The sequence below is a fragment of the Mytilus trossulus genome, chromosome 13, assembly GCF_036588685.1.
Source record: "Mytilus trossulus isolate FHL-02 chromosome 13, PNRI_Mtr1.1.1.hap1, whole genome shotgun sequence".
Classification (NCBI taxonomy): domain Eukaryota; kingdom Metazoa; phylum Mollusca; class Bivalvia; order Mytilida; family Mytilidae; genus Mytilus; species Mytilus trossulus.
This window is the reverse complement of record NC_086385.1, coordinates 60,553,202-60,697,380: the sequence shown is the minus strand read 5'-3', so window position 1 is coordinate 60,697,380 and position 144,179 is coordinate 60,553,202. Positions and strand designations below refer to the sequence as shown.

Sequence of the window (144,179 nt, the reverse complement as noted above, 5' to 3'; positions counted from 1 at the left end):
TTATGTGACGTATATAATTTTTCTGACGTCGGACACTCAAGTAGATCCATGTGTTCGTGGATAGGTTTTTGTGTCCTGTTAAATTGTTCCTTTTAAAAGTTTTGGATTCTCATAAATTCTATGTATAACTTTTGGACGAGTTTGATTTCTGTAATTTATTCTTACATACTTTTGATTTTTTAACCCTCTCTGCGCTCATTGCCTATGTAAAATTTAAAATTGTTTATAATCCAGGTACTTTTGATAACTATTGTATTCACATTGAACGACAAATTTATGTGACGTATATAATTTTTCTGACGTCAGACACTCAAATCAATCCATGTGTTCGTAGATAGTAGATGTTGTTGTGTCCTGTTAAATTGTTATACGATGATGACTGATGTTCCCATATTTTGACTATTTTATTGATTGTGACTGTTTATTTAACGCATCATGTAAATGTAACGGAATTTGATGAGACTGTTATTAAAGTGAGAGGGTTAGCGCTATAGAACCAGGTTTAATCCACCATTTTCTACATTTGAAAATGCCTGTACCAAGTCAGGAATATGACAGTTCTTGTCCATTCGTTTTTGATGCGTTTTGTTTTTTGATTTTGCCATGTGATTATGGACTTTCCAAATTGATTTTCCTCTGAGTTCAGTATTTTTGTGATTTTACTTTTTACTACAACCAAGTCGATGTCAAGTTTCTTCCTAGAAGAAACTTTACTGCTGGTGGATTATTCCCCGAGGGCATCATTACCTTGGTAGCTTTATGCATGATGAATACAAAATATACGAAGAACAAACCGGCTGGGACGTCGCCCGGGTTACCAAGGTCCTCTTTTGCTGCACGGAACACTGTAGTATTTGATTTGTGTGTTCCACGGAATATCCTCCGGGATACCCCTGATTTGACTTATGTTCAGCCAGAAGGTAATTATTATTTCAAAAATTCAGATACCTTTCATAAATTAAAGCCATGCTGCGTCAATGTTTTCGACTGTTTAAATACACCTGCTACAAGTGAATCAACACCTATCATTTCTTCTTGTAAACATTAAAAAGGAAAAAGGAGTACGAGTAAGACTTGTGATATGTTAATCACGACTCCTGATTTTACTAGTAATTTAACATCTAAAACATATTATACTAAATCTTTCGAGCCTCTGGACTGTTCCACGGACAATGTCGTGTACGGAATCGAATGTACTTTGTGTGGACTTCTTTATGTTGGTGAAACCCGTCAAACTTTGCGTAAAAGAATGAATCAACACCGGTCTGATAATAAAGATCCTCAATTTAGGGTTCTTTATAACCATTTTAATCAACCGGACCATGATCCTTCTTTATCTATGAAAGTACGCATCATTGAGAAAATTTATCACCACACAAATAGCCCTGTACTAAGTACTCCCTTCCGCAAAGATAATGAAAATTATTGGATAAGGGAGTTAGGGACTGCAATGCCATATGGTTGCAATGACAATATTAAAGGAGTAGGAAATTTGTCAAGTCCTGCCTGCAGTGATGTTAATGTAATGGGTTTATTTAATACTACCTTACGACAACAACGTAGTCATGGGCAAAAACATTACCATCGGCCTAATGTAAAAAAGTCTTCCAAATCTAGATCACCATCTGGGAGCTTTGATGACCTTCTTTCACATCTTCATCATCCACTAGGGTTACATTACATAAGAACTATTCTCTTTTCACTGCCAGTTAATTTTCTTAAACGTTTGAGAGATTATGCACTTGACAAAGGAGGCACCAATACATTTTCTGCAATATACAGACTAGTCAGTATTATTTGTGATGTAGCTCTTTTCCGTCTTTTCAAACCAGTAAGATCTGAACCTTTACATGAAGAAAAGAGGAGATTCCTTCCTGTTGATTTTGCCAATAGAGAAATCGATGCAATCAATATCTGCAACGTTCTACATCACAAGGAGGTAACATCTAAAATTCCTATTTATTTTCAAAATCAGTCTGTTCCTATTTTATCCTACAGTTACACCAAAACCATTGCACCTAAAATATTTAACTATAAACAGACATTGCAGGACCTTGACTTAAAACAATACCTTAAAAACCCTCAGACATGTGACTGTTCCCACTCGCCTTATAATTACAGCCCCTCTGGTCATGTTATAACTGGGGATCTAAATATAATTCAACATGAAAATCTCCGAAAGGTGATTTCTCATGGTCCTAAGTTTAGAGAACCCCAACACATCAATTGGAACCATAACTTCAAAATAATTATGGATTCTATTGAGGACTACGCCAGAGCATGGGCTAAGCGAGAAGAAGTTGAACTGGACACTTTGTCAGAATGGGTTAAAACTATCAGGTTTCTGATAAAACGTCGCATTCACAAGTTGAAAAACTGTGTGAACGATCGACCAAAGTCCGTTTTCAGAGACAAAGAGGTCATGAAATGTCTATCAACTCTTCATGATAAGTATGTTGTTGTTCCTGCGGACAAAGCTTCAAATAATATTGTCTTTGTATGTAAATCGTATTACTACGAATGTCTTGTAAAAGAATTGGGTATAACGGAGCACTCAGGTAATCCCACATACAAAGACATATCATTTGACAAGGATGAGATTTTAGCAAATCATAAGTCCTTCATGGCTTCAATAAACATTACATTGAACACCAAATCGGAGGACTTATCTTGTTTGTATTGGATACCAAAGCTTCATAAAATTCCGTACAAACAACGGTATATTGCTGGCTCATCTTCATGTTCCACTAAAGAATTGTCTATTAAATTGACTAAAATTCTGTCCGCAGTGAAAGAGGGTCTTCAGAAATACTGTGAAACTGTTTACTCGCGTAGTGGTATTAACCATATGTGGATTCTTAAAAATTCTAAAAAACTTCTAGACAATTTCAAATCTCGGTCTCTTTCTGAAATAAGTTCCATCAAAACTTTTGATTTTTCAACCCTGTATACCACCATTCCCCATGTAAAATTGAAAAATCGCCTAAAAGAAATTATCCACAATGCCTTTCAACATAAAAATGGTAGCATACGCTATAAATTTATTACTTTGGGATTTCATAAAGCATATTTCGTTAATAGTGACAAACAAAAAGGTAAATCATGCTACACAGAAGAACAAGTAGTCAGTATGCTGGAGTTTCTTATCGACAACATATTTGTTGAGTTTGGAGGTAGACTTTTCCAACAAGTTGTCGGCATTCCTATGGGAACAAACTGTGCGCCTCTTCTTGCCGACCTCTTCTTATTTTCATATGAATCGGAGTTCCTCCAGACACTTGTCAAAAACAAGAGGATCAAAGAAGCCAGATTATTTAATTTCACTTTCAGATATATTGATGATGTTCTTTCCTTAAACAATCCGAACTTTTCTGATTGGGTTCCATTAATATATCCCCCAGAACTCGAGATTAAAGAAACAACAGACACGGCTTCCTCCGCCTCATTTTTAGACTTATATCTCGAATTTGACTTACACAGTCATCTCAGTACCCGAATCTATGACAAACGAGAGGATTTTAATTTCGAAATTATAAATGTCCCCCACCTTAGTAGCAATATACCAACTTCACCTGCATATGGGATATATATTTCCCAACTTATTCGATATTCAAGAGCTTGCAGCTCCTACTCAGACTTTGTAAAACGTCATCAGTGTCTGAGTAGAAAGTTGATGAACCAGGGGTATGTCAAAGAACGTCTCGTCCTTTTTCTAAAAAAGTTCATCGGAAGGTACCAAGACCTTGTTGATAAATATTCCGTATCAACTTCTCAAATAATACACGATGGTCTTGATGTATAGATTCTGCGTACTGATGTTGTGTATCATCTTAACAACTTGTTTTATTGTTCTTTTATTTGTTTTTGTTCTATTATTAAGATTACTTTTACTGTTGAATGGTTTTATGTGATATCCGTTTGACGTGGCTCGGTACTAATACATCTCGTCAATGTGTTTGTATTGGCGTTCATTTTTTGGTGATTTGTTTTGTATATGTGACTCTTTGTATTTCTTTTGTGCTTATAACGTGACTCTGTACTTTAAAAGATCCCGTCAGTATGATATTTGTCTATAATATGTCATTATGATATATTTCTATTATGAATTACTATATACGTTGAACCACAAACGTCAAAATCAATCTATGGCGTAGTGGAATTGACAATTTTTGGATTCTCATAAATTATATGTATAACTTTTGAACTAGTTTGAATCTCGGTCTATTTCTGTAATTTATTCTTACATACTTTTGATTTTTTTAACTCTGTATGCGTACATTGCCTATGAAATTTTTTTTTAAATTGTTTGTATGCACATTGAACAACAAATTTATGTGACGTATTTAATTTTTCTAACGTCAGACACTCAAATCAATCCATGTGTTCCTAGACAGTAGATGTTATTGTGTCCTGTTAAATTGTTCCCTTTAAAAAGTTTTGGATTCTCATATATTCTATGTATAATTTTTGGACTAGTTTGAATCTCGGTCTATTTCTGTAATTTATTCTTACATACTTTTGATTTTTTAACCCTGTATGCGTACATTGCCTATGTAAATTTTAAAATTGTTTGTATGCACATTGAACGACAAATTTATGTGACGTATATAATTTTTCTGACGTCGGACACTCAAGTAGATCCATGTGTTCGTGGATAGGTTTTTGTGTCCTGTTAAATTGTTCCTTTTAAAAGTTTTGGATTCTCATAAATTCTATGTATAACTTTTGGACTAGTTTGATTTCTGTAATTTATTCTTACATACTTTTGATTTTTTAACCCTCTCTGCGCTCATTGCCTATGTAAAATTTAAAATTGTTTATAATCCAGGTACTTTTGATAACTATTGTTTTCACATTGAACGACAAATTTATGTGACGTATATAATTTTTCTGACGTCAGACACTCAAATCAATCCATGTGTTCGTAGATAGTAGATGTTGTTGTGTCCTGTTAAATTGTTATACGATGATGACTGATGTTCCCATATTTTGACTATTTTATTGATTGTGACTGTTTATTTAAAGCATCATGTAAATGTAACGGAATTTGATGAGACTGTTATTAAAGTGAGAGGGTTAGCGCTATAGAACCAGGTTTAATCCACCATTTTCTACATTTGAAAAAGCCTGTACCAAGTCAGGAATTTGACAGTTCTTGTCCATTCGTTTTTGATGCGTTTTGTTTTTTGATTTTGCCATGTGATTATGGACTTTCCAAATTGATTTTCCTCTGAGTTCAGTATTTTTGTGATTTTACTTTTTGATGTCGTCCCTTAAAGAGGAAGTATTTAAAGAGTTGAAATTAAACTGTAAATTTTGGTCATGAATGGACAAGCTAAAAAACGTTAAAATTGTCTGAAAAGAATATGACACTTAGCGCAGGTGTAATTTTTAAAAGTTTGCATTTAATGTCTATAATATATTAAATAAATGCACTTCGAAATAACTGTGTAGAGACCTAACAAGCTTTTAAACTTAGAAAAATATCACTTTATGACAATACCACTTTCCCTGTATAGGTGGTAAAAGTTTTGTTTTTCTCTCATGAAGATTCTGTAGGATCAATTATATTATAGGGGGTAAGGAAAAGTTTTAAAGAATAGAGAATAATGCATGTAAAAGAGGGACCAAAGATACCAAAGGGACAGTCAAACTCGTAAATATAAAACAAACTGACAACGCCACGGCTAAAATTGAACAAGACAAACAGAAAAACTATAGTACACATGACACAACATAGACAACTAAAGAATAAACAACACGAATGTTCACAATACATTTGTAAATAAAGAAAATAAATATACATACAGAAAAATGGGAAAAAAATAAATAGAGATAAATTGTATGAAGAATAAGATATCAATAAATGAAGGACCCTCAATCCAGACCATCGGTATACGTTAGAAAGGTAGTTTTGTGAAATGATACATTTTTTTAAAAATAATGTATACGGTCTTGCTAACTCGTTTAACCTCGCCACATTATTCATGTATGTGTCTGTCCTAAGTCAGGAGCCTCTAATTTAGTGGTTGTCATTCGTTTACTGTAAACCAACTTATTTTCGCGGATACTTTATTTTGCATTAAACCCTGTCTTGACCACTTCGCGGTTATTTATTTTCGCGATTATCTGATTTACTTGATGAAGTTTGTTAAGGAAAGATCAAAGATTGACATATTCGCGACGAATTAAATTCGCGTTATTTTTCTACTCGCGAAAGTTGCGAAAATAAATCGCTCGCGAAAATAAGTTGGTTTACAGTATGTGTTACATATTTGTTTTTAATTATATTTTATATAAACATAAGGCCGTTTGTTTTTTTGTTTGAATTGTTGTACATGTACATCATGTACATTGTCAAATCTGGGCATTTCATTGCTGACTAGTATATATGCGGTATAAGCTTTGCTCATTGTTGAAGGATGTACGGTGACCTATAGCTGTTTATGCAGGTGCCATTTTGGTATCTTTTGGATACATTAAAGTTGTCTCATTTGCACTTATACCACATCTTTTTTATATAGATTGGTTTTGTTCTAACATGTCTAAATTTTAAGTGTGCATGCTTAAACAAAAATGTTATTACTTGAATCCGAGCAAAATCAAGGTATCAGGTCCGTTTGCGCCCAATACACTTTTGCATCCTACACGTGCGCACCTCGCACGTTCGCATCCAAGGTCCGTTTGCACTCCACACGTTCACGTTGTTGTTTTAAATTGCTTTAACTGAATGTATTTGGCTTGGTATGAGTAAAATATTGAAGATTTTAAATGAAAAACACAACAGATTTTTTTAACAGCTTTGTCCCTTTGATCTGAAACAATGAAACAATATAATATAGCAATACACTATTATAATCAAAACACGATTAAAAAAATCAACACACCAAACAAGTCAAAGAAAAAAGGTAAAAGCAATACTCTTACCAAAACATGATAAAGAGTTATTCAACACAAATTAAAACGTTGACAGAATCTCACTTTATTTAGAAAGGAATAAAAAAATAACAATACACTACAGTATCCAAAACATGATAAAGATTTATTCATCACAAACAAAAAAGCTGTCTAACTTTATTTTGAGACAATGACAACACATATACTTATAGGAAAACATTTTCCAAAAATCGATTACAAAGTTATTTACAAAGTTATTAAACACAAACCGATTAAAATTGGGCCCAGACATGTAGGGTGCGAAAGTGAAAGGGGGCGAACATGAGTGGATGCGATCGCGAACGGACCCGGATTCCAAAATCAACTGCATTTGTAAAGCAAAATTATATCCGGGTGAAATTTGATCCGGAGGAATAAATGTCACAGTAGTTGTTGTTATTTTCTTATTCGGAGGAGAATATTTCCCTTGGATATTTTTTCCTTTGCCGTGAAATTCTATCTGGATAGTTAACTTATTGAATAGTTCTTAGTAAAAGCTCATCCTTTTCAAATACTATGAAATAATAACAGTGTATTTAAATTAAACCTATATTGTAAAAAAAATGTATTATAATGGGATTCATTTTACAAATTATCATTGAAAAAAAATCCTGAAATATTAAATTTAAAATCGTTCTTTTAAAAAGAAAATTTTCATCAAACCATAGATGGGTATTACATCTATGATTAACATAAGAAAGAAAACCAGAAATAATTTCAAATATCATTATTGTGAAATAATATCATGATTAATAAGGTAAGTGAAATACATGTAAAAGTGAGTTGTTTTCAGATCTCAGTACACTTATAAATTAAAAAGTAAAGGTAGAAATTGTATTTCGACTGTTAACAGTAATTGAAGAATTTGATTATGATAATATTTGTTAACTATATAAATAGTTTTGTCTGGGGACAAAGATTTTGTTGCATATGGAAATCAGATAAATTATAGAATAACAATTTATTGGAACAAAAGCAATTTTAACAGCTGGATAGTATTTATTTGTGAAATTGTATCTGTCTTATTAAAAACATCATGTCATAAGTCATCTTTTTATTTAAATAAAAATATCAAAAAAAATAGATTCAAGGGAAAATTTCACTATGAAATAGATTCATGAATATTATTATATTAATATCTTTAAAATATAAATTGCTCATAATTACCTCCCTTTGATAAATTATGCAAATTTGTTCTACCTTTGTGAAACATTTTATAATTGCAATCAGGTATATATTGATTGTGAGTAACTTACTTACAAGTAAATGGGACTATATTTCACAAGGTTCTGTGAAATAGTGTACGACAAATATATACCGGTATATAATATTTGCATAACACAGAAAGATTTTCACCCCTCTGGAAAAAATCTACCTGTGAAATACCATGCCTGGAAAAAAATTACCGTTACAAATTATCCTCATGATAAAATATCACAGAGGAAGAAATAAACCGTTACACATTCACATTCGAATACACCTTATCGCTATTTGTCCGCCATTACAAGATATCACACAGTTCTTGTACAATTTTGACGTCATTAAATAAAATATCTGACGTCACATTGGAAAAAGGATTGTTGTATGCGTCAAAAGGTCAAGCAGCCGGGTCGGCCGACCGAGTAGGCTAATAGCCATAAGGTGTATACGCCAGGTTTACAACAAGAAAATTATGTTTGCATATGCATGTAATAACATGTATATAAACCTTTACTTTCATGAATCTTGACCTTTTCTCCCAGAAACCTTAATGGTCTGATACCTATGCAGATGACATATTTCTCAGGTCCACAAATTTCAAATCTATTACTTGATAAAAGAAGCACGAGCTATGCCTTTGGTTACATTTATAATTAATTTTCAGCCTGAAAAAGGGGAGGGGTCATTGTTTTGTTATTTGACACGGATATTGTTTTGAAATTATTTACGCTTACATGTTATTTTTCAGTGGTCGTGAATCGCTCTTGAACATGTATATTCAATTCATTAGAACTTACTTGTCAGTTTAAATTTCCCCCTGCCCATGATTTGTTTACATCATCTTTCGCATGTTTGTCGGACCTTTTCTAGTGTAAGACAAGAGTGAAACTGCTTCATAAGCTACCGAATGAAGATCGTTAAACTATAATTTCGATCTGCATTACATTATTCATGAAAAGCAGTTCACGTGTTCGATAAATGTGAGTTGTTTTCTTTTCATTCTTCTCCTTCGTAAAAACATGCTATTTATTTTTAGAACAGAAGTCCTATTTCAACAATGACAAAAGAGGGACGAAAGACACCAAAGGGACAGTCAAACTCGTAAATCTAAAACAAACTGACACCGCCATGGCTAAAAATGAAAAAGACAAACAGAAAAACAATAGTACACATGACACAACATAGAAAACTAAAGAATAAACAACACGAACCCCACCAAAAACTAGGGGTGATCTCAGGTGCTCCGGAAGGGTAAGCAGATCCTGCTCCACATGCGGCACCCGTCGTGTTGCTTATGTGATTACAAATCCGGGAAATAGTCTAATTCGGTAGGTCAAATTTATGAAAGGGAAGGGGATTGTAGTTACGACGTAAGGAACATATCCGATATCATTTGTGAAACGGTTATTCCATAACGGTCAACCAACTCGTGATGGCGTCCGTAAAATTTACGAAGGGATGATTTCAACTTCACCATTTGGAACTCTTGGTTTAATAGCTTCCTTGTGAGCAGTAACCCTTTATCAAGAAAATCATGATAGGAAATGCAAGCACGGGAATATCGTATCAATTGGGAGATATATACCCCGTATGCAGGTGCTGCTGGAATGTTGCTACTTAGAAATGGAAAGTTCACAATTGGAAAGCTGAAATCATCTCTTTTGTCGTAAAGTTTTGTCTTCAACCGACCCTCATTGTCAATTTCTAGATGTAAGTCAAGATATGAAGCCGACTTAACTGTATCTGTAGTATCCTTTATCTCCAATTCGATGGGATAGATGCGATCCACATAGTCACCAAATTTTGAATTGTTTAGTGAAAGAACGTCATCTATATAGCGGAAAGTAGAGTTAAAGGATATTGCTAACTTCTTATCTTTCTTCCTAAGAAGTTCCTGCATGAAGTCAGCCTCATAATAATAAAGAAACAAGTCAGCAAGTAGAGGGGCACAGTTTGTTCCCATTGGGATGCCGACAGTCTGTTGAAAAACACGTCCTCCGAACGTAACAAATATGTTGTCAATCAAGAAATCAAGCATCTTGATAATATCGGTTTCAGAGAATTTTTTGTTTGAATCAGAATGGTTCTTTACAAAGTATGATTTATCCCTCCCTAAGACAGGATACTTGTATCTACGTTGGCCATTCTTTTTTACGAAGCAAAGTAATACCAACTCTTTTAATTTGTCTTTTAGTTTGGAATGTGGAATGCTTGTGTAAAGAGTAGAAAAGTAAAATGTTTTAATACTGTTACAAGATGAAAGAGAGTTAGATTGTATGTACTCTAAAAGATCTTTGGAATTTTTAAGTATCCACATCTGATTCACGCCACCTCTAGAATAGGCAGTTTCACAATAACTTTGAAGCCCGTCTTTGATTGCTGATAAAATGGATGTTAATAATTTAGAAAGGGGTTTCGTGGAGCACTTGGAAGACCCAGCAATATACCGTTGTTTGTAAGGACACTTATGTAGTTTAGGTATCTAATACAGTGATGGAAGATCCAGTTCTTCATCTTTGGTTGAAATAGCAAAGGAACAAAGAACAGACCTATGATTATCCAGGATTTCCTCTTTGGTAAGTGTCGTGAGGGTATATGTAACATGTACATTTACAAGGTGGTGGAATACTCATGATTGAGGTGCTCCTTTATTGGAGGAAGTTACGATATACAAGTTACAAGTTGGGTTTCCAAGTGAATTGTCTATACCTAATTCGTTTATCAAGCAATTAATGTAATGACTTTTACAGATAAAAACGATGTTATTTGGGGCTTTGTCTGCGGGGACAACAACATATTCATGACAACTGTAACAATAAATGTTATTAAGTTTTAAAATTGCATTTTAAAGTTTTTCAACTCTTTTGCAATGCATTTGAATAAAAACGATTATTTAAATGATCATATTTTACTGTTATGGAAAATTACGACAATGTACATCACTTACTATATCAATGCGCAACTTTATGCGCAGACGGCGCGAAAATTTAAACCCATGAACTACATTAAAGACATTAGATACTTTTATAAGAATAAAACAGCTCCAAATAGTTAGTTAAAGTGGAATTTACATTTTGGGAATGCAATACCACGGGAATACATTTGGGAAACTTTAAATAAAAATTTAGCTTACAGGAAAACTAAATAATTTCCATGGAAGTTACTGCATAATATAATTTACACTGACGACAAATTAGAAAAAAATTAATCGCTTTTTCATCTTTTATTTATTGTAAATTGGTAGAAGACGTTTGGCGGGAAATTTTTGAGAAAATATTCGAAAAGAAGTATAATATTTGGGGTCATTAATGCAGATGTATCGTGTACCCAAATTTTAGATACGGTGCTTTTAATCACGAAATGGGTTATCTGGAAAACTATAAATATCGCAAAATATCAAAAGTTAATCGGTGATTTCAAATTTAACAAAACCTGAAATGAAATTTTTGATCAAATATCTTAAACAAAATATGAAAAACGAAGCCTTTTCAACAATGTGTGATTTTTTTTGTATATAAATATATATTTTTCGTGGTCAGGATACTGCAATGACGTATTTGATACTGATTGAATAATAATATGTACACTGCTCTCAACTCCCTACATGTAATTTCTATTGTGTATGTAATTCATGTATATTATCTAATTGTAACAAGACATATTGTATCAACAGGTTCATTTTATAAACAAATATTTACTCACCATCTCTTTGAAATAAATCCTTTTTGAAAATCAAAATCATTAATCCATTTTTTTTAATGAATGAACTACACATCCCTTTAACAGATCGCACGGTGTAAATGATCACTCGACAAGAAATTAAATGTAATTGAAATCAACATAACAAAAGACTTGATGTACGATAAAATTGAAACTGCTTAATACAGGTAGCCTTTGTGAGAAATAAAAATAGATAAAAAACATATTGTATTCAAAAAAATATATATGGTGAGAGGTAAAGATATGTAGATCGAAAATGATTGCAGGTACATGTACATTTGTTCAAATATAGATAACATTTATAAAAGTTGATGTTAATAATTCATAGTGGGAGCTTTTTCTTATTTGCTTCTCCCCGACAAATGAGACTGTAAAAATGGGGGCCCCTTAGTTGCTCACCTGGGCAACTAAGGATTGATGTAACAGGTGATTGTTAATAAAATATGTTTAATATTAAAAAAAAAAAAAAAAACAACAAAAAAACGCCATATTGTACAGAACTGATCATTTATAAAATGTTAAGGGAGGGTTGAGAGCATATAAATACATTTAACCCCTCCACGTGCTTTATGGTTTGTTTTCATTGTTGAAGGCCTGACGATTTCTTATAAATGTTTACATCCACTGCATTTAAACGTAGGTGGATATGGGTATCGATGTCAATCAAACCAAATCTCATTTTATACTGTACTGTGAAATAACAATATCAATTCCACCATTGGGTCCTCAACATCGAGAAAAACTCCCGCAGCTGGAGTCGGGCTTTAGCTGATCCCTACCAAATAATCAATCTATGTATATCCATTAAGTTTAAATGCATCCATGCACCATGCAATATTAACTAATGCCAATTCGTATAAAACTCTAATATCGGGTACCAGTTTTACTTTACGCTAAGTGCCAGTCGATGCTGTTTTACTTCCTTTAGTTCAGGTTGCTTCCTGTTAATATATAGTTATATTTTTTTTTTTATCCAGAATGGTTGCTCTGCACTTCACCTTGCTGTAGTGAACAAAGATATCGTAAAGTTGCTGATTGATGGTGGTATAGATCTCAATATAAAGGATCGGGTCAGTGAATTATAAGTTAAACTTACAATCATACTGAATTACCCGCAATGACAAAAACTAAATGTACTGCATCATATATGATTTCAAACTAGAAAACACTTGATGGAGTGTGTTTGGTTACTCTTAAGTAAAATATCATTTAAGTTTGCAACCTAAGTGATAAGTGACGAATTGATATCTTCCATAACAAGCAATGCAGAATGGAGAACCATGGGAAATGTTGTTGACTTCAAAATGTTCCGAATGTTGAGGTCACTATCTATCGAGAAAAAAACCACAATATTATAACTATTCTAGTATTAAAGCTTACAAATAATGTAATTAAAATGTGAAAAAAATCGTAAATGCTTTGCATATTAGGGAATACGTTGATTGGTCGAGATGACTTCCAGTAGTTGATCTTGCCGTTGGTTATGTTTCGATAATCAACTTTGACCGAACATCTTTTCGCAACCAATGTGAACAAGATGACGGCGAAAATAACACCGCCCTTAACATAAGTAATTTTCACTACAAGTTAATCGTTAACTAAAATAATACACAAATAAACGTTTTGTGAACAGAGACAAGAGATGCATAAACAACACGTCAGTTATATATTTTTGTTTGGTGTTTTTCTCCAATCGGATGATTTAAGCCATTTTGAATTCATTAGTATAGTATGTTCATATACTGTGCAGTTAAACAACTGTCCCATGACAAGGGAGGATTGAGAGCACATAAATACGTTTAACCTCGCCACGTGCTTTATGGTTTGTTTTCATTGTTGAAGGCCTTACGATTTCTTATAAATGTTAACATTCACTTTATTTAAACGTAGGTGGATAGAGGTCTCGATGTCAATCAAAAACCAAATCTCCTTTTATACTGTACTGTGAAATAACAATAAATGTCACCGTTGGGTCCTCAACACAGCAAGAAAAACTTCCGCAGCTGGAGATGGGCTTTAGCTGATCCCTAAACAATAATCAATCTATGTATATTCATTAAGCTTAAATGCAGCCATGCATCATGCAAAATTAGATAATGACAAATTCGTATACAACTCTGATATCGGGTACCAGTTTTACTTTACGTTAAGTGCCAGTCTATGTTGTTTTACCTCCTTTAGTCCAATAGGTTGCTTCCTGTTTTATTTCATATTATGTTAAAATTGTTAAACAAAAATGTTCAATCCAGATTGATAACACTGCACTTCACTTTGCTGTAAATAACGGATACACAGATATCGTCAAGTTGCTGATTGATGGTGGGATTGATCTTGATATAAAGAATAAGGTCAGTGGATTATAAATTAAACTTACAATCATATTAAATTATCGTCAATACCAAAACATTCATTTACTGCACCATACGTGATGTCGAACTAGACACAATTAGCTTTCAAGTGTGTGTGTGGATACTCTTTAGTAAAGTAAGGTTGCAAAATTAGTGAAAAGTGACAAATTTAGAATCTTTCAAAACACACATTGTAGAATGCAGAATATTGGAAAAGTTTGTTGACTTAAAAAAAAAATCCTACGGCTGTGGTCACAATATATTGAGAAAAGACAAGGGCAAATTGTAACAGTTCTAGTGGTGGAGCATACAATCAACGATAATTTAAATGTGATGACGCGGGTATGTTAAGGCATTTTTTTTAAGCCATAACTTGTATTGTATGAAAATCATACTTGTCGATCTCGCAACGGAGGCGTGGCTTGTTTTCCTTATTGGAAAACCGATTCAACAGGAAGCTTGACATCCACATGTTTTGAACGGACGGACAGTTTTGGTTGCAAGAGGCGAATAATGGCCCATGTACCCAAGGATTTCAGCTTACAAGCCGAATTGTACGCCATAACTTGACTATGAGTAAGTATTCTGTCGTCTTTTTGCTGTTTTCTGTAGCCGACTATCTTCATTTTGACAAAAATATAACCTTGAAGTTGAAATTCTCCCCCTATTTTCCATCTGTTTTACAAATTATCCCTGAACCAAGGAATTGCATTGTATACTATGCATGCACTGTTTTCATTGCAAGTTATTTCATGGTCCACAGTGTTTATGTGCAATTTAGGTGAAGTTTTAAAATACCCACGAGCTGTCCAGGAATTTTTTAATGCTATAGTTTCACCTGTTGATGTAAAAAAAAAAATTAAGGTCTATATATAGTCTATTCCATGGTTGGCCAGCTGACAGTCAATCTGTTTGAATTTGTGAATCATGGATATAATTGTTTTTAGAGCAAGTGATATAAGAACATGAGATTGGCAATTATAACAAGTTGCTGGTCTAAAAATTTTCAATCCGAAGAAGACACTACATTAAATTTTCAACAAAGACCCCAACTCAATATTATCAATGTAAATTGTATTGAGCATCTTTATTATCACAAGTTAATAGCTATGCAAACAGTGTGTAGGCAAGATACTGCCAGATGTTCGAAAGTAAGCTATATCATGTATGTACATGTGCAAACTACACTTTCCTCAATTTCAAAGCTGCATCATGAATGCAAGGTGAGTTTTTTTTACGTTTTAAAACAACAAAAAATATAGATATTTATTTACATAAAGACTTGAAATACTTAATTGTAACTGTATGCTGATTGGTGTTTACTTCTTAGGCTGCTGTAGGCCAGATTCGTATTTTTCTTAAGAACATTTTGCATAGTACGTATACTAATTCGTCTGTAGTGTACAAGCAAATGTACATGTAGTACTTACTGAATAGAAATTCTGACAGACCTTAAAGAAGTTTTTAAAAACCTGGGCTATTTGTCAGTGGCGGATCCAGACATTTTCATAAGTTTGGGCCAGTAAGGCATGTAAGAGGGGGCCCGCTCCAGTCACGCCTCAATGATTCCCTGTATAAGCAACCAATATTTTTCCCCAAAAAAATCCGCCTCGGTTTGTCCTGTACCCAAGTGTTAATCTTATATAAATACCCTTTTTCTATTTTGTATGCTTCTTTGTACATATGTACATGTTTTAGTTCTTTAAAATGTATATGAATAAAATGAGATGTAGGGTGTAAATTGTACATTGTTTTTGTATACACATAATCATGTATCAAGAGACAACTACAAGTTCTTTATGTTCAACATTTTGTACTACCAGATTAAGGTTCATTCTGTTGCTATACTATTCACAGTCTTTATGAAATAAGTAACATGTATAAAGGCCACACCAATTGTATTTCTTGTTTTACCAACCAACCCACCCGCACTTATTTTTTTTCATAACAGGATTTTTTTAATTTTTTTTATATCACCCTTCAAGCATCTGGAAATGCAATCATGTCCATTTCCCGCATCATTTTTTGTAAATATTATAAAAAGATATTAACACTTACATGACTTGTTTTCAAATCATTGTCTAACCTGTATGTATTGTTTAAAACCTATAAGCACCCGACCACACTGTATAACAATCTTGTGTATTTTTTTTTTATTAATAATTAAACCTATATGTCCCCAGGGAGGTACTTCGATATACATATATCTATAACAGAAAAAAATGCCTGAACATTTGTTTCCATCCCCTTACTTGCAAAATCTGTTCGTTGTCAGAACTTCTAAAGAACAGTTGGATTCAATTGCAAATTTATTGTATGCTGTCAGAACAAAACTCGCTCCATGTGTATGTACCTGTCAGGATTGATTTGGGTGTCTGTCGTTCAGTAGTTCTTTGATGTGGTTTATAGCCTGTTATTTCTCAGTTTGTATATATATATATATATATATATATTAAAAATTAAATACACAAAAAGAGTTTTAAAAGCAGCATTGTCTAGCGCTTTCATCCATCTTGAGACTTTTCAAGACTATGAACGTCGTTATGAACGTCGTTATGGGGAACACATTAGTATTATGTTTCACTAGAAGAATTAAAGAATAATCCGTCAATTATTTTAAAAGAAGCCGATAAAGGAGGAGGAATAGTTATAATGGACAAAACTTTTTATAGGGAGAAAGTTTTAGAACAGCTAAATGACAACGAATATTACACCAAGCTTCGTAAAAACAATGATAAAAGTACAATCAGAAAAATTAAAAGATTGGTGAAAGAATACTCAGAATCATTCACGGCTAATGAAATTGCTTATTTGTGTGACTTTACTCCAAAAGAAGCTAACTTTTATGGGTTACCAAAAATACACAAAAGTAATACAATCCAAACAGCTGTAAAACACCAGAATAAAAAGTACATTGAATCTCCCAACCCTAGCGATCTTAAACTGAGACCAATAGTTGCTGGCCCTGAATCACCAACTCAAAGAATGAGTCACTTTTTGGATCTAATATTAAAAAAGTTATGTCCGCTAATACCAAGTTACGTCAGAGATGATATAGACTTTCTGAGGTATATACCTGAAACAGTTCCGAAAAATACACTCCTTACAACATTTGATGTTACCAGCTTGTATACAAATATACCGCACGATCTAGGAACAACGGCAATAAAATATTGGGTTGAAATAAACCGAGAAATTGTCGACGGCAGATTCGATACGGAATTAATTGTAAAAGCTTTGAAAATCATCCTTGAAGGAAATATTTTTTATTTCGATGGTGAATACTACAAACAAATTAAAGGAACTGCAATGGGAACAAAAGTTGCGCCTACCTATGCCAATTTAGTTATGGCTTACTTAGAAAAAATACAATACGAAAAAGTTGGTCAGATTTTTGGACAGGAATTCAAAACTTATGTTTAGGAACAGTGGAAAAGATTTCTAGACGATTGTTTCATATTATGGAGTAAATCAACAGACGACTTAGAAAAATTTCATGAAATTCTTAACTCATTGCATCCGTCAATAAAATTCACTATTGAAAGTAGTAACTTGGAACTCCCATTTCTAGACATTTTAATTAAACTCTCAAACAATAAAATCATTTCGGATATTTATTACAAGAAGACAGATACACAACAGTATTTAAATTTTGAATCATGCCACCCATCACATACAAAAAGAAACATTCCATATTGTATGGCAAGACGAGTATGTTCAATTGTATTAGATAAAACTCTTCGCAAAAGAAGGTTAGAAGAACTGAAGATGTATCTCTTACAGCAGAAATATCCATTAAAACTTATAGATGACAGTATCGAGAGGACAAATAAAATGTCTACAAATCAACTAAGGACACCGAAGGAACATACAACCGATGATGATATCCTCCCGTTTGTGACTACTCATGATCCGTCATTACCAAATGCCTTCAAGTTTATAAAATCGAATTTTCCGATTTTACATCAAAGTGAAACAATGAAAAATTTGGTAACAGAAGAATCGATCATTTATAGTAGAAAGTAAAAACACAAAAATACCGAACTCCGAGGAAAATTCAAAAGGAAAATCCAAAATCAAAAGGCAAAATCAAAAGTCCAAACACATCAAACGAATGGATAACAACTGTCATAGTCCTGACTTGGTACAGGCATTTTCTAAAGAAGAAAATGGTGGATTGAACCTGGTTTTATAGCTAGCCGAAGACAACCAAAAAATTTGAAACGCCAACTTACAAAAGCGCGATTTGATATAGTTAAGAAGATATCATCCGTACAAATTTGTGGCGATTCACGCTGTGGAGTATGTTCCAGAGACAATTATATTTACTTAGAAATAGGCAGTACGAAATATTTCAAAAACGGTAAGAAATTTACAGTAAACGCAAATATGACTTGCAAATCAGAAAATGTAATCTATTGTATAACATGTGTCAACTGTAAAGAAAACTACATCGGTCAAACAGGAAATAGTGTGTGTGAAGTCAGGATCCATAAACAGCAAATACGGCAACCCGAGTACAGACAAATTCCGTTGAGCGAACATTTAGATATTTGTGCGGGAGGAAAATTCAAATTTTTCCCGTCCTTCAAATGTACAGAACCAACAGAAGAATACCGTAAAGAACTAGAAAGAAAATTTATAAAAGTGTTTGACGCCAAGCTTAATGCTTAGTAGTTACATGAACAATAACGTTGCGTCATACTACTAATATTTTACGAACAATGACGTTACGTCATAATACTAATGTATTCCCCATAACGACGTTCATAACGACGTTCATAGTCTTGAAAAGTCCCAAGATGGATGAAAGCGCTAGACAATGCTGCTTTTAAAACTCTTTTTTGTGTATTTAATTTTAATATATAATTCTGTACACCGCTTGAAAAGAAACTTTTTTTGTATATATATATATATATATATACAACTCGTCTAAACATCAACCAAACAATGTTAGATCTGTAAATTTGCTTTCGCAAATTTTTGGTTCTTCCCTCGCCGGGATTCGAACCCATGCTACTGTGATATCGTGACACCAAATCGCCTGCACTGCAGCCGTCCCGCTAGACCACACGACCACCTGGGCTCTCAAAATATATATATATATATATATATATATAAAACGTCTGTATAGAAGTCAACGATTTTCCCCACGAGGGCGCTGGATCGTTACGAGTAACGATACATGTACACAATAAATAAATTATATTAACGCCTAAAAAAGTGTACACAACAACTCCAAATTCAAAAAAAGGTAACTATAAATGTAATTATTTATATATATTTCGGATTACAGATATCCTTCGTCAGTCAGATGCTGATGTGAAATGAATCATCTTTGAGTCTAACGGGACATGTTTTGACCATTTAATATCTGTTATCCGAAATAAATATATATATATATAAGTTTGTTTGTTTTCCTGTTTGAATTGTGTGCATTAGTTATGTTAGGGTCCCTTATGCCCTTATAGCTTGCTGTTAAGTCTGGGAAGGGTTTATTTTACTGTTATAGAAATGAACAAAAAAATAATTATTTTTTTTTATTAAAAAAAAAAAATAAAAAAAAAAAATTGAACCAAGGATCTGTAAAGTGCTACTATACATATCGTTGGAAAAGCTTAAAAGTGAGAATGGAAATGGGGATGTGTCAAACAGACAACAACCCGACCAAATAAAAAAATAACAGCAGAAGGTCACCAACAGGTCTTCAATGTAGCGAGAAATTTCCGCACCCGGAGGCGTCCTTCGACTGCCCCATAAACAAAATATACTAGTTTAGTGATGATGAACGCCATACTAGTTTCCAAATTGTACACAAGAGACTAAAATCAAAATAATACAAGACTAACAAAGGCCACAGGCTCCTGACTTGGAAATGCGGCGGGGTTAAAAATGCTTGTCAGATCTCAACCATCCCCCTATACCTCTAACCAATGTAGAAAAGTAAACGCATAACAATACGCACATTAAAATTCCGTTGAAGAGAAATCTGAGTCTGATGTCAGAAGATGTAACCAAAGAAATTAAACAAAATGACAATAATACATAAATAACAGACTACTAGCTGTTAACTAACATGCCAGCTCCAGCTTTCAATTAAACTGACTGAAAGATTATGATTTCATCATATGACCATCAGGTACAATCCTTCCCGTTAGGGGTTTAGTATCATACCATCATAACATATATGAGAAGAACATAACCAACAACTGTTTTTAGAATAAATGTGTTTAGTTCCGACGCAATGCGAATGTTTTACTTAAAACGAGGAAAACTACATCATATTTGAAACAACTTTTCTAAAAGAATAATATACAAGTAAATGATATGTGTGGTCAAATAAAGTCCAGAAATATTACAAAACTTATGGACATGTTTTGACCATTTAATACCAGATAGCTATATAGAGGGAGGGTAGGAGGGGTCCTGATCCCAAAAAACACGAAATCCTGAGGTCCAGAATTAAAAAAAATAAATCCTGACACCCCGAAATTCCAAAAAAAAATACTTCCCGGATCCTGAAAGGGTCTATCCCGAAATCCCGGGCTTAAAAATACCCGATCCCGGAGTCCTGTTAAAGGTCCTATCCCCCCTCTTTATAGTTCTCTCAGAAAATATAAGGAGTTTTTTACTAAAAAGTGGGTTTGTTTTACAAACAAATTATAATAACTTATATGACCCCTCATAAAAGGGATATTCTATAACATTTTTGGGTGGTTCCCATCTTGATTATGACTTGGATGGAGATTTCCCTCTTTGGCGCACATACATGTACATATACCACATCTAATTATTTAATTATATCTGAGTGTACAGGGAAAAACACTTCATAAATCAAAGAAATTTCAGGGTACAAACTTGTGATCAATCAAGCTTTAATATCATGAATATTGTCAAAATCTAATATTGTATGCTTCACCTAAAACAATTGCAACACTGGGTGCCTACATGTGTATATGGTGTTTAATGGTAATTTGGTATAGGCTTGGAAGTTAGAACATTTACTGTTCTGAAATTTACCTGTATAATCATCAAAAAATAGATTTGTCGTTTCGGACTCTTATATACATTCTTGCTAATATTTTCAAAAGCGTTCACCAAAAAGTTGTGATTAATAATAAATCTTTATTTAAAGAGGGTTACCCAGTTAGCTTTAAAGTTAATCTCCCCTGAGGCACTCATTAAATACAATGAAATATAACAAACAATTACAAAATATCAAACAGACACACATACATGAATAGTGAAATAAAAGATTGTCATGAAGTATACAATTTTCAAAACAGGTAAAATTTACAAATTCACATATGACATATATTTATAGTAATAACATCAACAATAACAAGTTTGAGTAAGCGTGTGAAAATTATTATGCATATAAAAACACTCAGCTTCTTAATGTTCCAACCAGTAATTTTTTAAATCTTTTTTGAATGAGCTAGTACTTGATGTTGATTTTTTCAGGGATATAGGTGAATTATTCCATAAAATAGATCCCGAATATATAAAAAATTTCTTATAAAGCTCTGTTTTGGCTTTTGGAACTTAAACTTTTTTGCAAGAAGCATTTCTCAAACAACTTTGGTTTATTTCTGGCATTTCTTTAAATTTTTCACTGAGATATACAGGGGCTTCATTCTCAAGGCATTTCTGTATCAAAACTGATTTGTGGTATGATATTCTGTTCTCTACTGTCATCCATCCAAGCTGTTTAAACAGTGAAGTTGATCATGAAAGGCAGTTGGCAGTTAGGTCCGCTGCTGTATGCCCTGAGGTAATCGATGCCCTGAGGTAATCGGTGCCCTAAGGTAATCGGTGCCCTGAGATAATCGTGGTAATGCGTCATTGATTAAATACGCACGGAAATATAGTTCTTATTTAGATAGATCTTAATACCCAATTTTAATGTGACCAAATACCAAAGATGTCAACAAACTTCCCAAATGATTTTATTATTTGTATTCACCGATCATGCATTTCGTATGTCCGTGTAGGGTGGGGATGGCGGGTAAAATTATAAACTTTTTTTTTTTTTTACAAGTTCAATTAATGATCTGAAGTATTCATTGATGACAGGGTTACCTGAGGTAACCCCAATTATAACAACAAATACAACCATTAAACTCAAGTCAACTGAGGTAACTTTATATATACATCACATAAACAATACAAATCTATGAAGTCTTAAATTTCAAATTAAAAAATTGTGGAATAACAATATGAATGTATACACTAGCAAAGTATCAACTAAGAATTCTTTCATAGCAGGGTTACCTGAGGTAACTAAAACAATAACAGCAAATACAACCTATTTAACTCAAGTTAATTCAGATCACTTTTACATATACATCACATAAAAAATATAGCTTCAAAGAATTCCTACATTAAAAATTAAGAGGTTGGTTTATTACACAATAAATAATATTCTGTCATGGCAGGTTACCTCAGGTAACTCATAAAATAGAAACAAGTATTATCCATATATATCAAGTTAACTTAAGTCGCCTTTCCAATATATCACATAAACAATACACATCTATGAAGTCCTACATTTAAAATAAAGAAATTGTTTGACTACAACATAAATGTTAACACTGGCAAACTATCTAAAAAGCATTCTTCATAACATGGGTACCTGAGGTAACTCCAGACATAATTACAAATATAACCCACATAACTGGAGTTAAAAGGTCACCTTTACATGTGCATCACAAAAACAATACAACTGTCATGAAGTCCTACATTTAAAATAAAGAAGTTTGTTTATTACAATTAATGTAAACAGAAGCAAAGTGTCTACAAAGTATTCTGTCATGACAGGGTTACCTCAGGTAACCCATAAAATAGCTACAAGTATAATCCATTTAAATCGAGTTAAGACAGATCGCATTTTCTAAATATCGCGTAAGCAATTTACATCTGTGAAGTCCTACATGTAAAATAAAGAAATTGTTTGATTACAACATAAATGTTTACACTAGCAAACTATCTAATAAGCATTCTTTCATAACAGGGGTACCTGAGGTAGCCCCAAATATAATTGCAAATATAACCCACTTAACTGAAGTTATTGAAATCATCTGTTCATATATATCCTATAAACAACATAACTTCAATGAAGTCCTACATTCAAAATGAATAAGTTGGCTTATTACAATTATTGTAAAGACTAGCAAAGTATCTACGAAGTATTCATTCATGACAGGATTACCTCAGGTAACCCCAATTATAACACCAAATACATCCCATTTGACTCAAGTGAACTCGTGTAAAATTTACATATAATCGCTTAAACAATACAAATCTACATTTTAAATTAAGAAATTGTGTAATTACAGCATATATGCATATACCAGCAAAGTATCTACGAAGTATTCTTTCATAACAGGATTACCTCAGGTAACCCAAAAAATAACAACAAATATAATCGATTCAAATCAAATAAACATAAGGATGCAGTCTTGTTATTGACTGCTCCATATGCTTACATGCAAAACAGCTGATCTTAGAAAAAAATTCATGTTCATATCATGGATGTACCAAAGTGAAATTGTGATTTAATTGAAAAAAAGGGGGTCTTACCACGAAGAATAAAACGTTATGCAATCCTGAAGTCAACTATTTTTTTTTCTCCTTTCTGTTTGCTATTTTAACTAGACCTCACCACTTCAAGTAAACATGATATCCTTCCACTTTCCTGAAATGATATCCCCAAAAGATGCAAGATTTTTTAAAAAGTGTATATTTATGTTTCCATTCACCATAAACCTATAAACAAACAGAAAAAAATGAGTTCAGAAAAAAAATCAGTCTACTAAATTATTTGTAAATCTCATTCTTGTCTATCTTTATGAATAACCTGACCATGCACGGTTGTACAGTGGTTCACTGAGGTAACATAACCATGCACAAGAGTACAATGGTTCCCTGAGGTAACCTGACCATGCACAGTTGTACAGTGGTTCCCTGAGGTAACCTGACCATGCACATTAGTGCAATTGTTCCCTGAGGTAACCTGACCATATATAGATATAGGAAGATGTGGTGTGAGTGCCAATGAGACAACTCTCCATCCAAATAACAATTTAAAAATTAAACCATTATAGGTTAAAGTACGGCCTTCAACACGGAGCCTTGGCTCACACCGAACAACAAGCTATAAAGCTTCACTGAGGTAACATAACCATGCACAAGAGTACAATGGTTCCCTGAGGTAACCTGACCATGCACAGAAGTACAATGGTTCCCTGAGGAAACTTGACCATGCACAGAAGTACAATGGTTCCCTGAAGTAATCTGACCATGTACAGTAGTACAATGGTTCCCTGAGGTAACATGACAATGCACAGTATTACAATGGTTCCATGAGGTAACCTGGCCATGCAGAGTAGTACAGTGGTTCCCTGAGGTAACATGACCATGTACAGTAGTGCAATGGTTCCCTGAGGAAACCTGACAATGCACAGTAGAACAATGGTTCCTTGAGGTAACCTGACCATGCACAGTAGTACAATGGTTCACTGAGATAAACTTGCCATGCACAGTAGTACAATGGTTTCCTGAGGTAACATGACAATGCACAGTATTACAATGGTTCCCTGTGGTAACCTGGCCATGCAGAGTAGTACAGAGGTTCCCTGAGGTAACATGACCATGTACAGTAGTGCAATGGTTCCCTGAGGAAACCTGACAATGCACAGTAGAACAATGGTTCCCTTAGGTAACCTGACCATGCACAGTAGTACAATGGTTCATTGAGATAAACTTACAATGCACAGTAGTACAATGGTTCCCTGAGGTAACCAGGCAATGCACCTAAGTACAATGGTTCCCTGCAGTAACCTGACCATGTACAGTAGTACAATGATTCCCTTGGAAAACCTGACCATGCACAGTAGTACAATGGTCACCTGAGGTAACATGACAATGCACAGTAGTACAATGGTTCCCTGGGGTAACCTGACCATGCACAGTAGAACAATGGTTTCCTGAGGTAACATAACCATGTACAGTAGTACAATGGTTCCCTGAGGAAACATGACAATGCACAGAAGCACAATGGTTCCTTGAGGTAACCTGACCATGCACAGAAGCATAATGGTTCCATCGGTAACCTGACCATGCACAGTAGTACAATGGTTCCCTGAAATAAACTGGCCATGCACAGTAGTACAATGGTTCCCTGAGGTAACATGACCATGTACAGTAGTTCAATGGTTCCCTGAAGTAACCTGATCATGCACAGTAGTGCAATGGTTCTCTGAAGTAACCTGACCATGCACGGTAGTGAAATGATTTCCTAATTACTTACCATGCACATTAGTACAATTGTTCCCTGAAGTAACCTGACCATGCAGAGTAGTACAATGATTCCCTGAGGTTACCTACCATGCATAGTAGTACAATGGTTCCCTGAAGAAACCTGACCATGCACAGTAGTGCAATGGTTTCCTGAGGTAACCTGAGCATGCACAGTAGTACAATGATTCCTTGAGGTAAACTCACAATACACAACAGTACAATGGTTCCCTAATGGAACATGACCATGCACAGTAGAACAACGTTTCCCGGGGGAGACTTGACGATGCACAATAGTACAAAGGTTACCTGCACAGTAGTACAATGCTTTCCTGAAGTTATCTGACCATGCCCAGTTGTACAGTGGTTCCCTGAGGTAACATGACCATGCACAGTAGTACAGTGGTTCCTTGTAGTAACATGACCATGCACAGTAGTACAATCATTTCCTAAGGTATCATGTCCATAGACAGAAGTACAATGGTTCCCTAAGGTAACCTGACCATACACAGTAGTAAAATGGTTCCCTGAGGTAACCTGACCATGCACAGTAGTACAATGGTTCCCTGAGATAAACTTACCATGCACAGTAGTACAATGATTCCCTGAGGTAACCTGGCAATGCACAGTAGTACAATGTATTCCGGAGGTTACCTGACCATGCATAGTTGAACAGTGGTTCCCTGAGTAACCTGACAATGCATAGTTGAACAGTGGTTCCCTGAGTAACCTGACAATGCATAGTATTACAATGGTTTCCCGAGGTTACCTAACCATGCACAGTAGTACAATGGTTCCCTGAGGTTACATGACAATGCACAGTAGTACAATACTTCCCTGAGGTTAAATAACCATGCACAGTAGAACAATGGTTTCCTAAGGAAACCTGATAATGCAGAGTAGTACAATGATTCCCTGAGGTACCTTACCATGCACAGTAGTAGAATGGTTCCCTGAGGTAACCTGACCATGCACAGTAGTAGAGTGGTTCCCTGAGGAGACATGACAATGCACAGAAGTACAATGGTTCCCTGAGGTAACCTGGCAATGCACAGTAGTACAATGGTTCCCTAAAGTAACCTGATCATGTCAATAGTTCAATGGTTCCCTGGGGAAACCTTACCATGCATAGTAGTACAAAGGTTCCCTGAGGTAACATGACAATGCACAGTAGTACAATGGTTCCCTGAGGTAACCTGAACATACACAGTAGTACAGAGGTTCCCTGAGGTAACCTGGCAATGCACAGAAGTATAATGGTTCCCTGAAGTAACCTGACCATGTCAATAGTTCAATGGTTCCCTGGGGAAACCTTACCATGCATAGTAGTACAAAGGTTCCCTGAGGTAACATGACAATGCACAGTAGTACAACGGTTCCCTGAGGTAACCTGAACATACACAGTAGTACAGAGGTTCCCTGAGGTAACCTGACCATGCACAGTAGTGCAATGATTCCCTCGGTAACATGACCATGCACAGTAGTTCTAGATCTTTGAGCTAACCAGACCATGCACAGTAGAACAATGGGTCCTTGAGGTAACTCAATCATGCACAGTAGTACCATGGTTCCCTGAGGTAACCTTACCATGCACAGTAGTACAGTGGTTCCCTGAGGTAACCTGGTCATGTATAGTAATTTACATATGACATGAGGTAACTTGGTCATGTACAGTAATTTACCGATGACCTGTGGTAGCCTGTCCGTTTAAAAAAAGAACATAGATGTAATCTGGACTGACTAAGCTGACGAAGGGAGTTATGAACATTCAATTGTGGTAACTTGAGGTTTATAGAAAATTAGAGTTTTGCAAAGTTTATCTGTGGTAACATGCAGTTGGTACAATGACAATGAAGTTGTGACCTTAGGTAACCTCACCATATTCTAACATACAGAGGTATTCTGAGGTTACATATTTATATACAGTAGTTAAGAAATGACATTAGTTAACATGTGCACTTGGCCATGTATAGAAATGCAGAAGTGCCCTGAGGAAAACTAAAAAAATAGTGTTTTGTAAAGTTTATACAAAGTGTGGTAATACGAGTTTATGCAGTAATACAGAGTAACCTCACCATGTACAGCAATACAGAGGTAATATTAGGTAACCTCACAATGTTCAATCATATAGAGGTGACCTGAGGTAACCTCACCATGTGAGCAATCATAGATATGATCTGAGATACAGGAAATGCACAGTAATTTAGAGATGACTTAAGTTTATCTGACCATGTACAAAAGTCCACTGCAGATGTGAGGTTTTTCCTTGAAAATATCCAACATCTCTTAAATAAGATTTATTAAGACAATTAACTTTTTTTTTAAAAAGCAGTTATATACTATAAAACCTGTGCTTTTAACTACGCTACTTTCAAAGTAATGTCAAATGAAAAAAAAATAGATTACTGTTCGTACTGCAATGTTTCTCTTTTTTAATACTGGTGAATAAAATCCTTGCAGTGTGTACTGGCTGGTCATCATCGCGTATGATACGATTTTGATACTCATACACAGCTAATGAATATTATGCATGAATATAGATAAGATCAGCACGTGTAGCCATAGACTGAGAGTTGTAGATTTGTAGTGTAAATATATAGATGCCGTTTATAGAATACAAAATTAGATCAGAAACATAGTTATTAAAATTGAGAAAGGAAATGGTGAATATGTCAAAGCGACAACCACCCGACCATAGAGCAGACAACAGCCGAAGGCAAGTTAATTGTACCAAAGGGTCTCCAATATAGCGAGAATTCCCGCAGCTGTAGGTGTCCTTCAGCTGGCCCCTAAAGATATGCATAATAGTTCAGTGATAATGGACGTCATACTAAACTTCGAATTATACACAAGAAACTAAAATTAAAAATCATACAAGCCTAACAAAGGCCAGAGGCTCCTGACTTGGGACATGAGCAAAATTGCGGCGGGGTTAAACATGTTTATGAGATCTCAACCCTTCCCCTATACATCTAGTGGGTGTAGAAAAGTAACAGCATAACAATACGCACATTATAATTCAGTTCAAGAGAAGTCCGAGTCCGATGTCAAAAGATGGAACAAAAGAAAATCAATAAAATGACAATAGTACATAAATAACAACAGACTTCTAGCAGTTAACTTACATGCCAGCTCCAGACCTCAATTAAACTGATTGAAAGATTATGTGTTCATCATATGAATATCAGGCACAATCCCTCCCGTTAGGGGTTTAGTATCATACTATCATAAAATATATGAGAAGAACATAACCCGTGTCATGCCAACAACTGTTTTTTTAGAAATAGATGTGTTTAGTTCCGATTTAAAGACTATATCAGTGAATCAATAGTAAAGCCAAAATATGCAATCTTTAATGACCTGACAACAGTATCGTAACCATATCCCTTTTTAATAAGTCTATTTAAAGGTTTTGTTAGTTTCTGAGGAGAATACTGACATTTTTGTTCTTTATTTAGAATACTTCCATAAAAAAATTGGATGTGAAATACCTGAACGTATAAGATGTCTGCATGTTGAGTTATATTTACGAATTATTTCCTTATACCGATGATAAAATTTAGTAAATGTTTTGACCAGTTTGTGATATCGAAAACCCTGGTGTAATAATTTTTAAGTAATACATATTTCTCTCGCTTAAATCTAATACGTTGTTACATACACGAGAGAATCGTACAAGTTGAGATATATAAACACCATAAGATGATGACAAGGGAACGTCACCATCTACAAATGGATATTTAACAATAGGAAATGAAAAACAAACATCTCTCTTATCAACAATTTTTGTATTAATCTTCCTGTTTATGATATAGATATCAAGATCGAGGAAAGGGCAGTGGTCATTGTTATCATTAGCTTTAATTAAAGTAAAGTTCTACAGGATAAATTTCTTTAGTATACATACGGAAGTCGTTATCATTGAGAGCCAATATATCATCCAAATATCTAAAAGTATTGTTAAATTTTTGTATCAAATATTGTTTTGATGGGTCTTTGCTAATTTAAGTCATAAATTTTAACTCATAACAATACAATAATTGGTTCACAGTTCGTCTCCATTGGAATTCCAAATTTGACGATATACGGAATCTCTAAAGCGAACAAAATTTTTTTCAAATAAAAATTCAAGCGCATAAATAGTATCAAAGCATGTCCAATTGACATAGTTCTTTTGTTTATTGCTACTAAAAAATGATCGCAAAGAGTTTTAACATATGTACTCGCATTCCGACTGTTTAAATGCCCAGTTAATTAGGGATGTGATTTTTTTCTTAATAAGAATATGAGGCAAAGTGGTATATAGGGTAGAAAAATCAAAACTTTGAACAGATTTAAAATCACCAATATATGCATGCAATTTATCAAAAACTTCCAACGAGTTTTTGACACTCCAAAAGTAATTAATTCCACTATTTTCAAAGGACTTATTTGAACAATTTATTATCAGGTTTTTATTGTACCAAATGTACTAGTAAGTAAAACAGACAATTTAGTAGTTGAACAATGGACAGTGGCGGGTCCAGGGGTGTTCTGGGTATAGGAACCCTTTTGTTGGAGATCAATGCATTTGAATGGAAACATATAGCTGGAACCCCCTCCTTGTGTCCTGGATTGGTAACCCCCCTTTTTTAAATGGATGGATCCGCCACTGCTTCTCATGCAGTCGTACAAGAAGGACTGATTTTCAATAACCTATCTATTGAATGTTATCATTTTCTACTTATGTTACTTTAAAAGAAGTAACCAAAATCAATGTATATGCGTAATCTGTCCATATGTAAGTGTCATATATTACCAAACACAATGATAGTCAAAGTTCCAACAGGACATTCACGAAACTTAGGCAGCAATCATTTCATTTTCAGGGGGGGGGGGGGGGGCTATGTTTTTTTTTTAATGTAAGAAAAAAATGTTTTCGACCTGTCTCCAAAAAATATTGTCTTTCGCCGATGGAAAAAAATTCATACCCCCATCCATCCCCCCCCCCCCCCCCCCCCCCCGAAAATCAAATGTTTGCTGCCTTAGTAGGCATGTGTGGATAACTTTTATTCTTTAATAGTTAGTTTAAATAATTGTATATACATTTATTTACATAAATCTCTATGAAACCAGTTTTTGACAACTATTATTTTAAAAGTTTTAATCGCCATTCAAAAAGTGTTTTCTTTTTAATTATTTTAAGTCAGTTACGTTTCACTAAATAAATATCTGTTCACGTTGCAATGATAACAAATAAACCAAATATTTGGATTTTTTTCGTGAATTATTTGTCGTAACTTATTGTAAAAAATTGTATGTGTTCCTGTTTTCTCCTATTATTCGCACATATACTGTCAGTCGAAATAGAAAGTACAATGATGTATTTTTAGTTTATTCTATTTTTAGATCATGTTATTACTACGCATATGGGCACTATTGCCACGATTACCTGAGGGCACCGATTACCTCAGGGCATACAGCAGCGGACCTAACTGCCATCTGCTCATGAAAGTGGATCAGCATCTACAATTAGTCTTACAGCCCTTTTTCTGCAATTGTATTATTCTGTCTGGCTCAATTTTAGCACAACCACTCCAAATAATACAACAATAATCTATCAGTGGGAGAATATAACCATTATAAAATAATTTTCTAAGATCAAAATGAACGCAATACTAATTTCCAAATTGTACACAAGAAAGTAAAATTAAAATAATACAAGACTAACAAAGACCAGAGGCTCCTGACTTGTTACATAATTAATTTCAGACCAGTATGCATATTTGATTCAAAATTGTCATTTGATTTTGTTTTTGTTTGAAAGATATCATATTGTCTCCTTGACAAAAACAACAAATTAGTTGTTAATTAATTTTTATTTTTTTATTTATTTGACATCTTATTTACTTGAAGATTTTTTTTGTCAAATACTCGATCACATATATCATTTGTTTCGATTTCCTGAAATTCATTACATGATGTCACAAAGTAAATTGTTTTTTAAATATTCTAAAAATAACCGTGCAATATGTTCTGTGCAATATGCTTTTTGCTATCCGCCGTTTTCTCTCTACCTTCGAAAATATAGTTTAACATGTTATCACTAAACGAATCAAATTTGTTAAAATAAAAGAATTAATAATATTAGCATGACTTGTATAGTTTAGGAGTTGGCCTCATCATCTCAGATTCAGAAAAAAAATGTTTCTGACCTAGTGTGTATGAACAAAGCAGGATTAATATTCATGAACTCCGCTTGATATGCATATTGAATTTACCACTTGATGTGAGCAATTTTGTTTGACATTACATTTTTTTATCTTTTTGTTGTAGGCCTTGTAGGATGCCAGGCAGCAAATGTTCAAATTGATAACCAAAAGCAGACCTCGCTCAGCCATTGTTTGAAAGGAATCACCAAAATTACAATAATTTCTTTCAATAAGGATTTATCGATGACCACAAGGACGTCTTTTGGTATTGGGAAAGGGACAGTCCTGTCAAAGAATGAAGTCTCAAGTATGTCACCAGTAATGCAAGAAGACACAGGGCTAATCATAATAGAGGATTTTAAAGAACCTTGGAAAGTAGAGGGAAAGGTGAAGCATAATACTGAAAGTATATCAGATCACCATGATGTTCAACTAGAACCAAACACACCAACGGAAAATGTACTTCTTAATGATGATGTTTTGTATTGTCCTGAATAGGGTTGCACTAGAGTTTTCAAGACCTTTTCTGGCCTTGAAGCTCATCAGGTCATTGGAAAACACAAATGTATTCTTAATAAAATATCAACCTTTGATGAAATTAAATTGAAATGGAAAGAGTGTTGTGATGATGTTCTGAGATGGTGAGAATGGATAGAAATGAGGTTCCGTTTGAAAATACTAAGACTGTAGATTTACCAATGGGATGAGCTCTCAGTAAGGACAAGAAAATGATCCGTTTTTCGGACAAGGTAAAGGCCTTTCTCAGGGGAATTTTTCAAGGTGGCAAGAAAGTTAATGCTGTTGATGTGGCTAATCATATGAGAGTATGTTTAGATGAGGAGGGAAATAAAATGTTTCAGCCACATGAGTATCTTCAACAAGGCCAAATAGCTTCTTTTTTCTCCAGGCTTGCTGTTATGGCTAAAATTGCTCCAAAAAGAAGACAAACTGTTGATGATGCCGACCTTGAATCAGTAGTTGCTCACTTAAACTCTATGGAAGCAATTGAAATTATTAATACTGACGTTTAATTTTTAAATTCAGGTATCCAAGCTCTGCTTATTCAGATGTGACAACCCTCCATTCTAATTTCTGTTTGAGAGAATTTTTATGATCCTATAGTTTATTCAAGATATTCCTTCATGGGTAGGCATTATATTTGTTCAAATATAATGCTTACCCACGATAATTAAATTGAGCATAGAGCATGACATGAAGGTATTATTATCATTCAAATAGAACAAATACAGTATTTTTATAGGTCATAGCGCATAAATAACCTTAAAAATGTTTGGCTGTTCTTGATTCCTCCCCATGAACTCATATGTGTCGTTTGATGCTAAATATAGATATTTTATTAGAATTATAATGAAAATAATGAGAGTTTAAACAGTAAATTCTATTGCAATTTTTATGTAACAACTTTTTTCACAGGCTTAAAGATACCGTCAAATCCACAATTGACTGTCATATCCTGTTATAAGCAAAGCATGGATACTGTATTCTAATCAGACTGTACCTGTATATAATTTGCATTTGAACAATGTGCTCCTTTGAACACATATTTGTGTTGTTGCTGGTATTTTAATACAATGTACGCATCAAGGAATGAGTTAATGTATAATTTATCAACTTATATACAGTACCATTTCTATGTACCTGCAGAAAATGTAAAAAGGGCATACTTAGCCTTATGCTTGATTATATTTTGGAAATTTTAAAATATTAAATTCAAATTTTAACTCAATGAAATTTGTAAAGATACATTTTTTTTGATAGAATTTCAAAATAAAACAAGGTTATATTGACCTACATACACTGAGTAAATTTGATTTTACTTTGTGTTGAAGTCAATATTTCAGAAACTAAAACTTACATGTTTGAGACTTTTTTTTATACTGCAACTGTGCCATTTTTAAGGTTTAATTGAATTTGGTGTATTGATAAAAATTGATAATCTGCAATCACAGACTGTTAAACAACTTGTTTCACGTCAGATAGAAGAGGGGCATTATGTTTCTGGTCTGTGGCCCTGTTTGCCCGTTCGTCCGTCCGTTCTTTCGCCCCGCTTCAGACTAAAGTTTTTGGTCAAGGTAGTTTTTGATGAAGCTGAAATCCAATCAACTTGAAACTTAGTACACTTGTTGCTTTTGATATTATCTTCCTAATTTTAAAGCCTAATAGACTTTTGACCCTAGTTTCATGGTCTATTGAAAATAGAAAATGAAAGTGGGAGTTTCAGGTTAAAGTTTTTTGTGAAGGTAGTTTTTGATGAAGCTGAAGTCCAATAAACTTGAAACTTAGGATACTTGTTGCTTGTGATATGATCTTTCTAATTTTAAAGCCAATTTAGACTGTTTACCCCAATTTCATAGTCCATTAAACATAGAAAGTGAAAGTAGGAGTTTCAGGTTAAATTGTGTTGTGAAGGTAGTTTTTGATGAAGCTGAAGTAAAATCAATTTGAAACTTAGTACACATGATGCTTATGATATGATCTTTCTAATTTTAAAGCAAATTTAGACTTTTGAACCCAATGTCATGGTCCATATAACATAGAAAATGTTTGTGGGAGTTTCAGGTAAAAGTTTTTGGTCAAGGTAGTTTTTGATGAAGCTGAAGTCAAATCAATTTGACACTTAGTACACATGTTGCTTATGACATGTATGATATGATCTTTCTATAGCTAATTTTAAAGCCAAATTAGACTTTTGACCCTAATTTCATGGTCCATAGAACATAGAAAATGTAAGTGGGAGTTTCAGGTAAAAGTTTTTGGTCAAGGTAGTTTTTGATGAAATTGAAGTCAAATCAACTTGAAACTTAGTTCACATGTGACCTATATTATTATCTCTCTAATTTTAATGTCAAATTAGATTTTAACCCTATTTCACGGTTCATGGAACATGAAAAATGATTGAGTGGGGCTTCCATGTACTTTGGACACATTCTTGTTTATGTTATGTTTCATGAGTGTTCCTTACGATTCCATTTCACATTCTTTGATAAGGGAGGTCACGGCATGTAAAGACAAAAAAAGTTTTTATAGCTATCACATGTTTTTTGTGTATAATAACAGTTTAATGTATGCCTTTTGTCAATTGTATAACATTCTTACTTTACATCTACATTATTTTACTTGACTTTTTTTCTTTGTTTCATCTTTCATTTATATATTTACAAATTATAATGTTTTTTTTTATTTCTCGATTCTATTCTGTATGTTATTGTGATTAAATACTTTATTCAATACCTGGTTTTATTTGAAAAATAAATAAATAAATTCCTTTAAACGACATGTGTATATGGGAATTTCAACATTTGATGTATGAATTCATTAAAAGATTTATAGAACTGACTGCTAGCATCTGGTTTGTTTTATTTAACTCCTTAGTACAGCTATTGTTTACTATACAAATACCTTTATAAGTGATTTTGCTAGCGCTCGTCACTTTAGTAACTTACGAATGGGTTTTCAAATCAATTTCGTCGTTTAAATTTAGAAAGTGTAAAAAAAAATTCTCATTAATATACTACAACTCTACCTGTCTTTATGTTTTTTACAAGTTTATGACCATAATCAACATTTTCAACAGGTGTTACAAGTTGTGATTACAACTAATCTGCTTTTCGCCATCCGATGGGTCACTAATCCGTTAGTTATTAATAAATCTTATAATTGACCATTACAATTATTCCCCTAGGAAAATCAGTCAGTTGGCATTTTAACAATTTTACCCATGCAGGAGTATAGTTTTGTCATTTGATCGAAATAATTTGTTACCCCCAGACATTTCGCATTTGAATTTTATATTTTCTCAAACGATCACAATTTGAGGTTCATTTGTCGTAGATTCGTCATTTTCGGCACAATTGATATAAATTGCCATCAAAAACTTTCGACAATTTCCATTTAAAAAATATTATATAGAATTTTATTCAAAAACGTTCAAATTGTCTTCACGAGTTAAAAAAAACCAGGTGCTTCCTGTACTTTGTGCTACGCATGCGTGAAAGTAGTCCTTTAACTATTTATAGAGCCTAATAAAAACAAAACGTAAAATACGAAATCATTTAGAAGCAATTAAACGAGAGAGACCAATATATAACTCTTACTAAAGGAATTAAAACCAAAAAAAAATAATTTCCTGATGAATCCGGACTTGTTTTGAATTTACTATCAGAGTGTCACTTCCCGTTTTTGGTTCATTTTAAAACCAAAAGTAGCATGAGTAGTAAACGTTATCTATTCTTGATTTGTTTACAACCTCCTTTCCGTTGTTATACAGTTCCAACTTAATACAAATGATTTCCAGAAATCGATTTAAACGATTTATAAGGATAATGATTATGCAGTCATTAAATCATTGCAAGTTAATTTCTTCAGTAATTCCTTGTTTAAAAAAAAATCCAACTTGTGTTGTTCTGGAATGTCCCCTGGAACAAACTGAAGAGCAATTGTGAACTAAGTTTCCACATCCCATGTCAAAATATTTCAAAATAAGGACCAATACAGTCAAATCATACAATACTGACTGCCAGTCATGCCTACAAGTCCTTTAAAATCTGACAAAGTCAAAGATGAAGCTAGTCACATACATCCTTGGTCCCTTGCTGTTACACCAAAAAAGGTTGATTTTCATGGCGCGCAAAAGTGATTAATGCCCTCAAAATTTTAGTTTAAACCCTAACTATAAAATAATTGTATTCACAGATAAATTGAAATGCATAACTCCTAAGTCATGAGAATACAGCATTGACAGGTGATATGATCTTTTTTATGACCAATGGTGTCGGGCATTTTTCTCTGTTTTTTTTTCATGTTGTTAATCCGGCATCTAATTTTCTTAATATTTTCTGATGGTTCTGTAAATATTGAATATTTAATACATATCAATGATAGAACACGTTAGTATTTATTTTATTTTATTGAGGTAATGTGTGTATCTGTAGCTTGTTGTTTTGTATTCATACTGGTACACTTTCCAAATTATGTGTTTTGAAGAGATCCAGTGCGTAAAGAAAACACGAATAAATGGCGTGGTTTGTGAAACAGATGTATTTACAAAGTACAACCATAATGTATTAAATGTTACTAATCACAATAAAGTGGGATATTCTTGTTTCATGCATATATGTACATGATGTAAAACAAAGCCCAAAGGTCGCATTATAATCAGGGTAAAAAATGGTATGAAACTAGCCATTTTTGTACGCCTTTAAAAACCCTTTCAATGAAGCTTTGTTTCTGGGTTGGTAATTCTGTTAGATTTATAAATGTCATGAAGGTTTGAAAATTAACTTAATAAAAAACTTAAACAAAGACAAAACCTAATAAATAACGACACGAATGAAATATAGGTTTGCAATGTTTCTCTTCCGCAATTGTTTTTGCATGTTTGTAACAAACAGCCAAAAACATATATGAAAACACAAATATATTAAATGCACAAAATGATATATAACTATTGTTAAGCATGAACCAGAATGACAATTTTACAAATTTCCAGTCGAATGCATACTTTTACTCTTTACTTATATCTGAGTGTGCCTGATGGAGGACATTCTAGACAACGCTTAATCGACGGCGTCTTCATCTTCTGTGTTATAGTCGTCATCATTCGGGAAAGTCTTATTAGTCTTTGGCATTGATAGGTGTTCATAGTTCACATGCTAATATAGTTTTCGATGCCTGTTATATTGTGCCTATGCTTTCTATTTTATAAGACACCATTTCTTATTTATCATTAAGAAAACATATATAATAATGACATATAATAGAATGATGGTGACGATAATTATTCCAGCGTTCTCATGAGCTTTATCACGTTCATTATGAAATGAAAAAAAAACACCAAGATAATATTTGAGGGGATCAGTCACATATATCTATATTGAGACAATTAAACACTCCACAGATATATATCAGAGAGGAAGTCACAAGTTATATAAATACTATAAAAAAAACTGATGAGAACATCATGTTCGTTGATAATACAAAGCGACTTTAAGGACAGTACTGCGCACTGTGTCTGTCAGATAAAACAAAATGAATATGCCAGTACTTTTATAATCATAAAAGTTTTCGCATCAAGCAAATCAAGGGTTAAACTTGGTTAATGCAATGTAGCATTGTTTTGAAAAAAAATAACACAATGGAGAGTAATATGTATTGTTATTACGATTGTACAGGTAGGAATTATAGCTTCCATAATAGGCGCCAACAAAAACATTGAAGCATAAAACCTCGGACTTAACATTTTAAACATAAAAACTGTTGCTTTGTAATCAAACCGATTCATAAGCTATTCATGTAACTGTATTATGTGGGGTTTTGTTGTTAACAAGAAATGCATAAATAACACGTCAGTTATATATTGTTGTTTGGTGTTTTCCTGCAATCTGAAGACGTAAGCCTTTTTGAATTCATAAATAGTAGTTTATTCTTATTCTATGCTGTTAAACAACTGTCCCATGTTAAGGGAGGGTTTATATCATATAAATACGTTTAACCCCGCCACGTGCTTTATTGTATGTTTTCATTGTTGAAGGCCTTACGATTTGTTATAAATGTTTACATCCACTTCATTTAAACGTAGGTGGATAGGGGTCTCGAAGTCAATCAAACTATATCTCCTTTTATACTGTACTGTGCAATAACAATATCAATGTCACCATTGGGTCCTCAACACAGCGGGAAAACTTCCGCAGCTGGAGTCGAGCTTTTGCTGATCCCTTAATAATAATGAATCTATGTGTATCCATTTAGCCTAAATGCACCCATACACCATGCAATATAAACTAATATCAAATTCGTATAAAACTCTGATATCGGGTACCAGTTTGACTTTACGCTAAATGCAAGTCTATGTTGTTTTGTTCTTTTTTTAACAACATAATAAATTTTATTCATCTAATTTTGCTTGTTGTAAATTTCACCAAGAGTCCAAGCCTTTCTTGGTTTACTCTATTACACTCCACTGATTATCCAGGGAAATGAACAGCTGAACCAACTTATTAAGTTATAAAAAATAATATGATGTTGTATAATTGTCATATGCAGAGATTTATCAATGCTAAAAATTATTTCTAATTCACAATAACATTGGACATCCTGATTTATATGCATCTATTCTTTTATTAAATTCGTTTTCAAAAATGATAAAGACATCAACAGTTTGTGTTTTCTGCTCGGATACATAGTATGACTTATATATAGAAAAACTTAATACTGTTGGTATATATTTAAAAAAAAAAATTACTATCTGTGATTTTATATCCAAATACCAGATGTTGCAATTTAATATCAAAATCTATTTTACTTTTTCTAAAGAGTTCATATATTTTTTGCCAAAATTTATTCAAATATCTACACTTCAAAAAATAGGGAGCATAATCTTCTTCTTGCTTACAAAAAATACACTTATCTATCTTAGTTACTTTCCACTGCAATAACAGTTTTTTTAGTTGGAACAATATAATGTAATAATTTCCAGCTAAATATTTTTAATTTATTTTCAGTCATATATTTAAAAATAAATTTGTACACTGAATTTATATTAAGAGTTTTTGTATTGGTAGGATGCTAAGCCATCTGTTTGTCCTTATTGACGATTCTAGTTTTGTATTTATATAACATTTTATTTGTTAAAAATGTAATCTCAATAAATTTATTTTTCCATACGATTTCATTTCTATGAATATTAATTGTAGTTTTGACAGAATTCTCGTTTTGAACAATTTGAATCCATTATACTGGTATAGATTTTTTTAATTATAAAATTTGGCGATCCAGTTTATTTTGAACTCTAATTTGTTTAGAATGTAGATTCCCGATAATGACATTTTATCATCTAAGATATCATTTATGTAAATAAGATCACTCCTAGTCCAGTTCTCAAATATAATTGGTTTATTATCAAATTTAATAGATTTATTTCCCCATATTACTTACTTTCTATAATCAGAAAATGCGTTTGGTTGTTTTATTTGCCCCCCGCCAGTCAAATTCCAAGACTTTATTACTTCTTTTTAAAACGTAGGAATATCTTTAAGATATCTTAAATATTTTATATCACTAAATTTCTTATACAATATTGATAAAATATTGTTTGAGACATTTAAGTATTTAAATGGTATAAGTTTCCAAGTCTAAAGTTTACCATTCACCAATCTGTTTACATGTATCCATGATGCTTTTAACGCCACAAAATAACTTTTAAAGTCTACCATTTTAAGACCTCCTTCTCATATTGACCACGTCATGTTTCTCTTTCATCTTGTCTGGTTTCCCATCCCAAATATATTTATAGATACTGTTTTCTATTTCTTTTATATAATTTTCTGGGGTTAGACATACGCTTCCAAAGAAAGTAAACAAAGGCAATATTAAATTTCTTTAAAATTAGGATTTTTCCTAAAATTGAAAGATTTCGTTTTTTCCATATCATAAATAATATATTCATCTTTTCTATTTTACCATTCCAGTTTACATTTTTGCATTCTTCTTTGTCATGTCCGAAAAACACCCCTAAAGCTTTAATAGGTTTATCTCCCCACTTAATCCCGACAATTTTATTTTTACAAGATTTCAATTTTCCAATCCATAATCCCTTTGTTTTATTCCTATTTAGTAGTAAACCTGAAAAGAACCAAACAGTTCTATTTCGTTCATTGCAGCTACCACATCGTTTGTATCCTTGCAAAATAGTGTTGTGTCGTCTGCTAATTGTGAAATCTTGATACTATGACTTTTCTCATCTAATTTTATATTAATTCCTTTTACATTTTTATTATTTCTTAATCTCTGGGCCATAATTTCAACAGCCAAAACAAATAAAAGAGCCGATAAAGGACAGCATAGTCTTATTCCACGTGAATTTTTTAAAGTTTCTGGTATCCACCCATTGTTCATAACACATGTTTGTATATCTGTGTACATTGCGTTAACCCAGTAAAAAATTAATCGTTAAAACCAAAATGTTTAAATGTTCCAAACATAAAATCCCATTCCAATGAATCAAACGCTTTTGTAAAATCTACAAAAACTAATGCCCCCTTAATATGGTATGTGTCTGCGTATGCTGTTTTACTTCCTTTAGTCCAATAGGTTGCTTTCTGCTTTATTTCATATTATGTCAAGATTGCATGTTTTTCAATCCAGAGTGGTAACACTGCACTTCACATTGCTGTTAATCACAGAAACACAGAAATGGTCAAGTTGCTGATTGATGGTGGCATTGATCTCAATATAAAGAATACGGTCAGTGGATTATAAGTTAAACTTACAATCATACTGAATTATCGGCAATGCCAAATCATTCATTTACTGCATCATACGTGATGTCAAACTAGACGCAATTAGCTTTATAGTGTGAGTGTGGATACTCTTTTGTAAAGTAAGGTTGCAAAATTAGTGAAGAGTGACAAATAAGAATCTTCCATAACAAACATTGTAGAATGTAGAACATTGGAAAAGTTTGTTGATTTAAACAAAATGTCCTAAGGTTGTGTCACAATATATCGAGGAAACGCAAGGGCAAATTGTAACAGTTCTAATGGTGAAGCTTACAATCAATGACAATGTAAATGTGATGAGATAATATGATACGACAAAAACATAAAACATAAACAATATTCAACTGACATGTACTGAAAATTTAAACCAAATAAAAAATATATGAGAGCACACTGATATTACTACTCGAAACTACTGAAATCACACTGTTTTTGTAATTTAATACAACATTTGATATGAATAACAGAAAACACGATTGCATAGAGTGAACAACAAAACTACATATTGACGTTGGTTATGTTTCGATAGTCAACGTTGACCGAACATCTTTTCGTTACCAATTTGAACAAGATGACGGCGACAATAACACCGCCATAAACATAATTTAGTTTCACTGAATGTTAATCGTTGACTAAAATAATACACAAACACGTACACATTCGTTTAAATGATAATAAGTTTTTTGCAGTAAATTTTTTTAATATCATTTTATTGACACGGTGTTGTCTTATTTTTTTATTTGACATAATCTGCTATCGTTATCATTCAATGATATGTTAAAACTATTGTATGTCATTATGTATAGGATGGTGAAACTGCACTTCACTATGCTGAACGACAAAGAAACACGGAAATCACCATGTTGCTTATTGATGCTGGTATTGATCTAAATGCACGGAACAAGGTTAGTAAATGATCAACAAAACCGACACAAAACTCTGTACTACGTGTTCATATATGTAACAACAAATAACAATGTTTGTTAACATAGTATAACGTTTGATTTCTTCAAATTGAATTGACCTCACCCTTTTTATATTAATTTAGAGTTCTGTATTTTATTACTACTTATTAACTGCACCATATATACTTTGACAAAATTAATCGAGCTATGTTGTGACCATCTATTTTGTCATATACAAACACACGTTACACCGTTTGATGCATCCTTGTTTGTTAGTGTTGTTTTGGACTGAAACTAAAACTAATTCACAACATTCTGGGGGCCGCAAAATGCAATTACTGTTCATGTATTGGTCTTAGTTTCAGTTTAGCACTTTATCACTTTTATTTGTTTAACGTTTTACCGCCATTTACGTAACAATAGGCCCGCAACGTCGTCACTTGGCGACGTCTCTCTATTATGAAAGACTAGTAAAGCATACGAAACATTGAAGACGCTTTTGTGTTTACTTATATCGATACGTCCAAAACATTGGTGCCGTGACAAAAACAGAAGAATACGAATTTAAAAGATGGGTACCGCGAAGATGAAGACCAGACGAGCTGGACATCGGGGAGTTCTTACAAAGTTACTGAAGAAAGTGGAACCGAGTTCCGAGAAACTTTTGCAGGAATTTGACGTTAGTGAACTTTCAACCATTCGAGGACTTATTGTGAAGAAGCAGGAAACAATCGATCAACTGAACGAGAAAATTGTGGAGGAACTATCGGAAGAGGAAGTGAGCGAAGAAATAGAGGAAGCCGACAGATACACATATGACATAGAAATGAGTGTAACTAAACTTTCAAAAATCATTAAGGAATCGGAAATCACAGTCAAACAGTCAAGTAAGTCATTGCTAAACCCAAATGCACACGAGTTTATTAATTACACAAATCATCAAGAAAGTCAGCCACAACACAGTTGCATGCACGCAAATACATCAGCGTCCGTTTTTTCAAACTCCAGCATGTACCACAAACTTCCCAAATTAAATTTACCAACGTTCGGTGGGAATATGTTAGAATGGCAACCCTTTTGGGATTCGTTTAGTGCTGCCGTACACGATAACCTGTCTTTAAACGATGTGCAGAAATTTAATTACTTGAAATCTCAACTGTTCGGAGAAGCCACCCAATGCATAGCAGGTCTACAAATAACTAACACAAATTACGGACAAGCCTTGCATGTACTGAAACAAAGATTCGGTCAACCACATAAGATAGTACAGACATACATGCAGAGTTTAATCAGCCTTCCTAGTCCAACGTCAAATATAACAAATTTGAAAAAATTCTACGACAGTATGGAAAACTACATCCGTGGCCTTGAAAGTATAGGGGAGTCTCACGAGTCGTTCGGAAGCCTTTTAGTGCCCATAATATTAAATAAATTACCTGGGAATATACGAGAAAACATGGTACGTGCCCACGGAGGTGACCACTGGAACTTGCCGTCGTTACGGCAAGCTATTCAACATGAGATAACGATTAAGGAAGCGGGTCAGTCGGTAAACGGTGATGATATGGAGCCAAATTACACACCCACATCAGCATTCTTTATGGGTACAATTCGCAACTATGCAAATCAGAAAGAGAAAAGAGACATAACCAAGAAGCCGTGCATCTTTTGTCAAGGAGTTCACGCCCCATTAGCTTGTAAAACTGTTACGGAAATTGAAGCTCGAAAACGCATTGTTAAGGAGAAACAGGCATGTTTCAATTGCTTAGGAAATCACAGAGTTGCAAATTGCAAATCCGATAAAACTTGTAAAAATTGTAATAAACGACACCATACCAGTATTTGTTCAAAGAATGAATCACACCTGTATACCCAGTCTAAAGATAGCAGTACATCAAAACCAGATACCGATGCCGCAGTCGCAAGTATGCATTCATCCACATCATCAGGTAGATCGCAGGTATTGTTAAAAACCGCGATAGCGCCTATCACGTATGACAAGACACATTTTAACACCGCCAATATACTATTCGACGAAGGAGCCCAGCGAAGCTTTATCACTCAAGAGATAGCCGATTTATTGAACCTGAGACCACATAGGAAAGAAGCGATAACGATATCCGGTTTCGGTAAATCCAACAAGAAGGTTAGAAATTTACAAATTGCTACTATATATATAAAAGGTCTAACGAATACGCTTATCCCTATTGAGGTTCTTATAGTACCACGGATTGCTTATCCAATACATACTTACGCAAGGAACCAGTCGAGCTTTCAGCATTTAAATGGATTGAAGTTAGCCCACCCAGCTGTACAGGACGAGGATTTTGAGATATCAGTCTTAGTTGCCGCCGATTATTATTGGGATATAGTTGGAGACAGAGTAATTAGAGGTTCCGGACCAACCGCTGTACGGTCCAAAGTTGGATACTTGCTATCAGGACCTATACAATTGAACACTAACAGTAATAATCAATCAACGTCATCGATTATGAACATTTTGATCCCACACAGACTAGAAGAATGTGAAATACATAAATTTTGGGAAATCGAATCCATAGGAACAGAAACAGACAGCGAAGTGAAAGCGAAAACGGACTTACAAGAAATGACCACTTACCAAGAGAATAACATTCATTTGAAAGACAATAGGTACATCGCCAAGTTTCCATGGATACCAGAACATCCGGAGTTGCCTAGCAACGAGATGATCGCCAGAAAGAGAGCATACAACGTGATAAACCGACTTGCTAAAGAACCAGAGATGCTTAAGATATACGGTAACATTATCAACGACCAAGAAAATCGAGGTTTTATAGAGAAGGTTGAGACCCCGGATGAGACTACTAATCGAGTACACTATATTCCGCACCACCCAGTGAAAAAAGATTCATCGACTACACCGATACGTATAGTATATGATTGTAGTTGTCGTCAAGATTCAGAATCACCCAGCTTAAATGATTGCCTTTCTTCTACACCGCCGCAGCTTAATAAGCTAACAGATATACTTACAAGATTCCGCTACGGGAAATACGCCTTAACAACTGATATTGAGAAAGCATTCCTCCAGATTGGACTAGACGAAGAAGACCGCGATTCCACCCGATTTGTCTGGCTTAGAGACCCAAGCAACCCCAAGAGTGAACTTGAGACTTACAGATTCAAGGTAATTTTATTCGGAGCGACATGTTCGCCATTTATTCTTAACGCTACATTATTGAAACATTTGTCAACGGTTACAAGTGCTACAGCTGAGATACTCAAGCGATATTTGTATGTAGACAACGTACTTACAAGTGTTAATACGGAAGAAGCCGCCTAAAATTTCTTTGAAGAATCTAGAGAACTCATGACAAATGCAGGATTTAATTTGAGAACATGGAAGTCAAATAGCAAGCAACTTAGCAACGAAGCTACAAAGGCAAACGTACTTGATACGGATAGCAATTCTTGGGATGCGTTGGGATGCGAAGTCAGACATATTGACATATTGACATTTGCGAAATTAAATTAAGATCGTATAGATATTGATAATTCACAAGCGACAAAGAGAGAAATATTGAGTAAATCATCGTCAATTTACGACCCACTCGGAATTCTTGGACCAGTAACCGTAAGAGCTAAGCTACTGGTACAAACATTATGGGAAGAAGGATACGATTGGGACCAGGTGTTGCCTAGCAACATAGTTAAATCATGGTATGAAATTTTAGATGACATCCGAGATGTAACAGTTAATAAGAAAATCGCACGACATTATTTCAACGATCAAAATGAGAACGAAAGTAACGAGAAAATCACATTACATGTCTTACATTTGTCAACGGTTACAAGTGCTACAGCTGAGATACTCAAGCGATATTTGTATGTAGACAACGTACTTACAAGTGTTAATACGGAAGAAGCCGCCTTAAATTTCTTTGAAGAATCTAGAGAACTCATGACAAATGCAGGATTTAATTTGAGAACATGGAAGTCAAATAGCAAGCAACTTAGCAACGAAGCTACAAAGGCAAACGTACTTGATACGGATAGCAATTCTTGGGATGCGTTGGGATGCGAAGTCAGACATATTGACATATTGACATTTGCGAAATTAAATTAAGATCGTATAGATATTGATAATTCACAAGCGACAAAGAGAGAAATATTGAGTAAATCATCGTCAATTTACGACCCACTCGGAATTCTTGGACCAGTAACCGTAAGAGCTAAGCTACTGGTACAAACATTATGGGAAGAAGGATACGATTGGGACCAGGTGTTGCCTAGCAACATAGTTAAATCATGGTATGAAATTTTAGATGACATCCGAGATGTAACAGTTAATAAGAAAATCGCACGACATTATTTCAACGATCAAAATGAGAACGAAAGTAACGAGAAAATCACATTACATGTCTTTGTTGATGCCAGCCAACGCGCTTATGGAGCCAGTGCCTACTTGTGTAAAGGAAACACTTCTTCTCTCGTAATTGCAAAAAAACGGATCGCTCCGCTCGCCAAAATTACATTACCAAAGCTAGAATTGATGGCTGCAGTAATAAGAGCTCGAATGGCTAAAAACCTCACGAAAACCCTTAAACCACAACGCACAGTACTATGGAGTGACAGTCAGATCGTTCTGCACTGGATTTCGTCTTTAAAATCATTTGGAAGATTTGTTCAGAATCGTGTGATAGAAATTAAAGAATCGACACAAAATTACGACTGGAAATACGTACCAACAGATTCAAATCCAGCCGACCTTCAAACTAGAGGAATATCATCAACGCAATTCAAAGAATCTACTTTGTGGATGCAAGGACCGTCGTGGATATCGGATGAGAACAGTTGGCCTACATGGACCCCACAAGTTAAACAAGAGACTCTTTTGTTAACGACAACATATGACAGCGAAAAGACAAAATAGTGTGAATTAAGTGGAATTTCGAAAATAATTGATCTATCGAGATTCTCGTCATTAAAGAAGTTACTACGAGTTACGTGCTACGTGTTTAAATTTGTGAATATATGTTAAAGTAAGCGACCGTATAACTTGAGGAAATATGCTAGACACGGAAAAGATATTACGAAAGATGAAATTGACCGCGCAACTCGTACATGGATTACATATATTCAAAATGAAAAATTCAGTAATGAAAAGCAGCAACTCGCAAACCCGTCACATGACAAGAATCTACCGTTAGTAAGACAACTGCGCTTGTTCATAGATACAGAAGTTGTCATTCGATGCCCCGGGCGCATACACAATTCACAGTTAGACGACTCCGCGAAGTTTCCAGTGTTACTACCGAAGAAAAATCAATTTACGGACTTAGTTATATTGAACGCGCACCTGCAGATGTTACATTCTGGTGCTGGACAGACAATTACGCAAATCCGCCAATCATTTTGGATACCTTCCATTAGACAATGCGTTAACCACATCGTACAGAAATGTGTAAAGTGCCGAAAAGTGACCGGAAAAGCATTTCCACAGCAAATTTCGCCTCCGCTACCAAAGGATGGAGTCACCGATATGATACCGTTTACGACAACTGGTGTTGATTTCGCTGGACCACTATTCGTTAAAGATAATGGACTTGTTACAGAATCGTATATTTGCCTATTCACATGTGCTTGTATTCGTGCCGTACACCCAGAACTTGTTACAGATATGACAATCGAATCATTCAAATTAGCGTTTAGACGATTCGTAAGTAGTAGAGGAATTCCGAGTACTGTGTATTCAGATAATGCACCAACCTTTGTTTCCGCCTCACATGACATTCCGAAGGAAATGAACATTCAAATTAATTGGAAATTTATTCCTAAAGCAGCACCGTGGTACGGTGGATGGTGGGAGAAACTAGCTGGAATTACGAAAACGACATTAAAAAAAGTGCTCGGATAATCAAAAGTAAGTTCTGACCTATTACGAACAACTTTGATAGAAATCGAACGGGTAATCAACGATCGTCCGATTACGTATGTGTCGTCCGACATTCGAGATCCAGAGCCGCTAACACCGTCACATCTACTGCAGGGAAGAAGATTATCGCAAGACAACAATTCTGATTCAGAGGACAATAATTTAAATGTAGATTTCACAGAAGCAAACAAACGTTACAACCATAAAGTAACTTTAATTGAACACTTTGCAAAACGATGGAGAATGGAATACCTCACCGGATTAAGATAATTTCATCGCGTCGCCGGAGACCAAAGCGCACATGTGAAAATCGGTTCCGTCGTACAAATCATGGACAATTCATCGAGAATGATGTGGAAACTAGCTGTTATAGAAGATTTTATCACCGGGAAAGATGAAGTCGTAAGAGCAGTCAAACTTCGGACATCAAATGGACTGATTACCACGAAACCAATTGTGAAACTGGTGCCACTGGAAATATGAACTTTAATTGTTAAAAGTGTTTTTTCAATACCCTTTTTATGACCAATACATGAACAGTAATTGCATGTTGCGGCCCCCAGAATGTTGTGAATTAGTTTTAGTTTCAGTTTAGCACTTTATCACTTTTATTTGTTTAACGTTTTACCGCCATTTACGTAATTACGTAACAATAGGCCAGCAACGTCGTCACTTGGCGACGTCTCTCTATTATTATAGACTAGTAAAGCATACGAAACATTGAAGACGCTTTTGTGTTTACTTATATCGATACGTCCAAAACAGTTACATTTTATGTCTGTGTGTTGCGGATGAAGGACATTCTAGAAAACGCTTCATCGACGGCGTCATCCTCTTCTGTGTTATAGTCGTCATCATTCGGGAACATCGTATTAGCCTTTAGCTTTGATAGATGTTCAGGTACAGGTAGCTTCGACAATTGGCGCAAAAAAGCAAATTTGAAGCATAATATGTCGGACTTAACATTTTAAATATAAATATTGTTGCGTTGTCATCAATACGTTTGTATTCATAGATCAGCTATTCGTCTATCTGTAATATGTTGGGTTTTTTTGTTAACAGAGACAAGAGATGCATAAACAACACGTCAGTTATATAGTTTTGTTTGGTGTTTTTTCTCCAATCTGATAATTTAAGCCTTTTTGAATTCATTGGTATAGTATGTTCATATACTGTGCTGTTAAACAACTTTCCCATGTTTAGGGAGGGTTGAGAGCTCATAAATACGTTTAACCCCGCCACGTGCTTTATGGTTTGATTTCATTGTTGAAGGCCTTACGATTTCTTACAAATGTTTACGTCCAATTCATTTATACGTAGTTGGAAATGGGTATCGATGTCAATCAAACCAAATCTCATTTTATACTGTACTGTGAAATAACAATATCAATGTCACCATTGGGTCCTAAACACCGCGAGAAAAACTCCCGCAGCTGTAGTCTGGCCTTAGCTGATCCCTAAACAATAATATATTCATTAAGCTTAAATGCATCCATGCACCATGCAATATTAACTAATGACAAATTCGTATCAAACGTTGATATCGGGTATCAGTTTTACTTTACGCTAAGTGCCAGTCTATGCTGATTTACTTCCCTTAGTCCAATAGGTTGCTTCCTGTTTTATTTCATATTATGTTAAACTTGTATTTTTTTTCAATCCAGATTGGTTACACTGCACTTCACATTGCTGTTAATCACAGATACACAGATATCGTCAAGTTGCTGATAGATGGTGGCATTGACCTCAATATAAACACTCGGGTCAGTGGATTATACGTTAAACTTACAATCGTATTGAATTAGCGGCAATACCAATACATTCATTTACTGCATCATATGGGATGTGAAACTACACGCAATTAGCTTTCTAGTGTGTGTGTGGATACTCTTTAGTAAAGTAAGGTTGCAAAATTATTGGAAAGTGACAAACTAGAATCCTTCATAACAAACATTTTAGACTGCGGAACATTAGAAAAGTTTGTTGACTTAAACAAAATGTCCTAAGGTTGTGGTAACAACATATCGAGAAAACACAAGGGCAAATTGTAACAGTTCTAGCGGTGAAGGTTACAATCAACGAACATTTAAATGTGATGAGATAATATGATACGACAAAAACATAAAACATAAACAATATTCAACTGGCATGTACTGAAAATGTAAATCAAATAAAAATTAAAAACCAATTGTTCAGAGAACAATTGAAGGTCTTTCCACCAGTAAGGATCTATTTTGATATGAAAATATTAAAATTTGGTTTTAAAGTATTAATTTCAGCGTCAAATGACAACTTATTGTATACTGATTCTAAAAAATATAACGTTTCTATACAAAAAGATATAATTAAGGGAGATAATTTTTCTTCTTCCGGTTAAAAATATGTTATTTATGGTACTGTTTTATAGTTTTCTTGACGCTGATTCCAAAAATATATAGTTTTACATACTTTTAGAATAATTTATTACAAAGAATAGCTACTTCCGATTTACAAAAGGTCACTTCCGGTTAGCTTTATGAACGTCATATTGCTTGAAAACCTAATCTAAAAAAAGTCTAACAGCTTTAACATGAATACATATGAGGTAAAAACAAAGGTCAAAATCTAGAACGTTAAATTAACATATGACCTTGAGATCAATTTCAAGGTCATAAACCAAGGACCTCAAATCAACAGACTCTAGGTCTTTACTTTATATTGTTAATGAGTTATATTACCATACGACTGATATTAGATATAAAAGGGGGAAAACTTACATCAAATGTTTACGTACCCTTTCGACTAAAATGTATGTGTAACTACGTGTCGCGACTAACAATTGTGTGAAAATATTTTGTCGATATCTTATAAGATGTCTGAAAACAAGAGATAACAAGCCAAAATCGAAATTATGAACATGACCTTGACCTTTGACCTTGACCTCATTTTCATTTTTTTGAACCAAGGACCTCAAATCAAAAGACCCTAGGCCTCTATCACTTATGGTTTTCCAGTTAGAAATACATTTCACTTATATCAAACAAAAACGGGGAAAAAACTCTCATATGGACTGTCCGGATAGCTTCGGTCAAAATTGATCAAATCATCCTTAGGATATAACGAGCAATTTGGTTAAATAAATTTGTCGGTTTCTTATACGGTTGTCAATATTAAGCGATAACAAGAAAAACAGTGTTCGGGAAGATAACTCTTACATTGAAAAAAATTTGGTTACACAAAGTGAGTCACAAAAGCGTAATAACTGTTCAATATCATATACCAAATGTCTAAACGACATCTTGCGAAACAAAAAAACAAAAACACTGCGAAGGAAAGAAAATTAGGCGGATTCAAAAAAATAATAATAATAATAATAATTAAAAACCAATTGTTCAGAGAACAATTGAAGCTCTTTTTTCACTGAAAATAATGTATTTTAATATGAAAGTTGTAAAATTAAGTTTAAAATGTCATTTCAATCGTCAACTGATAAGTTATTGTACGCTGATTCCAGAAATATATGGTTTCTATAAAAAAAAAATAAGGTAGATAATTTGTTACTTCCGGTTTGAAAAATGTTACTTCCGGATTACACGAGGTCACTTCCGGTTGTTTTTTTCAAGGTTAAATGGTTTGATACCTTTCGCCAAAAGTCTCATGGCTATATCATGTATACATATGAGCTGAAGGCAAAGGTCAAAAACTAGAACGTCAAATTAATCTATGACCTTGAGATCAATGTCAAGGTCATAAACCAAGGACCTCAAATCAAAAGGCCATAGGTCTTAATTATATTTGGTTAATCAGTTATATCACCATACGCGTATTTTTAAATACAAGAGGGGAGAAAACTCACTTTTACGTTCGACGTACCCTTGCAATCAAAATTTACGTGTTACGACATGTCGCAACTAACAATTTAGAAAATATAATTTGTCGATATCTTATACGGTTTCTGGAAATTAGTGGAAGTAAGCTAAATTCAAAATTTAGAATATGACCTTGACCTTTGACCTTGACCTAATTTTTATTTTTTTGGACCAAGGACCTCAAATCAAAAGATCCTTGGTCTCTAGCATTTATGGTTACAAGATAGAAATGCATATCCCTTATATCAAATGCATAAGGGGAAATAACTCTCATATGGAGCGTTCATATCACTTCGGTCAAAATAGGACAAATCATGCGAAGGATATAACGAGCAATTTTATAAAATAAATTTGTCATAATATTTTACGGTTGCAAAGGAGTTGCGCTAACAAGGAAAACAGTTTTTGGGGAGATAACTCCTACAAAGAAAAGTATTCGTTTACGCAGGGTAAATTTCAAAAGCGCATAAACTGTTAGATATCATATACCAAATATCTAAGCGACATATTGCGAAACAAATGTTTATCGCAAGAACAAAATTAGGCGGAAGAAAAAAAAAAAATCAGAAGAAAAACAATAGGTCTTTCCACAGAAAAGTGGAAAGACCTAATAATCAGAAGAAAACCAATAGGTCTTTCCACGGAAGAGTGGAAAGACCTAATTATATGAGAACACACTGATATAAGTACTCTAAACTACTGAAATTGCACCATGCAATATTAACTAATGACAAATTCGTATAAAACTCTGGTATCGGGTACCAGTTTTACTTTACGTTAAGTGCCAGTCTATGTTGTTTTACTTCCTAAGTGCAATAGGTTGATTACTGTTTTACATCATATTGTGTCAAAATAGTATTTTTTTTCAATCCAGAGTGGTGACACTGCATTTCACTTTGCTGCATATTACGGAAACACAGAAATGGTCAATTTGCTGATTGGTGGTAGCATTGATCTCAATATAAAGAATCGGGTCAGTGGATTATCAGTTAAACTAACAATCATATAGAGTTATCGGCAATACCAAAACATTCATTTACTGCATCATACGTGATGTCAAACTAGACGCAATTAGCTTTGTAGCGTGTGTGTGGATACTCTTTAGTAAAGTAAGGTTGCAAAATTAGTGAAAGGGTGACAAATTAGAATCTTGCATAACAATATTTCATGATGCAGAACATTGGAAAAGTGTGTTGACTTAAAAAAAAATCCTAAGGTTTTGGTCACACGTTATCGAGAAAACACAAGATTATGTTGTCACAATTTAAATGTGATGAGATTATATCAAAAACATAAGTTGTAAACATAAATAATATTCAACTGGCATGTACTGACAATTTAAACCAAATACAAATTATATGAGAGCACACTGATATAACTACTCGAAACTACTGAAATTGCACTGTTTTTGTAATCTAACACAACATATGATATGTTTTACATAGAATAGCAGAAAACACGATTGCATAGAGTGAGCAACAATACTACAGGAATACATGTCAGTATCAATTCTGTCGATACAATTAAAAACAATTCAAAGAATACATTCCATCTACAAAAAGTCAGAGCATTGCACGCTAGGTATCCATATGGCTACGACGTAGGTTGAATTATACTATTGTTTTAAAAACTTTAAAGACAAGGGAAATTTAGAAATATACATACTGACACCTGTAAATGTTTCGTCATCAAACAAAAAGATGTGCACATTTGTTATTAGATCAGTTTAAATCATTACCGGTCAACAAAGTCTAGAACCATTATAAAAGAAGTAGACATTAACTAAATATTCCCTGTAACTGGTACTAACAATAAGACAATACAAAATATGACAAGACCTGCAATGTCTATATAACATGTTTGAAACTTTTTTGATAACAAATTTAAAACATGTAATAGTTTACTTTTACAAATTGTTATTTGGATTCAGAGTTGTCTCATTGGCACTCGCACTACATCTTCCTATACCTATGTGTCAAACCAAAGAAATAAAATGTAAGGTATATAAGTAGGACATTCCTACATTCAAGATCATAGAAAGTATCAAATTCGTCATATGTCTCCAGTCCACCTCTTACTGTATGACTATCTATCAATAAACGTTTACAATTTCTGCCGTTAAATGGCTAGTTTGATAATCGTGTCATAAGAATATCATACATTTTACATAATGTAGGCAATATATGATCTAAATGTGTTAAGAAAAGTCATATTTCCAAAATTTCGTTTTATGAGGTAACCACTCTGATGTATGAATTCATAAAAATATTTATAGGACTGACTGCTAGCATCTGGTTTGTTTTATCTGACTCCTTAGTAAAGCTTTTGTTTACTATCAAAATACATGTATAACTATAAATTAATTGTATTCACAGACAAATTGATATGCATAACTCCTAAGTCATGAGAATACAGCATTGACAGGTGAAATTATTTTTTTTTATGACCAATGGTGTCGGGCATTTGTCTTTGTTTTTTCCATGTTGTCAATCAAGCAACTCATTTGCTTAATAATTTCTGATGGTTCTGTGAATGTTGAATATTTAATACATATCAATGATAGAACACGTTAGTTTTTATTTTATTTTATTGAGGTAATGTTTGTATCTCTAACTTGTTGTTTTGTATTCATACTGGTACAATTTCCAAATTATGTCTTTTTGAAGAGATCCAGAACGTAAAGAAAACACGAATAATATACATCTCCCCATAAATGACGTGGTTTGTGAAACAGATGTATTTACAAAGTGCAACCATAATTTATCACGTTTTACTAATCACAATAAAGTGGGATATTCTTGTTTCATGCATATACGTACATGATGTAAAACAAAGCCCATAGCGCATTTAACATTTTGAAATACAATTCATAAAAGATGTATATCACTGTCCAGTTAATCATCATGAGACAAGTGTTTCAGTATTGAACAACAACAAGTTTATAATTTGGTAAGAAATTAATTATATTTCCTTAATATGAGGGTAGTTAAGTTTTCCCTGGTTAAATGGCATTGATAATCAGATCAAATATTATACAATCTTATCTCGGATAAGTATAATCGGTGTTCAGATCTAGTAGGCCGATCTAATGAATGTCATACAAAACCTTGAAGGAATATTTCAGACAATGGTATTTTAATAACAACACTCGACTATATTAAATGGTGTTTTGAAAAACTGTTACTAGGGCATGTTGCATTAAAATCGGGGTACAAAATGGCATGAAACCGGCCATTATTGTTTGCTCTTAAAAACCTTTCAATTCTGTAAGATTTATAAATGTCATGAAGGTTAGAACATTAACTTAAAATAAAACTTAAACAAAGACAAAACCTAAAAGATAACGACACGAACGTATTGTAGGTTTGCAACGTTTCTCTTCCGTAACTGTTTTTGCATGTTTGTAACAAACAGCCAAATACATATATGAAAAACAGTAATATATGAAATGCACAAAATGAAATATGACTACTGTTAACAGGTTAAGCATGGACCAGACGGACAATTTTACAAATTTCCAGTCGAATGAATACTTTTACTCTTTACTTATATTTCCCACCATTGTGTTATTTTACTATGATTACTGTGTATTATTTAGCTTTTTGTTAATATTCAATTGTGTGCTTCTGTATTAATCTTTTGTATAAATATTAAGATTTTAACACAATGTTGGCTGCTAATATTTTTTACCTACATTGTACTATGTTTGTTTTGGTTTTATTTCACCCATCGTTGTTAATTTTATGGAACTACATGCGACTGTTATGCAAGTGAGAGATTAAGTTACATTTAGCTCAAAACTTAATTTAATCCACTATTTTCTACATAAGTTATCTCTGTAAGGACAGGAATCTGAATAAAAGCAACCGTAGTATACTTTATTTATTGTGAAAAAAACCTGAGGGAAACGCATCAAATGTAAGAAGGGACTCCAACACAACAGTAACACAACATTAAAATTAAACACACACAGAAACAAACTATAATAAAACCATGACCATTTTCCTGACTTGATACCGGACATTTTCAGAAGATTAAAATGGTGGATTGAATCTAGTTTTATGGCATGCCATACCTCCTGTTATATGGCAATGTTTAATATAACATTAAAATGACAACATTACAAGACAGGAATACAATATAAATAATTGGGAGAACTTATAAGACAGAGACAAACACGAATACAAGCTAACAAAATGTACCATGTATGACAGTTGCTATCCATTCGTTTGATGTGTTTGATGTGTTTGTGCTTTTGATTTTGCAATTTGATAAGAAACTTTTGTTTTTTAATTTTCCTTTGAGTTCAATATTTTTATGAGTTTACTTTTTACTATATACACTTTATAATTAACTTTTTATTAATTCAATCAGAGTTAGTTATCCACATTTGCTTTAAATTTGAATTCTTTGCATATCAGCATCACAAGGATGCATACACGACAATTAACTGAAAACATGATGTGTTATGACTATTTAGGTATTATTTATTTCAAAGGAAGTCTGGTCTTTTTTTTTATTAATATGTGTCTACTTTGTATCGTTCTAATGAGTTAGTCCCTTTTCAACGGATGTGAAACACTTCATTTTTATTTTGTGCTGCAACACAACCAGGGTTGCCCCTGGGTCAATTATTTTCTTTTGTTCGCCATCTCTTTCGCTAACACAATGTATTTTTCGCCACTTTATTACATTTTTTCGCCAAGTAACACAAATCTTTTTTTTTTATAATTTTCCTCCCCCCCCCCCTGAATAAGATGATTGTGCCCAATTGCTGTCTAAGCTTATTCTCTCAAACTTGTCTAAGAGTCTACATTTTAATGACTTGACAAATACTAAACATTAGTCTTTGAAAAAAAGACCTTTATAGGGAAAATTGATAATATTTTGAACAACTTTTAAAATAAAGAAGATATATATCCTGGAATAGAGAAAAATCTTAGATACTTGAAAGATTTACAGTTCTTTGGTAAAGTTTCTTCAAAAATACAAACATGTGCCCTTTTATACTGAGAAGTGGTTTTTACAACTAAACATTTTTTTCTCACTTGAAATTGATACCTGATATAAGGTGTAGTCATTAAATAGAAGGGTTACTATCATTCGAGAGGTAGTTCCCAACCTTTTGTATAGATGTCTTCATCACGACAATTCTCTTTTCTAGACCATCGTAAAAATGTAAAACTATGCTCGAAACACATGTGTCACTGAATAGACTTTCAAGTACCCACTCAAATCAGTTATCGATATCAAAGTTAAATAATTAAGTTTTAAATCGGAGACCTTTCTTGCTTTTGTACATTTTTCGTCATAACAACAGTTTTCTTTTCTAAATTATTATAAAAAGAAGGAGAAAAGTCGTAAAAATATTGATTCAAACACGTGCGTCGCAAAGTGGTTAATAAATCAGTTATGTGACATATGACGGGCGCCAATTAACCATATCATTTTGTCATATAATACAATCAACACTTTTATTAATTAGTCATTTGATGTCGATAGCTATGCAATCAGCTGATTAGCTTACGAGTTTAAGGTGAATTTGTGTCTTTTTGATTTTAGCCATGGCATTGCCATTGTATTTTCTATATATGAGTTTGACTCTCCTTCTGGTATATTTCTTTCCTCTTATTATTACGTACATCGACTTTATTTTAATTTTGTTGGATCGTTGTCATATTTGCAATAGTCTTATTTGTATCACAAATAACAGAGTAGAAAACTATTATTTTCTCGTTTTGAAGTTCAAGAGTGTTTAAAACTTGTCAATATTTCTAAAGGAACTACCTACTTCACAACGTTATTTCAATTTCAACAATAGGTGTGGTTAAGCCATAACAACCATGACTTTGCATCAAACAATGATGTGTAAACAAGTTGAGATAAATATTGGTTTTGAGTCATTTCAAAAAAAAAACTTCAACCGTAAACTAATTCACTTCTACTAATGTTCTAACTTTGATATTTACATATAAATTATGAATGTAAATGTCTTTTCTGTCAAGGATGGTTGGACAGCACTACATCTTGCGGCAAGAAAAGGCAACTCAGAAATGTTCAATTTTCTTATCGGTAATGGTATTGATGTCAATTTACAGGACAAGGTACGGTATAAATATGGTATATAGCAAATGAAAACATACATATGCATAATGGTTGTTCAACTATCAATATCCATCTTGACGAGTTTCATAGTTTACATTGCCAAAAAGCAAGAACAACCAGAAGCTATTGAGATTTTATTGGAGGCTCTGACGAACGAGATTAACATTCCATGAATGGAACAAGAAATTCATGTTAGTCCTAGTATTTAAAATTGATGATAACTTTTTCAAAAAAACTAAGCAAATCGATATTCACGACAAACATCTCGTATCTAAAAAAAGAATTATCATTTATTTTCATTTCTCATTGGATCGTATTGCAGTCCTTGGTTTCGTGATTTGTGCAATGCATGTTTTTCATTGGCATAAATTTATGTTAAGGTGTACATATCAATTTTGGGTCATTTAATTAATCGAGTACAACTATGCAAAAGAAAAACGATATTTATGACGAACACCAAAACAACGTATTGCAAACTCTCGTTCTGAAAAAAAGGAATTATCATTTATCTTCATCTTCATTGTTCAATGGATGAAATTGCAAATATTTAAAGTCATTGATATCATTTCATAACTTACTTGAATGGAAAAGTGGACAATTTCATAATGTAAGAAAGAAAATTTCAACTAGTTCATATTGGAACAATTATATCTTAACGAATAACGAAACTATGATTCTCTTAAATATACAATGCGTCCTACTGCGAATGTTTAACGTCCTTGATGACGTTATATTAATACTGCAGGTATGTTACTGTGTTGTTAAATGCAATTGAGAAAGAAAATGGGGAATGTGTCAAAGCAACAACAACCCGATCATAGAGCAGACAACAGCCGAAGGCCATCAATGGATCTTCCATGTAACGAGAAACTCCCGCAACCGTAGGCGTCCTTCAGCTGGCCCCTTAATCAATATGTATACTAGTACAGTGATTATGGAAGTCATACTTAACTCCGAATTATACACAAGAAACTAAAATGAAAAATCATACAAGACTTACAAAAGCCAGAGGCTCCTGACGTGGGACAAGCGCAAAAATGCAGCGGGGTTAAACATGTTTATGATATTTCAACCCTCTCCCTATACCTCTGACTAATGTAGAAAAGTAAACGCGTAACAATACGCACATTAAAATCCAGTTCAAGAGAAGTCCGAGTCTGATGTCAGAAGATGTAACTTTCATGTTTAAAGGCAATTTTTCTTCTTTCTTATCGGTGATCTATATCTATTATTTTGCTTATTCTTTGGAGCTATATTTTAGCTTTATATTTTATGGTTTTGGACTGAAAACATGATGTGTTATGACTAATTAGGTATTATTTATTTCAAAGGAAGTCTGGTCTTTTTTTTTTATTAATATTTGTCTGCTTTGTATCGTTCTAATGAGTAAGTCCCTTTTGAACGGATGTGAAACACTTCATTTTTATTTTGTGCTGCAACACAACCAGGGTTTCCCCTGGGTCAATTATTTTCTTTTGTTCGCCATCTCTTTCGCTAACACAATGTATTTTTCGCCACTTTATTACATTTTTTCGCCAAGTAACACAAATCTTTTTTTTTTTTTTTTTATGTTCCTCCCCCCCCCCTGAATAAGATGATTGTGCCCAATTGCTGTCTAAGCTTATTCTCTCAAACTTGTCTAAGAGTCTACATTTTAATGACTTGACAAATACTAAACATTAGTCTTTGAAAAAAAGACCTTTATAGGGAAAATTGATAATATTTTGAACAACTTTTAAAATAAAGAAGATATATATCCTGAATAGAGAAAAATCTTAGATACTTGAAAGATTTACAGTTCTTTGGTAAAGTTCCTTCAAAAATACAAACATGTGCCCTTTTATACTGAGAAGTGGTTTTTACAACTAAACATTTTTTTCTCACTTGAAATTGATACCTGATATAAGGTGTAGTCATTAAATAGAAGGGTTACTATCATTCGAGAGGTAGTTCCCAACCTTTTGTATAGATGTCTTCATCACGACAATTCTCTTTTCTAGACCATCGTAAAAATGTAAAACTATGCTTGAAACACATGTGTCACTGAATAGACTTGCAAGTACCCACTCAAATCAGTTATCGATATCAAAGTTAAATAATTAAGTTTTAAATCGGAGACCTTACTTGCTTTTGTACATTTTTCGTCATAACAACAGTTTTCTTTTCTAAATTATTATTAAAAGAAGGAGAAAAGTCGTAAAAATATTGATTCAAACACGTGCGTCGCAAAGTGGTTAATAAATCAGTTATGTGACATATGACGGGCGCCATTTAACCATATCATTTTGTCATATAATACAATCAACACTTTTATTAATTAGTCATTTGATGTCGATAGCTATGCAATCAGCTGATTAGCTTACGAGTTTAAGGTGAATTTGTGTCTTTTTGATTTTAGCCATGGCATTGCCATTGTATTTTCTATATATGAGTTTGACTCTCCTTCTGGTATATTTCTTTCCTCTTATTATTACGTACATCGACTTTATTTTAATTTTGTTGGATCGTTGTCATATTTGCAATAGTCTTATTTGTATCACAAACAACAGAGTAGAAAACTATTATTTTCTCGTTTTGAAGTTCAAGAGTGTTTAAAACTTGTCAATATTTCTAAAGGAACTACCTACTTCACAACGTTATTTCAATTTCAACAATAGGTGTGGTTAAGCTATATTCTAACATGACGTCTTTCAAACGCTTTGAGAACACACCCGTGGTAAAATATGAATATATTGATTAGGCTGTTCCGATTGCACTCCCACGTTTTATGTTTGTTTATGAATGAGATACCCGATGTCATAATACGATGACGTCAGAATATAAGCATTTTACGGGAAAATACACGCTTGTGAAACCCAAAATCATCACAACATTGAAAACGTAAACAAAATGCTAAAATGTTGTATAAGCCAATTTTTTTATACAAATAAAACATAAAAGTAAATTATCATTTAAATTCGTCCAAAACTATCTAAATACGTTATTGTAAATAGTTTTAGCATGTCACTAATTCCTTTGCTCCGTTCTTTTACGCCATTTTAAAAGTGTGTTTATTTATGGGAACGGCAAATATTTGCCTCCACCTAGAGACATTCGATCCCAAAAAATTGCCGTATTTGTCCTATTAGAATCGAAATAATTCATGGGGGCTTGAATATATCTAGATTTTACCACGGGTTGGCCCTTTATGCCGATATTTTACCCCTCGCTATCGCTCAGGGTAAAATATTTGTCATAAAGGGCCAACCCGTGGTAAAATCACGATATATTCAAGCCCCCATGAATTATTTCTTAAACAACCATGACTTTGCATCAAACAATGATGTGTAAACAAGTTGAGATAAATATTGGTTTTGAGTCATTTCAAAAAAAAAAAAAAAAACCGTAAACTAATTCACTTCTACTAATGTTCTAACTTTGATATTTACATATAAATTATGAATGTAAATTTCTTTTCTGTCAAGGATGGTTGGACAGCACTACATCTCGCGGCAAGAAAAGGCAACTCAGAAATGTTCAATTTTCTTATCGGTAATGGTATTGATGTCAATTTACAGGACAAGGTACGGTATAAATATGGTATATAGCAAATGAAAACATACATATGCATAATGGTTGTTCAACTATCAATATCCATCTTGACAAGTTTCATAGTTTACATTGCCAAAAAGCAAGAACAACCAGGAGCTATTGAGATTGTATTGGAGGCTCTGACGAACGAGATTAACATTCCATGAATGGAACAAGAAATTCATGTTAGTCCTAGTATTTAAAATTGATGATAACTTTTTCAAAAAAACTAAGCAAATCGATATTCACGACAAACATCTCGTATCTAAAAAAAGAATTATCATTTATTTTCATTTCTCATTGGATCGTATTGCAGTCCTTGGTTTCGTGATTTGTGCAATGCATGTTTTTCATTGGCATAAATTTATGATAAGGTGTACATATCAATTTTGGGTCATTTAATTAATCGAGTACAACTATGCAAAAGAAAAACGATATTTATGACGAACACCAAAACAACGTATTGCAAACTCTCGTTCTGAAAAAAGGAATTATCATTTATCTTCATCTTCATTGTTCAATGGATGAAATTGCAAATATTTAAAGTCATTGATATCATTTCATAACTTACTTGAATGGAAAAGTGGACAATTTCATAATGTAAGAAAGAAAATTTCAACTAGTTTATATTGGAACAATTATATCTTAACGAATAACGAAACTATGATTCTCTTAAATATACAATGCGTCCTACTGCGAATGTTTAACGTCCTTGATGACGTTATATTAATACTGCAGGTATGTTACTGTGTTGTTAAATGCAATTGAGAAAGAAAATGGGGAATGTGTCAAAGCAACAACAACCCGATCATAGAGCAGACAACAGCCGAAGGCCATCAATGGATCTTCCATGTAACGAGAAACTCCCGCAACCGTAGGCGTCCTTCAGCTGGCCCATTTAATCAATATGTATACTAGTACAGTGATTATGGAAGTCATAACTCCGAATTATACACAAGAAACTAAAATGAAAAATCATACAAGACTTACAAAAGCCAGAGGCTCCTGACGTGGGACAAGCGAAAAAATGCGGCGGGGTTAAACATGTTTATGATATTTCAACCCTCTCCCTATACCTCTGACTAATGTAGAAAAGTAAACGCGTAACAATACGCACATTAAAATCCAGTTCAAGAGAAGTCCGAGTCTGATGTCAGAAGATGTAACTTTCATGTTTAAAGGCAATTTTTCTTCTTTCTTATCGGTGATCTATATCTATTATTTTGCTTATTCTTTGGAGCTATATTTTAGCTTTATATTTTATGGTTTTGGACTGAAAACATGATGTGTTATGACTAATTAGGTATTATTTATTTCAAAGGAAGTGTGGTCTTTTTTTTTTATTAATATTTGTCTGCTTTGTATCGTTCTAATGAGTTAGTCCCTTTTCAACGGATGTGAAACACTTCATTTTTATTTTGTGCTGCAACACAACCAGGGTTTCCCCTGGGTCAATTATTTTCTTTTGTTCGCCATCTCTTTCGCTAACACAATGTATTTTTCGCCACTTTATTACATTTTTTCGCCAAGTAACACAAATCTTTTTTTTTTTTTTTATGTTCCTCCCCCCCCTGAATAAGATGATTGTGCCCAATTGCTGTCTAAGCTTATTCTCTCAAACTTGTCTAAGAGTCTACATTTTAATGACTTGACAAATACTAAACATTAGTCTTTGAAAAAAAGACCTTTATAGGGAAAATTGATAATATTTTGAACAACTTTTAAAATAAAGAAGATATATATCCTGGAATAGAGAAAAATCTTAGATACTTGAAAGATTTACAGTTCTTTGGTAAAGTTTCTTCAAAAATACAAACATGTGCCCTTTTATACTGAGAAGTGGTTTTTACAACTAAACATTTTTTTCTCACTTGAAATTGATACCTGATATAAGGTGTAGTCATTAAATAGAAGGGTTACTATCATTCGAGAGGTAGTTCCCAACCTTTTGTATAGATGTCTTCATCACGACAATTCTCTTTTCTAGACCATCGTAAAAATGTAAAACTATGCTTGAAACACATGTGTCACTGAATAGACTTTCAAGTACCCACTCAAATCAGTAATCGATATCAAAGTTAAATAATTAAGTTTTAAATCGGAGACCTTTCTTGCTTTTGTACATTTTTCGTCATAAAAACAGTTTTCTTTTCTAAATTATTATTAAAAGAAGGAGAAAAGTCGTAAATATATTGCTTCAAACACGTGCGTCGCAAAGTGGTTAATAAATTATTTATGTGACATGTGACAGGCGCCATTTAACCATATCATTTTGTCATATAATACAATCAACACTTTTATTAATAAGTCATTTGATGTCGATAGCTATGCAATCAGCTGATTAGCTTACGAGTTTAAGGTGAATTTGTGTCTTTTTGATTTTAGCCATGGCATTGCCATTGTATTTTCTATATATGAGTTTGACTCTCCTTCTGGTATATTTCTTTCCTCTTATTATTACGTACATCGACTTTATTTTAATTTTGTTGGATCGTTGTCATATTTGCAATCGTCTTATTTGTATCACAGATAACAGAGTAGAAAACTATTATTTTCTCGTTTTTAAGTTCAAGAGTGGTTAAAACTTGAAAATATTTCTAAAGGCACTACCTACTTCACAACTTTATTTCAATTTCAACAATAGGTCTGGTTAAGCCATAACAACCATGACTTTGCATCAAACAATGATGTGTAAACAAGTTGAGATAAATATTGGTTTTGAGTCATTTCAAAAAAAAAACTTCAACCGTAAACTAATTCACTTCTACTAATGTTCTAACTTTGATATTTACATATAAATTATGAATGTAAATTTCTTTTCTGTCAAGGATGGTTCGACAGCACTACATCTTGCGGCAAGAAAAGGCAACACAGAAATGTTCAATTTTCTTATTGGTAATGGTATTGATGTCAATTTACAGGACAAGGTACGGTATAAATATGGTATATAGCAAATGAAAACTTACATATGCATAATGGTAGTTCAACTATCAATATCCATCTTGACAAGTTTCATAGTTTATATTGCCAAAAATCAAGAACAACCAGGAGCTATTGAGATTGTATTGGAGGTTCTGACGAACGAGGTTAACATTCCATGAATGGAACAAGAAATCCATGTTAGGCCTAGTATTTAAAATTGATGATAACTTTTTTCAAAAACACTAAGCAAATCGATATTCACGACAAACATCTCGTATCTAAAAAAAGAATTATCATTTATCTTCATTTCTCATTGGATCGTATTGCAGTCCTTGGTTTCGTGATTTGTGCAATGCATGTTTTTCATTGGCATAAATTTATGATAAGGTGTACATATCAATTTTGGGTCATTTACTTAATCGAGAACAACTATGCAAAAAAAAAGGAATTATCATTTATCTTCATCTTCATTATTCAATGGATGAAATTGCAAATATTTAAAGTCATTGATATCATTTCATAACTTACTTGAATGGAAAAGTGGACAATTTCATAATGTAAGAAAGAAAATTTCAACTAGTTTATATTGGAACAATTATATCTTAACGAATAACGAAACTATGATTCTCTTAAATATACAATGCGTCCTACTGCGAATGTTTAACGTCCTTGATGACGTTATATTAATACTGCAGGTATGTTACTGTGTTGTTAAATGAAATTGAGAAAGAAAATGGGGAATGTGTCAAAGCAACAACAACCCGACCATAGAGCAGACAACAGCCGAAGGCCATCAATGGATCTTCCATGTAACGAGAAACTCCCGCAACCGTAGGCGTCCTTCAGCTGGCCCCTTAATCAATATGTATACTAGTACAGTGATTATGGAAGTCATACTTAACTCCGAATTATACACAAGAAACTAAAATGAAAAATCATACAAGACTTACAAAAGCCAGAGGCTCCTGACGTGGGACAAGCGCAAAAATGCGGCGGGGTAAACATATTTATGAGATTTCAACCCTCTCCCTATACCTCTGACAAATGTGGAAAAGTAAACGCGTAACAATACGCACATTAAAATCCAGTTCAAGAGAAGTCCGAGTCTGATGTCAGAAGATGTAACTTTCATGTTTAAAGGCAATTTTTCTTCTTTCTTATCGGTGATCTATATCTATTATTTTGCTTATTCGTTGGAGCTATATTTCAGCTTTATATTTTATGGTTTTGGACCAAGTATCATCAACAACTCTTTTTTCATTGACAAAAATTGCCCTTTTGCATACCTGTTTAAAAGTAAAATTTTTAGCTTAAATGGTCTAGGACCCCCTATTTTTTTAAACAATTTGACTCACTGTCTGCAAAGATTAAAATAACAAGAATACGGCACTTCTGACAAGAACTTCGAGTAGGCCCGAGCCACCTTAACATGTTTTACCCCGCTGTATCTGTGCACCTTTCTCAAGTCAGGAACCTCTGTCCTAGTTGAACCTTATGTGAATTTTAAATTTAGTTCATGTATTTTGGAGTATAGTATGGCCTCCAGCATCACTTTACTAGCCCCTTCTGTTGTTGATTTCTCTTCGGTCGGGTTGCTGTCTCTAACACAAATTTCCTTTTTCCATTTTCATTTTTTCTCAATTAGTCAATGCCTATCGTCTCTTGCTTAACTATTCTTTGCCACCTCTGCAGCACTTCTCAAAATACAAAAAGTGGTTCCCTAATTTTAAGTCATGATACAAGCATTAGCCATTCGATTCTTAATAAAGAAATATAGCTATTTCAGATATAAAGTTACAATATTGTTCTTTCTTAATCATATATTTTAATTTCGCTTTGTACATTTTTTAAGGCTGGAAACACCGTTCTTCATGTAGCTGCTGAACAAGATCCGGAGATGGTCAAATCTTTGATAAACAATTATAGTGATCCAAATATACCAAATGATCATGTAAGTACAAATAGAAGATACATTTGCTATTGATTTAAAAATATCCGAAGTTATATCTATAACTAAATCAAACGTCTATCAGGTAAGACTTTGTATTAAGTCTTTCGGCTCGTTCGAAAATTGATTGAGGAAGGAGCGTATTGAATATGTGCATTTGTTCCACAGATAACGCAATTAAACTGTGTAAACTTTCTGTTATTATTCAAATATTGTTTTTATTGTTTACCTAGCAGGGTCGGTTTTCGTACTACGATTTTTTAGTTTTTTAGTGTTTATGCCAACGTGACTCAGGTATAGTGTTATTCCATTGTCATAAGCACTGTTTTTGCTGTCTAAATTGCTGTAATTTTCTCTAGGTCACGTAGAGCACCTTATTAGATTTAAGAAACAATGACAAAATAACATATGTTTTCCTTCTTTTGGCGTTAATGTGCTCTTTTACCCCTCTCACCTCACCATTTTTCTGCAAATAATGGTTTTTAATTTCATCAAAACAAACTTAAAACCTAAGGAGTATTTCAACATTATAAAAAGCTTTCCGAAACAAAATTTGAGAAAGGAGAAAAAAGAGGAGGAGGGTGGCAACACGAGCCTTATCGTGCCATGCATGATTACTGGGAGAGGACATACTGCTGGATTACTTTATAAATACATACTGTCGTATAACTTTATGAGGACATACTGTCGGGTATCTTTATGAGGACATACTGTCGGGTATCTTTATGAGGATATACAGCTTAATTACTTTATGAGGATATACCGTCGGATTACTGGATGATGACATACTGCAAGATTACGTGATGAGGACATACTGTCGGATTACTTTATGAGGACATACTGCCGGATTACTTGATGAAGACATACTGCCCGATTAATTGATGAGGACATACTGCAGGATTACTTGATGATGACGTACGGCCCGATTATTTTAAGAGGACATACTCCCCGATTACTTGATGAGGACATATTGCCAAATTACTTGATGAGGACATACTGCCGTATTACTTTATGAGGACATACTGCCGATTAATTTTACGAGAACTTACTGCCGGATTACTTGATGAGAACATACTGCCAAATAACTTGATGAGGACATACCGTCGGATTACTGGATGAGGACATACTGCAAGATTACTTCATGAGGACATACTGCTGGATTACTTTATGAGGACATACTGCCAGAATACTTGATGAGGAGATACTGCTAGATTAATCGATGAGACATACTGCCGGATAACATTATGAGGATATACTGTCGGATAATTTGATGAAGAAATACTGCCATATTACTTGATGAGGACATATTGCCGGAATACCTGATGAGGACATACATGTACTACCGGATTACTGTATGAAGACATACTGCCAGATTACTTCAAGGAGACATACTGCCGAAATATTTTATTAGGACATACTGCCCGATTACTTGAAAATACTTTCTTGACGGTTATAACTGTCCTTTCCTATATTTCGAAATGTCAGATTTACACATGAAACTTCATACTAAAATTATCAATAAAAGGGACGATTTTTTTTGGATAAGTTAAGCCTATGTCAACTGATTTTTGTAGTTTGATATTATTTTCTTCACCACGGTCAAAGATAAGGGGAGAGTTTGGCGTTTTTTTGTATAAGTTAAGCCTATGTCAACGGATTTTTATAATTTGCTCCTATGTTCTACACCATTGTCCAAGATGAGGAGAGAGTTTGGCGCTTGCTTGCATGTTTAGCCCCACCACATTCGATATGTGCTTGTCCAAGTCAGGAGCCTGTAATTGAGTGATTGTTATTTGATGCGGTTGATCGTATGCTTTGTTTGTTTATTGTTTTGTACAGTTTTTTTGATTGATATATTGTACCATTGTTCCAGGATAAAGGGAGGGTTAAACGCCCACTAACATTTTCAATCCCGCCACATTATGTATGAATGCGCCTGTCCTGAGTCTGGAGCGAGTATTTCGAAAATTACAATATTGAAATATTACACATAATGAATGTGTTATAATTTTTAATACAAAACAACTTGTTTGATTCAGGGGAAAAGGCCAATAGAAGTAGCCAACAGCAACGTCATAGTGAGGTTGATAAAGGTAAGATTTATGTCGATTTTTTAATAACGTTAAATAAATATATGTATAGAGTATATGAAGATTTGAAACGTGCTAACGAATTTTAAGAATGACCTCAAAGATATGTCAAACCGAGAATGGAACTGAATCAACATAGTATTTGATATATTGTTTTCTTTAAAAAAAAATGTGTACTGACTTTGTGTCATAAATATCCACTATCTTGTGTTTTCTAATTTGTATACATATTTTTGAAATACAGACAAATAATTAAGTCTTAATGCTCCTTGCAGGATTATGAAAATACACTTGTACCTGGTGAGTAGTTTTCTTAACATGATCTTATGATGTGCCACGATACAGTTGTCGACAAATTCTATAGCCATAAATGTGCATATGTGTATACAAATACTATTTAGTTTGATTTATTTTACTGAAAAACATCAATATTAATACCAATATAAATTTCATTTAAGAACTAATAATAGAGTGCTTTTTAATTATGTTGATCATCACACTCAGCAAAACAGTCATATACGGAAATATGTAATGTTCGGTATTTAAAAGACCAGACGATGTAAAATGGTAAATTACATTCTAAGACGTGGTAAATATGACCATAGTTGGTTTAGATACAGACACATTGTATGGATCAACCAATAATTGTGCGTGTCAATAAATCTGACGGAGTGTCAATTTAAATCTTTCCTTTTCATAAAGTTTTTGTAGCAGTTTATGTGTACGGAGCACACTCCTTGATATGACGTCCGTATAATGTGAACATGCATGTGCATAACGTATCAATTGAGATATGTAGACACAACCCGAAAGGGCAGAGGAAATGTTACTGCTAACAATTGGGGAATTAATAATTCGGAAGCTGAAATTGTTCCGGTTGTCATATTTTTAAATGTCGGCCATCTGTGTCAATATTGAGGAAAGATCAAGATATGAAGTAGTAATTCTAGCTTAACAAGATCAAGTTGAACTGCAAACCTTGTCAAAATTGATCTAAGCTCCCATGTCTCTGATAGAACGTCCAATTCTTAAGTTGAAATTGATCTACCAATGTCCGTATTCAGAGACAAAGTAGGTGTGACATGTTTATCATCTCTTTGCTAAAATTGTCTTGTCAATGAGTTTCGGAAACAAATGAGGAGTCAATAAATCCCACATGCAAGCACATAGAATTTGACAGGGATGACCTTTTGATGAATTATAAGTCCTTCATCGGTTCAATAAAACTCAGTAAACATCAAAGGTGTAGGTCCGGTAAGGACCTATTTTGGCCTCAAATTTCAGGTTCATCTGACAAACGATTTTGACCACTTTTCAATTTTTATTTCATTTGAATCAATTTGTTTATATGAAAGATTTGAACTGATTAAGTCATTAAAAACGATCCGATTCAAGCTCAAATATGACAAATCAACCAAATATGCCGAAAAATGTCACTTTTCGGATGGTTTTTGTCAAAAATGAAAGTGGCTGCATCCGTGTTCATCCTCAACCTTTATATATGTTATGTATTATCATAAAATACAACTTCCATTTCAATATCAAGGATAAACATGAATGCGGCCACTTTCGTTTTACACGAAAACCATCTAAAATTTTACTAAAATGCTAGAATTGTGAAGAATTCAGTAATTTAGCATGACTTTAAGGTGCCAGTACCCGATATATGTTCATTGTATAGTCAAAAATAGCCCATATTTATGTAGCAGAAGCACTCTTCTGTTCAATAAATAACTAAAAGTTTACATTTTATCAATTTTGTAAAACTGCTATATTTTAGGCCAAAAAGGGCTCTTACTGGACCTACTCCTTTAATGACTTGCCTAGTTTCTATTGATACCTTTCGTTCAAACAAAACCTGTATTCTGCTTCCTGATACGCATGTTCTGCAAATGAAATATCTGTCAAATAGACACACATTATGTTCGTAGGGAAAAAAGGTTTTTGATTGTACCAAATGTACTTGAAAGTAGAACAGATATTTGAGTACTAGAATAATTGTAAATATGTAGCTCACAGTTTGTTAGTTATAGATGGTTTTTTTCTCAAATATAGAATCAATTTCGATGTTGTTGATTTCGCGATTATCCTTTGCAAAACCTCTATGTTCTTTTTATCTATGTTTGATACGAGATATAAGGCCATTACGGTGGTTGTTATGAGTAAATGTTCTTTTAGAATGATGTATACGTATATCATTACTGAAATAAAAATGATCTATGGATTTCCTGTCAGCTCTTTTTCAGTTTGTTCATTTCGAACAGCAAGTATATGATAAATTGGGGATTATATTATGACACTTATTCTAAATAATGATTGACGGGGGACGATATTTAGGTCCTTTACTGCGGAATGATTTTAACTCTCGTTCACAAACGATGTTGAGGTCTACTATTATACTGTGGTTACGGGGGCATATATTAGAGCATATATATAGATAAGTCTACAGCTTGACCAGGCCGGGGTTTTGAACCCACGACATCCCACATTTGGGGTGATCACGAAACAGTGAATGTTTGGGATACATTGATTTTCATATATTTTTTTAACTATTGTTCATATCTAGAGCTACTACATAAGGAGAATTAAGAAACACATTATTATTACACTGATACACTTTTGGCTGCATTTTAAAATCGGATCTAAATTTTTATATGTTACTTAAATAACTAAAATGTGTTTTCGTTAATTCATTTAACATGTTCAAATAGTAAGTTTTTTGACGATATGTGAATCATTATTAAATCAAAAGCATGTGAAACAATTTGGTGATACAGATATGTAAGTAACCGTTCTGCATTTCATTACGAGAAGTCAGAAACTTTGAAAATGATAAATATCAGTTTTATCTTTTTTAAATGGGGCCTTGCTAATTAGTTTGACGGAGCTTGGACATTATCAAAATGACTTATGACTGGTAATAACGCATTTGAAATTGTCGAATTCCTAGTACTTAGTAAGCAAATTTTGTCAATCTTACTGAATATTTTGTAATCTATTCTTTTACCTATTTTGCCAACAATCTTTTAAAATTCTGGTGACGAAAATGTATAGTTGTTATGATTTTGTTTTGATAGAATGAATAATTACAATGTTTTTGTATATACACTTATTAACGCATGATTTGCAAAGTCTGCTCTATAGCTTTTAAAATGCCTAAAATTTCGTGTAGTATAGGCCAGGTTCAGTGTGTGGATATTTTGTCAAGGACTGCAGAAATATGTTACAAAACCGTTTTGAAAATATATTGTTTACTCTAAAAAAAAAATAAGGATATTTTATGATCACGTTTGTTAAATTTGTAAATGTTTAATTGTGTCAAAAACAAATTCAGGACTTCCAGCTGAAGTTAAGAAATTCGATAAAAAATCAGCGAGGGTGTTCTCTAGTCTTTTAGAAGAAGAAAGCTATCGCCATTTTGAGTCGAGAGTTATGTTGGCTGGCGAGCAGGGCACTGGAAAAACTACTATTGCCAGACATCTTGTCGGTAAACAACCAACAAAATTCAGAATGTCAACTGATGGAATAGAGTTATACAATGGTCTGTCATTCATGGACATAGAATCAAACTGCTGGCGTGGTGGACAACAAGGTAAAAATAAAAATAGAAAGAAAAAAAATCAGAAATCAGAAAAAAACATTGTTATGTTTCATATTCATCATTTTATTGATCATATTTACTTTTTGAACATTACGAAACTATCAGATCTTGAAATTGTTTTGTGTCTTGGCCTTCTTAAAGTTCTGAAAAAAGTATTTAGGTTCTTCTCGGTGGCCGAGTGGTCTAAGCAGTTACTAATGTTATCACAATCAAAAATCAAATCTATCTAGTACATCTATGATTAGTTTATTTATTAAGTGTAGAATAAATTCTAAACATTTGGTTTTAAAATCTCGATGTTCCTTTATAAACCATATTTGTCAATGATTACATACTTGCAAATCCACAATCATGGTATGTTGTAAGTGTAATCACCTCAAGTTAAAAGTTTATCCTGTAATTGAGCAGACTGTTTTTGACGGGGAAAATAGGACAATATGTTGATATCTACAATTTGAACATTTGTCATCTTTAAAACAGATATTTCATAATGTTAAACCATCTCTTGATAATGTATCGCAAATTTTCGAAGGGATGACATTAACTAAATGGAACTTTTTAAAGCATAGATTAAACCTCCAAGAAGAGGTGGGCTTTGTCACTAAGTCCTTCTAAAGAAGTCATCTTTTAAATTCATAGTTTTATCTCATCAATCTGTGGAAGTGCTATTTCAACATGTACATAATAAACACACATGGAGTAGGAAGACAACTGATGGTACATCAGAATAACTTGCCACACAATTGTCTATACAATGGCTAATTTTGTTAAATAGTCATGCCGATTTCGACTTCAATACGTAATAGCCATACTATTTTAATCAATAGTTTTGAAAAAAAAAAGTTATACTGCATCGAATGTGCTAGTGAAGTTGTCTTTTCGAGTCAGTTAGAATTGTCAAATCTTAAACCCAAGGCATTTCATCTTTTTTACGATTCATTTAGATATTGTTGCAGTCATTTATTTATGACAGTTTTGAACAATTAAATCAATCACGAAACATATTTTACGATTTAAGACAAGTGATGCTTTCAAACACTTTCGTTTATATGTTACTGTGAAATGTGCTGTGTTAGTTTTTAATGACTAAGATTGAAAAAGTCATGTCAAATAAAAGCGATAGGATGCTTTTTCAAAGTTGTCTAAAAAATGTAAATCCTAGTATTTAGACGTGTTACATATAAACGTTTATGTTATATAAATTACAGTTTTCCTTCTATTGAACATGGAAAGTATTGAGGTCTGGAGCAGGCATGTCAGTAACTGCTAGTAGTCCTTTGTTAATTAATGTATTATTGTCATTTTGTTTAGTTTCTTTTGCTACCTAATCTGACATCGGACTCGGACTTCTTTTGAACTGAATTTTACTGAGCGTAATTTTTTTTTATACATTTGCTAGTAGTATAGGGGGACGGTTGAGATCTAACAAAAAAAGTTTAACCCCGCCGCATTGAGTCTGGAGTCTCTGGCCTTTGTTAGTCTTGTACGATTTTTATTTAAGTTTCCTGTGTATATTCCGGAGTTTAGGAAGACGTTCACTATCACTGAACTAGTATGTTTTTTGGTGTAGGGGCCAGCTTCAGCACGCCTCCGGGTACAGGAGTTTATCGCTGTATTGAAGACCCATTGGTTGTCGTCGGTTGTTGTCTGCTCATTTGTCAAGTTGTTGTCTCTTTGACACATTCCTCATTTCTTTCAATGTTGATATATGTTTTCAGTCATAAGGCATCTCTGTATAGCTTAACACAGATATGACACAGATAATTGATATCCAGGGCATATTGTGGAGAAACTATTAATCTAAAACAAAATGCAATGTCGTGAATAACAATGTTTTTTTAGTATACATTTTTGATTATCCCTATTAGACAGAGGGATTATTTTATCTTCGATCAATCATATCTGTGTCATTCAATGTATTGACATTTGTTTCTTCATTTAGACTTTACAATGGAAGAATTAACCATTACCAGATCTCTAATACAGGACGAAACACTGAAGAAAGGAAAATCTAATGTACGCGATAAAAAAGGGATCAGTCAACATACATTAGATAAAGAAGACACGCCCTTGTCTGCATCTGAAACACCAGAAAAAACACATGAAACGCATAATTCACATTCGTCTGATTCAACAGCTAAATGGTCGGATTTTGGAGGTCAATTGTCAAATACAACTTCCAAAACCGAAAGTCTAAATGATACTTTCCGGCCAAATCATCACCTTTTAAACAAGCATGTCAATCCTGACGGTGAACTCAAACAACTATCGGATGACCAGTCTGAACACAAAGAGATTAAAGAAAACAGAGATAGCAGTTGTGGAGTAGGTATGCATGATAGTAGTCATGCCCGTCCAGTAAGCCCGTCAAGTAGATCAGTCGAAGACAGTAATTTATCAGATTACCTTATCAATGTGGACGAACCAAACACATATGATCTACCTGCCACACAGGAACCCATTGACGCTTTTGATGACAAATACACCCATGAAGTTCTATATGATGAAGAGACCTCCACGAGCGTCCCAGATTATCTTCATTCGGAGTCGGGTTTTACTGGAGATGTGCACATAGAAACTGTCACTAAACCTGTAATAATCAGAAAGCTAAAAAAAATTTTTGGTATTTCCAAGAAAGTTAAAGAGGTCAAAGTGTCGATCACAAAAGAAAAATTCTTTGAGAAGTCTGTTAAGGTTGGGAAAAAGCTGTTACACAATAAAAATATAGCACCTATAATAATCTGGGATTTTGGTGGGCAGGATGTTTTCTATTCAACTCATCAGACATTTCTGACATACAGAGCTATTTACATAATTGTGTTGGACGGAAGTAGAAAACTAGATGATCCTTGTCCAACTGAACAATATCTCCCAGGAAAGAGTGGACAAAAAACAGCAAAAGGTACTAATAAAATAATTAACATTAATTTAAATGGGTTTTACTTAGAATAAGTGCCAAATATATTGAAAACAATAGTGTTCATAGGTGATTCCCAAATGTGATTCCTAATAAGTTGACAGATCCTTTTACTTTTGTCCATTAAAAAAATAATCTACATTGACGGTGTATGTTGATAAAAGATTATCATAAGTAGTATATACACACAAACAAACGTATTTGTATTTCTTTTGAAGATTATCTGCTATTTTGGATCAACACAATTGTAACATACTGTAAAGGGAGTGTGAAAGGTTTTCCTAGAATTATCATTGTTCTGACCCACAAGGATAAGTTAGATCCTGTAAGTATTTTAGATAAGATAATGTTTTGAATGTGTTCGATATGTCAATGGAAAGGTGTTTATAGGTGACGCTAAACTCAACACTATCGAAATACAAAACCAAACATAAAATTAATAAATTTGGTATAGAAGTATCATTAAACTATATAGTTATAGAAAGATGTGGAATGCGTGCCAATGACACAACTCTCCATCCAATAACAATTTATGAAAACGACCAAAGTACGGTCTCCAACATAGAGGCTTGGCTCAAATCTCACATCAAGCTACAATGTATAAAGGGCTATATTATTTATATATAATGTGCCTCTTGTAAGATATGCGTTTGTAATAGTTTCATATACAATTTGCTCGGATTTAGAACATTACAGCTGCGGTAGGACAAAACGTTTTCCTTTGTGGTTTGTAATAGTTTGATATTACCGATATAACACTGAATCGTTGGTATTTGGTCATTTTCTTCCTTATTTGCTCCTTTTTATTTTGTTTCATTTACTTGATATTCTTGTTTTGCTTTACTAAATAACATTTATTAGTATGTCTATTGGAATAATGCGACTTTTACATAATGTGATTTATTCTAAAATGTTCACCATATACACATCATATAATTCATAGTTGATTGATACGATATTCATTTTAACTTTAAAGACTATGAATAGTACACATGACATTTTTAATACTGGTAGTAATATATTTATCCTTAGGAATTATTTTTGTCCTTAGCAACCACTGATAATATAATGAACATTAAAGTCCTTAGCAACCATACATTTTTGAACTGAGAAGGCTATCAAGAAAAGAAAAAAAAGGAACGACCTTTCAGTTGTTCATAAGCAATTGACTTTTTAATTGTTAATTTATTTTTCTTATTTACTCCATTTTATTTTTCAATTAAACTTGATATTCTTGTTTTGCTTTAACCCGTATTTTTTCCCAGTATGTCCATTGGAATAATGCCAATGTTGCATTATGTAATTTATTCTAAAATGTTCACTATATAAACATCAGATAATTCAAAGTTGTTTTATACGATATACAGATAATTTTGTTGAGAAAACATATTCGTTTTGATATATTTAAGAATGAAATTGAACAGAGACGAATGAAGGTATTTGAAGAAATCAAACACATGTTTTTACAAACACCATTTATGCAGCACTTGGTAATTGAAGATCAGATATTTGTAAACGCTAAAGACAAGCGTGATCCAGAGTTAGCAAAACTAAAGAATATCATAATCAGCGAATCGAAGATGCAGCCAACATGGGGTGAACCTCTTCCAAAATGTTTTATTCCTTTAGAACTAGAATTTGCATCGCTAATCAAACGCGGTATTCCATTGATTACACTAGAGCATTTACAGAAAATCAACTCACTACAACCTATAAGATCCTTGACAGAATCTGAGTTAACAGTATTTCTGAAATTTCAACATGCAGTAGGCAAGGTGTTATACTTTGATGAAAAGCTATTAGACCATCATGTTATTTTGTCTCCAACACATTTAATCGATGCCTTTAAGTCTATTGTTACTGATAGACGATTCTGTGAAGGAGACAAAGAAAGAGAAGAGTTGTGGGATGTCATGGGTAAGAAAGGGGTAGTCTCAAAAAAGGCAATCCAAAAAATTTGGAAGAAACATAAATATAAGAAATTCTACAAAGATAAAGATTATTTACTGGAAGTTATGACTCACCTGGATATATTGGTAGAACCAAAAAGATACGACCTAGATCGCCACCGTATACCTGCTGACTTCTACTATGTTGCAAGTATGGTACGAGCACACGATGATTCTGGATACCTCCAATCAGCTGGCTTCACAACCAGGAGTATTGCCATAGCCTTTCAATCGTCATCATTGATGATACCGCCTGCATTATCCTTTAGATTTATTAGTTACTGTTTATACGTCTGGGCGGTGAAAAAATACGGAGATTCCAGAAAAGAAATGTTGTTCCATAGGTCAGGGTTTTTTACCATTGATTCGTCTTTAGATATGTACATTGCCTGCGAAGATGAAAGGATTATTGTCCGTCTTGTTCATGCCACATCAAATACACTTATAATGAGGGATGTAGCCTCCAGCATCTATGAATGCCTTACATCAGCCTTGGAGAAAATAAGTCAGCTGTATATCAGAACAAGTAGTGATCAGACTCAAACCAGTGATGCATCCTTTGTGACCAGAATATGTTGTAACTCACCAAATAACTCATGTGTTCTACCTGACAATGATCTAGCTCACACAGACCAAATATGGATATGTCCTTCACATGGCATTGAACACAGCATACACACAATTACATCGTGGATTGAAGAAAAGGTAGTAGTTTATGTTATGAATTGTTTCTTTTAGGGGGCATGACAGGGAAAATGCAAAAACATAAACACACATTAAGTTCGATTCAACATTCTAATTTGTTATCGATAAACTCGCTTATCATTTTGAATTGTATCAAATCTACCAATACGGTTCGAAAATAATATGAACTGCCAAAGATGCAATGATTTTTTTGGTTAACCATAAATAAACGACAGAATTAAGATCAAATTAAATACCCTTCCTTTTGTGAAATACTAGGAATTGTGAATTTCCCTGTTAATCAGCTGTATTTTAAATGAATACACATTTGAAATTGGAAATTACGATGCAAGTATATACTCTGACAATGAACTCTGTATTCAAATATATAAAAAAAGAAGTTACAAACCAGTATGATTTCCAATGATACAACTCTCCACAAGCAAGAGACCAAGAGACACATAAATTAACAACTAAAGGTCACCGTACGGCCTTCAACAATTAGCAAAGCCCATCAAAGCCTGTAAATACATAATATACTCTAAAAGAAAAAGAGTGTTTATGACTTTTACAAACAGTTTTAAACTTAAACCTAATCAGTTTAATGATATATCTACTAATAATTTATAACAAATTGATTTACCAAAAAAAATGAATACCTTTCAATTAGTTTATAATTTCATTTTTATATTCAGAAAGACGAAAAGTGTAAACCAGGGTGCACAGGTAATGTTTAACAAATGCTGAATATAATGTAATGTCAATTTTAAGTATTATGTTTTTGATCACATCTTGTGGAAAACTACTAACTTTAATCAGTCGGGGCACTTAGCAATCTCCATAATATTATGGAATTGGCTAAATTTGACTGATTCATGAAAATCCATAATATTATGAGATCACATACTTTTCCCATTAATATTATGCGTGTCCATAATTTTGAATATATATTAAAGAGGCAAGTGCAATGTGAGGGATCAACGTACCAATTTAACCGCTGTTTTTAACTTAAGTACTTAACATATCTCTGCAGATTATAAAGTATTTATAGCACACGCACGAGCAACACCCACACGTCAATGTGTTATTTATTTGTTGATACGGTATGGTTTATTTGTAAATCTCTTTGATTTCGTGAACAATTTGTCAATGATTGTTATGGTTCATAATTATGTCCTGCAGTTAATATATCAAAATGCCTTTTTGATAAAGAAAATGTAATTGGTTAGTTCATTTATAAGTGAATTTTTAATTCGTTTTCATCTGATGAGTTAATACAAAAATAAATAAGGATAATTGATGTTGTATGATTAAAAATGAGACCAACTATCAAGCAGTGTTTAAATGTACTGGATGTAAGCAACTATAGCATGTACAGACAACCGTAAAGTCTTTAACCTTTAGAAAATCCAAAACCATATGGTAGCCCTTAAAAAAAATCAAACTGATGTATACAGTTCGTTCATATTTTTTAAAGTTACTATATCAGTTAAGGGGAGGGTTTGGAGCCTTTAAGGTTGTTTAACCCCGTCACACTAAGTATGTACATGGTTCAAGTTAATTAGTGTGTTATTTGGTATCTTGTGAAGAATTGTTTCATTCGCAATCACATCAAATCTTCTGTTGATAGTATAAAAAAGAAGATGTTGTATGATTGCCAATTAGACAACTATCCACAACAGACTAAAATGACACAAACATTAACTTTATAGGTCACCGTAAGTGGGTTTTTTTTACAAACCTTGTGTCAACATTTGCCAACAACTACATGTTTGAAACATTTACGACTATTTAAATCAATGTTAAATTTTGAAAACAATTCTATATTTTGTTTTTCTGTTTGCGGGAATGTCATATTATATACTGTATTTTCCATTGTATTTAAGAAATAAAACAATAAATAAAGTGCATTTGTCTCCCTTATTCTGAGAATTAGTTAAATATAGTTATCTCCCTCATTGCTGTTTTTGGTTATTATCTTGAATATTATTATAGATAGAGATAAACTGTAAACAGCAATAATGTTCAGCAAAGAACGATTTACAAATAAGTCAACATGACCAAAATGGTCAATTGGCCCCCTAAGGAGTTTTTGTCCTTTATAGACAATTTTAAACAATTTTCATAAAATTTGTAAATTTTTACTACCGGTAACATTTTTCACAGAAACTACTGGGCCAAGTTCATTATAAATAGTGATAATTGTAAGCAGCAAGAATGTTCAGTAAAGTAAGATGTACAAACACATCACCATCACCAAAACACAATTTTGTCATGGATCCATCTGCTTCCTTTGTTTAATATTCACATAGACCAAGGTGAGCGACACGGGCTCTAGTTAAAGTTAACTTTAGTTTTTCTGAAGGCAAACGGCTGACATGTGAAGAAAATCATTGTATAATAACGTTTTCGAATCATAAAGAATCATAAAGATATGACCCGTTACCTAAATAGTGTCTATCATTTGCTGCTTGACCTTAATTCGACCTGATAGGGACTGACTTCTCACTGGTTTAGTTAACGTTGAGAATATGTGAGCATTTCCTTGCGTTATGGTTTCGCCCGGTTTGAATATATATTTATAAATAAGTTTTAGTTTGCAATAATGGTATACTTTTCCTTGTTTTATTTTGTTTTTACAAAAAATGCGCTGGTCCTTATTTTTTATAGTCTTGTCTATATCACAGTAGTATGTACTCAAGAAATATCGTTTTATTGGGACGTATCTCCACAAATATTTTAATGGCTATTTTGTGTTAATAAAAAAAACATGTTGACTGCTGTATATTTGACAGTGTTACATATTATGCCTGTTTGATTAGCTCACTCATCGTTTTCAATAAAATTGTATTGATTCGACTGTCTTATAAGTGAGAGATTTAGCTAGCTCTAAAACCATGTTCAAGCCACTATTTTGTACATAAGAAAATGCATGTATCAAGTCATAAACATTACAATCGTTTCATTCGGTTTAAGTTTGTTACCCCGATTTTTTTTGGCCATGGATTTATGAGTTTTGAACAGCGGTGTACTACTGTTGCCTTTTTTTTTTTATTAATTCGTATCATTTTGGGCTTTTGATTTTAACTTTTGATAAGGGACTACTCGTTTTTAATTTTCCTCATAGATAAGTATTTTTATGATTTTACTTTCTGGTATTTAAAAAAAATATGCAATATTGCTGATACAGTTACCAAAGATGAATTTCTGAAAGCGACACCATTAGACATTCATTTACGACGTCTGTCGTTACTGTACAGTCCATTCGAGGCCAAAGAACTGGCAATACATTTAGGATTGTCGAACAGGGAAGTTAATGTCATAGAAGCAACTGCAGATCCCTTAACAGCAAGCTTTGCAATTTTGCTAAGATGTCGAGATAGCAGGATGGTGACATTTAAAGACATCAGAGAGGCGATAGAAAGTATTGGAAAAGAAAGTATTCACATACTTTGCAATGTAAATATATATTAATGAATCATCAATTAAATTAACCTTGTTTTGCCTATAATTGTAGTTTGTTTAATCTAATGGTATATGTTTGTATAACAATGTTTACTTGAACATATACTCATATTAACAAACAATTCCAATAACATTATGTATATCATGTAAATAGGATAACTATGAATATACAAAGAAAACACAATAAAAAAAGCCACAATACGACAGACTTAATGTTAGTATAAGAAAAAAGAAAAAAGTCCTTATCATAATCCGTTTGAAAATAAATGGTGTTTAGTTATCGAAATATACATTTCTATTGTAATATGTCTTTATAACACAATGAAGAAAATAAAGAGATTAATCATTATTAAATACAAAACAATTCCTACTTAGTTCTTTAAAACAAATATAACGGATGAAACAAAAGTATGCAAACTATTCTTTCTGTTAAAGTCATAGTTAATCTTTCAACGCAAAAAAAAAAGTTAACATTTAAGATAATATTATAAAATATCTAACACATGTTTGATGAACATAGATAGATTTACATAAAGGCAACGAGAATAACAATGATAGTTAAAAGTAAGTTCACTAACAAATTCTGACTTGGAATGAGACTTGTTTCCTTAGCACTTATGCCACATCTTCTTATATCTATGTACATCAATGCAAATGCTTTCAATTGTGACAATGGTGACAATAATAGATTTTTCTTTTTTTGCAGCTTGTGAAAGGCGAAAATATTCATTTTGGTAAGTACAAATATTTTTGTATCAATTTTTTCCAAAGCATGTAGTACTATGAACGTGGAAACTGATTGATTGTAAAACTAAGAAGTATTTTTAAGATATGCATGTGTTTTATAACATATGATTGACTTCTATGAAAATGTTACGCAGGCAGTCAACAAGGTTCTATAAAGATTAGTTAAAAAGGAAAAATTGTATACATTCTGCAATATTAAACGTACAGCAAGTAAATGGAATAGGGTCAGACATTAATGCAACGTTCTGATTATTGTCAAATTACCTCGTTATGATATATCTACTGGTATTTTTCACGATTATACAGATAAAATGCAAACTACTCCGATAACATTCAATGTAATGTTAATTATGTGTCCTTTCATCAACAGTAATTAAACATATATACATCATGTCAGCTTCCATTTAGATTGTTATCGGGTTATGACGTAGAAACACAAATAGCATTTGCATGATATAAGCATTGCATTTCACAAAATAAGACCAATATTTGATATATTTTCTCTATTCAATTGCATATTTTGTGTAATAATCTGCTGTCATTTTAATTATGTTGCAAATATTTCCCTATATTTTAACAACGCAGACATGGAACCTGAGAAGTGGGATATGGTACCTACAGCAGAACATATTGACAGATTGGCTCCATTGGTAGGGAAATACTCCCTCCCGTTCCTTATCGAACTTGGAATGGATTTAAATACCTGGGAACAGATCAGCCACCGACAACATATAAGAGATTTGGTCAGACTGAACCAGGATATCTTAGAAGAATGGAGATTCAAGTTTTGTAGGATGCACAATCTGAAACCAACTTTGCGAAATATCGCACGTGCATTCAGTAACATTGATAAAAACATAAAACTCGTTGAAAACACATTATCTGATTTATTTTAACTTTTTTTGTTTTTGTATTTAGCTTGATTTTCTCTTAAACGCATCTAAAACACGCTTTTCAAAACATTGTATATATAAACATTGTGTATCATCTGAGAATGGATAAATTTAGATTAACTGCATGCAGTTTACCGCCATCTTGGATTATATATAAAAAAAAAACTACGTCATCGGTCTAGTCCGTTATTAAAACAGATTTGAAACCAATGAAAGAACATTTAGTGATATATTTCATTTTTGTTTCAACAAATGCCAAATATTTCTGTTTCTTTAAATCAATTTTCAACTTACCCATTTAAGCAGAGTAAACACAAACAGTAATAATTACATTAGATGTATGTTTCATTATAATAAGTTTTTTCTGATTGTCTCGCGATATTCCTTAACCATCTTCATTTCACAATAAAAATGATCATTCACGATGACACAAGGTCCCACAATAAAGTTCATAGGTAAATTAAATAAAAACTTGATAAAAATTGTGTTAGTATGGTCCTTACTACAAAATGTAAATATAAGTATTGTATGCTTGTTTGTACCTTCTTAGGGTTGTGAATGCGTTGACCATGCGCACATAGATTTCTTTTTATTAACATAACAGGGTTCTTTTGGTAAATAATTATATATAGACTGCCTCTTTTGGAATTGTCCTTTTTTATCATTTTTTCTGCTTATTTTGTGATATTGTGTTTATCTTGTATACAGACTTACAGCCTTTTTATATTTTCTTTACTTTTGAAATACTAATTTACTTATCATCATTGATATATTATATCATATATGCACATTTATTATTAATGACTTAATCCAAATGAACTGTGGCCATTCTCATTTCACTTGTAATTTGTTTTGTCAATCAATGTGTCCTAGACGCAATAAGAGAATGGAATTATTAGCGTTTATTTTTATCCTAAACGTTTTTTATATCAAGTTTAAAACATTGTCGGTATTAACACATAACAAGACTTTATTATTTTTAAAAGCAATGAGCATGCAGGTACCTCAGATTTGAGACGGAGTTATAACCTACACTTTTGTGTAATCTTCAAGGTATTTGTACGTTGCCGTTCGTGTTATTTTCATCCTTACATGTTCAAAGTAACTGTATAATAGTATAGCAAAACAAGCTTATAACTTAAAATCAAGACACTCCTTTTTTGTCTTTGATGATATGTTTTTTTGGGGGTTATTTTGTTTGCTTAATATTAAAATTATGGAATACTTTAATGATAGAAACAATAATTCAGCAATGTAAATGTATATTCATGTTGAGATGTTTTTATTGTACAATTTGTATATTAAGCTTTGTCTTTTTTAATTAATATGTCAATTATTGTATCTCATGTAGTAGCTCTTGTTCATCTTATTTAGTGTTAGATCCGTATATTTTTGTTTATCTTCTTATATATCAGCTCTAAGTTAGTTACCAAAATGTGTGCTTAACCAGGCAGCAAACAATCCATGTATCGTTGTGTTGAGGTTCATATGTATATAACTTTCCTTTTTTTCTGGAATATTTTCTATACTGGGGAAAGTTCTAAACGAAAGATAGATTGCTGGTCTCACGCTGGTGACATCAATATGCTAATGTTTAAATTAAGAATCATAAAATGTTGAGTTAAACAAATCAATTTCACAAAACCGAAGGCATACCTAACGTCCAATTTTCCTCCTCTGGCAATCAACATCGCACCAGATTCATAATTTTAAGGACTCATCCTCCTATCAGAGTCAACTGATCAATCAGTTATTTCGAAATAATTAATTTTTACAAACGTCTTCATGTACGTTCTTATTATCTGCACAGACTCTATTAGATATTGTTTCAGATGAGTTGCGATGACAAACTGTTGCAGTAGTATGTTCAGGTTAAGCATTACTAGTATATAGGCATAATTTATAAATGAAAATAAATAAACAGATATATACATCGAAAACAATTTCATTTTCAACTACAAACTGCATTAAAATCTCAATGGAATTTTTGTGACAAGAAGAGAGCTGACGGACTATGATAACGGAAAACAGTATATAAATATAAACTGAGGGAAAGGATCCTGGTATTTCTTCTTTTTGTAGATTTGATGTGTAAATAGTTAGCATAGGAACCGGGCTTAAAATTTGATACGCCAGACACGCCTTTCGTCTACATTAGACTCATCAGTAACGCACACATCAGAATAGTTAGAAAGCCGACAAATAAAAAGTTAAAATAAAACATGTTAACATTTTAAACATATTGCTTTGATTGCAACAGACCTCGTGATGTTATAGCAGACCCAATGATAAGGTTTTGATTAATTTTTTAAGACTGTTTTGGTTTTATTTTGGTTTATTCTGTCGAAATATTAAGAAATATAAACCATTTCATGTAAAATTATATTATTTTACTTATTGTATAAATTTAGCTTGTATTAATATCATATATAGATATAGGAAGATGTGGTGTGAGTGCCAATGAGACAACTCTCCATCCAAATAACAATTTAAAAATTAAACCATTATAGGTTAAAGTACGGCCTTCAACACGGAGCCTTGCCTCACACCGAACAACAAGCTATAAAGTGCCCCAAAATTACTAGTGTAAAACAATTCAAACGGGAAAATCAACGGTCTAATCTATATAAACAAAACGAGAAACGAGAAACACGTATATATTACATAAACAAACGACAACTACTGTACATCAGATTCCTGACTTAAGACAGGTGCAAACATTTGCAGCGGGATTAAACGTTTTAATGGGCCCAAACCTTCTCCCTTTTTCTGAAACAATAGCATAACATCACAACATATAAAAACATACGATAAAATATCAATTAGCAGACTTAACTCAATCAAAAAACGTATGATTACACAAAGAACGAATAAATTTGATCTGCGATATCTGAATACAAATGCACAGTTAATTAAATATTAGAGACAAACAGTCATGACCAAAAGACTATCAAACAAATTCAAACACACTGAGAAATATTTAACCAATCAATGTTCACTTTAGAAAAAAACCGGTTTTTTATAATCTTGAAGTTTATACAAATGTTGTAAGAATAAGTGAAAAATTGAAGATATTACAAATAATCAAAGCTGGTATACAGCCAAGATCCATATAAATAAAAAATGACAAAAAAGCATTATAAACAGTATCAACAGGTCGAATTAACAAGAAAATACGATTTGAGAGTACTCGCAGTTACTGACAGCTAGTTAAAAGCCAAAACCAATTAATAGTAAAAAATCATGCATCAGAGACTAAAATCGACTAAAACACATAACAGGGATTTAGTATTTTAACGTCATTAATAGTCAAAGAAGACATGACTTGTACAATGCCAAAAATAAATGTATCGACAGGTAGTAGTATAGTGAAGAGCGACTTCTATAGAAATAAAAGTTAACGTGGCTGTGTCCCCTATACATCTCGCCTCAAAAGATAATGAAATTTAGTTATGTTTTAATTTGCTAATGACAAAATCAATATCCATTTGCTTTATAATAAACACTTTGAAATAAATGTTGGTGTTCCTTTTATTACAAGCTTCTGGTTATTCATGATTTATTTGTTAAATAGATGTGGGCCGTGCAACAATGATAAATGGACAAAGGCAAAAAAAGGAGGAAAGTGGAGATACCCTTGGTTTTCGTTTAAGATGTAACTGCTACATCGGAATCTTTTTAGATTGTTGTGGCTTGTTGTATTGTTTCAAAGTTGTTTAAATATTGAGGTGTATCTATCATAACGTTAGCGTGTGTGCAATGATTGTTATTGAAGAGCAATGCTTGGCTGGCACATATTGTCTTGAATTGTAAACAAATCATTTCATTATGATTTATGTTTTCATTATTATTACTTATTTTGTTTATCATCTAGAATATGGACCATAATTCCTTCTTCCATTTTATCTTTTTGACAAATAGCTCAGAAAATATTTTACATAAGACTTTTTTTGTTTGCTCTCCATCGTAACATAAGAACAATAATACTCGGCATATATTTTATGGTTGTTCATAGAAATAGAAGTTATGTAAATTGTTTGCCTCAATTCAGTATTGTTTCTTTTCCACTGGCATTTTAAATGTTATGTTCTATATTCAAGTTTTTAAATGAGAGCTGTGATGTAGTGGGTAGCGTATCAGACTACTAACACAAATGATCCTGGTTCGATCCCGGTTCCAGGGACAACTTTTCAGGGACCAGAATACGGATCAATATGTGAAGTTGTGCACGAGATATGATAAGGTTAAACATAGCTTCTGTTATAATGGAAACAGAGAAAATAAATATAAAAATCTAAATTCTAAATCCTTCATTGTAAGAGCCAATTTTAGAAGCCTTTGTTGCATGTACGTTTCGGGAAACTTTCTAAGTCGAAGCTTCCGTATATAATTCTTAAAAGTTAAAGAATAAAGGTTTTTTAAATATCTTTGTTTGCATCTTCAAATTTAAGGATGAGATTTTGACAACCTAGATAAAATATTGAAAACAACACGTTATTAATTTATTGCGTCCGAAGCGCTTTTCTGGATTTACCTTCATCAGGAACGCTCAAAGCCAAACATTTGAAATCCGAAGATGTATAAGTACAGAAACCGTTCAAGAGCTGTATGTCAAAAATACCTAAAATAAATAGCCAAATCCATCTAAAGCCAACTTTGCCTGAGGGAGTTGAGACCTTAGTTTCTTAATAATTTATAAATTTATAAACGGACAATTTTAGTAAAGATTGTTAAATCATGTCAGTACCGAAATACTGACTACTGAGCTGACGATACCCTCGGGGACTGATAGTCCACCAGCAGAGGTATCAACCCAGTGATGTAAAATATTGAAATCAACACGTTATTAATTTCTTGCGTCCGAATCGCTTTTCTGGATCTACCTTCATCAGGAACGCTCAAAGCCAAACATTTGAAATCCGAAGATGTATAAGTACCGAAACTGTTGAAGAGCTGTATGTCAAAAATACCTAAAATAAATAGCCAAATCCATCTAAAGCCAACTTTGCCTGAGGGAGTTGAAACCTTAGTTTCTTAATAATTTATAAATTTATAAACGGACAATTTTAGTAAAGTTTGTTTAATCATGTCAGTACCGAAATACTGACTACTGAGCTGATGATACCCTCGGGGACTGAAAGTCCACCAGCAGAGGTATCGACCCAGTGATATAAAATATTGAAAACAACACGTTATTAATTTCTTGTGTCCGAAGCGCTTTTCTGGATTTACCTTCATCAGGAACGCTCAGAGCCAAACATTTGAAATCCGAAGATGTATAAGTACCGAAACCGTTCAAGAGCTGTATGTCAAAAATACCTAAAATAAATAGCCAAATCCATCTAAAGCCAACTTTGCCTGAGGGAGTTGAAACCTTAGTTTCTTAATAATTTATAAATTTATAAACGGACAATTTTAGTAAAGTTTGTTTAATCGTGTCAGTACCGAAATACTGACTACTGAGCTGATGATACCCTCGGGGTTTGATAGTCCAACAGCAGAGGTATCGACCCAGTGATGTAAAATATTGAAAACAAAACGTTATTAGTTTCTTGCGTCCGAAGCGCTTTTCTGGATTTACCTTCATCAGGAACGCTCAAAGCCAAACATTTGAAATCCGAAGATGTATAAGTACCGAAACCGTTGAAGAGCTGTATGTCAAAAATACCTAACATAAATAGCCAAATCCATCTAAATAAAGAGGGGCGATGGATACCAGAAGGACATTAAAACTGAATGAACGATAAAAAAACAAACTGACAAAGCTATGACTTAGATAGAAAAAAACATAAAGATAGTACAAAACACTCAATTAGAATACTTAAGAATACGCAACACAAAGCCCACCAAAAATGGAGATGATCTCAAGTGCTCCAGAGAAGTTAGCATATCTTATTCCGCATGTGACACTCTTAGTGTTGGTCATGTTAATACAAACCCAGTAAATGGTATAATAATTTACAATTTTGGGGAATTTTGCTCAATGGTCGATTCTATCGCTGATTTCGTTTCGTCCCCGAGGACATCACCAACTCAGTAGTCAGCACTTCAGAGTTGCCATGAATATCAATATATGGTATTTTTTTTAAATTAACTCTTTCAAAAGTAAGAATTGTTCTATAAACTAAAGATTTTCTTATCCAGGGCAAAGATAACCTTAGCCGTAATCGGTACAACTATTTGGATTTGTAGGTCCTCAATGCTCTTCAACTTTTTATTTGTTTGGCTTTATAACTGTTTTGATCTCAGCGTCAATAATGAGTCTTATTTAGACGAAACGCGCGTCCGGCGTATTTAAAAACTATAAGTCTGGTACCTTTGATAACTATTCATCGGTATCAACATTACTGTTATAGCAAAAGGAGCCTATCTCAAACAATTAAGAATATGATAAACTTGATGCAACGTTTAATAATTTTAAATAACTGAAAAAGAACTGATGAAATGTATTCTACATGTTTGGTGTATTCAAAGAGCGATAAATCTAAATCAATTATTCGCGGATGTTTCATACATACACGTAATATAACAAGTACGTACAGTATGACTTCTTTTCAACGACTATACAAGTGTTTTTTTAATACAGATGCAATCTATATGAAATGTACTAAAAAGGGATTTTAAAGCAATGGTCTTATAATAAAGGATTTTACTTAATATAGATGGTCTATTGCGCAGGTTTGACTGTTGTTTTAAATTTTATAATTGAATTAACGGTACCAATTTTCTTGCACCAGATGCGCATTTTGACAATTCATGTCTCTTCAGTGATGCTCGTGGCCAAAATATTTGAAATCCAAAGCTTATATAGAGATGAAGAGCTATAATCCAAAAGGTCCAAAAAGTATAGCCAAATCCGTGAAAAGAATCAGAGCTTTGCATGAGGGAGATACATTCCTTAATTTATAATAATTTCCTATATTTCGTTACAGCAAATTTAAATAACACAAAAAAAAGTATTGTCATGCCAGTACCGAAGTACTGGCTACTGGGCTGGTGATACCCTCGGGGACTAATAGTCCACCAGCAGAGGCATCGACCCAGTGGTAGTAATAAAATTAACGGTACCAATTTTTCTTGCACCAGATGCGCATTTCGATTATTAGTAATATACATCGCATTTTTCTCAAACGTGTTCATTCAACAAGGCTAGTTTTAACCATGTATTGGAGATTTTGATAAGAGATTTTAACTTACACAATATACCAATGTTAAAATCTCATAGAAACAAATTAAAGTCGCTGACCCAAACATCAGGGTGAATCGATTCAACCATCAATGTACAAACTGCAATGTCAATGAACTGCGACTCAACATGTCAGCATCCAGGACTAAGACAAGACGACTCGTGTGTCAAATACATAGCACAACTATACATAAGTCAGTAAAGACACAGAAACATCAGATTAATTAATCACTTGGAGAGATAGTGGCAGTGAAATGTTTGAGTTTTGTCCGGTTTAGTTTAGTCAATATCGTAAACAAATTAAATTATGCTGGAAAAGACTAGACCAAGTTGAGGGAATAGCCTCGAAAAGCCGTCCCTGTTGCGCAAATAGTTATTTTCTTGCTTCGTTAACCATGTTATACCCATCTGCTAAGTTTGTGCGATCTTACAGTAAAACCCCGGTGATTTAGTCTGATTAATCATTATTCGTTTTGTTAAAGTCACATCTCCAAATGCAATCAATGTCTCCCACATAGTCTTTTCCCCCCTTTCAAGCAAAGAGAGAACCATAAAACAACAGGTAAAGACATGGATAACAATAAGTGTTTCAGATCACTCAGATCACTCATTGCCTAGTGCATTTGAAAGGCCATTGATAGATATTAATCCAAAGTATTTTGCCCTCCCAAACACAACGTCTACCCATATGTCACGGAATAGCGAAACAGTAATGACAACATCATCATTAACGACTGTTCGAATCATGGCTCGTTTAAGTGCGTGTTTCACTGCATCAACACATGCACCATGATTTTAGTGTCTGCCTCTAAATGTGAACTTAGTGCTGAACTTATAATACATTACGTGGTGGATAAGATAGAATATCCTGACCATTTGTTGCTATAACTACCATACGCATCCAAGACTTCATCCACTCGTATTTCAGTTTCAAGGTATTTTATTTAAGTAAGGACATAATACCCAATCAGCATACTCAGTAGGCCGCAATTCACAATCGGAGAGCTGATTTCCAACATTTACAAAGACTGTGGTATTGTTTCTCACATCTTAATAAATTCTGCAAAAACACATATTTTCTTGCCTCGTTAACCTAATCTGTTTCTTTTTCTTTTATCTTCCAACAAAACGAAGTATCGTTTTCAAGACATTAAACATCAAATCCATATGGTGATGTTGGCTGGTCAATCATCATTCTAAATGCTATAGTCACATCTTCAAACTCCATTAATGTCACCAACGCAGTTCCTTTTCCAGCGAACGTGTTATCTTTTAATGCCTAGTGCATTTGAAAGGTCATTGATTGATATATATCTTATACTTTTCCCCTTCTAAATGCAAACCAAAGTTTGTCTGCCCTATGTCACGGAATAGCGAAACAGCAATGACATCAGTATCGACTGTTTGAGTCATGACTCAGTTAAGTCTATGTTTCACTGCATCAGACACATCTATCTTGATTTTAGTGTCAGTCTCTTCGTGTAAACATGGTGCTAAACTTGAAACATCATCAAGTGGTGGATAACACTAAACATCCTGAGCATTTGTTGCTTCAACTACCTTGTACTCAAAATTGTATTGAGCAAGCTCCTGTGAATGAAAACTTAAAAGTTCTTTCTTACTGTCGTCATATCTCAGAAAACTTTCCCATCTTTGAGGATGTTTTTAATCCTGGGTTCGTCTGTGTATTCCCTTTCCCATAAATGTTGCCCTTGCTTCTTTTAGCAGCTTTCAAACTATCAGTATTTCGCTATTCCGTGACAAAGGGGCAGACGAACTATTGATTGTATTTGGGGAGGCAAAAATCTTTGGATTAATATCTATCAATGGCCTTTCAAATGCACTAGGCAATGAGTGATCACACACTTTTATTTCTGACCAATACCTTATGACGGGTTGTGATACTGTTCTCTCTTTGCTTGAAAAGGGAAAAAAGACTGTGTGGGAGACATTAATGGTATTTGAAGATGTGACTTTAACATAAAGAATGATGATTGATCAGCCTTAATCACCGGGGTTGTACTGTACAAACTTATCAGATCTAACATGATTAACGAACCAAGAAAGTCAATTTTTGCACAAAAGGGAAATCTCATTTTAAGTGAGGCTATTCCCACGACTTGTTCTAGTCTTTTCAAGCATGTAAAACGTGTAATATACTAATGCAGGTGTTTAGTGAGACGAGCTTTGGATTGACTCTTATGCTACCTAGTCTTCTCACTAATGGATTGCGAAGGGACAAAGAGGGTCCCTTTAAAAAAAACTCTTTCTGAGACCTCATCATTTTTTCAGAAGCTTGTACATTATGGATGTAAGAAAGGATGCCGCGGTTATTTTTAATGTGTAAAATCGGGTCTCCCGTGCACTGCCTTGTGTGCATGTGGTGGTGACTGTGAATAAGCATGTATTCTTGGCCAAATAGAAGTAGTTTTAAATATTTTTTAGTACTAAAGTGATTTTATTTTGTTTAAATCAATCTATCCAAAACTGTACATCGAAGAAATAGATTGAGGACTCATCTTTGAAATTTACGTCATATTTTTACCGGAAGTGTCAACTTTATATCTTAGCATTTACAAAATGCTAGAATAAGTGGTTTTGGGGATAACTTAAAGCCAAAAGTTTAATGACCAGCACAAAATAAAATCATTCTCTCATTTTGAAAAAAATAAAAATTTGAATAAAAAATTGATATTTCTCTGTCCGCCATTTTTGATACTTCCGGAGGTAAGGGTTTTTAAGTCATATGTCTTATACATTGTCTCCATCAGAAGCACCAAAGAAAGGTTCATACACAATAATATCAGTAGTAGCAATACGTTAAAATACATTTCAATTACCCTCCCTAAAAAATAAGCTTATTTAAGTACAATGTCCGCCATATTGGATTTTAACCGGAGGTGGGGTTTCTGAAGACATCTAATCTATTTAAATCATCCAAAAGTAGTAAAACACAAAGGTCTGTACCAAATATTATGATAGTTGCATGATAATAGGACATTTTTACACGCTAGCCTTCGACATTGGGCTGATTTAAGTATAACGTCCGCCATTTTGGATTTTACCGGAAGTGAGACATTTTTTTCAAATGCCTCCCTATTTGAAATAAAAGAGTAATAGTTGAGGAAGGTCTATGCCAAATTTCATGCTTGTAACAGGATGTGCACAATTTTTTACAAAGCTGCCGGACTATTTTGTTAATTTATCGCTACAATAAAGAAACATTATCATAGATGTCAGATGAATTTTAATGTAGACTTTCATAAAATATATCCAGATTTAACATATTCGTGTGTAAGATTTTGAAAATCTTATTGAGTCAAACTGAATAGATTGATTGATTTTTGGTTGCTTGCTTAACGTCCAGTGGCAAATATTTCATGCATTTTCAGAACGATACACACTGAATAGGAAATCATACTGTGACCTACATGTATTTATATTCGTCTTCGTGTCAGTTCTTCACTTTTTAAAATGTATGTATACTTTTTACTCTATCAAATGATCAACTAATAAGATAATCGTATATTCTATTGAATAACATTAACGTAACTAACGAAAGGGTTGGGTGCCGGGGTATATATTTATATCATGATTATCTTTTAATAAAATGTATTGCTATTCAAAAGACAATCTTTCTGAATTTTTCATTCGATTCAAGTAAAATTGTTAAAAAAAATAACCACTTTTCCGCGATAGAAATAACATAACAAGTAGACAATAAGCTAAGTGGTCCAATAAAGTACTTACAATGTGTCTTGTATTTGTCATACACCGTTAGCGGATGGTAACAATACATTTGTGTCTTACTTCATGCAGTTAAAGTAATATTTGTATTGTGTATGGATCATAATTTTTAAAAGGTTTATATCTAAATTATTTTGTGAGTTTTATTTCACATTTTAAATGAGCCACAGGGCGTATTAAACCTGAATGCATTAGAAAGGAATATCCCACTGTAGTGGTGTCGGTAAAATAGGATACTAAATTTTATAAATCTTTATAAAATTAATATTTTTTTGATTTTTTTTGGTATATGTTATAGATAATGCATATTTTAAGGTTTTTCTTGTCGTAGAACACACCGAGGGGTGTCAGGATTCATCATATAAAAGACCGACCGTAGGGAGGTCTTTCTTTGAGCAATCCTGACACCCCGAGGTGTGTTCTATGACAAGAAAAACCTTAAAATATGCATTATCTGACTTATATACCGTCAAAAAAATATTATTTTTATAAAGATTTGCAAAATTTAGTATCCTATTTTACCGACAACACTAAAGTGCGTTCAAGTTTTAATACGCCCTACGGCTCATTTAGAATGTGAAATAAAACTCACTAATGAATCTATATATAAACCTTTTAAAAAATATTATCCATACACAATTAAAATATTACTGTAACTGCATGAAGTAGTTTATGGAAAAGGGGGAGGGGTATGGTTTTTTTTCTATTTGTAATGTCATTTCTATCGTGGAAAAGTGGTTATTTTATTAACAATTTGAATTGAATCCAATGAAAAGTTCAGAAAGATTGTCTTTTGAAAAGCAATACATTTTATTAATAGATAATCAGGATATAATTATATACCCTCCGTATCCGACCTCATTCCGAGTAACGTTAATGTTATTCAATAGAATATAAGATTATCTTATTAGTTGATCATTTGATAGAGTAAAAGGTATACATAAATTTAAAAAAGTTAAGAACTGACACGAAGACGAATATAAATACATGTAGGTCACAGTATGATTTCTTATTCAGCGTTTATCGTCCTGGACATGCATGAAATATTTGCCACTGGACGTTAAGTAAGCAATCAAAAATCAATCAATCTATTCAGTGTTACTCAATAAGATTTTCAAAATCTAACACACGAATATGTTAAATCTGGCTTTTTATTTATGAAAGTCTATATTAAAATTTATCTCACATATATGAATATATTTATTAAAGTTATGTACACCGGTATGTACATGTAAACATTACCACGTGTATTTGTTTATAAAATTACATGTGTTTGAAAGTATATAATAGGTTAAATGTTTTTCATTGGTCGAGTTAGAACTGACCATAATATTTGAATAAGGTCATTTCAAATAGTTCGTGCTATACTTTTGGCGGTTTTGTATATTAAAGATATTGTCATTCGAGGTTCGCTTTTGGTGCAGTAAAGTTGGAAGCTTGTGCTTAACCTGAGTATGTCTGAGAATAGAGAAGGAAGTCCAATGTCCGAAGGTGAGACTGAGTTTTCACACATTTCAACCGGTAAATCACAAAGTAGCAACCACATAGTAGAAGAGCGCCGTGATTTAGCTGATACTTTTGAACTTTTTAAAGTATATTTTGACAATAAGCTTGTAGATCTTAAATCAGATTTGGTCCGAGAACAGGACGTAATTTCCAAAAAGTTAAAGGAAGATGTTTCCCTTAAATTCAAGCACGAGGGCAACAAAATACAATACAAATTTAACGAGGAAACTATTACCGAGTTAAACAAGGTTTATAGCTTTGTTCCCCGTTCAGAAACCAAGGTGTCGCGTATCATCATAGACCTCATAGATAAGGTTAAGAGCAGAAACAAACTGATACGCATAGCAGATACTTCAGCCGGTGGTTGGGCTACTGTCAGAGAGTATGAAGCAAATGTTATCGCTTCAGACTCTGAAGATGAAAAGAAAATCCGCAAGGCGGAGTCCAGAGCCATGCGTTCGACTAAAGACAAATCCCGACGCCCAAATCCCTACAAGACAACTTCTAGACCGGCTCCCGTTGAAACTGCTCCTAATCCTTATTATTCCAATCAGTATCAGCGTCAGAACCCGCCGCCCTTTCGAGCTGGCAGCGGGCGGCGTGAGCCGTCCCAGCACGATATGTGCCATGCCTGTAAACAATTTGGCCACTGGAGGAAGAACTGTCCAAATATCAAACGCAACCAGTTCAACTTCAACAATACACAACAGAACAATTAACAATGAACAGTTAGTTAATGATAAGTATTTATATTTATTTTCTGAATTTGATAGTGATTATTGTTTAAATCATGATATTGAGATTTTGCTTAGACAAGTAAGATTTTTTGAAAATTTCAAATCCAACACGGGTATTTTCTCTGGTGTAAAGGGAAGGTTAGCTAAAAGTATTCAGTACTGGGAGCATATCGGTGCTAATTCATTTATTTTAGACACACTGAAAAATGGTTATCTTATTCCATTTATTGATACTCCTTCGAGCATGTACATGAAAAATAACAAATCTGCTCTTAAGAATGATGATTTTGTTAGCAAATCTGTAAATGAACTTGTTCTTTCAGGTTGCGTCATCGAGGTCCCTTTTCAACCTTACATTGTCAATCCGCTCAGTGTAGCTACTCAAAAGTCTGGGAAAAGGCGTCTAATTTTAGATTTGAGCACTTTGAATTTATCGGTGAAAAAGGAAAAGATTAAATTTGAAGATTGGAAAATAGCTGTGCAATACTTTCAGAAAAATGATTATCTGTATAAATTTGATTTAAAGTCTGGTTATTTTCATTTGGATATATGTCCACAGCAGCACACGTATCTAGGTTTTTCGTGGGAAGATAAATTGTATTGCTTCACTGTTTTAGCATTTGGTCTTTCAACGGGTCCTTACATATTTACAAAGTGTCTCAGACCATTGGTCAAGTATTGGAGAAAAAATGGTATAAAAATAGTTTTATATCTTGATGATGGATTTGGTATGAATAACGAAAATAATGAATGCATCAAAGATGCTGAATTTGTGAAACAATCACTTTTGAGTGCGGGTTTTCTTCTGAACGAAGAAAAATCAGTTTTTACTCCTGTACAGAAGTTGGAGTGGTTGGGAATCATTTGGGATTCATGTAATTTCACTTTATGCATTCCTCAAAGGAGAATTGACGAATTATTTCAATCTATTCATAATGTTTTCAGAGAAATTCCATATATTTCTGCCAGAAATTTAGCCCAGGTAACGGGTAGAATTATAAGTATGTCTCTTGTGATCGGAAATATTACTAGAATAATGACTAGATATTGCTATATGTCTATCGAAAGTAGTATGTCATGGGATAGTTATTTAGTTTTAGAAAGTAAAAGTTTTGTGATATCGGAATTAAAGTTCTGGCTTGATAACTCTGCTAATGTAAATTTTAAAACATTAAATCAATATAGTCAGTAACATGTAATGGTATATTCTGATGCTAGCAGCATAGCTGCCGGAGCATGTACAGTAGAGTTGGAAAGTAAAATTTTTCACACTATGTGGAAATCCACTGAAGTGTTAGAGAGTTCCACGTGGAGGGAACTAAAGGCCATAGAATTGGCGTTGATGTCTTATCAACATGCATTTGCGGGAAAATCCTTAAAATGGCTAACTGATAATCAAAATTGTGTCAGAATTGTTCAAGCAGGAAGCATGAAAGAAAAACTGCAAGATATATCAATTTCCATTTTTTCTATTTGTTTAAAAAAGGGAATCTCCATTAACATACAATGGATTCCGAGAGGTGAAAATTCGAAAGCTGATTATATCAGTAAAATCATTGATTATGAAGACTGGGGAGTCTCAGAATTGTTCTATACTTTTATTAACGACCTTTGGGGTCCTTATACAGTCGATCGTTTTGCTAGTTCTCGTAACACAAAATTAGAAAGATTCAACTCTTTATTCTGGAATGTAAATACAGAAGCTGTAGACTGTTTTACTCAGAATTCGTCTGGTGAAAACAATTGGATTGTACCACCTATTTACTTAGTATTGGGAGCTATAAAACATGTAATTGCTTGTAAAGCTAGAGGTACTTTAATTGTACCAAAATGGATATCTGCGACCTATTGGCCTTTCATTTTTGATAAAAATATGAATTACAGAAATTACATATCTGATGTTATTGAATTTAAAAATACAAGTGGTATTTTTGTCAGTGGTTCTAATAGACAATCAATTTTTGGCACTGAGCCTTTTATTGCTCCAGTATTGGCAGTGAAGTTAGATGCGACAAGATTAACAAGGCCCTAGTGCACTAATGTGTATTGTAGCTGGCGAGGTTAAAGTTTCAAGGCCCTTGTACACGAACGTGTATTGTAGCTGGCGAGGTTAAAGTGACGAGGTCCTAGTACACGGATATGTATTATAGCTGGCAAGGTTAAAGTTACGAGGCCCTAGTACATGAATGTGTATTGTAGCAGGCAAGGCTGTTGTTGATAAGGCTCTAGTGTGTATATACATTGTAGAAAGCATGGTTGTATTCAACACGGCACTAATGTATATAGCATTGTAGCTGGCATGGTCAAATAAATATTGGACAAGGTCCTGTTATGTTTACAGTGGCATGGTTCACTTGTATATAAGTTTTTAATACTTTGACATTTTATAATGTTTGTTTCACGATTGCACATTTTTCAGATATTTTTCGAGTTGGTAGATGGACACAGAATTCAGATATTTCGGATGAACTTTCTACATTGAAAGCTAGATTACCAGAGTACTGCTTGAGCTCACGTTCTCTGAACACTCGTAAAAAGTACCAGTATGCCTTTAATGCTTTCTGTAAGTGGACTAAAATACACAATATTACTCCTTTACCTTCATCTGATTATACAGTTTCTCTATATTTGATTCACATTTCACAGAATGCAAAATCGACAAGCAAGATAAATGAAGTAATATACGCCATTAGCTGGGCACATAAATTGGCTGGATTTAATAATCCTTGTACATCTGAATTAGTAACGTTTGTAAACGAAGGAGCACAGAGAAAATTGGGACATTTTATCACTAAGAAAGATCCTATTACACCAGACATTTTACGAGAGATTGTTCATACTTATGGTACTCTTAATAGTAATCTTAAAGACTTAAGAACTGTTTGTATGTGTTTATTAAGCTTTGCAGGTTTTTTAAGGTTTTCAGAACTAGTTAATTTGAGAGGTATCGATATAAAAATGTATTCTACACATGCAAATTTATACTTGGTGAAGAGTAAAACTGATATTTACAGAGAAGGGAAGGATGTGGTTATTTCTAGAACTAATCTTGTAACTTGTCCTGTCGCCATGCTAGAACGATATCTCAAATTAGCTAGTATTACATCAAATTCTGATGAATTTATTTTTAGATCCGTTAATTTTTGTAAGTCTGATAATTCTTATAAACTTAGAAGTACAGGTCCGTTGTCATACACGAGAGCTCGAGAAATACTACTTTCAACTTTACAGAGTATAGGCTTAGATAGTAAAAAAACTGCACTGCATAGTCTCCGTTCAGGAGGGGCATCGGCTGCTGCAGCGGCTGGTGTAGAGGACAGATTGTTCAAAAAGCATTGTCGGTGGAAAAGTGACACGGCCAAAGACGGTTATGTTAAAGAGTCTTTGAAGGATAGACTTTCTGTAACAAATAATATTGGAATTTAATGATGTATTTTTTCGTTTATTTTTTCTTTACCCTTTCTTTATTTTTCGAAGCTTTGCTGCACACTGTCAGGCGAGCTGATCCCATACAAAGGTGTTGAGTTTATTTCGTAAATAATTTATGTTCGCTTGAAGTTATGAATTAGAACATAAATATATTTATTAAAGTTATGTACACCGGTATGTACATGTAAACATTACCACGTGTATTTGTTTATAAAATTACACGTGTTTGAAAGTATATAATAGGTTAAAAGTTTTTCATTGGTCGAGTTAGAACTGACCATAATATTTGAATAAGGTCATTTCAAATATTTCGTGCTATACTTTTGGCGGTTTTGTATATTAAAGATATTGTCATTCGAGGTTCGCTTTTGGTGCAGTAAAGTTTCCCACCCTCCCACCCGACTTAATGTATTTTATTTGTGTTATTTTTTATTAATGTGAATAATAATGTGTGTAAGAACAGAATCTTTATTTGATTCATAAAATGTATTTTCGTACATTTCGTGTTTTTATTTTTGTAGATTGGTTTTTGTGTTTGTTACCTGCAGCGGCCTAGGCAGACAGTAACACTGATGAACATTTTTTACGCTGCATTTGTCTTTAATAAAATTAAAGCTTTGCTGCACACTGTCAGGCGAGCTGATCCCATACAAAGGTGTTGAGTTTATTTCGTAAATAATTTATGTTCGCTTGAAGTTATGAATTAGAACATAATAATGTTTCTTTATTGTAGCGATAAATTAACAAAAATTCACGTTATTTGTTTCTAAAATTAAAATGCGAGCAATGAAGGTTTCTTTAACATCTATCATCGATTGAACTTTAAAAAATAAATTTCCAAATCGGCAACAAAAAACTATCAAACGAATTAAATTTTGAAGTAAATTATAGATTGCATTTTTATCAAGGAATATAATGACCTCACACAGGTCTTATTTTATGCCTTTGAGCATATTTCATTGAAACATGGTATCGTCCGGGTTGATTCTGAAAAAGAATGACCTGTCGTTTTGAAAGAAAATAACTCCATATAGGTATATAAAAGTCAGATAATGCATATTTTAAGGTTTTACTTGTCGTAGAACACACCTCAGGGTGTCAGGATTGTTCAAAGAAAGACCTCCCTCCGGTTGGTTTTTCATTTGATCAATTCTGACACCCCTCGGATGTGTTCTACGACAAGACAAATCTTAAAATATGCATTATCTATAACATATATTATAAAGTACAGCTTGATACACCTGTAAATCAGTCATAGCTTATTTAGAAATTTGTAAAAAAAATCATTTCAGATAATTTTTATCCTTCCTATATAAGCATTGAAATACTTTGACTTCTTCAACAATCAACATAAGATTCATCAATACGATTTTTCTTAAAACCTCTAAGTATCAATCATATATACAGCAAGCAGGATTAGTATTATAACATACATAATTATAAAAAAAATATGATTAGAAGATTCCTTAATTGGATTAAGGCAAACTTTGCATCGACTAAATTTGAAAATAAATAATGAAAATGTGTCGTTAAAATTAACAATCATATCGACAACATTCAGGATTGACCTACAGTGTTCCGTGGTAAAACTAGTATAGTAATGGATGTATTAAGGCTACACAATATTGGAATGTAATGTTCAAGCAATATAATATAACATAAGCAAAAGATATTCAAAGCGATATAAGGTAAGACATTGCTAACATTGTTTCTATACACATTACTATTATTTTCATCAATAATTATTACTATAAGAATGTTGGTGTACATTTCCCTTTACAATATAGATTCGTTATATTGTATTATCTATTGACAACTTTACAAATAATACAAGATGGTCTTGGTGTAGAATGTCTACAAATAATACAAGATGGTCTTGGTGTAGAATGTCTACAAATAATACAAGATGGTCTTGGTGTAGAATGTCTACAAATAATACAAGATGGTCTTGGTGTAGAATGTCTACAAATAATACAAGATGGTCTTGGTGTAGATTGTCTACAAATATACAAAATGGTCTTGGTGTAGATTGTCTACAAATATACAAAATGGTCTGTGTGAAGAATGTCTGGGTGTAGATTGCCTTGTGTTGAGTGTCTAGGTGTAGATGGTTTTGGTGTAGAGTGTCTAGATGTATATGGTCTTGGTGTGGAGTGTCTAGGTGTAGATGGTCTTGGTGTTGAGTGTCTAGGTGTAGATGGTCTTGGTGTAGAGTGTCTAAGTGTAGATGGTCTTGGTGTTGAGTGACTATGTGAGGATGGTCTTGGTGTAGAGTGTCTAGGTGTAGATTGCCTTGTGTTGAGTGTCTAGGTGTAGATGGTCTTGGTGTAGAGTGTCGAGGTGTAGATGGTCTTGGTGTTGTGTGTCTAGGTGTAGATTGCCTTGTGTTGAGTGTCTGGTTGTAGATGGTCTTGGTGTAGAGTGTATAGATGTAGATGGTCTTGGTGTAGAGTGTCTAGGTGTAGATGGTCTTGGTGTTGAGTGTCTAGGTGTAGATGGTCTTGGTGTAGAGTGTCTAGGTGTAGATGGTCTTGGTGTAGATTGTCTAGATGTAGATGGTCTTGGTGTAGAGTGTCTAGGTGTAGATGGTCTTGGTGTTGAGTGTCTAGATGTAGATGGTCTTGTGTTGAGTGTCTAGGTGTAGATTGTCTTGGTGTAGAGTGTCTAGGTGTAGATGGTCTTGATGTTGAGTGTCTAGGTGTAGATGGTCTTGGGGTTGAGTGTCTAGGTGCAGATGGTCTTGGTATAGAGTGTCTAAGTGAAGATGGTCTTGGGGTTGAGTGACTATGAGACGATGGTCTTGGTGTAGAGTGTCTAGGTGTAGATGGTATTGGTGTTGAGTGTCTAGGTGCAGATGGTCTTGGTATAGAGTGTCTAAGTGTAGATGGTATTGGGGTTGAGTGACTATGTGAGGATGGTCTTGGTGTAGAATGTCTAGGTGCAGATGGTCTTGGTATAGAGTGTCTAAGTGTAGATGGTCTTGGGGTTGAGTGACTATGTAAGGATGGTCTTGGTGTTGAGTGTCTAAGTGTAGATGGTCTTGGGGTTGAGTGACTATGTGAGGATGGTCTTGGTGTAGAATGTCTAGGTTTAGATGGTCTTGGGGTTGAGTGTCTAGGTGAAGATGGTCTCGGTGTTGAGTGTGTAGGTGACGATGGTCTTGGTGTAGAGTGTCTAGGTGTAGACGGTCTTGGTGAAGAGTTTCTAGGCGTAGATTGTCTTGGTGTAGAGTGTCTGGGTGCTGAAGTTGTGTATCTTGTTAGTACGAAACAGTTTTCCCCATTATTGTCTTCGTGCTATTATTTTTCTTTTCTTCAGAATCGGTTTATATGACTCCTGTCATCATGTGTATAAAAAAAATGAAAATTGAATTGGGAATATGTTAAATAGACAACAACCCGACCACAGAGCAGCCGATTGTCACCAATTGGTCTTTAAAACTGCGATAAAATGTTGGTATTCCTGGAGCCTTGGTATAAGAGTTGTCCATTCATTTAATGTGTTTTATCAACTCGTGATGGCGTCCGTAAAATTTACGAAGACATTTTTTAACTGCATTGTTTGGAACTCTTAGTTTAATAGTGATTTATTAGGCTGGTGATACCCTCGGGGACGAAACGTTCACCAGCAGCAGCATCGACCCAGTGGTGTAAGTAGTTTTCAAATGTATCAGGTTTATAATTAAATACGTCAGACGCGCGTTTCGTTTACGTTAAAAGCTTCCTTGTGAGCAGCAACCCTCAATCAAGGAAATATCGTATCAATATCGTATCAATTTGGAGATATATACCCCGTATGCAGGAACTGCTGTCATGTTTCTACATACAAATGTTTTGTTTTAAAAAGATATGAGGCGTACTTAGCTGTATCTTTTGTATCCTTTACCTCTATTTAGAAAACGCAGCTAATACTCCGATATGCAAACAACAGAAACAATTATATCCCTACCTTAGTACGGACAATTTCTTATGTAAAAATGCTTGATTAAAACTGGTATTTTTGTCTAGCTTAACCTCATACTTGTCACTCTAAGTTCAGTATTTTTGTGATTTTACTTTTCACTACTACTTTCATTACTGACATGACAAAATGTAAGTAGGCTGACTCGTTACTCCCTTCAAAAGGTTGTGTATTACATATACCGGTTTGATTGGTACACATTCAATATATGCAAACATATGTATGATATAAATGTGGACTACCTTGTTCACCTCGTATCAAATAGTTCTATGAAGACATATTGCCTATTAATTACCCTGTCCTGATTCAGAGATAACCTAGTATTAAGAACTCATAGATACAAGAAATATTATTCAATTACGATACAACTTGAATGGTATGATCTGTCACATAATTTAGTATTCGTTTTACTAATTTGATTATAGCGTAATACATGTACTATCTATGAATTTTAATGTTGCTAAACTATGAAACTAAACGGGTATTTTTTGTGTTTCCGAAATTCAAACTTCAGAAATACTGTGAAACTGTTTACTCGGGTAGTGGTTATAAACATTTGTGGATGCTAAAATATTCCAAAGAACTTCTATATAATTTTAAATATCGTTCTTTTTCTGAAATAAGTTCTGTCAAAACTTTAGATTTTTCAAGCCTGTATACAGCCCTTGGATGGTGTAAACTTCCCAAAACAACGTATATGGTGTAATGGTGTATGGCATATGGTGCAATGGTGTAAGGTGGATGATGCTATGATGTATGGTGTAAGAGGAATGGTGTAATGGTGTATGAGGAATGGTGTGATTGTGTAACGTGCAATCGGGAGTGGTGTGAATGATAGTGTACGACCTTTCATTGGGTGCAAACGAAGTTTGTTTTTATTTCATTTTTTCGGATTGTAAGCATAAACATAATAAAAATCTTAATATTTAAAATTAAATTGCATTATGGGTAATTTCGGATCGTGAAGATATAATTGGGAATGGTGTATGGTGTAAAGTTTAAAGTGTTAGCGCAAAGGTGTAACGTGTATGGTGTAATGGTACAAGGTGTAAAGTGTATGGTGTAATGGTGTATGGTGTTAGTGGGAAGTTTACACCATCCAAGGACTGTACCACCATTCCCATGTATGAAACTGAAAAATCGCCTGAAAGAAATAATCCACAATTGTGCCTTTATGGTAGCATATGCTTTAAATTTATTCTTTGGATAAGCCAAATTTTGTTAAAAGTGAACAAAAGGGTAAAACATGCTACACAGAGGGACAAGTGATCGAAGTTTCTTATCGACAACATATTTGATGAATTTGGAGGTAGATTTTTTCAACAAATTGTCGTTATTCCTATGGGAACTAACTTCGCGCCTCACTTTGTCGACTTCTTCTTATATTTTATGAATCGGAGTTCCTTCAGACACTTGTCAAAAACAAGAAGATAAAAAAAGCCAGATTATTTAAAGTCGCTCTCAGATATTTTAATGATGTTCTTACCATTAACAATCCGAACTTTTCTGAAAGGGTTCCATCAATATATCCCGCAGAACTAGAAATTAAAGAAATAACATACTTAGTTTCCTCATTGTTAGACTTATACCACGAATTTGACATACACAGTCATCACATAATCTATGACAAATGATACGATACGATTTAAATTTGAAATCATCAATTTCCCCCTCCTTAGTAGCAATATTCTTACGTTACCTGTATTTGGGATATACATTTCCCAACTTATTAGATATTCAAGAGCTTGCAGCTCCTACTCAGATTTCGTAAAACGTCACCAGTTTCTGAGCAGAATGTTGATAAACCAGGGGTATGTCAAAGAACGTCGCGTCCTTTTTCTAAAAAGGTTCATCGGAAGGTACCAGCACCTTTTTTATCATCTTAACAACATGTTATATTATTCTATTATTTGTCTTTGTTCTATTATTATTACTATCATTTTTACTGTTTTCTATGATATCATTTTACGTGGCTCGGTACTTATACATCCCGTCAGTGTGTTTGGATTATTTTTCATTTATACTGGTGTTGTTTGTATGTGCGACTTCTTTTGTTTCTTTGGTTCATATTACGCGTTTATGTGCTTTTAAAGATCCCGCCAATGTGTTATTGTTCTTTAATATGTCATTATGTTATTGTTTGTTATAAACTTGAAAATGCTTTAAACGACATTTTGTACTCGCGTCGGAATATAAACCATATGTTGATTTTCAAAACATTCTAAACTTCAGCTAAACTTTAAATCTCGGTCTGTTTCTGTAGTAAGTTCTACCTTATTTTGGTTTTTTTTAACCCTGCATATCACCATTCCCCATGTGAAATTATAACTGTTTTGAAAAAAACATTGATCGGCAAAAACATTTTATATTTCTTCATATGTGAAGTTTACATTTTATGACGTCAAACCCGCTAAGCAATGCATGAGTTTTTTTAAATTTGATAGATGCTTTTTGTGCTTTTTTGTTAAATATTTGTTTGTTTTTTATTCTTACACAGTGGTGACTGCTGTACCGATATTTTGACTATTTAATCTAGTATGCCTGATTGGTTAACGCATCGTTGTAAACATAATGGAATATGATATAACTATCACACAAGTGACAGGTTTAGCGCTATAAATTCAAATCACCATTTTCTACATTCGAAATTGCCTGTACCAGGTCAAGAATATGGCAGTTGATGTCCATTCGTTTGATATGTTTTATCATTTGATTTTGCCATTTGATTAAATATTTAGAATTTTGAATTTTTCTCGGAGTTCAATATTTTTGAGATTACTTTTTACATATAGTTTTTATTAACATGAGCAACACGCCGTGTACCACATGTTGAGCAGGATATGTTTACCCTTCCAGAGCAGCTGAGATCACCCCCAGTTTTTGTTTTGGTGGGGTTCGTTTTGCTCAGTGTTTAGATTTCTATGTTGTTTCTTGTGTACTATTATTTGTCTGTTTGTCATTTTCATTTTTAGACCTGGCGTTGTCAGTTTACTTTCGATCAATGCGTTTTACTATTCCTCTAGTATCGTTTGACCCTCTTTAAAGGACGTATTAGATGTGAATATCGGTTAACGTCTATTACATACAGTCTTTATTTAAGTTTTATTGTGTTTTATAACAGATATTGTTTACCACTCATGTGTCCCACAATTTTGAACCGATTTGTAAATGTATTCCTCTCTTTTTATATATAAAATGTTAACATCACAACAAAGATTAAAGGGCCAAAAGGCAACATTAAGATATTGCGCCAATGTGTTTAACTAGTTATCAAAGGTACCAGGCTTATATTTTGATACGCCAATGTAGTTAACTAGTTATCAAAGGTACCTAGTTAACTAGTTATCAAAGGTACCAGGCTTATATTTTGATACGCCAGACGCTCGTTTACAAAAGACTCATCAGTGACGCTTAGATCAAAACTAGTCATGAAAGCAAAACAAGTATAAAGTTAACGAGCATAAAGGACCCAAAATTATTATTTTCCCTCTCCAAATATTTTTTTATGATAATCAATGTAAACTAAACGTTATTGAAATTTGTGTTAAAAAACACGTACGTGATACGTTATATAGTATTTCCGATAATTCTGCTATAACAGTTTCTGATAAATGTAACTTCAAACCATTCAAATCATTAGAATGGATACGATAATCACTACGGAATAATAAAAGACAACTTATGATATGTATAATACTGGTGTTGATGTTTTTACGTTTCTGTGTATATTGATATCAATCTAGTGTTGATATTCGTATTAAGTCTTATAATCGGTTGTATTCTGGAGAAAAAAACTTATTTCAAACTATTCGGAAAACAGTTTATTCATTTAACGTTCATTTCGAGTTTATTAAATCAGCTTGTGAACATATAGCAATATACCATGTTTGTTTTCGTCTTTTGAATACAACGACTTCTATCTAACAATTAATTCTAAGGGAAGGAATTATTCTATGAACTACATTTCAACATAGCTGAAAGGCACTCGTTATTGCGGGGAAATATATCTGCTTATTGGAAAGAATAGTGGTATATTAGAAAACTTGATTTGTTACTTTCAGCAAAATAAGATGATGTACAATTCAACAGGGAATTTCAGTGACAACTCTACGTCGGAATATAAGGTAAGTGACTGTTTTAAAACCACAGAGGTCAAACCAACTATTCACTGATTTAATTTTTAATTTGTTTAATGATACCATTTGTTTTATTCAGTTTTTCCATGATACTTAGTATTTTAAGGGTATAGATAAAAACACATACATTTAACATATGTTTTTCGCATTCATCGAATTGTAAATGTTAGTGTTTGAAAATCACAGCTGAGAAAGCAATGTTGTTATGTTAATTTTAAATCATATCTTGGGGTCAAAAAGAATTATTGATAGTGTTGGATTAAAACATCATGTATCAAGTATTTTTTTAAGCATTCAATTATTTTACTGCACTGGATATTTATCTTAAGTGATAAGTAAAATTACAAAAATATTGAACTCCGAGAAAAGTCCGTAATCAAATGACAAAATCAAAAGTTCTAATATAACTAACGAAAACATAGCAATTGTCATATTCCTGACTTGGTACAGACTCTTTCTTTAATGATAAGATTCACAGCAACATTTAGCAATTTCTAACATATTCATTAATTTGTAATGCGTTTTGCTATTATTCGATATTATCATTATATGTATAGGAGACACATTCACAACTTGAAACAAAATATATAAAAATAAAAACCAAATATTACTTTAAAGTGGAAATTACCTTAACAATTGAAAACAACACGGTAAACATTTCATAGGTATGATGATCTTTTCTTAACTTACCTCTCTTAAGCATCAAATATCAAAATCGAATTTTTGAATAACTTAAATTGTATTGTTTTCAACAATCATTCCGGAATTCTTCTTCCTCATCCATAATGTATTTGGCCTGTAATTTTCTCCGGAATTATAAACTACTTTTCACGACCGACCATTATTACTTGATGGTGTGGTCTTTTCTAGTTGTGTTGATTTTTAACTTTAATTCGATTTTGCCGTCCACCTGTTATGATTTAAGAACCAGTGAAAAGTCGTTTGTAGAGAAAACTCTAGTGTACCAAGTAATAAACTTTAAATGCAAACAAATGGTTTGGTCATCTCACTTGACTACATCGCAATAACAAAACAGTAAAAAAGATGAACAGTTTTTTTTATGTCAAAGTAGGTTGTGCGACTGTCAACAAAGAGAGAAGTTTAGCGATTTAAAACTAGGATTAATCCACCATTTAAAAATGCCTGTACCAAGGCAGGACTATGACAGTTCTTGTCCATTCGTTTTTTATGTGTTTTGTCATTTGATTTTGGCATGAGATTAGGGACTTTTCGATTTGATTTTCTTCTGTGTTCAGTATTGTTGTGATTTTACTTTTTTTATATAATGAAAAATCATATCTTCGAAAATGATCAATGAAACAAAAGAGGAATCAAGATATTCTACTTTCTTTACTTTTATTTATAAATTCCATTTAACTTAGCAAAAATGTCAACCATACACTATAGGCTCCTAAACAGGAATATCAACATGTTTTCTAAACCCGGTTTAATATTTACAAAACCTCCCGCTTAATGACCATGTCACAAAAAATATTGCTAAGGCTTGTCAATGAAACAACTCCCCTTTAGAGACTAAAAGCACAAAATTTGAAAACTAAAGGTAACCGTTTGGCCTTTGTTAATTTGGCATGGTCATCACTGGAGAGACATGTATTGTCGAAATACGCATCTGGTGGAGGAAATTTGGTATCATTAATGATATAAGCAAAGCCAATACCACATATTCAGCTATAAAATGTCTCTTAACGAGAAATGTCTAACAATTCAAACGAGAAAATTAACGGCTTAATTTATGTATGTAGAGAATGATAAACGAAAAAACATAAATGTAACACAGAGTCAAATTACAACTACTGAACTACAAGTTCCTGACTTTGGTCGGACACATACATAATGTTGTTGGGTTAAATATGTAAGCGGGTGTCCAACCTTTCCAAACATATAATAGTGGTTTAACAGTACAATATAATATTAAACTATGACAAACGTATTGACCACCTCCAGATCAAAGCTGCATTGTTGATTTACATCGTGCCAAAGTCAAATGAAATGTCTACTATACCTGACGTCTCGTTATTTGAAAATAAGCAGTTTGGTTACACAATCTATCCATGTCAATCATTTGTATACAGTTTCTCGATAAACTATTCCGATGGATAAGGCTATTCAGTTAGATCTTAAAGTTCTTATAGATTTGTTTTTTGGAGGTGAAGTATACGAAGCACATTTATATCGCATATCTAGGTAAATTAACAATTCAATACTCAATTAGACAATGAGTTACATGTATCATACAGAAAATAGATATAGGAAGATATGATATATGTGCCAATATGGCAACTCTCCCTGCAAGTAACATTTAAAGTAAAACATTTTAGGTCAGGGGACGGCCTTCGACACGGAACCATGGCTCACATAGAACAGCAAGCTATAAAGGGCCCCAAACAATACAAGTGTACAACCATTTAAAACGGAAAAAACGAAGTTCTAATATATATAAGACCGAGAAACGAGAAACACTTATGACAACAACTACTGAATATCAAATTCCTGACCTAAGGTAGCACAATACAAAGATTTGTTCACTCCTAACCAGACAACTTTAAACTGATGAAACTCATTTCATCCTGCTTTATATTTTATAAATAATGTATCAAAAGAAAGAAGAAAGATCAATCTTTTTAATTGTGATAATTTCATTATGACATAATTATTACATAATTAATTGTTATGTAAATAGTTGCTTTATGGTGATGTCCACACTTTAATGATTTTTTTGTCTTTGTTCTTCATAGCATTCTAATATATTTTGTAGATTCTTGTACAACACAGCTTGACCTCCAAACCGTGTCTCAGATTTCCATAAACATCAATAGAACAAATTTTATTCTCTTGTGAATTAATATTGCAAACTTCATTGAAGATTTATGAGAGAACGAAATACAATATGAAAAATCGGAGACACGGTCTAACTGTGTTGTGCAATAATCTATAAAATATTTTGGGATGCTTTGAATGACAAAGACGCTAAATGCATTTGAGTATAGACATCACAAGATAGCAATTAATACACATAACAATTAATTATGTCATAATGAAGTTATCACAATTTGAAAGATTACACCTTCTTCTTTCTTTTGGTACCTCATTTATGAAATTTAAAGAAGGATTAGTGGAATAACATCAGTTTAAAGATGGGGATGAAAAATCTTTGTATTTTGCTTATTTAAGACAGGTGCAAACAATTGCTGCGAGATTAAAAACGTTTAAAATATGTTTAAACTAAGATAAAGGTATAAAACCGGTTTGAAATTGTCAACAAGAAAAGCATTGAATGAAACATATAGCACATGTTGTTCTCTCAAATACATAGAATTTCGTGATTTTTTGTATTCATTAATGGTTAAATTTCAAACTGATAACTGTCTTTTTTATAAAAAACATTTTTTTTTATTTTTCAGATTGCTTGTTACGATTTTAATTCACTGTCCAATATATTATTCCTGTCACATACCTTTTGAGTATCCAAGAAGCTACCCAGAATTTAAGAATTATAAGCTTTTTCAATTATACCAGTCTTTTAAAATTCATTGAATAATTCATTTTGAGATATTGTTATGTTGTCATTCATAGCCCATTGTATTTTCTTTATAAACATATCAGGAATCGGATATACAGTAACTGTCGTTTGTTTATGTAATATATACGTCTTTCTCGTTTCCCGTTTTTTTTTTAATTTGTATTAGACCGTTGGTTTTCCCCGTTTGAATGGTTTTACACTAGTATTTTTTGGCCCTTTATAGCTTCTTGTTCGGCGCGAGCCAAGGCTCCGGGTTGAAGGCCGTACATTGATCTATAATGGTTTACTTTTTGTTAAATTGTTGTTTGGATGGAGAGTTATCTCATTGGAACTCACATCACATCTTCCTATATCTATATCATAAAACTTTAAGAATTTCAGTTTTTGCTTGGAGACATTGTTTGACTTGTAAATACAAAAACCTAAACGACTTTATAACCGAATATCAAAACGACATATAGTTAAACAAGAAATGGAACAAATATGTTTTGATTCTGTATTGACCATAAATGACACGCCGGATCTATGGGTGATTCGTAAATGCCATTAAAAAGTTGCGAAACCTGACACCTGTAATATCAACTAATGTGGAATGACCCTCTAGACAACCTAAAGATATTTGTCTTATTATTGAAATATTTCATTTATTATATTTGTTAAATAGTTAATTGAGCTAGCAGTATGGCCCTGATAGTTCAATTGTCACCAGACATGTCAGTTTGTTTTAGATTTATGAGTTTGACTGTCCCTTTGGTATCTTGCGTCCCTCTTTTTGTACGTAGTTACTGATGGTTTGTTTTCGTACATGTCTTTATTCTTCCGAACTACTTATCAAATACGTTTCGCCCAGTGGTAATACGTAAAATAACGAAAATCTAATCATTAAAATTGAGAATGGAAATGGGGAATGTGTCAAAGAGACAACAACCCGACCAAAATAAAAAAAACTCAACAGCAGAAGGTCACCAACAGGTCTTCAATGTAGCGAGAAATTCCCGCACCCGGAGGCGTCCTTCAGCTGGCCCCTAAACAAATATATACTAGTTCAGTGATATTACATGATTAAATATATCAAAGAGAAAATCAAAACTCACAAAGAAAGACAACAGTAGACTACCGCAATTCAAAATTCATAAATCATTAGAGAATAAACAAAATTCAGGGTAACAATCTAAAACTGAGGGAAACATATCAAATATAAGAGGAATACGACAAAACAAAATCACAACACCGAAATGTACCACACACAGAAACGAACTATAATGTAACATTTTCCTGACTTGGCACAGGGCATTTTATACCAAAAATGTTGGGTTGAACCTGTTAGTTTTGTTTCTCAAAGACACGTGTACTATGGATTAATAACAAAACAGTAGTCAAAAGTTATCGTTAGGTTATCCGCAGGTATTGATACTCATGTCATGTCACATATTATACGATATGAATAGCTAACTTTTTACAAATTTAGCCATGGCGTTGTCAGTTTAATTTTGATCTAAAAGTTTGACTGCTTGTCTGGTGTCTTAGGCCCACTTCGAGCTTTAAAAATCATAATATGTAATATAGTCATGTATTCTGAGCATGAATGATGCGAGTGATGTTTTAGCGTCGTTTAATGATCATAACAGAACCGTAATGTTATTTTAGCCTATATTTTTTTATCCTTAAAAGCATTTATATTTAATTTTTAAATTGTTATTTGGATGGAGAGTTGTCTCATTGGCACTCACACCACATCTTCCTATATCTATTCACAGAATACGTGTAAACTTGAAAATACAATTGAAGTTTAAAGTCATTGTATCGAGGTTAACTGTTTTACTAATGATATGAAAATTACTTTTTGATAGCGCTTGGATTTTGACAAAAGTACCTTTATGATAGAATTGATGTTTTCACAGGAGTGAATCCAGTCGATTGGCATATTTATTTCTAATTCAGGTTTATTTTCCAAACGAAAGACGTCTGTGTTGTTAAAAAGATACATCGAATTAATAACCAAGTAATATAAAATCAATGAATAGCAGTGTGAACCCCATTGATAGACATAATATCCTAATTGGCAATTTCTTTGTTGGAAATATATTCTGATACATGAGTTGTTGATATCACGGCTGGAGTAATAAGTTCTGAAAAGATATGAAATAAAATAGGACTGAGCGAAATCTGTATAATAACAAAGTATACCAGAAATGATTGATTGATTGACTGTTGATTGCGTAATATTTGATAATATACATTGAGAATCAACGTCATTCAAGGAAAAATAAAAAATCACGTAACACAGCTTGAAGCACTGATAAATGTTTCAAAAATTGTGATATCGTTTCTTTTCATTCTTTTTTCTGTTTCTATCTTTCTGTTGCTTTTCTTCTGCTTCATTGAAGACCTGTTGGTGACCTTCTGCTGTTGTCTTGTACAAATCTAAAAAAAGGAGAGGTACGAGTGCCAATGAAACAACTGTCAACAAAGTCTATATTCAATGAAATAATTGAAAGATCTAAGAATATTCAATTTGTGAGCACAAATATTGAAAACAATCCCGCCTCATTGAATATTTGCTTTCTAAGTTCTAAATTATTTAAAACGTTATTCCATTACATTAACTGATTAATAAAGGCAACAGTGGTATACCGCTATTCAAAACTCATAAATCCATGGACAAAAAACAAAGTCGGGGTAACAAACTAAAACCGAGGGAAACGCATTAAACATAATATAAGAGAACAACGACACAACACCGAAACGCAACACACATAGAAACGGACCAACCATCAGACAAAACACCACGAGACTAACAAATATAACATGAAAACCAAATACATGAATATGGGATAGACAAGTACCGTGCCACGTCTTATCTCAATATCTGAAAAATAAGAGAAAACACAAACGACTCAACGTCAAAATGCAACACACACAGAAACGAACAATAAAATAACAATGGCCATCTTCCTGACTTGGTACAGGACACTTTTAAAGGGGAATAAAAATATGAAAAAATGCATCAAAATATTGACATTTTTAAATTGCCTTCATTTATGCCTTTTCAATTCCATTGATAATATACACGTGCACGAGTGTAGCTTTTAGAACTAAAGATAATTTTTGGTTGAATGACGAAAGTGTGCCCTCAGTATTAACTACCTATCTTAATTACTTATTCCTCTTGAATATCCCTAAAGTGTCTTGTGTCCATCTTTTTCTTTATCTCTTATCTATTTTACTTTAAACTACTTTATGTTATTAAAAATCAATGTAGACTAACTGCAATTTAACACTGTGTTAGTATATGTTATAAAACACTTATTGGAATGAATACTACAGTCAAAACTCGTCAATTACAAATTTAGTATTACATTTTAAGACGTGTATTGATATTGAAGGACCACTATAATATTAGTTCTTCCAGATAATAATGGTGTGATAAAAAAACAAAGTTTAAGTTATACAAACCATTGTTAGTCATCAAAATAACAATGATGTTTTATTTTTCTTTGTATATATTAACTTTCATTACAGATCGTTTTCTGTAATCTCCTTATTTTTACCTGCACCAAGTCAGGAATATAACAATTGTTATCTAGTCGTTTGGTGTATCTGAGCGTTTGATTTACAATAAATAGTGATTTTTCCGTTTTTAATTTTCATTGGAGTTCTGTTTAATATTGTACTACTTATAATTTTGACAAAAGCCATGATGATAGTACGCTCAATTTGAAAGCGTGTGTTATATTTCTATGACATACTGTATCATATTAAAATTTATATATTTATTGACGATGCTGTTATTCAATTTATAATGTATAATGACTAAACTGATAAATAGATAGAAATACACTCAATCTGTCTTATCAAATGCCGTGCTGATTTCAGTATATGTTACATCCTATTCTATATTACTGGCATGGGTTATATTTCCTATATATGATACATTAGAATAGATGTTACATGTGTTCTATGTAATTTTGTTTAATAATCTGAAAGTCAACCATACAAGTCGTCAAGCAGGTACATATCTTTAAATTCCACATAAAAGGGAAATTACTTGAACCAATTAAAGTTAAAAAAAGCAAAAAGAACTAATACTAAATATGAAATTAAACCATACTTTGCAATGCAACCAAAACAGTTATTGGTTTTTGTTCATTGATGATATAGGTGTTTATACTTATTATTTATTATATACGGTTCTCTTTTGGCAGTGCACTTTGTACTATTTCTTTTTATTATCATTTGAAACTTATGATATAGATGTTTATTTTAACTTTTTATTTGAATTTATAGGGTCCTCTTTTTGGAAGTCCACTTTGTATTATTTCTTCTTATTATCATTTGAAACTTATCTGTTCTTTCCGCTATTGCAATATCAGGACAAGGACGATGATATAGTTGTTGATATTAATTATTTATTTTCTAGGCTCCTCTTTTGGCAGTCCACTTCGTATTATTTCTTCTTATTATCATTGGAAACTTATGTGTTCTGTCCGCCATTGCAATATCAGGACAAGGACGAAAGACCCGGATGAATTTCTTTATTATGCACCTTGCCATAGCAGGTTAGACAATTCGCCGTTTCAGAATATAATGCACCATGGGAACTATTTTCAAAAGTGTAACATTTAACCAATGACGTGATGTTATTTACATTTTGGGGAACGAACGATGAAATTACCCATGGTCTTTTAGATTCTGAAACGGTCAATTGATATAAACAGAATTTTATTTTTGTATTAATGATAAGGTTGTATCTATGAATTAAGAAAGACTAATTAGAGTACAATTAATCAAACAGAGAGAATGGCATCAACTTCAAAAGAAGCGAATCCGAATACGTCTACAGGAATCAATTCATGTTTTGATATATGTCAATGAAAAGCCATGATTAAATGTAAACTATGCACATGTTTCGTGTGTACAAGTTGTTTTGTTTACAACTTTGAAATAAAAACAAATGTATTATTTAAAATTTATTGAATTCTTCATAAAACAAAGTTAGCGCGTTTTTTTTAATTAATTATAGTTTTTATTTATAATCAATGTTCAAAGATTTCTATTGTTTTAGACTTGCCTAATCATATATATATAAGTCTCTTTGTGTTTCACCTTTAAATCTTTGTACTTCAAATAACTCAAGGTCATGATGTTGTTCAAGGTATCTTAGAAATATAATAGACATTATAATACAAAACAATCGACCCATTTTATGTTTTATTCATACTCTGTTTTATTAACAGTTACACCCAAATTTGAGTCTTTAATAATTAATTAATGGGACATTCAACCAATTGGTGTCAGATCCATATTTTTTTAATAAAATAAAGAATTTTCGGATATATTGTCAAAGTTGGAACTGCTTCGGAGAGAAAATTAATAAAATATAAATGAAACCTTTTATCTTATTAATAAAACCCCTAATGTTAATAAAATTCGTATTGTAGATTTAAGTGTTGGACTTGTTTAATCATACTATATATGCTACATGATTTATTAGCAGTTACACCCAAATTTGAGTCTTTAATAATTAATTAATGGGACATTCAACCAATGTGTGTCAGATTCGGATATATGGTCAAAGAAAATAAATGATTATATGAAACCTTTTATCCTATTAATAAAACCCCTAATGTTAATAACATTCGTATTTCAGATTTAAGTGTAGGACTTTTTTAATCATACTATATATGTTACATGTTTTATTAACAGTTCAACACTAATTTGAGTCTTTAATAATTAATTAATGGGACATTCAACCAATGTGTGTCAGATTCGGATATATGGTCAAAGAAAATAAATGATTATATGAAACCTTTTATCCTATTAATAAAACCCCTAATGTTAATAACATTCGTATTTCAGATTTAAGTGTAGGACTTTTTTAATCATACTATATATGTTACATGTTTTATTAACAGTTCAACACTAATTTGAGTCTTTAATAATTAATTAATGGGACATTCAACCAATGTGTGTCAGATTCGGATATAGAGTCAAAGAAAATAAATGATTATATGAAACCTTTCATCCTATTAATAAAACACCTAATGTTAATAACTTTGGTATTGTAGATTTAAGTGTTGGACTTTTTTACGTGACAGCAGAGATTGGACTCGTGGCGTCAAATTACGAGTGGATAGCTGGTGCAACATTCTGTAAATTACTACATTATATGAAGGTATTATTTCTAACAAATCAAATCTAGTAATGTCAACCGGATGAATTTCATTTTGATGGATTTTATTTCAATTATAGTTTGCAATGCGAATGATTTTGTAATCTTCTTTTGTCAAAGTCAACATGACTGTAAATTTATACTTCATTAGTCGAATCTTGCAATGTAGTTTCCGAAGTGATACTGTGTAATTGCTACGCAACGAACTGACGATTTTGATTAAAACATCAGTAAAGTAAATTTTTAGATGTAATACGTTAACAAATTGTACAAATTCTGACAGTTAGATTAGTTTTTACTTCATTGAAATGTTTTCTAATAGTGAATGGAATTGTCAAACGTAGCGACAAAAAATATAGGAACAGAAGTCATATTGAAATTAAATTATACTGCCTGGAATCTAGTAGATAGCATTAATCTACTTAAGAAGCAATTCAATATTGTAACTTTTCAATTATTTTTTTTACAAAATGAAGGAAATCAATCAAAGATTTTACTTTAGAATGCATTTAAAAAAAAATTATTGCATATGTTTAATCAATCATATTTGTAAAGTCGTATTATGCCATTTTTAGACGACTCAAACAGAATTTCACTTTCAAATTTGATAGTTTTTTATTATAAGAATAAAGCATTTCATTGTCTCTTGTTCGTCTTCTGTGAAGGAAAAATAACAAAAAAGCAAGGAAAATTCAATACGGTGGGTCTATTAATAAATGGGGAAATTCAGTTTCATGTCGTTGAATTATTGACAAGATAATTTCTTTTCAATGAGGAGCATCAAACAGAAGGTTTGAAATGCCAAGAAAATAATTAAAAAAAAATGTTGTTTTGTGTTTAAAAATGAATTTTTCTTACAGGAACTAGTTATATTTGCCTCTACATATATGCTTGTATCCTTGAGTATGGACCGATTTGATGCGATAGCACGTCCAATGAAATTTTCACGCAAAGGTCAGTCGGTCAGATACGTACTAAGCGTAAAATTGCTTTATCAACAAATAGTTCAGATCAGTGAGACATATAATCTTTGTTATAAAAGAAACATTTTAAACGTTGATAGATAATGCAAAAGTAGAATGTGTTAATCTAGTATTAACATACATATTTAATCGTTATATGATCACAAGTTTGTGCAGTTGATCGGGCTTTATTTCAGATGACAAGTTCAGATTTTCTTCCGAATATTTGTTAACATCGTATTTAAGTCAAATAGATACAAGTTTAGTTAAGGACGCAAAACAAATAAAAGAACTATTTGATTTTTCATCTATTTTCAAATACCAGATTTTCTACAAGTTGTGAATCTTCTTCATAAAAGTAAGGAGAACGATAAATTAGAGGCATTCAAAACTTGTTAGTCGATAATAAACTGATCACGCCATGACCGAAAACGAAAAAGACCAACAGATAAAGAACAGTAGACAAAACACAACATATCAAAACTTTAGACTGATCAACAGTTTTCAATAATACCAAACCACTTTTTTTTTACTTACATAAACTTGTTTTTAATAGCGTTTCGGGCCAAACTTTTGGTATGTTTATCGTGGATGATGGCAGCCATGTTTTCAGTCCCGTCTTTGGTTCTGTATGACGTACGACAACACCAGGAAGCGTGGAATCAGACCATGTGTACTATACACTTTCAACAGGACTGGATGTGGCAGGTATTGTGTTCTACTTTTCTTTTCGAATGTTTTCTATTGTATTGACAATTATCGTAAATCATTAGTGAAACAATTAATGATGCAAATAAAATCATCATAGACACCAGGATTGAAATTTTGTATTTGTCTCCGACGGAAATTATTTAAGGTAATTTGAAAAACTCTATTGTTTCTTTATAATAGATCTTGGACATTACTTTATCACAGAAGTCTTCTCGTATTAAAATCACAAAAATATCAAACACCAGAAAAAAGTCAGAACGAAAAGTTCCTAATTATACTCCACACTTGTAAAGGCATTGTCTTATGTAGAACATGATGGATTAAATCAGATTTTATAGCTAGCGACACTTACCACTTGCATGGTAATTGCATAGGTTGCCATTATTATGACAACGATGCGTGAACAAAGCAAACAGACTTGATCACATGAATCATTTGATAATAGGTAGTAGAGTCAAAAAATGGGAAACAGCAGTCAACATTGTTATATTCTTAATCACAATAAAAACAAACAAATATTAATTTATCATACTTACCGTATGATGTCCTGATTTTAGTCAAGTTGTTAAGTGTGATGAATTGAAATGTTGAATATTTCTTAAAAATCGAATTCCATCTCGTTAAGTTCAAAAATAGAATATGGCAACTGCGTTTCGTAAAGTAAAAGAAACAATTTTAAAAAAAACATTTTTATGTATTATACAAACAACCATTTACCAAAATGTAACCTGTAACCTCATCACACGATTAATACCAAAACAGTCTTCATAGAGTAATCTCAAGTCGTTTTTATTGATAAGTTTCACCGATTAATCTCGAACTCGTCCTAAAAGATTTCATTAAATAATTATTTTTGTGAGGAAACATTATTAGCATTGTAACATAGTTAATGTATTGGAAAATACAGAAATTTAAATAGCATGTATTGTATGATATATGTTTATATTTCAGCTGTACTTCACGTTGGTATTCTTAGCCTGCTTTCTGATTCCTGGTATTATCATAGCCGTTTGTTATACACTAATAGCTGTTATTATATGGAAGAAGAGTAAAGCCATTGAAGAGGGGTCAGATGCTATGTGTAGTTTACGAGATGGACAAGGTTCGAATTTTAATTCTCTGTTTGGTATGATATTCTCTATTCTAGTTGTAGAACATTTTATTTGGTTATTCTGAATAATTTACTTATATTTCTTATTTGTAAACAATCAGTGGTATGCATGCGCCAACATGATATGTGTACTTGACTGTTAGATTCCATACATTTGACACCCTATCATGAATGTCATTTTTTTCGGTAAAGCAAACCAAAGCTTAACGATAGTGGATCACAATCGCTACATTCTGTTAACGTTTGTCTGTTATTCACAATTTATTTTTTTATGTATCATTCGTTTTAGTCAATTACTAATAGACACGTTAAACAAAGAGCAACAAAACTCTAACAAAACTCCAATTTTAAGATGATTCTAGCACCAGCTTGATCGGAATTGTTTGCAAAAATCATTCAGTTATTTTGGGGGAAAATATGGTTGAATAAATATATAGGGAATCACTGCAGCATGACTGGAGCGGGTCCCCTTAGTTCGATCAGAGCTCTCCCATCCTCTTATCAAATGTTCTGAATCTGCTACTGATATTAAACTTATAAAATAGTTCAAACGCAATTTTGTAAATATAAATCTGTGTAGCAAGTACAATCACAAAAATACTGTACTTCGAGGAAATTCTTAAAGGAAATTTACGAATCAATGAGCATATTCAAATGCTCAAACACATCAAACATCAAAATAACTGCCATATTCTGACTTGGTAAAGGCATGTTCTTAGGTAGAAAATGTTGGATTTAACCTGGTTTTATAGCCCTCATAAGTATGACATTCGCATCAAAGTCATTAGAATATATACAGTGGTCATCCATTCGTTTGATGTGTTTGGACTTTTACGATTTGCCATTTGATAAGGGACTTTTCATTTTGAATTTTCCTCCGAGTTCGATATATATGGAATTTTACTTTAAGGTATCAAATCAAAGGCGAATAACTTGTGATTGTTGTGCACTCTGATAATTCTGTATAAAACAAAAAAATATGAATACATTATAACAATGAAGACACATTTAACTGTTTCTTATATATAAGTTTATTGATCCTGCAACTACGTGTACTCTATATCAAAATATACAATTTGTGGATTCATTGTTTGTCCTTATTTATATTCATTTATATTTTTTAACTTGAAGGGGACATATGGTCATTGTTTATCTATGCTTTCATAACCAAGTTTGCATATTAAAATGTAAACTGATTGTAAAGCCGTAAAACTATCCCAGGTTAATTTTATCATTTTAATTATATGATAATACAATTAACGTGCTGTGAACGTAAGTACCTTACCCGAATGTGCATATGTAATTAGTCTGTGATTTGTTATAAACTATATCCTTCAGATTATAATCCCTCTGGATGTGGTGTAGCAGGAAGTGTAATTCATCAAGCAAAGATAAGGACAATTAAAATGACATTCATGATTGTTACAGGTAAGCAAAGATGAGAACAATTAAAATGACATTCATGATTGTTACAGGTAAGCAAAGATAAAGACAATTAAAATGACATTCATGATTGTTACAGGTAAGCAAAGGTAAGGACAATTAAGATGACATTCATGATTGTTACAGGTAAGCAAACACAAGGACAATTAAAATATTATTTATGTTTGTTACAGGTAAGCAAAGATAGGGACAATTGAAATGACATTCATGATTGTTACAGGTAAGCAAAGTAAGGACAATTAAAATGACATTCATGATTGTTACAGGTAAGCAAAGATAAGGACAATTAAAATGACATTCATGATTGTTACAGGTAAGCAAAGTAAGGACAATTAAAATGACATTCATGATTGTTACAGGTAAGCAAAGTAAGGACAATTAAAATGACATTCATGATTGTTACAGGTAAGCAAAGATAGGGACAATTAGGATGACATTCATGATTGTTACAGGTAAGCAAAGTAAGGACAATTAAAATGACATTCATGATTGTTACAGGTAAGCAAAGTAAGGACAATTAAAATGACATTCATGATTGTTACAGGTAAGCAAAGTAAGGACAATTAAAATGACATTCATGATTGTTATAGGTAAGCAAAGTTAGGACAATTAAAATAACATTCATGTTTGTTACAGGTAAGCAAAGATAAGGACTATTAAAATAGCATTCATGTTTGTTACAGGTAAGCAAAGATAAGGACAATTAAAATGACATTCATGCTTGTTACAGGTAAGCAAAGATAAGGACAATTAAAATGACATTCATGTTTGTTACAGGTAAGCAAAGATAAGGACAATTAAAATGACATTCATGTTTGTTACAGGTAAGCAAAGATAAGGACAATTAAAATAACATTCATGTTTGTTACAGGTAAGCAAAGATAAGGACAATTAAAATGACATTCAGGATTGTTACAGGTAAGCAAAGTAAGGACAATTAAAATGACATTCATGATTGTTACAGGTAAGCAAACACAAGGACAATTAAAATGGCATTGATGATTGTTACAGGTAGGCAAAGATACGGACAATTAAAATGACATTTATGATTGTCACAGGTAAGCAAAGATAAGGACAATTAAAATGACATTCATGATTGTTACAGGTAAGCAAAGTAAGGACAATTAAAATGACATTCATGATTGTTACAGGTAAGCAAAGTAAGGACAATTAAAATGACATTCATGATTGTTACAGGTAAGCAAAGATAGGGACAATTAGAATGACATTCATGATTGTTACAGGTAAGCAAAGTAAGGACAATTAAAATGACATTCATGATTGTTACAGGTAAGCAAAGTAAGGACAATTAAAATGACATTCATGATTGTTACAGGTAAGCAAAGATAAGGACAATTAAAATGACATTAATGATTGTTACAGGTAAGCAAAGGTAAGGACAATTAAAATGACATTAATGATTGTTACAGGTAAGCAAAGATAAGGACAATTAAAATGACATTTATAATTGTTACAGGTAAGCAAAGTAAGGACAATTAAAATGACATTTATAATTGTAACAGGTAAGCAAAGATAAGAACAATTAAAATGACTATCATGATTGTTACAGGTAAGCAAAGTTAAGGACAATTAAAATGACTATCATGATTGTAACAGGTAAACAAAGATAAGGACAATTAAAATGACATTCATGATTGTTACAGGTAAGCAAAGTTAAGGACAATTAAAATGACTATCATGATTGTTACAGGTAAACAAATATAATGACATTTAAAATGACATTCATGATTGTTACAGGTAAGCAAAGATAAGGACAATTAAAATGACATTCATGATTGTTACAGGTAAGCAAAGATAAGGACAATTAAAAGGACATTAATGATTGTTACAGGTAAGCAAAGATAAGGACAATTAAAATGACTATCATGATTGTTACAGGTAAGCAAAGATACGGACAATTAAAATGACATTTATAAGTGTTACAGGTAAGCAAAGTAAGGACAATTAAAATGACATTTATAATTGTTACAGGTAAGCAAAGATAAGGACAATTAAAATGATTATCATGATTGTTACAGGTAAGCAAAGTTAAGGACAATTAAAATGACTATCATGATTGTTACAGGTAAACAAAGATAAGGTCAATTAAATAACATTCATGATTGTTAGAGGTAAGCAGAGATAAGGACAATTAAAATGACATTCATGATTGTTACAGGTAAGCAAAGATAAGGAGAATTAAAATGACATACTTGATTGTTCCAGGTATTGACCGTTAGATTACATTGTGATTGTAATAGACAAATACCATTAAATGACATTGATGATAGTTACAGGTACACAGCTATAAAATATAAGTCACAGGCGTATGAGTCAATGGCATATTAATCACATGAGTATAAGTCACAGGCATATAAATCGCATGAGTATAAGTCACAAGCACATAAGTCACATGTATATAAGTCACAGGTATATAAGTCACAGGTATATATGTCACAGGTATATAAGTCACAGGTATTTAAGTCACAGACAATTAAGTCATATTTAAAAGTCACAGCCTTCGGTCATCGATAAATTACTGTTGTCTCTGTTTTAATTCTGAAAATCATTTAGAATAAACAAATCGATGTATGACTATTGAACAGCGGTATACTACTGTTGCCTTTATTCACCGTAAAGATTTATTATCTGTAAAATTTTTGGAAATAAAGAAGTTAAAATACGAAAAACTTGTTCACATTGTAATTTAAGACTCTATTATCCTTTAAAAATAAGGCGATGTGGTGTGATTGTCAATGAGACACAATTAAATGCAACATTACTTAAATAAAAGAAACCCACCAGACAAACTCAGTTATTTTCAACATTCAATCTCCCTTGCGGTCAATGCTCATCTATTGTCTTCATTTCATTTCCCTTGCGGTCAATGCTCATTTACAATTCAACGTTTTCGTATTTTTGTAAGATGAACGTAATTTGTCCTTTGATCAAACATGTATTGGCAAACAAACTACATCTCCATCACTGATATAATTACATACCGTGTCAGTTAATGTAATTCAATTCAATTAAGAAAGTAGTGAGGAATTATCCGTCTGGGTAGTATTTAAAAACTGACCTTCATCTTGCATGTTTATGGTTAAATATGTGGAAAGTCAAAGTGAAAAAAAACATCAACGCAAAACATACAACACGTTAATAACCATCGTTTTATAATGTTATTTAGAGGGTATCATTTACACCTTGTTCATTTTTTAACTTGAAATTAGCAAAACAAATATATAAGTGTATTCATTTCTGAAGCACATAATACTGTAAACCAACTTATTTTCGCGAGCGATATATTTTCGCGACTTTCGCGAGAACAAAAATAACGCAAATAAAAATCGTCACGAATATGTAAACTTTGAATCTTTCCTTATTAAACTTCATTAAGTTAATCAGAAAATCGTGAAATTAAAAAGCCGCGAAGTGGTAAAGAAAGGGTAAAACGTAAAACAAAGTATTCGCGAAAATGAGTTGGTTTACAGTAATACCTAATGCGGGGTTCACACATTGCCGATTATTGCTCCCGTTTGTGATTAGACAGCGATACGAAAAGAAAAGTGAAAAATTCGGTTTACTATCCTCAATTCTCTAGACTATACTATCATTGTCCGAACGCAGTTGTTAAAGTTTGTGACAAATTCCTACGGGTGGGGAAGGGTCCGAATAGTTTGGCAAAGCACCCCGACAGTGAGGTGCGTCCCGTAACATTCGGGGAATCTCAGCCGATTTAGTCTAGTCTGATTTCATTCTTGCCTATGTTGTGACAGATTCTGCTGTATCGGATCAAAATCCTAACAACGTTCTGATTATTCTGAACGGTGTACTGTGGAACGGGAATGATCTGGAGAAATTTTGTATTCCTGTTTTTTCTGCCGATTGAGTTCAGATTGCATCCAGATCTTGTCGATTGCGAACAGTGTTTGCCGAAACCGTTCCTGAACAGTCCCATTATCAATCCGAAATTCGTCAATAATACCTACGTCGGAGTCCCGACAATTACAGAATACAATACGACTGAGACCAGACAAAGCAATTAGCAATAAGATAGAGCGGACCGTGATAGGATTACGTTCCGACAGCTCCAGCTCATCCCGATTATGTCGACAGTTTTTGAACGGATAACTTCCGTCAGCGTCGTTTCACTGTCTGGTCACTGTCTGATCTCTGTCGGATTACATTCGGCAGAATCGGGACGCAGACGTAACAGACTCTGTCGAATTTTACCTGGCGAAAAATACAAATTGGATAATGAGGGGTTCACACATTGCCGATTATTTCTCCCGTTTGTGATCAGACAGCGATACGACACAAAAAGTGAAAAAGTTTGATTAGTATCCTCAATTATCTGGAATGTCCTATTGTTGTCTGAACGCAGTCGTTTTAGTTCGTAACAGATTCCTACTGGTCGGAAAGGGTCCGAATAGTTCGGCAAAGCACCCCGACAGTTAGGTGCGTCCCGTAACATTCGGGGAAACTCAGCCGATTTTGTCTAATCGGATTACAATCGTGACAGATTCTGCTGTTTCGGATAGAATTCCTAACAATGTTCTGTGTATTCGGGACGATGTCATGTGGAACGGGAATGATCTGGAGAAATTTTTCATTGCAGTTTTTCTGCCGATTGAGTCCAGATTGCATCCAGATCTTGTCGATTGCGAACCGTTTATGCCGACACCATTCCGAAACAGTCCCGTTATTAATTCTAAATTCGTCAATGATACTTACGTCAGAGTCCCGACAATTACAGAATACAATACGACTGAGACCAGACAAAGCTGTTTGCAATTCGATATAGCGGACCGTGATAGGATTACGTTCCGACAGTACCTGATCATCCCGAGTATGCCGACAGTTTTCGAACGGATAACTTCCGTCAGCGTCGGTTAACTGTCGTGTCACTATCTGATCTCTGTCGGATTACAATCGGTAGAATCGGGACGCAGTCGTGACAGACTCGGTCGAATTTTACCTGGCGAAAGATACAAATCGGATTAGAAGCGGATTTAGAACGGGATTATCGGGATAAATTCGCTTGGAAACCGTTGAATATCGCCTCTTCCTGAACAATATCTGATTGTTGTCGTGATTAATTTTTTTTTTTTTAATTTAAATTAAAGTTTGAATTTCCATCAACGATTCATAGGATCTTGATCAGACTTTTAATAAATTTTAATCGGGAATGGTCCAGTTAAGGACGGCAGTAAAAATCGTGAATGTGTGACCCTAGCTTTAGAGGCGGATTGAGAACGGAATTATCTGGATAAATTCGCTTGGATATGGTTGAATATTGACTTTTCCTGAACAATGTCTGATTGTTGTCGTGATTAAATTATTTGTTTTACAAATTTTATTTCAAATTTTTATTTCCATCCACGATTCACAGGATCTTGATCAGACTTTTGACAATGTTTAAACGAGAATGGTCCTGTCAAGGACGGCAGTAAATATCGTGAATGTGTGACCCCAGCTTAAGCTGAAAAATTAGTGCATTCAGGAAAGAATAACCATGATTATTTATGATTCAATGTTAGGACTGGCATCGAATGTTAAATTACATCCAGTACAGACCTAATGAAAGTTAGGTATTTAATTAATTCGACAGAAATCATGCAACATAACACACTATTCGAAAACCAATCAATTTCAATGTGTGGCTTTATTTTAAATACATTTTTTTTTTAAATCAATATTGATGTTTTGTATCAAATTCATTGTATCTGACGTCAACACCATTTTCAACTATGTACGTGACTAAAGAAATATTTGGAAAAGAAATCACACCAGATTTGCCATTCCTATAATGATGTTAATTTCTATTACAGTGTTCATCATATGTTGGTGTCCCTATTTTATTATATCCCTACTGCAAGTGTATCAGGTTATTAACAACGATACCATTGAAAAGAAAATGACAATAGTCTTCTTCCAAATGTTCGCACCTCTGAACAGTGCTATTAATCCTATCATTTATGGAGTATTTAGTACAAGAATATGTGGTCACTTAAGGTAATATATATATATTAACAAATATGAAATAACAAAACTCAAAGGAATATTCAAACGGAAACTCCATTAGCAAAAACACCATCAAAAGCTCATAAATGTACATAACTAACCTAAGAGAAACAATTGCCATTTTCCTGACTTGGTACAGACGTTTATTTCTGTATATAATGGTGGGTTAAACATGGTTTTATAGCTAGCCAAACCTCTAACTTGTATAACAAAATTTTAGACTTTAGATTCCATCTTTATACATGTTATATCAGAAAATCATTTTACACGAAAGCTCAACATGTTAAGGATATTGAATTATTATATTATCATTTTGAATCATTTGCAGTATTTATTAAAATTAAGAATAGAAATGGGGAATGTGTCAAAGAGCCCGACAATAGAAAAAAACAATACGTCAGTGAACCAAGTGTAATCTAATGAGGATATTCAGGATATTTGCCAAAAAAAAGAACTTGATATGGCATTCAATTACTATCGTGCACAAAAATGTTTACAATTAACCTTTGATAAAGCTTCATACATTACAATTCTGTATTAGCTCAATTGAACCACCATAACTATTCAAAGTTCAGTTTTTTAGTAAAACTGGTGGTCTCGTGAAAACTTTACTCATGTTATTTCTTCATTCAAAAGTGAAGAACAAAATTTCAAATCCATGGTTAAAACAAGCAAATAAGCAACAGACTGATCTACACGGAATGCATGTTCAATTTGCCACTGCATTTTTGCTCAAATTCATCATTATCATAATTAACAACTTTTTATACATGTAAAGCAATGTCTTTTGATGATTCGTGTGGGTCTTCTTTTTTTTTTTAATGCAATTTATATCTTATCTTTTGTTAATTTTCAGGCAAGTTCCAATTATAAATCGTATTATCGAGCATCTTCAGTGCTGTACATTTTATCGTAAACGTTGGTCCTATAGACACAGTCGTAGTGGTTCTGAATATGACCATTCCAATAACGGTATAACAACCAAGAAAACTGACAATGGGGTCACAAAGTCAAAATGCATCACGGAAAACGACACGATTGTAACATTGCTTCGTTCGAATAGCGACAAATCACAGCAACATGTTTCATTTACACAACCAGTGACTAACGGATATATCATGACTCAACAAGCGTCAGCGAATAAACCAAAAGGTCATCGACGTCATTCTGGGTTGCCTTTGGTTAAAAGAAATATTACCGAGGAAGAAAACATATTATTAAGAAATTTGACAAGTAAATTAAAGAAAAGACATTGAAGCATATATCGGATATTCAAGTTTTTTACTCTTAACTTGCCTGCAAAATGTATACATTATTCTTTGATTGATAGAGCTTATTAAAGACTAATCGATATTTTTCTTGCCTTGCCAACTAAATGTGTTTTTGTATTCAGATTGTAGAAGCTTTTCACAACGATTAAAAGTTTATAATGTGGTTCTCATGTTACTCGATTTGTCAACTTGAATCAGCACAGATTATAGGATGGATCAAATACGGAATCGAAGATTACAAAAAAAATCGTCCAAAACAAATTACTTATGTCTTCAGGTAGACATAAAATGTTAATGGAATTCATAGTTGAGCATTTAGAATTAATTACACATGTATACAATCATTTTCCTTACCGCACTGCGGATAAATGATGACGCTGTGATTGGCTCAGTAGGGAGGGTTGGTTAATTTAATTTGAAGTTCATAACGTCACGTCTACTGTTTATGATGACGTCATCTTTTGCTGTTTTTGTTTGAATATTTTTTTTGTTTCAAAAACGCCTTTTTACAGTCCCGCCTGTGATACATTTGATTGACAGTTCACCACGTACGGACAATAGAGGGACAGTAAAATCCATTAGAGATTCGTCCTCTACACTCACCTTTTATGTGTTTAACTTACACTCTGTGGATCCGTACGGGATCAGAACCGAACCATATAACTTATAATTATGACTTAAAGGTGCTGATCAATAGCATTGGGGTATACTGGGGAGAAAGGTCAACCAGCAATATAGCTCACCATTGACCATGACTTTGTATGCCAGGAACTACATGAAATACACATAAACTAATTGTCAACACTCTCCCTGTTAAAGACAATATTTTTAAAACTATGTCCCAAGTCAGGAGCCTGTACTTCAGTGGTTGTCGTTTGTGTATGTGTTACATTTTTTGTTTTTCGTTCATTTTTTTTATATCAATATGGCCGTTAGGTTTTTCGTTTGAATTGTTTTACATTGTCATATCGGGGTCTGTTATAGCTGACTATGCCGTATGAACTTTGCTCATTGTTGAAGACCGTACTGTGACCAATAGTTGTTAATGTCTGTGTCATTTTGGTCTCTTGTGAACAGTTGTCTCATTTGCAATCATACCACATCTTCTTTTTAATATGCTGTGAATGCTGAATTAAAACTGCGAAAGTCAAATTATCTAAAAGTGTATGAACACATTTATACTACATTTCACTAATGATATTGTCATATATTATGCCGTAAAATTATATACGCTGAAGATGTGTCCCGAAGGACAAATCCTTGTATAATAACTATTAAAGTGATCTTCAACTAACTGTTCTCTTGTACCCTGCAGCTGATCATTCATACTTGTTAGTTTCGACGTAATAATGAAGAGAGAAAAGTTCCCCTAATGAACCATTCAAAAGAACTTATCTTCAAAAACAAGAAAATAAGCAGGTGGATTTTCAAAATAGTATTTGTTTTTATATATTTTTTAAATGTATATATTGGCATATCTTGCAAATGTGTATGAAATATAAAACAATATGAATATATCAAGAGATTTTTCATGAAGCATCGTAGAATGTTGTAGAAATTTGAAATAATTTGCAAAACATTTAAACCAAACCATTCATGCTTTGAAGTTTTTTGTCCTATTGTAAAAACAAAGAAATCTAATACATACAAAAACGATATCATGAACTACTAAAGTATTCAATAACAGTTTTTAGTTAAACTCCTTCCAATGGTATGCCTGTATCAGTTCAAGCTTATATTATCTGGTGAGTTATTCGTTATTGTGTGGGTTTTTTTTTGTATTTTGCATTAGCATAAATGGTTTTGTTTTGATCTTTATGTCGTTGTCGTTTCGTGCAGTTTATTATAAATTATAATCCTGGTACCTTTGATAACTATTATTAAATGATATGAGAAAATAAGCCCTAATACGGATAAATCAGCATGTGCAATACTAAAAACGTTCCACTGTCGATATAAATCAAGATTTAATATTGCTCCTCGAACAGGGCCAATACGGAAAAAACAGGGCCAATACAGAAAAAAGCGGGGGAAAAGCCGTATTAGCCCTAGGGCTCATACAGGACGTTCACTTCCGGTTTTCAATTTTCTTACGCCATTACTGAACTTTGGAAGTATCGTTATGCATAAAAACATTTGTATAATATTTTTTAAATTAAAGTCATAAAATAAACAGGTTTAATGATGGCAATGTTTTGTAACGTCTTAAAGTTTTGAAACGGAAAAAACAGGGCCAATACAGAAAAAAGCGGGTCTCGAGGCCAATACAGCAAACCTTGAATATATACCAGTGCCAATACAGAAACAGCCAGTTAATAACACTATATTTTATTGATCCTAAATAACCAAGCATGCTATGATGTAAAAGTGACGTGTTCATTTATGCAGTCAATTTTCATATATTTTGATTGCCATAATATCTTTTTTTGTAAGATCTATTAGACATATATTGGGAGTCCATTGATGAAGTACAAAAAGGAATATCGAAATGCAAAACCTTTTCATCATTCAAATTTATTTAAGGGCATACGATATAGTTTTGATTCCGTATTGAATTTTTAATGAAAATTTGCATAAAGGCTATGTTTTACCTGCTTAAAATTAAATATGCAATAACAACTATATCTTCATGTGCTACTTTTTGATTCTAATATGACGTCCCTATTACGCTTTGTAAACAGAGATGTGTACTAATCAGCACAAAAAATATGTTTGACACATGCGCATAAACTGACTATTTGCATTCTCGTTGTTTTCATGTTTATCTTTATAAAGTTCATATATTTTATCTGCTTACATAAAATCTATTAGTTTTTGACATAAACCATTATATAATTGCCCTCTAATAGTTTAAAAAACCTTATTTAATATGAAAATGCCTGCAAATGGCTGCAACCGGTATCGTTGTTATGGCTGTTCCGTCCATTTAGCAAACCTCCCATGTAAAAGCATATGTTTGATGACTCATCGTCTGCTGTCAAAATGAATAGAAACACAGTATCGCCGTTGAAAATTGGACTCAGAGTTGATTATAAAGGGGCATCTTATAAAATAACAGACCACTTCATGGAACAAAATGCTGTTAGGCAATACATAATACAATCTATGACTGATGGAGGAACAAACAGTGTTTTCAGACACGCGATATGCGATGCCAGAGTTAGTTCAGTTTTCTCAAATTTGACAGAGGACACCATATTCAATTTTGAAAATAATGAACAGTCACAGTCAGATAAGGAACTATCCCAGATTGATGAAGACTTAACTGCTAACTGCATAAACCAAGAACCACCTGCCAAAAAGCCCAGATTTGAGGAACTGCCTAGCAAAGAAGAAATTGAAAAGTTAGCGCTGGCATGAACTGAGCCAAGAACCAACCAGCAGACAGTATGGGGTGTAAAACTTTTAAGAGGTAAAAACCATAAAATGCAAAAAATATTTCGTAGATGGGAAAATATAATCATAAGTTGATTGTAAATTAAACATTTTTATTAATGATAAACCTAGAAAATCGTGAGGTAGTGGTATTTGGCAACGATTCAGCAACCTAAGCAATATTTGTTTACTGTTTCAAACATCAAATTTACTCTTCTGTGTTAGGAACTATAAGTAAACGTAATAAACAAGAAATCAAATGATTCAAATTACAAAATGTAGTATTCTTGCAATTAAATGAGATGTAATTCAATTGTCACTGTCAAGATGCTGATTTAAAATAAAAATATTCCTTTATATTTTTCTGTACATACGGTAGTGTCATTTATTATATATGCAAAAAATAAAAATGCTTAAAATTAAATATATTAAAGAAATTAATAAAACAGTTATGAGCATGCTGAAGTAGTAAACAAAACACCCTGGTGGGGAATCGAACCCCATCCTCCTACGGATAGGTGTACTTCCAAAATACTACCAGAGTTTAATGTTTTGTTCAGTATTACATCAGCAAAAGCATAACGTATTTTCACTACAATGAATGACACAAACATATTGGTACATGAAAAGAAGACAAGCTGAAGCTGAATATTATGTTTTTAATCTAAATAAATATTGATAGAATACTGTACATATATAAAAAAACCTCATTTAATATGAAAATGCCTGCAAATGGCTGCAACCGGTATCGTAAGCAACGTCATTACCTCCCCTGTAACTGTATCGTATACCCTCAACGCACCATTATCTTAACAATACATTTAGATTTGAATTACCACTACTACTAAAAATATATATAAATCTTTATAAATGAAGAATGAAATCATTAGAGAAATAAATCCCATCACTATAACTCGTGTATTACAATATTTCTACATTTTCATCATTTTAAATTATATTATTTAAGAAGCTGGTATACCCTAGCACTTTAAATATTATTTTTTACTGTCTCGAGTGGTGAAATATTGTTACATGTTTTCGCAGTGCCTGTGTCTATAGATTTGAATGCTGTCCGATGTTATAAAAACAAAATTGTCGTTTGGTGCATATAAAAAACAAAATACAGATAATGTTGATTTAACACATACTAGCCTATTATTTTTTTTTTGGTAGTGAGCTCTTCAAAAGTGTCAACACATGATTCTACACCTGAGTTGGTGTGAACCTCGTCACAGGATTTCAAATATACCAAACCTTTATGGGTTGATTTAAAATACAAACATTAGTAAGCAATGAACCGTGTTGTTAAATTTGATATATGCTTTAGTGCTTTTGTTCGGTTTTGTTCTGATTGAGATTATAACACGGTGATGACTAATGTACCCCTATTTTGACAATTCTACCTATTACGTCTGTTTCGTTCACGCATCGTTGTGAATATAATGGATTTGATGCGACTGTTGTACAAGTGAAAGGTTAAGCGCTATAAAACCAGGTTAAATCCATCATTTTCTACATCTGAGAATGCCTGTTCCAAGTCAAGAATATGACAGTTGTTGATTTTATCATTAGATTTTGCTATTTGATTTTGGATATTCCGTTTTGAGTTTTCCTCGGAGTTGAGTATTTTTGTGATTTTACTTTATTATACATTTTTGTCATTAAAATAACATTTAAGTTTGACCGTTTAGAAGAAACATAATTTTATGTCTTTTGTTTTTGTTTTGCTTTTGTTTCATTTTGTATATCACAAATACCGCAATTACGAAGTACAAATTATTTCAAATAAGTAAATTTATACTCCATGCAGTGTGGAATTTATCTTTTAAAGTACAGGAAATAAAATAACTTGGAATAATCATAAAGAAAAAACAAACTTTATTTTCAATCTATAAAAGATAATTTATACAGTTTAGTGAAAAACGATGACATATTGACATATGTACACACTTTCTCGATACATTACACCTTACGAAAACAGTACATACGAGAGTATGTTAAATGACCATGAAACTATTAATATGAAATGCATCTGAAGCGTTTCTTTAATATGTATTGGTTAATCTTTTCTGAATGATGTGTATTCGTTAAGTCTTTGCAACAAACATAACAATTTTCTACGTTATGACATGAACGAGTATTCTGCTTGACGTTAACAATAAAGGAGAGAAGTAAGGAGGTTTTAAACAGCTTCTGACGTATAAGAAATATTGACTACGTATTTATTTTCTCACATTATATAAGACAAATATGCAGGGTATTAATTTTTCTCCATCCTGTAACAAAAATAAGTATATACAAATATATTCCTAGAATATATGAAAGATAAGTAGGTAATAATACCATCAAGGCATATGGTGTACTGATGTCCAAGGTTATACTGAGGTTAGGATGTCGCTTACATATTTAGCTCTGCCACTTTCTGTATGTATGGGCCTGTCACAAGTCAGGAATCTATATTGCAGGGGTTCATTTGTTGATGTCTTACATAATTGGTATTAGTTCATGTTTTTCTACATCGAGTGGACTGTTATTTTTCTCGTTTGCATTGTTTTATATGTGTCTTTTCCAGGGCTCGCAACATATTAGAGAGATTGTTGAAATTACAACTGCTTCCTACACGTATTAACTAGTTAATAATGTCTCCCGAGAGTATAAAAAAATATTAATAAGGATATACTCGCATATGCCACCTAGGAAATTACCCTTAGTCAAAATGACCCAATCGGCAAAAGTACACGAAACAGTCATTTTAATCAGAAAAGAAATATAGAAATAAACAGGATTGTAATTGGGTATTTGCCCAAGACGCGCATTTCGTCCACAAATAACTCACCAATAAAAAATAGTAAAAGAGGCTAAAACAAATCATGTATCAAAAGAGGGACGAAAGATGCAAAAGGGACAGTCAAACTCATAAATCTAAAACAAACTGACAACGCCATGGCTAAAAATGAAAAAGACAAATAGAAAAACAATAGTACACATGACACAACATAGAAAACTAAAGAATAAACAAGGCGAACCAAACCAATAAATCTAAGGATGATCTCAGGTGCTCCGGAAGGGTAAGCATATCCTGCTCCACATGTGGCACCCGTCGTGTATCAATCTGCTCCTGACCTGTGAGAAAAAGCTATTAAACTCGTGTATTCTTGTATACGCACTGTTTTATATTTCACAATATATCAGACTTTTAATCGTGCATTGTCCAAGCCGAAGATGAGTCTCTGTGGTCATTTTTTTCAAGTTTTTTCTCACTTTCTGTTAGCTTATAGTCTTGTTTAGAAATATATTTATATTTGGCTTACAATGTTGCAATGTGTCTAATGACTGGAGAGACAACAGATGCTGGTACAATATATTTACATGAGCAAACAAAAAATATTTCATTGATTAATTTGTTTACGGTTTCTTTCCTTCCTTGTCGATTTATATAAAGATAGCATGCTTTATCCGATAATAATGTTAAAAGCTAATGACCAATATATTTACAAAATTAAAAGATCATTGCTTCCTGTTTTGGCATCATTTAATGCTACTTCGCTATTTTCTGATATTTTTGCTAAATAGATTATTACAACATTAGGGGTGATTTAGATCCTGATGTGTACTATAAACATTTGTATCTGATATGACGGCACGAAAAGGAAGCAATGAATTATTAATTTTGTAATTTTATTGGTCATTGAACTTTAACTTTTATTAGATACATTGTATTAACATGCTATCTTTATATCAATCAACATAAAAAAAGTGAATAATGGCCGAATTCTAAAAGGGCACACTTGCAAACTCAGAAGAAACTAAGTTAGTTACACTTCATGACTGCAAAAACATAAGTGACTTCGAATTTTTTTTTTTAAAGATATTATAACGAGATTGGAATCTAAAGTTGATTTAAGTATGATCAAAGCTCTCGTGCTTCCATAACAAATAAGCCTATTAATATATAAAGTGACGTTAAACACTATCAATCAACATTTAGTATTGAAAAGTAAAATCACAAAAATACTGAACTCAGAGGAAAATCAATTCGGAAAGTCCATAATCACATGGCAAAATCAAAAAACAAAACGCATCAAAAACGAATGGACAAGAACTGTTATATTCCTGACTTGGTACAGGCATTTTCAAATGTAGAAAATGGTGAATTAAACCTGGTTCTATAGCGCTAACCCTCTCTCTTTAATAGCAGTCTCATCAAATTCCGTTATATTTACATGATGCGTTAAATAACCAGTCACAATTAATAAAATAGTCAAAATATTGGTACATCAATCCTTGAATTGATAATTAGATATTGAATTGGTGTAATGCGACTTTCGGCGCAATTATCGTCATTAGAACATCATAAGTATGGGTATTGTATCTTATTCATCAAAATGAAACAAATAAGTATTATCAATAATGAGTAAACGTATTTTTCAAACATCCATATCAAAATAAAAAGATATGCATTACACTTTGAAATTGTTAGTACATATATCCCGATCAGCTTACTAAATATTCACTTTATTAAGAACGCTTTTAATTCATATTGGTAAGGATTACTTGGTAATAGTTTTTATCATTGTCCATCATTTTAAAAACCAAGATTGGATACTTTGGTAAAGATATCATAAAAAAGATTAACAACGAATCTGATAATATGACAAAAGAAACACACTTAAAATCCCTTAAACGTATATATCATTGTAGATACGTAATATTAAAGTACTGATGATTTCGTTGACTACCAAATTCTAGTTCCTTTGATACAATTGATTTTCAGGTTATGTTAAAAAAAAATCCTTTTTTACATTGCATGACAGTGATTTGAAAACACCAGTAAACATCGGTAAATAAATCGAAACGAAATATAATATGATATCCGTTACTACTCGTTAGAGTAGAGAACTGTCATATAAATGTTATTTCAAACTCTCAATAGACTCAGATTTGTTAAATCCGTCATCAGTTTTTGCTGCTACAAAATCCAATCAATGTGCGGTCACTCACAAAAGCTTTCATTAATTATTGTGGTCTTGAATGAAATGTCAACAAATAAACAGGATAAAGAAATGTGTTTTGTCGACAAAAAGCCACAATTCATTTAATCAGTAGTTCTTGTAAACATTTTCTGTTCTTTTTCCTAGCTGTCAAATGAAAGCATTAGACGGACCACTGATTACTAGACAGACTAATACCCTAGGTGTTTGTGTACGACAGTTATTTCTACAAACATAAACAATGTAATATAAAATGATGACGTCATCATCGTGAATGAATAACTTGTTACAATGTTGTTGATGACCTCTTCAGAAGTAAAAAGTAAAATCACAAAAATACTGAACTCAGAGGAAAATCAATTTGGAAAGTCCATAATCACATGGCAAAATCAAAAAACAAAACGCATCAAAAACGAATGGACAAGAACTGTCATATTCCTGACTTGGTACAGGCATTTTCAAATGTAGAAAATGAAGATTAATAGATGATATTTCAAGGTCATTTTTCTGTTAACTTTGACATTTGCTATTTAGGTATTTGTGAAAACCATTTACACGTTTGAGCATTCATTTTAGAAATACAATCGATACATATATATTTGAAACTTCGATGGTGTTTATTTTATAATTTTAAATCAAAGTTTCATGGATTTTACATGCATTACAATGATAATACCAATGTTTCGTATCTCATAGAGTTTCGAAAGTATTAACCAATGAACACACTATGTATTAACCTTAGATAAACTCATCTTAGAAACCAGAATTGAAATTGTATATTTACGACGGACGCTCGTTTTGTCTACAAATGAGTCATTTGTGACGCTCGAATAAAAATAATTTCAACGGGCAAATAAAGTTCAAAGTTACAGAGCATTGAGGACTAAAAACTGCTAATGATTTTGCGAAAACACAGAATTAATACTGCATGTTTTATAACAAACAACAGGCGTGTTTATATATTTCACTCTGTTAGATATGTTCAATATTAGAAATTCCATTCAGTTTTATTTTCAAAAAACTATTGAAAGGCCAACGTTACAAAAAAAGAAGAAAAAAATACAGTTGTAAAACTGAGGTAAACACATCAAATATAAGTGGTGACCAACGACACAACAGAAACTATAAAATGCAACACACGCAGAAAAAAAATGTCGATGAAACAAACAGTAGACGTACGTCTTCAACAGATTCATCAGATATCAAAACAAATGGAATTTATTCTAATACGAAGTTGAAAATAAGTTTTAAAAAGTCGGAATTTGAAAAGATAACCCGGATTATTTCAAATAACGCAGCAATAATCTGTAATTCAGTGGTTGTCGTTTGCTTATGTGTTACATTTTTTTTCGTTAATTTTTGTACATAAATGAGGCCGCTAGTTTTCTCGTTTGAATTTGTTTCACATTCTCATTTCAGGGCCTTTTATAGCTGACTATACGGTATATGCTTTGCTTATTTTTGAAGGCATTACGGTAATCTATAAAAGAAACAGTAGTATAGCACTATAGTTTTGAATTTTTGTGTCATTTTGGTCGTTTCAGGAGAGTTGTCTCATTGGCAATCATACTACATCTTCTTTTTTATATTTACTTGTTTTTATTTTGTTCTTTTTTTTCGAAGTTTGAAACATCATTTCTCATTTTTCTTATAAATCTTATAATAACTATTGCATATCTTCATTTCAAAGTGAATATAAAAATAGGACGATCCTTGTTAACCAACAGTTTTATCTGTTTTATGACGTAATTTGATAAATAATACAGTAATTTAGAAATAGACATGTTCAATTTAATTTGTAATATTTCCCACCCACGATCATGTAATTCCTTTGTTTTTGATTGATATAAACAAAGGAAATAATTTGCTTGAAACAACTAAAAATTTGTGCACTCATAGATAAATTAGACAATATGCCGTTGTATTAGAAATTATATGAACAAGAGTTAGAAAGAGGGCATTTGATTTGAACAATTATATTGTTTCGTCTATTATATAAAACATTAGCATAGTGTAAGATTTAAGGAGACAGATTTGTTAAAGCAAATTTTCTTGTTTTCTGTATCCCTAATATTTATTTCATTTGTATTATAATAATGTAATAAAATTTTGATACTTTCCAATAATACAGTGTTTTCACAAACTGAGTGTGGCGTTTTTTTTTATAACGTTATTTATATTAAGTTAATTTAATATTTGATAATACAATAGCTCAGTTATGTTTGCAGAGAACTGAACTCCTGACTACACCATCAATATTTTATAGGCAGTTTAATGCAATCAAAGACTGTGGCTAAATAAAATCCTCTTATACAGTAGATCAAGGTCTAATATCTTTTTGTTACCGTACGAGTTGGGGCAAACTCTTCAAATATCTTTCAAAATAAATAAATCATTTTTATTCTATATTGGTATTATTTTAGTAGGGTTCTCTATATGAATTGCATTTTGAATAAAAAAGCATATTCACCTGAGAAAGTGTTATTCACCGCGCTAAACGTCACGCGCTTTTACAAGCAACGTTATGGTAAAATATTTCGTGTAAAATTAGTTTTGGTATATGTTTGTCATTGAATACATTATCTTTTCTCGGAATATGGAATAAACCAGTTACTGTCTTTTGTTTCGGTAAATATGGGGTTTAATTGACTTTTCGTCGTCGGCCTCAGTGAATATCTTTTTTTCAAAAGTCAATAAAACCGCATATTTACCTCATCAAAAGACAGTAGTTGTATATAATCATGTTTATTTTGACGAAAATTGAGAGCTTAGTGATATTCACCAGAATACCCTGTTTGTACTCCGAAAGCTTAATACTGCTTGTGTAACTATCGATAATATATCTATTGAAGTACACATCATTTAGTGTACAATTCAGATTTAATTAGGAATCACAGGTTTTCTATTTAGTTATAAAAGCAAAACATTTGAAAACATTTGCTGATGATAATGATTATGTGTGTTTTCTATACACTTTCGGATTCCAATGATTTCAATTTTTTATCTAATGTGACATTGCTACTAATATGCTCATCTGACTATCCAGATTATATGTACGCAGTATCTGTGGTGTTTAAGTCGTATTAGCAACAGCTTGAGTTGATATCATATTGATGTCACTTTTTTCCAGAGTCATTTCCTATATGTTTTAAGTTCTAACTTTAGGCGGAACAGCAAATACCTACAAATTAAGGATAGACTGACAGAATAATTTGAAGAAAAAAACGAAGGGAACGAGAGAAAAAACATCATTCTGCGAAAAACTAAGTAGAAATTAGCGACTAACTATACATGACCACACCTATGATATACAGACATTACTTACAGATATTACCACGATACCTAACGTTCAAACGTTTAAACTGCATGTTACTTAATGTGATATCTGATACTTTTATATATTATAAAATAAAAATAAAAATAATCAAGTATCAAGTAAAATAAAAGAACCTTTATTCCCTTTGTTACTTTCTCCCTTAAGATTTAATACTTTTGCACGTTTTTTAAGACTTGTTATTTTCACGAGAATACACTTTAGGTAACCAATTGAAAACGAAGGGATCAATTATGTCATAAAATGAAACTACTAGCTACTTAAAAAACGTGCAAAACTATGAAATCTAAAGGTAGAAAGCACCATGGGCAATAAAGGTTCTTTTTTTTTTTTCACGACACGCACCTATATATATATAGGAAGATGTGGTATGAGTGCCAATGAGACAACTCTGAATCCAAATAACAATTTATAAAATTATACCATTAAAGGTCAAGGTACGGCCTGCAACACGGAGCCTTGGCTTACACCAAACAGCAAGCTATAAAGGCTTCACAAAATTAGTAATGTAAAACCATCCAAACCGGAAAACCAACGGTCTTACTTGTATAAAAACGAGAAAGAGAAACACGTAGGAACTAACGACAACTACTGTACATCGGATATATGTATAGGTATGCTACTCACAAAAAATCTATTTTTTTGAAAATTTAATCTATTTGAGGAAACGAATTATTGCCAAAACAATTTTGTAAAAAACATTTTTGCCATCCGTTTTTTTCTCTCTCAATCGAATTATGACTTTTTTTATCAGCAAATTACTTCTGTTGCATTTACATATATAGAATAAATATATTGTAATGCTCCAGTTGCTGTAAAACATTGTGTGTTAGTTTGATTTCCAATCACAATAAAAAGGCAGACATTGCATGTACTTTGATCAAGTTGGTTGTCGTTTCCATTAAGTTAAATAAATGAGTTCATGTTTGTATGTAAAACCTGAAATAATTCGAATCAGATTGGCTAGAATGAGACAATGTCATTATCTTTTCTTGTAAAATAACTTTGAAATGAGAGCAGTTGTGTTATACAATTAAATGGAATAAATATATATACTCAAGATGGTAATAAATGTGACAATTGCAATCAGGTCATGTTAGATAGTCAGACATAAAGTGTGCTTCAATTAGACAAAAGGTGAACAAGTTTATATGAAACGTGTCAATGAAACATAAAGATATACAGCGTTCATGTAAGTTTGACAAATACCTTATTGAAAACCTGCAATAGAGATTTGAAATATATCAAAGGGGCATGCAAATTCATTAGTCGAAAATGTAGTGAATAATTCATAAATAGAGAGGATCAAGACCAACTGACATGAATAAATCCTTTTTCATGTTATTCTCTTGTATTGTGTATGTTGCATTATGATCAGCTCGACAAACAGTCCGTCTTTATTTTCGATAAAGTCAAAGATAAGAAACATTAAAGATATGCAAAAATAAAGCTTGGATATTTAATTTTCAAATTGTTTTGTATTTACTTTTCTATAATTTGTATAATGTTGTTTTTCTTTTGCTTTGTTTTTTGCTCCTTTTTGTATTGTATCAGCTAATGAGTTTAAACATTTCATTGGTAATTTTCGTCTTCGATTTCTAATCATTAAGTATTTTCGGTAAGAAAGACAAAAAATTATCACGTTCTTATATCAAAGTAAACTCTAAACGCACTTAAAATATATCCAACCTTTTTCTGTGGTGAGCATCACATATTAAGTATTGCAACATTTGAATTCAACGTTTTATTAAAAAAAGTCATTTAAGAGACTGGAAAATTCATTTTTGCTGAAATATTGTGACTTTATTGAATTGATATTTGAACTGCAAAATTTGATTGATATGTTTTAATAGAAACGTGTTCAGCTTCCCAAATGTGAACTTTCCATTTTTTACGGCAAAAGTTTGACTCCACATTTTTTCTTTAATTGTCCTGTACCAAGTCAGAAAGATGGCAGTTGTTATCTTATATTTTGTTTTTCTGTGTTGCATTTTTATTTTTAATTTGTTTCACTTAAGTGTTTTTGTTTTCTCTCAATCGATTGATGACTTTCGAACAGCGGTCTGCTTTTGTTGCCTTTATATATATTAAATTTGTTAGAAATCAATGTTACAGATATTAATTTAGTTTCAGTTACCTAATACTGTAAACTAACTTAATTTCGCGAGGGATTTATTTTCGCGATTTTCGCGAGTGGGAAAATAACGCGAAATTAAATTGTCGCGAATATGTAAAAGTTGGATCCCTATCTAACTTTATCAAGTAAATAAGAAAAACGCGAAATTAAATCGCCGTGAAGAAGACTAGAAAGGGATAAACGCAAAATAAAGTATCCGCGAAAATAAGTTGATTTACGGTAATTATCCCGGTTTCTAGGAATAAAATAAACATCTATCGTACGTAGAATAGAAAGATATTTATATTAGGAGACGTTTGTGTTTTTGTATGTATTAAGCCAAACCCATTGGAAATTAATCCTTTGTATGAGAAGTATTTTCCTAGTGTGATATACTCTGGACTTTACACTATAGCAAATTCGTTAAATGAATTCATTTGAGAGATAATTAATGAATTAACAGTTCTATTAAGACAGCGCTTCTAATTTGCATCAAAGAGTAGACAAACGTATAATTACTACGCCACAGTTAAAGGTATCTGAGAACCATCATTTCAATATTTTGATTCTCCTGATGGGCGTGTTGTCTGACTCGCCAACTACAGGTAAATTAATAGTAACAATAACTTTCTAACTAAATAAAGATTGATCTAGCGTTTTCACCATTGTGTTATATGATCTCAACATAGCTAGAAGGATTACAATTTGATACGCCTAAATAAATACTTATCAATGACTCTCGAATCACAAAATGTAAAAAACAAAAATGAGTGGTATTACAATCGAACGTTTCGGCATCGAGAAAACATGTGTATGAAAATCAAAGTAACAGATACTACTTAAGCGTCAATAACCATATAATTCGTATATCGGTTTAAAGAAAAGAAGTCAGCTCTTTAACTAGGTAGACTTTAACGTTTTCGTAACATGATACCTATGTATTACGCCAAGCCCATTTAAAGTTAATCCTATGTCTGAAAACTATTTTTCTTATGTGATATAATGTAGACTTAACGTTTTTCTTTTATCTTTCAATTAACTTTGGACTTTAACGTTTCTTATTTATCTTTTAAATTAACTATATTGATGGCAGACACGTTTGAAATAGAATAAGAATGATACGTGTATATTGAACGCTCGATTGTTGTTAATTTAATGTCTAGGGTTGGTCATTTGTTATATCAAAGTTGGTCAATGCATGGCCATTTGATTTTGTTTTCAGAAAGACAGAGTGAATTTTAATAAAGTCCCGACATATTTGCCTTATTTTCATCAGCCACAAATGTTGTAATATTCCCCCAGCAACATTTCAAAGGAATAAAAGGATTTGAGAAAAAAATCCTTTCTGATTTCATTTTGATATCAATCAAACATTATATGAAGGCTTCAGTACAATACACCCATTTTCAGAACTTTAACTTTTAATCGGATTTTCTTTATGCAAATAATGCGACCGGTTTCGTATCGAAAAGATAAGAATTCGTTTTCTGATATCTGATAGGTAGATTTACATTCATTGTTCATTTCCTTAAACTGTTGGAATTTATTATTCAATAACTTCTGAATTTATAGTCCTTTGAAATCAAAGTTTATGGTTTGAGTCAAATACTAGACTAGACAAAGTATGTAAAATTTAAAAAAAAAGAAAAGAAAAGAAAAAAATACTAGACAGGCCTATATTTACTTCTTTACAGCTGACGGTTTCTGCGAAACATTTCAAAATCCCTAAAAATGGGTTCTCTATCTAAATTGAACGAAAACCGGCAACTATCATCTATCGGGTATATCGCGTGTTCTTTAAAGTAGTACCCTGATTACTATAGAAAGAATTATTTTATGTTTTGTACTTAAATATTTCGTAGAAAACATAATGGGAT

General features: G+C 32.8%; 4 protein-coding genes and 1 long non-coding RNA gene across 5 annotated transcripts; all 5 read left to right on the top strand.

Moving 5' to 3' along the window:
* The first annotated feature begins 42,480 nt into the window (after positions 1 to 42,480).
* LOC134694550 (uncharacterized) lies at positions 42,481 to 46,809 on the top strand. Its single transcript, XM_063555563.1, has 3 exons — positions 42,481 to 45,037; positions 45,440 to 45,682; positions 46,004 to 46,809. The coding sequence occupies exons 1-3, from the start codon at positions 42,481 to 42,483 to the stop codon at positions 46,807 to 46,809; spliced, it is 3,606 nt and encodes a 1,201-aa protein (XP_063411633.1).
* A 1,332-nt stretch (positions 46,810 to 48,141) lies between these two features.
* Positions 48,142 to 91,261, top strand: LOC134694548 (uncharacterized). Its single transcript, XM_063555562.1, has 13 exons — positions 48,142 to 48,213; positions 49,476 to 49,574; positions 66,109 to 66,207; positions 68,244 to 68,297; positions 68,570 to 68,594; positions 71,629 to 71,886; positions 73,838 to 74,797; positions 75,031 to 75,137; positions 76,222 to 77,466; positions 78,141 to 78,171; positions 80,636 to 80,884; positions 82,243 to 82,446; positions 91,203 to 91,261. The coding sequence occupies exons 1-13, from the start codon at positions 48,142 to 48,144 to the stop codon at positions 91,259 to 91,261; spliced, it is 3,462 nt and encodes a 1,153-aa protein (XP_063411632.1).
* A 3,656-nt stretch (positions 91,262 to 94,917) lies between these two features.
* On the top strand, positions 94,918 to 99,807 carry LOC134695235 (uncharacterized). The gene is made up of 3 exons (XR_010102741.1): positions 94,918 to 94,974; positions 98,146 to 98,289; positions 99,677 to 99,807. It is a non-coding gene; the product is annotated as an uncharacterized LOC134695235 (long non-coding RNA).
* A 7,364-nt stretch (positions 99,808 to 107,171) lies between these two features.
* LOC134694547 (cardioacceleratory peptide receptor-like) lies at positions 107,172 to 121,888 on the top strand. Its single transcript, XM_063555561.1, has 8 exons — positions 107,172 to 107,239; positions 115,213 to 115,351; positions 116,861 to 116,967; positions 117,825 to 117,918; positions 118,483 to 118,634; positions 119,589 to 119,739; positions 121,087 to 121,176; positions 121,875 to 121,888. Exons 1-8 carry the CDS (start codon positions 107,186 to 107,188, stop codon positions 121,886 to 121,888), a joined length of 801 nt encoding a protein of 266 aa, XP_063411631.1. The 5' UTR covers positions 107,172 to 107,185.
* A 5,136-nt stretch (positions 121,889 to 127,024) lies between these two features.
* Positions 127,025 to 128,541, top strand: LOC134695196 (uncharacterized). Its single transcript, XM_063556408.1, has 2 exons — positions 127,025 to 127,206; positions 128,072 to 128,541. Exons 1-2 carry the CDS (start codon positions 127,109 to 127,111, stop codon positions 128,469 to 128,471), a joined length of 498 nt encoding a protein of 165 aa, XP_063412478.1. The 5' UTR covers positions 127,025 to 127,108; the 3' UTR covers positions 128,472 to 128,541.
* Positions 128,542 to 144,179: the final 15,638 nt, after the last annotated feature.

Coding starts and splice junctions, on each gene's coding strand:
- LOC134695196 (XM_063556408.1), top strand. CDS start 127,109: ATGACAATAGTCTTCTTCCAAATGTTCGCACCTCTGAACAGTGCTATT. Junction 127,207..128,071: donor AGAATATGTGGTCACTTAAG/GTAATATATATA, acceptor GTTAATTTTCAG/GCAAGTTCCAATTATAAATC.
- LOC134694550 (XM_063555563.1), top strand. CDS start 42,481: ATGAAGACCAGACGAGCTGGACATCGGGGAGTTCTTACAAAGTTACTG. Junction 45,038..45,439: donor AGACCCAAGCAACCCCAAGA/GTGAACTTGAGA, acceptor ATAATTCACAAG/CGACAAAGAGAGAAATATTG. Junction 45,683..46,003: donor CGATCAAAATGAGAACGAAA/GTAACGAGAAAA, acceptor AATTAAATTAAG/ATCGTATAGATATTGATAAT.
- LOC134694548 (XM_063555562.1), top strand. CDS start 48,142: ATGGACAATTCATCGAGAATGATGTGGAAACTAGCTGTTATAGAAGAT. Junction 74,798..75,030: donor TGGACAAAAAACAGCAAAAG/GTACTAATAAAA, acceptor TTTCTTTTGAAG/ATTATCTGCTATTTTGGATC. Junction 75,138..76,221: donor ACAAGGATAAGTTAGATCCT/GTAAGTATTTTA, acceptor GATATATTTAAG/AATGAAATTGAACAGAGACG.
- LOC134694547 (XM_063555561.1), top strand. CDS start 107,186: ATGATGTACAATTCAACAGGGAATTTCAGTGACAACTCTACGTCGGAA. Junction 107,240..115,212: donor ACTCTACGTCGGAATATAAG/GTAAGTGACTGT, acceptor TTTATTTTCTAG/GCTCCTCTTTTGGCAGTCCA. Junction 118,635..119,588: donor AACAGGACTGGATGTGGCAG/GTATTGTGTTCT, acceptor TTTATATTTCAG/CTGTACTTCACGTTGGTATT.